At 36.9% G+C, this 144,179-nt stretch overlaps 1 protein-coding gene across 1 annotated transcript; it reads right to left on the reverse strand.

Annotated features, from left to right (window-relative positions):
* Positions 1-18,792: 18,792 nt before the first annotated feature.
* On the reverse strand, positions 18,793-76,939 carry LOC149791134 (uncharacterized). Its single transcript, XM_089973289.1, has 12 exons — positions 76,679-76,939; positions 73,234-73,791; positions 67,754-67,893; positions 61,555-61,666; positions 57,315-57,388; positions 51,280-51,531; positions 45,624-45,742; positions 40,911-41,071; positions 31,389-31,516; positions 24,999-25,574; positions 22,308-22,911; positions 18,793-21,796 (listed from the first exon to the last, which is right to left on the reverse strand). The coding sequence occupies exons 1-12, from the start codon at positions 76,914-76,916 to the stop codon at positions 21,726-21,728; spliced, it is 3,033 nt and encodes a 1,010-aa protein (XP_089829415.1). The 5' UTR covers positions 76,917-76,939; the 3' UTR covers positions 18,793-21,725.
* Between the last annotated feature and the right edge of the window lie 67,240 nt (positions 76,940-144,179).

The following is a 144,179-nucleotide window of genomic DNA, read 5'->3' on the forward strand; positions in this document are numbered from 1 at the left end:
ATATTATGTAAAACATTGACTCCATAAAGAAACGGTCAATTTAATATTTTATCTTCCAACAGGCTCTATCAATCAGGTCAAACAACGATTCTATAACAGAAATTACCAAATTAATAGTTTACCCTATCACCATACAATTATATCTAAGATAAAGTAAAATAATTTCGTTTGTCAATGTAAATACCATGTTTACCAACGTTGCTACTAGACACACGGTACTAATGGTATGGAAAAATGGGAACCAGCCTGAAAATAGGTGTACCTAGAGTAGAGTATATATGGTTTTGGCTGACCAGGATTGGTTAATAATGTAAATTATTTGTAGAAAAAAGAACCTGTTGAGAGCTTATTATAGTTGTAAGTGCGTTTGGAACACTCATTACTAAAATTAGCACGTGACTCTTTGGTGCGGAATTGTAAGCACATGTTTCAAACACATGCTGGTCCAGAATATGTCGCAGCTCATATCCTTTCCTCTACACAAAAGCGGACATACAGGTTTCATATATACTGATAAATATAGGTTTGATCATGAGCACTCACAAATTTAAAGTTATTTAATTTTTAATACCATGGGGTTTGCATAGGTTTACTATGAGAACTGAATTAGTACCGTGAGTCCACTGGTGATAGTTCCGAGCATATATTAAGTCGTTCACTCTTGGAATGTCACAGAGGCATACCCCATGATATAAGGTCGTCAACATGTGCTCGAAACAAGTCAAATAAAGAAAATCACATATTAATTGCAATGGCATATCGAAACTGAACAACAGGGAATATTAAAACATTGATTAGGTATCGCAACTTTCATCTTGTAGCCGCTTCCAACCTTGAGGAGCTAAGACCGGGTTGAGACTGATAATGGATACTGTGGTAGCAAGGGAATCCTGTCACAAGAGTGTACAAATTGTGAGGACCTCAGAGTAAAGAACGTCGGGACATGGAAGCCCCGGTCACATGAACCGCTTTGAAACCGGGAGAATTAAAGCCTGGTTGAGAGATTGCTAATGGGAGTTGTGCTAGCCACGTTATTCTGCCAAAAGGGAGGAATAACCAGAAACGCCATGAGAACATTGGACATGGGAGTCCCAGTCACAAATACCCAAGAATTCACTATAAAGTGGAGAAGCCATTGAAGGGTGCACCAAGACAATGAGGGGGTCATTGGATGGCATACCTATGCTGTGAAAGAAGCCAATGAAGGCACATGTACTCATGTGAATAACAATTCCTTGAAGAAGTATTAGCAAACAAAGAGTGCACTTAAGAATTTACACTAATATATAAGAACAGTTTAACTGAAGTTAATTGTTTTCATTTTACTGTTGTGCAATAAGTGTTTTTATTATAATTCATCATAATCATCTAATTAAATCATCTAAATCTGTGTGCATGTTGTCTCCATGTTCTCCATAAGTAGCATTTCAAACATCCATTCATCAATTATGTGACAAAGGATTCCCAGTCCATATCAGGAGTAGAGCTGTACTAACATGGCCACATTCCAGTGGACTAGTTAGAGTTGTAGTAACTATAACATGACCATATTTCAGCGGACTCGTTAGCGTTATAGTAACTATAACATGGCCACATTCCAGCGGACTAGTTAGAGTTGTAGTAATTATAACATGACCATATTCCAGCGGACTTGTTAGCGTTATAGTAACTATAACATGGCCACATTCCAGTGGACTAGTTAGAGTTATAGTAACTATAACATGACCACATTCCAGCGGACTCGTTAAAGTCAGTAGTAACTATAACAAGGCCACATTCCAGTGGACTCGTTAAAGTTAGTAGTAACTATAACAAGGCCACATTCCAGTGGACTCGTTAAAGTTAGTAGTAACTATAACATGGCCACATTCCAGTGGACTCGTTAGAGTTATAGTAACTATAACATGGCAACATTCCAGTGGACTCGTTAGAGTTGTTGCAACTATAACATTGCCACATTCGAGTAGACTCGTTAAAGTTAGTAGTAACTATAACATGGCCACATTCCAGTTGACTCGTTAAAGTTAGTAGTAACTATAACAAGGCCACATTCCAGTGGACTCGTTAGAGTTGTTGCAACTATAACATTACCACATTCGAGTGGACTTGTTAGAGTTGCACTAACTGTAGCATTGCCACCTTTCCAATGAAATATTTAGAGTTGTACTAACTGTAACAGCACTGCATTGCAATGAACTCAATATATATGCACTAACTGTAACATTCCCGCATTCCAACGGACTTTTTAGAGTTGTACTAACTTTATCATTGCCACATTCCAATGAACGCAGTGGATTTGTACTAAATATAACATTGCCACATTCCAGTGGACTCAATAGAGTTGTACTAACTGTATCATTGCCACATTCCAATGGACTATTTCGAGTTGTACTAACTGTGACATTGCCACATTCCAATAGACTCTTTAGAGTTGTACTAACCGTAACATTGCCACATTCTATTGGAATCTTGAAAGTTGTACTAAGTGTGATGTTGCCACATTCCAATGGACTCGGTAGAGTTCAACTAAATATAACATTTACACATTCAAATTAACTATGCGGAGTTGTACTAACTCTAACATTGCCACATTCCAATGGACTCTGTAGAGTTGTATTAACATTGCCACATTACAATGGACTCTTTTAGAGTTGTACTAACTGAAACATTGCCCAATTCCAATTGACTCAGTGAAGTTGTACTAACCACAACATTGCCACATTCCAGTGGACTCAATATAGATGTACTAACTGTAACAGTGCCAGATTGTAATGGACTCGGTAAAGTTGTACTAGCTGGACTCTTTAAAGCTGTACTAACATTGCCACATTCCAACAAACTTCGTAATGTTCTAGTAAGACTATTCACACCTTCCAGTGTACATGCTGAAAGAACATTTCCATTCTGAATAAATTTCAGACTGACTCCAAATGAAACTGGGATTCAGTAACAGTGTATCATCTAAATGTTTTTCTCAACAATGATGAGGAGGGTCATTAATATAATCCAGGCAGTGATCTCCTAAGAAATTCACAAAATGTTTGCAGTACATACATGTATAATGATAATAAAAATGGATGTAAATTTCTGTGAAAGATCTGATTTGATGGCTACCATATACTTTGAAAGGACTGATTGAATAGTTGTCAATTACTCTGAAAGGACTGATAGAATATCTGCAATTTTTGTGAAAGGACTGATTGAATAGCTACCAATTATTGTGAAAGGACTGATTAAATGGCTGTCAATTACTCTGAAAGGATTGATTGAATGGCTGTCAATTACTCTGAAAGGACTGATTGAATAGCTACCAATTATTGTGAAAGGACTGATTGAATAGCTACTAATTATTGTGAAAGGACTGATTGAATAGCTACCAATTATTTTGAAAGGACTGATTGAATGTGATGACCTGGATATTTTAATATTAGAAAAATGTTTAAAAAAATGAAATAGTTGTAATTTTTGTCCATCAGTTGCTAAAAATGAATTCCTTGAACCTTTGTCCTTGTTTAAGGTAAAACCTTTTGACAAAATTTATGAAATCTCCTTATCACTCATGTCCTGACCTGTCTTTTCTGTCCACTATATGATGTCGGTTGGTAGGTCATGTAGCTGTCTTTTGTGTCCAATATTTGATGTCGGTTGGTAGGTGAAGACGCTGTCTTTTCTGTCCAATATTTTGATGTCGGTTGGTAGGTCTTGTAGCTGTCTTTTCTGTCCAATGTTTGATGTCGATTTGTAGGACATGTAACTGTCTTTTCTGTCCAATATGTTGATGTCGGTTTGTAGGCCATGTAGCTGTCTTTTCTGTCCAATATTTGATGTCGGCTGGTAAGTCATGTAGCTGTCTTTTCTGTCCAATATTTGATGTCGGTTGGTAGGTCGTGTAGCTGTCTTTTCTGTCCAATATTTGATGTCGGCTAGTAAGTCATGTAGCTGTTTTCTCTGTCCAATATATGATGTCGGTTTGTAGGTCATGTAGCTATCTTTTCTGTCAATTATGTGATGAAATTATGACCAGTGAAATGACCCATTACATGATGAAATTTTGACCTGTAAATTGACCCATTACTTGATGACATTTTGATCAGTTAACTGACCCATTATATGGTGAAATTATGCCCAGTGAAATGACACATTACATGATGGCATTTTAACCATGACCTATACCATGATGGCCTTTAGACCAGTGAAATGCATCATTACATGATGGCATTTTGTCCAGTGAAATGACCCATTACATTATGACCTTTTGACCAGTGAAATGACCCATTAGATAATGTCATTTGACCAGTGAAATTACTCATTACATGATGGCATTTTGACTAGTGAAATGACCCATTACCTGATGGCATTTTGACCAGTGTAATGACCCATTAGATTATGGCATTATGACCACTGAAATTACCCATTACATGATGAAATTGTGACCAGTGTAATTACCCATTACATTATGGCCTTTTGACCAGTGCAATGACCCATTACATGATGAAATTATGACCAGTGAGTTAGCTCCTTTACATTAAATTGGCTGATTATTGTAAGACAGCCATGCCATTAAATTGGCTGATTACTCTATCACAACCATGCCCTTAAACTGGCTGTTTTGAGAACATTTTTTCTTCTCAGGAATAACTTAGAGATATGAATCTTGTAATTGTCTGAGACGTATAACTTGTATTTATCATTGTATTGCAGTGCATTCAATACAGCATAATTGATTGTCATGAGTAACAATAATTTAATAGAAGACAAGTACGTAATGATGAGAACTAACCTTGTGATTGGTTGCCATGGCGTCACATTGTAATTGATTGTCATGAGCACAAATTAAAGCAGTTTCATGAAATCAAATAACAATGATAAAATGGGACTTATAGCAAGGTACTACTGTAACGAAAAACATGTTTTATAGTGACAACCAATTTAGAGGGATATGTGAGAATACTTGGTTCATAGGATAGGACAGCAGTATGATGAGGGTCCACTTAATCGGATCTGTCACCATACCAGGGTGTTACAATGGACCAATTTATTGGGATTTGTAACCATACCAGGGCGATACAAAGTACCAATTTACTGCGATCTATAACCGTACCAAGGTGATACAAGGGACCAATTTATTGGGATCTTTGACCATACCAGGGTGATGCATGGGGACAGCAGTGTAGTGATTGACCAATTTAATAGGATCTGACCATACCAGGATGATACAATGGGACAGCAGAGTTTGTGAGGGATCAATTTAATGAGATCTATGCCACACATACGTAATTATCAGGTACACTTGTATAGTGAGGGGATTTGTATGGACCAATAGACTTCATGACCTTATAAAGGCCGATTTAAGATGCAAGATCATCCACAACCCACAACCAATAATTATCCAGTCATAGAACAAATGATGAGGAGCCCAACTCACTATGAGTAATTTGCAATTTTCAGAAAACATAATTGATGCACAGTGTAGATGGCCTACCCTAGAAGTTAACCTGGGACAAAGAGTGTAGGGCAGAAAATAAGAAGCTGGTGGAAGAATAGAAGAAATTGTAAGAAAATCAAAGGCCCTGTTCAGGGCCATTCACATGCCTCGAAAAGATTTGCTTTCTTGTCTAATACTTTTTTTAGTTGGTTGTATAGTTGTTTGTGTGATAGATTAATTTTCACCAGTCTATGTCTGTATGTTGTATGTGTTAGGTATGTCTATGTTCCGCCAAGCATTCTAGGTTTTTACCCCCTGTTTCCTCCGACTGAGGTCAGCCCTTTGCAACATTGTTACCAATCTTCAGCACCGTGATGTCACCTCACCTGTTCCATTCCTATTGCTCCTATAGAACAATCCATTTTCCAGTGTCCGTATACAGTCCCAATATTCCACATGTTAAATTCCCATTGTCCGTAAACGTTCCCAGGCGGGTCTGACTGGGATTTCCATTGTCGGTAGGGTATCCCTTATTAACACTCAGGAATGCTGCCACTGGTCATTGTACTGAAAGCTGTGGTACGAAGAAACTGGGGAGTATATCTTGCAGAAATATTGGCATATTTGTACGTCAGGCTTAAAATTGCTAAATTGTCTCAGTGCAACAAATTTAGTGGTGTTTCATATTTGACACAATTGAGGATTGGGCAAAGCAAATTGACAAAAGAGCATGTAGACTTTTGGTTTAATACATGGGAGGTAGGATTATACTGACCGGACTGTGCAGTCTTGACAACAGTTGCATACATTCTCTTATCAGAGTTTACCTCCTTAGCATTTAAGTCCTACTGCTGACTTTAATATTTTAGAAAGACATATTTTTCCATGAGTGACATAGTGCATAGAGAGGTAGAGCAAACCTATGCATCTGAGTGTTGCATCAGTTACTGATTAATTGCATGCATGTGGCATTGAGGTATAATCAGTTTATACTGAGTTAATCGTGATAAGCCATTCCTGATGTTAACTTCAATTTCCCATTTAACATTTATTTTTTTAACTCGAGGCCTATAACAATATTGATTGAACAACCACATTCAACCTGAATGTAGCAATTAATGGCAGCCTTAATACTTTAAAAACGTTTCTGTGGCATTCTTCAGCTTTGGTTTCAGGGATTGTTCTCATGCTGGTTTTGGTGATCTTGGCGGCTACTTTGGCATAAAATATGACTAGCGTTTCGTCCGAATCCGAAGAATCACCTGACTTCAGATCAACCTTTATGTTCTTGTCGATGCACCATGCTGAAATTCACGTGGATTTCATCTTGGTAGTAACTATTTTTTAAACATTTTAAATATTTACATTTTTTGTGTGCAAATTCTTACCAAAGGATGTTTTAGTTACCTTTACCAACTAATGTCATCGCAATTATTCATCAATATTTACATTTCCACTAAATAGGTGAGGTTATATTTTAGTGATTGTGTTTGTTCCACCATTCTGTTGGGATTTATGGAAGCTTTGCTCAATATGGTTTAAAATTTTGCTTTGAGTCTTCTGCACTTTGAATATATGTTGAGTACTCTTTAATAAATCGGTTAATTTAAACTTTTTCAATCTTTTCATAAGTGAGGTTACATTTTAGTGATTGTGTTTGTTCCACCATTCTGTTGCTCATTATGGTTTGAAATTTTGCTTTGAGTCTTTTGCACTTTGAATGTATGTTTAGTACTCTTTAATAAATTGGTTATATTCAACTTTTCAATATTTTTCTGTATTTCATTTTATTTGTGAGAAATATTATCCAGTTGTGCAATCGTGTGCAAACTGACTGGGATTTCTAATCAACCTCTTGACGTCTAACAACGGAATAATCAGTTCCAAGTTTCTGTTCACATTTTGACCATTCATTTCTCTGGAGTGAAATGTACCTACAAGAGCACTTTTCAGAGAATAATTACTGTTTTCACCCATTCGCTTCTACCATCAGTACCAAGTTAAAATGCAAATATGCAAATCTTTAAGAATTCAGTTTAATACATCACATTTCCTAAAATTTTGTTTTTTATTTTATTTTTCAGGATCACACTTCTGCATCATTTGTTATTACTGTTTATCAGGGTTCTTCTAGTTATAACACATTCTGGATTCATCTGGTACTGGGGCTTGAAGCGAAAAGAGGGTATACATATGCAAGTGGTGTTAGTGCTGATATTTTGAATATGGTAATAACGTCTAGAAAGACAGAAGAGATTACAGATAAGAAAGAAGACGTATGCTATTTACAATATTAAAATTAAAGAATACATTATGTTTAAGCTTTATTACGTTCTCTTTTTGTCTTATTTACATAATTTCATTCACATAATGCAATACTGATTTTAATTCATTTCAATATTACAAGCTTCATAAAACATGGCTTTTACACTACATCACAATTGCATGTGTGCTTACACATAACTGATATCTGTATTATAAATATTATGCAAGCAATTACATTTAAAATAAATATGGTAAATGGATAATATTGGTCAGGGTGCAATCCACTAAGAGGAGATTTGTATTACATACTGATATGAAAACTATAAACACTTGATTTTCACAACGTACAAGAACTGGGCAAATAAAAATATGAAAACTGGGTTACTTAGAAAATAGTAAATTCCTGTCAAACCAGATATTAACATATTATTTAATAAATGTAATAGACATTTCTGTGATTAATTATATTGATCAATATCATTTCTTAGAATAATTATATACAGGTTAGAATTTATGTGTGATGCATACACGGACAAAATCTAGAATTATATAAATTATTCTAAGTATTAAAGAACAATACCTGATTAAAATTTGACATAGTAGTTCAATTTCCTAACAGTATACATCTAAATTTTTATACAATTCAGACTTTTGATTTTATGGCCGAATTTGTTTGTTTTTTTTTTACAAAGAAACAGACTGATGATGATGTAAATGTTGTCCAGTTGTAATCTGGAGTGACTGGACCCCATGTATACTCCCAACCCTCGGATGTTGACACAAATATACTCCACATAACAACTAGGGTTTTCTAATTAAGTTTTAAAAATGGGAATGCTACCACCTAGCACCCAGTATCAAATAATGCTAGGGAAAATGGTGCCATTACAAACATAGCAAAACACGTACCATGAGGCAGTAGTAGATGAAATAACACATTACATGAGTAACTCATCATACATTGTCGTCATTCATTTAGAAATACATGTAACTGCATAACTGCTGATTGCAACATGGATAAAACATTCAGCGTCATACATGAAATGAATGCCGATAGATCTTGTCCAAAGAAGTTATAATGCGCTTTCAAAGGGGGACCATCTAAAGACAGTGTACTCAGTGTCAACAAGATGCATTGCAAGCATTGTAAACATTCATGATGAAGTATATAAATTTAATAAAATTGTGAGACTGCCAAAGTAAGGGCTACTCTGGTACACAGGGCATACATCGACAGTACTTTTGCCCATAGAAAATTTATAAATTAAGACGTTCTAGGGCAAATTTTTCTTCAAAGTTTTCAAGTAATGATTATTTATGCAAAATATTCCAAACAATAATACATAACAGATATGTTATTAGGTGCCCCAGCAATGGCACAATTTCGAAAGGGGTACTGTGGTACTGAATTCCGAACATTAAGTTCTTTTCCTTTTACTAAGCCATTGGTGTACTAATGTACTGTTTTAATGATCTGGGCATACCATAATATATATCTATGGATGTATAAGCCTTGATAAGGGAAGAATTCCTTTCTTGGTGAAAAAGGGGACGGCGTTTATAAAAAGGTGTCTTTTATTAGAACAACTATAGTATACTAATTCGCTGTATCAGGGAACAATGAGATATGTGCACTGCAAGAACACGATTTGCACACGCCTTTTAGGTCCTTTCTTTAACAATAAAATTAATTGATGATTTTGTTGTTATTGTTTTGGGTTTAATGCCATTTCTCAATATAAGACAGATTATACATGATGGCTAGTATAACTGGTGGGGGAAAAACCCAGTAAGAACCACGAACACAGGCAATGCTATTGGCATGATTTCTTAAATTAATTAACTGATAGCATATGTATTAGGAAAGCCAAACTAAAACAAAATATAGCAATACCCAGTTAAGTCATTAACTTATATACCTAAGAGACATAGACCTTTTAAAATTGAACAATCAAACATCGAGGTATTTCTATGGATTTCATAAACATGCAAACAGTCATCCCAAATGACAGTGGGTGACTGCAAAGTGAAGGATTCTAGATTATTGAGATAGCGCTAATCATAATACCCATGAGACACATATTTTGCTCTCATACAGACACACGGTTCCCACACTTTTCTAAATATAAATGTACAGGTCTTTTTCAGGATGAAATTAATTTTTTCATGGTTAACACATGACCATTACTGAATGGAATTAAAGACATTTTTTATTATAAAACATGCATTTTCCGAATCTGACGATGATTCTCTTTCAAGACTCTCTAAATGTTAGAAAAGACGTTCATGTACAAAAACACAAAACGAGTCACACGAAACAAATCTGACAATGTTTCTATAATTGGCATTTAAAGCCATTTCAATGTACAGAAATACAAATCCTAAGTTTACTTTGCTGACCTACATTAAGTTACTACGTGAAAACAACACAATGAGCATAAATTATTTTGTTTCCTTTCAAACGTTTAATTCTAATGAATTCTAGATCAATATACGTGCATGTTATACAAAGTAAACATTTCCTATCACAGTACGAAAAAACAAATGAATGCAAAATATTAGAATCTTATCTTGTAACAAAAAAGTTTAACCTTGAATTTATGTGCGCCAATTAAATCTCAAACAAGATTTTTTAACCAACCTAAACTCCTTAAGATGATTTGGATAAAAAGTCAATCATTTAAAGATATTTACAAAAGGGTTGATTTAAATTTTGACAAGACTTTCAAAATTGCATATTGTTGTATAAACAAGGGACTGAATTTTCTGTAAAATCAACCTGTCTTCTAGTAGTTCAATAAGCCAGTCCCAAAACCTGTATTGATACATGGGTTCTTATCGTTTCTTAATATATAATAAAAGGGACGACAATTCCCATTTCTCCTGCATTCTATTTAAGATCTGAAACCAATGCAGCTACATGTCACTGTCTAATAGTTTCACACTAAAGTTCAGCTCAGAGATTCGACATTTGTCTAATCCGGGTTTCCTCCAAATCTTCCACCCCCCATTTTTCATATTTGGGCATATTGGATGGAGCGTGGGTCCAGTGCAATTGCATAAAAAAAAACTGGAATCTGCCGCCACAGTAAGATAGCTTACCAGCCGGCCTAGCAAGTTTAATATATGTTACATCGACTTACACCTGCACAAAATCGGTAGGAAAATTAGTTATTTTCTCAAAAATGGCAAGTATTATATTCGTTATGCTTTTAATCCGCTGACATGACAAAACTCGGCATATATGAAACCTGATCTAGTGCTTGCCATTTGCGTTGATAATCACATGACTTCACAACTCTCAAACAACAACATCGGAAGTCCAATAGTCACGTGATATCAACAACAAACTCCTTTTTAGTGTTGTTGAATAAAATTTCAATTATATTAAATGAAAGTCTGATACCTTTTGTAAAAACCAGAAAGAACATCTAATTCCCAACATATTTATTTCAAGAACAACTACAAGAAATTAGGCGAGTCTAATTCATCACGCAGAGTAGTCTGGTTCCCCGCCTCGTATGCTCCCTGCATGAGAGAGCACACGAAGCGGGGATCCAGACTGTTCTGCGTGATGGTAGTAACGTGATAAAACAAAACTCCGGAAGTAGATCTCGGAATAAATTTAGAGAATTTTGTACTCTTTTGTTTTTGTATTTTATTACCGGTCTACGACTTTCATTTAATATTTTTGTTCTACAATATTTGAAAATGACGGTTGTGAGATTCTGTGTGTTTGTGCGACTGGCAATCGAAATTGCTAGTATCAGCTCAAATTTCACCAATGCATTGGTTTTATCATCTTTCAGCAGATTCAAGACATGAAAATGTTAATACTTGCAATTCCTGAGAAATTATATAATTTTCATATCAATTTTATGCAAGTATAACTCGACTTAACAACATTTAAGTTTGCTAGCCAATCCGCTAAGCAGCTACGCTTTAACATCACCATGTCCTCCTCTTGTGATGCATGACTGGTTTTCATACCTTCCATATAAAAAAGATACGGATATCGAACTGTCTGTGAAACACAAGTCGACTAGACGAACTAATCCACTGAGTGTTTGGATTGTCATTGTAGCGGGAGCATATATTTTATAATTGTATATATGCATGTTTTAATTAGGCAGAAGTAGTTACTTTATTATCTTATGTAGTTAATGTTTATTAATGAGTGAAATAAAGTCATCAGTTGCAATTATTGTGTTATTCTCATTTTACATATATTTAGCCACTTAGGTAAACTTGAACCAGGATTACCTGTTAGAGTTTTGTTCACTGAGTAATGAAGCTACCCTGATTACTGTTCATGCTGGGCTGTTCTATTGTATGACATTTGGTAAAAAACTTTCTGATTGGTTAGTTTGCTACTTGTCTGTATAAACAACATAGCATATTAGTGGTGGTCAGTCCATTGGAGCTTCTGAAGGGTGCTGGTCATGGGATTGCATTAAAGTGCCTGATGATTATTTTGCTTGCAAGACAATGTGAATTGGCCTTTGTCCCATATGATAAGGGTGTATGTAACAAAGCAGGAGAAATTTATCAGTCTCCACTTATCAACCTCAATGCACAATAAACCCAATAATGAACTAATACTGGACTTGTATCGTCTATTCAGTGAGTAGAAGGCAAGTGCTGTAACAGCTTAACAAATATATTTATGGCCAGCATCAAAATGACCCAAAAGGCAACCTCCTAATATTCTGGTTAGAACTTGATAAATGTAACTCATGATCAATTCAGTTACGACTCAGTTATGTAATTGTTTCTGGGGTCAAGTGCTGGAGGAAAATTCCCTGGGTTTTCCGGAATTTTGTCAATATTTGCAAAATTCAAGGAAAAAAATATAATTTATCCCGACTTTTTCCCAATTTGCAGGTAGCGTGAGAACCCTGAAGCATTTTTCCTATGTGCAAATCCAGAAACTGTTTCATACAAACAAAATGTATAGCCTTCTGTTTGGATGCAGAAAGTGAATAATATAATAGAAGAAGGCTGACTGAAATCTAAAGTCCAAATGATGCCAAACGTTTCAGTAATACTACAGAGGAAGTCCGACTAAAGTCTGAAGTGTATGGGATGACAGACTTGTAAATACAACTATAGACGATCTAAGCTGCACGTGTATGTGATGCCAGACTTGTGAATAATAATAGTCTCAGTACGATTGCAGCCTCACATGACTGTGATGCCAGACCTGTCAATAATACTACAGAAGGCTGACTGAAGTCTCAAGTGTATATGATGATATACTTGTGAATAATAGTCTATCTATGATTGGTTCACTAGTTCCTATGTGATAACATAGTTGTGAATAATAGTTATCTATGATTGGTTCACTAGTTCCTATGTGATCATATACTTGTGAATAATAGTCTGTCTATGATTGGTTCACTAGTTCTTATTTAGCAGAGTACAGATGATCCTTCTGTCATTGGTGACTGGTCTCGAATCATTTCAGAATGATTATTGATGAAAGAGATCCGGGTTAGGATGTCTGTTCGCTATCTATTTACAAACTTGATCTTTCTGATGAAGACATTCACCACCACAATGATAGAACATCTTGCACTTGACGAAATCTGAAAAGGAGTTAAACATTATTATTTCTTTCTTACCAAAGTTCATTTTTTATAAATACAGGAATGCATGGAGAAATATAATTTCTTGTTAGATATAAAATTAGCTATGATATATCTGGAATGACTACATTGATATTTTTGATCAATAAATATTACTCTACTATTTTTTATAAAATGTTACTCACATTGCTTAAATTGTAAGGTTGTGTAAGTAAACAAATATAATCAGGATGCAAAACAAATTTGTTTTAGTCTTTAATTATCTGACCTTCATTTCCACAGTCCTTCCTAAATGTCCTTGAATTTGTGATGACGTTGATCTGTTCTACTGGTTAGCTGAACCTATGATACAACATAAAAACAAATGAATACAGTGATGTGTCCTATTGCTTTCTTCTAATGGAAATATTAAATGTGATGTATTCTCTTTTGCCAGAAAAGATATGATTGAAATCGTTGCCACACTCAAACATCTGTTAACAAAAACCATTAAAGATATAAGTGTTCATTGTAGGTTTTTCAAGTCATTTACAGACGTGAAAATGAAGTCATGCCATGTACAATGGTAAAAATGAACTATGATATCAGGTAATGTTCAGTGGGAATAATTCACTCTAAAGTCATGTCACGTACAATGGTAAAATAAACATTTAAGCCATGCCGTGTACAATGGTAAAAATGAACACTTGAGCCATGCCATGTACAATGGCAGAAAACAACTCTTGCATCACGTCATGTACAATGGTAGAAAACAACTCTTGCATCATGCCATGTACAATGGCAGAAAACAACTCTTGCATCACGTCATGTACAATGGTAAAAATGAATTATCAAGTCATGTCGTGCCCAATGGTGTAAGTGGAACTCTTGAGTCATGTCATGTACAATGGTATTAAACAACTCTTGCATCATGTCATGTACAATGGTAGAAAACAACTCTTGCATCATGTCATGTACAATGGTAGAAAACAACAGATATAAACAAAAACGGCAGTGCCTACATGAAGAACACATGATCAAAATAATCCTGGCATGTGACATTCACCTCAGGATCAATGGCTGCTCAAGAGCGTTGTGTGTTGAAGAATGAACTATCTTAGGTTTATAACAATTCATCCAAATATGAAAAAATTATTAAACAATCAACAGGTTTATGACATAGATGCAAATGACAATACTTACAGAACAACCTCCACATAAATGTTCTGACTGACCTTGACCCAAGAGTGAACTTGTTATGACTATGACTTGGATCATACATCACACTGCATGGCATAAAATGAACTGCCCTTGCTTCATAATGATTCATCCAAAGTATGAACAAAATCCATATTGTGCTTTAGGAAAATAAAGAAAAGAATTCAGTCAGAAGCATAATACAAAAATTAATATAACACCCCTTAACATTTTAAGTAGAATATAATTTTTTACGACTATGGACACCTCTTGTAGGTTACCATTATCACTCTGACAGTGTGGGGTAGGTTACCATCATCTCTCTGACAGCATGGGAACTTTGTAGGTCACCATCATCTCTCTGACATCATGGGTACTTTGAAGACACCATCATCTCTCTGAAAGCATGGGTACTTTGCAGGATAACATCATCTCTGACAGCATGGGTACTTTGCAGTTACCATACTCTCTCTGACAGTATCAGTATTTGGTAGGATGTCATCATCTCTCTGAAAGCATGGGTACTTTGTAGGATGCCATCATCTCTCTGACAGCATGTGTATTTTCATAGGATGTCATCATCTCTTTGAAAGCATGGGTTATTTTTTAGGATGCCATCATCTCTCTGACATCATAGGTAGTTTGTAACTTACCATCATCACTCTGACTGCATGGGTAGTTCGTAGGATACCATCATCCCTCTGACAGCATAGGTACCTTGTAGAAAACCATAATAGGGCAGCATCGACAAATTGTAGATTACCATCATCGTTCTAACAGCATAGTAACTTTGCAGGAAAGCATTATCTCTCTGACAGCATGGGTACTTTGTAGGTTACCACCGTTCCTCTGACACCATGGGTACTTTGTTGCTTACCATCATCACACTGACAGCACAGGTAATTTGTATGTTACCATAATCACTATGGCAGCATGGGTACTTTGTAGGTTACTATCATCCATCTGATAGCATAGGTACTTTGTAGAATACCATGATAGGACAGCATAGCTATGCTGTAGGTTACTATCATCCCTCAAACAGCATAGGTACATTCCAGGTTACCATCATCATTTCTTACAGCATGGGTACTTTGCAGATACCATCATCTCTCTGACAGCATGGGTACTTTGTAGGTTACCATCATCCCTCTGATAGCATAGGTACTTTGCAGAATAACATAATGGGACAGCACAGGTACGTTGTAGATTTCCATCATCCCTCTGAGAGCATAGGTGCTTTGTAGAATACGATAATAGGACAGCTTAGGAACGTTGTGCGAAAGCAAATGTATGTTGTAGGTTACCATTAAATCTCTGACATCATTGATACTTTTTATGTTACCATAATCTGACAGCATGGGTACTTTGTAGGATTCCATCATCTCTCTGACACCATGGGTACTTTGTAGGATACCATCATCTCTCTGACAGCATGGGTACTTTGTAGGATACCGTCACCTCTCTGACAGCATACTTCCTTTGCAGAATATCAGAAAAGGACAGCATAGGTACTTTGTATTTTACTATCATCCCTCTGACAGCATGGGTACTTTGTAGGTTACTAGGATCCTTCTGACAGCATAAGTACTGTATAGGGTACCATCATTTGATGGCATGGGTCATTGTAGGTCACCATAATCCCTGACAGCATAGGTACTTTGTATAATACCATATCAGGACAGCATAGGTATGTTGTAGGTTACCATCATCCCTCTGACACCATGTGTACTTTGTTGAATGCCATCATCTCTCTGACATTGTGGGTACTTTGTAGGTTACCATCATGCCTCTGACAGAATAACTACTTTATAGGGTACCATCAGCTGAGGGCATGATCACTTTGTAGGTCACCATCATCCCTCTAACAGCATGGGTACTTTGCAGGAAAGCATTATCTCTGAGAGCATGGGTACTTTGTAGGTTACCACCATCCCTCTGACACCATGGGTACTTTGTTGGTTACCATCATTACCCTGACAGCATAAGGAATCTGTAGGTTACCATAATCACTCTGACAGTTTGGGGTACTTTTTAGTTTACCATCATCCATCTGACACCATGGGTGTTTTGTTGGTTACCATCATCACTCTAACAAAATAGGTAATTTGTAGATTACCATTATCCATCTGATAGCATGGGTAGTTTATAGGTTACCATCATCTCTCTGACAGCATGGGTACTTTGTAGGTTACCATCATCCGTCTGAGAGCATGGGTACTTTGTAGGTCACTATTATCCCTCTAAGAGCATGGGTAGTTTGTAGGTTACCATCATCCCTCTGGCAGCATGGGAATTTTGTAGGATTCTGTCATCTGTCTGATACCATTAGTTCTTTGTAGGATATCATCATCCCTCATACAGCAATGGCACTTTGTAAGATACCATCATCCCTCTGACAGCATGGGTAATTTGCAGGATACCATCATATCGGTGACAGTATTGGTACTTTCTAGAATACCATACGAGGACAGTATTAGGTATCCCTCTGACAGCATGGGTACTTTGTAGGATACCATCATCCCTCTTTCAGCAAGGGTACCTGGTAGGATACAATCATCTCTCTGACAGGATATGTACTTTGTAGGTTACCATCATCACTCTGAGAGCATGGGTAGTTTGTAGGTTACCATCATCTCTCTGACAGCATGGGTACCTTTTAGGATACCATCATCCCTCTGACAGTATGAGTACTTTGTTGGATACCATCATCAATCTGAGAGAATGGATAGTTTATAGGATAGCATCATCTCTCTGACAGCATTTGTACTTTGTCGAATACCATCATCCCTCTGACAGCATTAGTACTTTGTTGGATAGCATCATCTCTCTGACAACATTGGCACTTTTTAGAATACCATCATAGGACTGCATAGTACTTGATAGGTTACCATCATCCTTCTGACAGCATGGGTACTTGTAGGACACCATCATCCCTCTGACAGCATGGGTACTTTGTAGGACACCATCATCCCTCTGACAGGATGGGTAATTTTTAGGATAGCATCATCTCTCTGACAGCATTGGTACTTTGTCGAATACCATCATAGGACCGCATAGTATTGATAGGTTACCATCATCCCTCTGATAGCATGCGTACTTTGGAAGATACCATCATCCCTCAGACAGCAATGGCACTGTGTAGGATACAATCATCCCTCAGACAGCAATGGCACTTTGTAGGATACCATCATCCCTCAGACAGCAATGGTACTTTGTAGGTTACCATCATCTCTCTGACAGTTTGGGGTACTTTGTAGGTTACCATCATCTCTCTGACAGCATAGGCACTTTGTAGAATACCATACTAAGACAGCATAGGTACTTTCCAGGTTATCATCATCTCTCTGACACAATGGGTACTTTTTAGGATAATATCATCCCTCAGACAGCATGAGTACTTTCTGACAGCATAGGTACTTTGCAGAATATCATAATCGGACAGCATACGTACATTGTAGATTACCATCATCCCTCTGATATCATGGATACTTTCCAGGCTACCATTTTCTCTCTGAGAGCATGGGCACCTTGCATGTTACCACCATCCCTCTGACAGCATGGGTACTTTGTTGGTTACTATCATCATTCTGACATCATAAGTACTTTGAAGGTGACCATCATCACCCTGACAGAATGTGTACTTTGTAAGTTACCATCGTCTCTCTGACAGTTTGGGTAATTTGTAGGTTACCATCATGTCTTTGACAGCATAAGTACTTTATAAGGTACCATCATCTGATGGCATGAGCACGTTGTAGGTCACCATCATCCTCTGACAATATCGGTACTTTGTAGAATACCATAATAGGACAGCATAGTTATGTTCTAGGTTACTTTCATCCCTCTGACACCAAGGGTACTTTGCAGGATACCATCATCTCTCTGAGAGCATAGGTACTTTGTAGAATACGATAATAGGACAGCTTAGGTACATTGTAGATTTCCATCATCCTTCTGACAGCATTTGTTCTTGTATGCGAAAGCAAAGGTATGTTGTAGGTTACCATCAAATCTCTGACAACATGGATACTTTTTATGATAATGGGTACTTTGTAGGATTCCATCATCTCTCTGACACCATTGGTACTTTGAAGGATACCATCATCTTTCTGACTGCATAATTCCTTTGCTGAATAACATAAAAGGACAACATAGGTACTTTGTATTTTACCATCATCCCTCTGACAGCATGGGTACTTTGTAGGTTACTATGATCCCTCTGACATCATAAGTAGGGGCCCCGAGTGGCCGAGTGGTCTAAAGCGCTGTCCGTTACGGATCACTACCATCTCACCTCTGTCTGCGTGGGTTCGAGTCTCGGATTCAGCCAACGTGGGTATGTGAGAAAGCTTGCCAGTAGCTTATCGTGGGTCGGTGGTTCTTTCCGGGGTTTTCCCGGGTTCTTCCTCCACCATTAATACTGGCCGCCATGTATAGCCTATCGTGTGCTGAAAAATGGCGTTAAACCCTACAACAACAACAACAACAACAACAACAACAGCATAAGTACTTTATAGGGTACCATCATTTGATGGCATGGGTCATTGTAGGTCACCATAATCCCACTGACAACATAGGTACTTTGTAGAGTACCATAATAGGACAACATAGGTATGTTTTAGGTTACCATCATCCCTCTGACAGTATTGGTACCTTGCTGGTTACCATCATGCCTCTGACAGCATAGCTACTTTATAGGGTACCATCATCTGACGGCATGAGCACTTTGTAAACATCTTCCTCTGACAGCATATGTACTTTGCACAATACCATAAAGGACAGCATAGTTACGTTACCGTCATCCCTCTGACAGCGTGATTACGTTGCAGGATACCATCATCCTTCTGACAGCATAGGTATTTTGTAAAATACCATAAGAGGACAGCATAGGTACATTGTAGATTACCATCATCCCTCTAACAGCATGGGTACTTTGCAGGAAAGCATTATCTTTTTGACAGCATGGGTACTTTGTTGGTTACCATCATCATTCTCACAGCATAGGTAATTTGTAGGTTACAATAATCACTCTGACAGTTTGGGGTATGTTGTAGGTTACCATCATCCATATGACACCATGGGTGCTTTGCTGGTTACCATCATCACTCTGACAGCATCGGTAATTTGTAGGTTACCATCATCTCTCTGACAGTTTGCGGTACTTTGTAGGTTACCATTATCGATCTAATAGCATGGGTTCTTTGTAGAATACCATACTATGACAGCATATGTACTTTCTAGGTTACCATCATCTCGCTGAAAGCATGATTACTTTGTAGGATACCACCATCCCTCTGACAGCATGGGTAGTTTCTAGAGTACATCATATCCCTGACAGCATGGGTAATTTGCAAATTATCGTCATCTCTCTGACAGCATAGGTACTTTGCAGAATACCATAATAGGACAGCATTATCGATCTAATAGCATGGGTACTTTGTAGGCTACCATCATCCCTATGGCAGCATGGTTACTTTGTAGGTAACCATAATCCCTATGACAGCATGGTTACTTTGTAGGATACCAACATCTCGCTGCCAGCATGGGTACTTTGTATGATATCATCATGTCTCTGACAGCATGGGTGCTTTGTTGGGTACATCATATCTCTGACAGCATATGTGCTTTGTAGAGTACCATAATATGACAGCATAGGTACTTGGTAGTTTACCATCATCCCTCTGAGAGCAGGGGTAGTTTGTAGGTTACCATCATCCATCTAAGAGCATGGGTAGTTTGTAGGTTACCATCATCCATCTAAGAGCATGGGAACTGTGTAGGATACTATGATCTCTCTCATACCATAAGGTACTTTGTAGGATACCATCATCTCTCTGACAGGATGTGTACTTTGTAGGTTACCATCATCACTCTGAGAGCATGGGTACTTTGTAGCATACCATCATCCCTCTGAGAGCATGTGTACTTTGTAGGATACCATCATCCCTCTGACAACATGGGTACTTTATAGGATAACATCATCTCTCTGACAGCATGGGTACTTTGTAGGACACCATCGACCCTCTGACAGCATGGGTAGTTTATAGGATAGCATCATCTGTCTGACAGCATTGGTACTTTGTCGAATACCATCATAGGACCGCATTGTACTTGATAGGTTACCATCATTTTGACAGCATGGGCACTTTGTAGGATATCATTATCCATCTGACAGCATGGGTACTTTGGAAGATACCATCATCTCTCTGACAGCATGGGTACTTTGTAGGATACCATCATATCGGTGACAGCATTGTTACGTTGTAGAATACCATAATAGGACAGTATGTGGTACTTTGTAGGTTACCATTATCCCTCTGAAGGCATGGGTACTTTGTAGGATAACATCATCACTCTGACAGGATGTGTTCTTTGTACGTTACCATCATCACTCTGACAGCATGGGTACTTTGTAGGGTACCATTCTCTCTCTGACAGAACGAGTACTTTGTAGAATACCATAATAGGACAGCATAGGCACTTTGTAGGGTACCATCATCCCTCAGATAGCATGGGTACTTTGTAGGATACCATGGGTGCCTTGTAGGATACCATCATCTCTCTGACAACATGGGTACTTTGCAGAATACCATAACAGTACAGCATAGGTACTTTGTAGGATAGCATCATCCCTCTGACAGCATGTGTAGTTTGTAGGATATCATTATCCCTCTGACAGCATGAGTACTTTGTAGGATACCATCATTTCTCTGACAGCATGTGTACTTTGTAGGATACCATCATCCCTCTGACAGCATGAGTCTTTTTTCAATGGTAGTTGTATCAATTTAACTAACTGAATAATACATCAGGTGCACTTAGTCTTTATTCAATGGTAGTTGTACCCATGAATTTGTCTGAATAATACATCAACTGCACACATTGTCTTTATTCAATGGTAGATGCATCCATTTATTTAACTGAATAATACATCAACTGCACATATTGTCTATATTCAATGGTTGTTGTATCGATGTATCTGACTGAAGATGCATCAAGTGCACATATTGTCTTTATTCAATGGTAGTTTTATCCGTTTATCTAACTGAATAATACATCAAGTGCACATATTGTCTTTATTCAATGGTAGTTGTATCCATGAATCTGACTGAATAATGCATCAGGTGCACACAGTATTTATTCAATATTAGCTAAATCCATTTATTTGACAGAATAATACATCAGATACAAATTAAGTCTAAGGTCCATTTTCAAATCCATCTGCCGGTGTCCTTCCTTCATTAGAACACCTCGAACACTTGACTCAGTTTTTATTTCTCTTGGAGTTTCTTCACTTCTGATAGAGCTGTCTCTAATGCTGACCTAATGCCAGTGGCTGCAGCTGAAGGAAGAATACAGTATGCATAAAGTTTGAATCAATGGAAAATTGTTATGGATATATTGATGAATTGGATGGATACAAAAATTGTGCATAATTCTTGATATGGCTGGAAAGGGTGACTGACACATTTTATAGGCAATCAATGTTAGTATCAGAATGAATTCGCATCTATAAAATGTGTTTCATTAACTAATTTGTTTAACACAATGAAGAAAGATTAACTGTCTACATCTCTAAATTTACTTTTTTCTTCAAGATATTTGAAGAAAGTGTACTTGTTCAGTTAAAAACAAAGATTTTTCTACATATTGTTGTTACACTCTTTACAAAAATAAGATCTTATCACTTATGAAAAGAGTACATTACGATAAATGGTGCATGCTGCAGAACTCTTTACTCTTTATGTTTATAAATCATTAATACTTAATAGATGAAAAGCGGTGAAACATTAATGTTATCCACATGTTTGAATATTATGGCTCTAGAAAGAAGGAGATAATTATTTACTTACCTTTTGTTTGCTTTCTGTATTCACGGCCTTCATGTGGAGTGATGGCCTGATTCTTACGTTTCTTCAAATCTTCCAAGTAGCCATGGTTACCAATGAGTATTTCAATGTCATGAAGGACATCATGTATCATGGCCCAGTAATCCTCAAACTCTTGCTGTCCGATCTCTCCACCAACAGAATGACCACTGATGCTATTCCGGTACGAGCGGATCCTCTCCACGCTTGCACCAAGAGTTGTATCCCTTGGGTTATCGGCTGGAGGGTGTCCCCAGCCGTTTGATGGAGCAGGAACTGAACTGACATTTCTTATGATTGTATATAATAAAGAGATGTCAAATTCTTCTACCTTTCCAGTGGAAAGACCCTGTGGATCTGGGAAGACAAGCTGATATTGCTCTTTGTTCAGTCTCTTCAAATTGGCTTTGTTGGCCAGGATTGCCTGGTAGATGTCTGTATGTGGTGTCGGGACATTGGTGAGGAGAATGTTTCTCAGAGCATTAGCACAAACAGTTGTCAGTGCATTGCACAGACGTGCATGGTTGACCTGCTCCTGGGTAATAGGTGCATCATCATCATCTTCACCTTGACCTTCTTGGTCCTTGACCTGTAGGAAAGAGGCAGACTTTAAAAGATTATAAACTGTACAACAATCCAAGCAAAAGTAGCAATTATATGAGATATGTTACAGCACAAACACTTATATTTTGTTACTAAATGCTAGGATCCAATAGATGACTTAATAACCCCTAGATAATGAGTTTGCAGAGAGAGATTCAATACCTAACATTATCTGACAGTACCTTGTCTTCTGTATCACATATTTCATCCAACGTGTCAAATTTCTACAAATTCTATCACAAGCAGAGATTCATACATATTGGTTATTTTACTATAATTCCTTTTGTCTGCAAATGTATAAAGCCTGAAATGTTGAAACTGGCAAAATTACTCAGCAATATGTTATAAAAACCTATTTAGTTTAAATAAGGGAATTTCCACACTAATAACAGTAACACAAGAGTCTTTAGGATAGAGTTATCAAAAAAAGTTTCACTAAGAGGTTCATTGGGGAATTTAGTTAGAGATATCAATACACAAGAAATTCCAGCTAGGCTTTAGCAATTGAGATACTGGTCTTTGCATCTAAAAATATCTGAAGAGGACAGCTATTTGAGAATCTGCACAAATGGTCAGGCCTTCAAAAAAATTTGAATGTTATTAATAGGCTGCCCATCAGCCCTTATCATAGAAACTGATCATTGAATCTCTTGATTGTGTTCAACAGGGTTGGCCCATAGCCCTTATCATAGAAAATGATCACTGTCTCTCACGAGTGTGTTCAATAGGGCTGCCCATCATCCCTTATCATAGAAACTGATCATTGTCTCTCTCGAGTGTGTTCAATAGGGCTGCCCCATAGCCCTTATCATAGAAACTGACCATTGTCTCTCTCAGTTGCGTTCAATAGGACTGCCACATAGTCCTTATCATAATAAACTGACCATTGACTCTCTCACTTGTGTTCAATAGGGCTGCCCTGTAGCCCTTATCATGGAAACTGACCATTGCCTCTCTCGAGTGTGTTCAATAGGGCTGCCCCATAGCCCTTATCAAAGCATACTTTAAGCACCAAGCTGTTTAAATTTGTCCTTTTTGTTCAACAACTGCAAATCTGCATCATTTGTACGGAATACTTTCAGACAATTTTTGTCAAATTATGTTTAGTCACTTCTGTTCAATTAAAATATTTTTCTGACCTATGGTCTCAAATTAGAATCTTCTGAACAATAAAACTCCTTCATGGTGGGAGGTCACATGGCTTTATTGCCAAGGGAGGTCACTTGGCCTTATTGCTAGGGGAGGTCACTTGGCCTTATTGCCAGGGAAAATCAATTGTCATGATTGCCTGGTGAGGTCACTTGGGGTTATTGCCAGGTGAGGTCACTTGGTGTTGTTGCCAGAGGAGGTCACTTGGCCTTATTGCTTGGTGAGGTCACCTGGCTTTATTGCCAGAGGAGGTCAATTGGTCTTATTGCCAGGGGAGGTCACTTGGCTTTATTGCCAGAGGAGGTCACTTGGCCTTATTGCCTGGTGAGGTCACTTGGCCTTACTGCCTGGTGAGGTCACTTGGCCTGACTGCCTGGTGAGGTCACTTGGTGTTATTGACAGGTGAGGTCACTTGGTGTTATTGCCAGGGAAGAATAGCAAGCTGTGTTGATACAGCACTTGTAAGTCATGTATGTCTATAATGTATATTTTTCTCTATAACAAATGTTTGGCTTAATGTTGTATGACAAAGTAACAAACTTATCTGTAATAGCGACAAGGAAACTGAAGTAAAGTGTCTGACCCAAAGAAATATCATGGTTGGCGACCGGGGATGAGGCAAATTATTATAATCTGATCAACTCTAATTCAGATAGACAAACATATCTGCATACTTTATGTCACTCTAATAAGTAGTCTTTCGGTATATACAAATCAAAAACGTTAGCTTCAACATTTCAACAGAATATATTTGTTGTACTTTGTCATGTGACTTATCTCAGTCTGAGCTAAACTGCTTCAGAACCCAATTTATTCCATCCCTGTTTAGTGTATCTATATGTAAAGGGCATTGTGGGTATTTGCTGCAATCTGAGATGCTACTGTTTTAGGTAGATCTCAGAAGGACGTATATCTTATACTCACCTGACCTTCAAACCAAAACTTCAAAAACTTGTTTGACTCGATTATGTTGCCATGGAAGTCACAGCGTACTTCTGCATGCTCTTTCAGCTCGGACACTGGGATAAGGCTGTTGACACTTTCACCATTGTATTCAGGGCACTGTATAAACTCTTCAAACTGCAGGCTATGACCCAGGTATCCAATAATCTTGTTGAGTACCTTGGCAACAAACTCTCTCACCTCAATACACAGCTTGGAAGATGGAGTCTTGTCTTTGATTCCCTGTCTTGTGACTGTCATGGATATGATGTATTCCCAGAAGTGCAAGGTCAGTTTGTGGTAATGGTCAAGTTGAAAAACACCACAGCCACAGAAGATCTGATTCTCAAGTGTCTTCTCTGTCTTCTTTGTTGCTAGTGGCCAGTGAGCAACACAGGCAGCAAGAAGTCGGTGGAAAATTGGTGCGGGAAGAAATTTTCCAGTGAAGACATAGCACATGACTGATGAACTCTCCATTTGAGGATGAGGTTCAGGGCAGATAACTTCTTTGGGTGGTTCCTCACGAAGCATGCATGGAGCAAGGAAGTAATTCACCTCCTGACAAATGAATGGATTAAGTAATAATGAGTTATCTGGAAGTGATATTAATATAATCTATGTTGGAGCTTGCACTGAGACAAGAAAATCCAGTCAAGGGGTTATATTATTTGTCTCCTCACAAGGCTTTGCTGAATGCAGATACAAATGTAACCCTGCAAATGTGATTTCCTTGTCTTTGTATAAAACGCTGACATATATTATATTTCTCACTCAAGTTTTACAATTAAACAAAAGTAACATTGCAGTTTTACAATGTACCTAGCAGATTCAACACATATTAATGAGGTATGATTATTGCCTCTCACTTTATACAAAGGTCGTCATGTCTTCTACTCTTAAGAAACTCATAATACTTATCTAAGTACACCCTAGCTATACACGATGCCGTTATAAAATAAGAAAGAAATAAAGAAAAAAGTTCTAATTGTTACTAATTGGAAGCACTGCAGAATGAGCATCTGGAACAATGTGCTATTGATTATAATTAACATGCTTTAACTACACAAGTTCTACAGACTGCTTTAACATGTTAATGAGGACAATGGGGTGACCTGTTGACCGTAACTACACAAGTTCTACAGAATGCTTTAACATGTTAATAAGGACAAACGTGTGACCCGTCGACCATAACTACACAAGTTCTACAGAACGGTTTAACATGTTAACGAGGACAACAGGGTGACCTGTCGACCATAACTACACATGTTTTACAGAATGCTTTAACATGTTAACGAGGACAACGGGGTGACCTGTTGACCATGACTACACAAGTTCTACGGATGAGAAAGTAGAAACATAAAAACATATTATTAGTGGATTATCACTTTTAATATAATATGAATGTCATATGAAAATGACAGCAAGTAATCAATATCCTTTTATGCTGTTTCAGGACAGATAACTTCTTTGGGTGGTTCCTCACGAAGCATGCATGGAGCAAGGAAGTAATTCACATCCTGACAAATGAATGGATTAAGTAATAATGAGTTATCTGGAAGTGATATTAATATAATCTATGTTGGAGCTTGCACTGAGACAAGAAAATCCAGTCAAGGGGTTATATTATTTGTCTCCCCACAAGGATTTGCCGAATGCAGATACAAATGTAACCCTGCAAATGTGATTTCCTTGTCTTTGTATAAAACGCTGACGTATATTATATTTCTCAATCAAGTTTTCCAATTAAACAAAAATAACATTGCAGTTTTACAATATACTTAGCAGATTCAACACAAATTAATCAGGTATGATTATTGCCTCTCACTTCATACAAAGGTCATCAGGTCTTCTACTCTTAAGAAACTCATAATACTTATCTAAGTACACCCTAGCTATACACGGTGCCGTTAGAAAATAAGAAATAAATAAAGAAAAAAGTTATAATTGTTACTTATTGGAAGCACTGCAGAATGAGCATCTGGAACAATGTGCTATTGATTATATTTAACATGCTTTAACTACACAAGTTCTACAGAATGCTTTAATATATTAACGAGGACAAGGGGTTGACCTGTTGACCGTACTACACAAGTTCTACAGAATCATTTAACATGTTAACGAGGACAATGGGGTGACCTGTTGACCAAAGAACACAAGTTCTACAGAATGCTTTAACATGTTAACGAGGACAACGGGGTGACCTGTTGACCGTAACTACACAATTTATACAGAGCGGTTTAACATGTTAACGAGTACAACAGGGTGACCTGTCGACCATAACTACACAAGTTCTACAGAATGCTTTAACATGTTAACGAGGACAATGGGGTAACCTGTTGACCATAACTAAACAAGTTTTACAGATGAGAAAGTAGAAATATAAAAGCATCTTATTAGTGGATTATCATGTTTAATATAATAAGTCATATGAAAATGACAGCAAGTAATCAATATCCTTTTATATTGTTAACATTTAACTTTCATCAGTTTTAAAGTGGAAAACACTTTGGTAGACAATGGTACAATACTAAGTATACCATTCTAATTAAGTTTGTAGCGACTGTGAGAAGATTTCTAATTAAAAGTATTTTGGGAAATTTCTATTTTCCTTCATGGAAATATGGCAAGTGTATTTCTAATGGAAATATATAACACAGGGAAATCTTGTGGAATAGTGTGCTAACTGACAGATGAACCATTCTGCTTGGTATATGCAAGAGTTTTCATCTGCTATCCCATTGTTATGTTTGATTATACTAGGACTGATTTGGGGTGTTTGTCAAAACTTGAAGAATCCAGTTTGACATAACCTATTTCTGGTTGTTGCTAGGCTTTCCGATATCTTTTGAGAGAGTCTGGATTTTTGTAGCCAGTGATGTGTATTGCTGTGTGTGGACCTATCACATAGCTCTGTTTCATGTCCACGTGTGTCTCTCTCAAAATGTTTTGTGTGGTGTGTTATCAATGTTGGAGAGACCATAAGTTGTTTCGTGATTACTGTGATTGCTTTGATTTTATAACAACCTCATCAGGCACAGCAGAATACAAGTTTTTTTTTTTTTTTGAAACAAGGTTCAAGCACATGTAATCCATGTCTAAGACAACTGGACTGAGACCATCAGATTGAGACAACTGGACTGAGACCATCATATTGAGACAACTGGACTGAGACAATCAGATTGAGACCGTCAGAATGAGACAACTAGACTGATACAGTCAGATTGAGATAACAAATATAAGGTTACTCTGTCACATGGATGATAAAGTTCGTTCATGTGCCACAACATAGGCTAGTATAAGAATTTACTTATGTTCAATCAAATGATGTACTGTGTGACAAACGATGCTCAGAGTAACAAGACACGCAAATAGATGTTTTCTACAAATCTTGAAGGCACTGTTATATTTAATGCAATGGTCTGGAAGGAAAGAAACTAATTAAATAGTACAACATATTGACATAAAGGCAAAGTGGGGGAGATAATTTAATGTTGGGTCATTATTCAGGAAAATAAACAAGACTAAAGAAACAAGGTATCAGTGGATGAACTGAATCCAAAATCAACATTATTTAAAATTGAGCCAGTAAACAATTCTGTGCATGTGCTTTACATGAGGTTAGCTGGTGACGAAATGGAAAGTAGTTTGCATTTATCATTTTTATCATGTTGCAAAGCAGTTTTCAAATTGTTTCATGCACTGGTAGATATTTATGGGGACTCATAACAATCTCCATCCATGTATCAAAGATCTCCAATGGCTGGTGACTGGTATGCATAAACCAGTGATCGGTCAATGACTGGTCAGGCAAATCTGATCCATGGGAAGGTCATTACTTGTATCCTATAAACCTGTCCCTAGACTTTCCTTATCCAGGTGACTCAGTTCTCTTGCCATCAACTGTTTTTTTTTTACTGAGAGGGTGTTGATCCTTCCTCATAATTTATTGTTATTCACTCATGGGGAGAAGGTCATGACTCACTTTAATTGACCACTGAGTTATGGGTTAGAAGAGGGTGCTGAAAATGCCCTTAAAGCATGTGTGTGTGTGTGTGTGTGTGTGATTGTGTGTGTGTGTGATTCATTATCTGCCCTACAGGGCTGAAGTGGGTGCTGTTACTCCCTCACAGGATGCTGTGACTCAGAAGTAACCCTATGGGATACAAGGAGGACCCTGTGAGTCTTATGTGGTTCTAAACATACTTTACCAATCATATACTGTGATATACAACATGAATAACTTATTGCAAAAAGAACAACGTCATCAAGGAAAAGAAAAATTATCAGTTTAGAAGAGAAAGTGAAAATAATTCAACTGACGGGGGTAGGTGGGTGCTGAGGATCCTTGCAGAAAACTAATGTCAGGAAGACTCAGATAAACAATATCGTGAAAGATAAATAAACAATTCTGCAGAAATGGGAAGGTGAAATGGATGGAGAAAGGAAGATTATTTGAGCCAGGAGACCTTTGTATCCTGATTTGAATGACAAGAAAAAGAAACAATTTTGTCAGTTGAATTGGGATATGACGACTTTACCGCAAGTAACTGATGGTTGCACAGATTTCAAGTGCGACACAATATTAAGTGTTCTGTCCTTAGTGGAGAATCAGCTGATGTTAATAATTAATTTGTCGAAGATTGGAACTAAAGACTAAACAATATATGCATGGGATATGACAGCAAGGATATTTTTAATTGTGATGAGACTGGTTTGTTTTTCAGACTGTTACCAACAAAGTGACAGATGATGTGATCTGTAACATAATTGCAAAGACAGTTTTAAAACTATATCAATGCATTCTTTTGAAAATGATAACAGCTTGTTTTCCATTTCTTCCAACATGCATGTGATTTTTAATGAAAATATTAAATGTTTTAGAACTAAATCTACTTTGACTTTCTTCATATTTATTTGCTATTCGCATTTGTCATTCCCCTCTAGAAAGGCCACCCTCATTATAAGGCCACTTCCCTGATGCATTAAGGGTGGCCTTATAAGAGGGGGACTACTATATATATATATATATATATATATATATATATATATATATATATATATATATATATATATATATATATATATATATATATATTCCAGTCATTCTGTTTTAAATGTGAAGCATGGTCTGCCATGCCATTGTTTTTCTTTTCTATTTTAATGGAAATCTGCACCTGCTCTTCGGTAAAATTTTTATCAGCTTTACAATGTGTTATCTAACATGTAAATTCCAAACCCGTTACAATGTGTTTACCCTGTAAATTTCAAACACTTTATTATGTGTTACCTGCCATGCAAATTTCAAACCCTTTAGTTGTTAAAATGCACCTTAATTGTTATCTTCCATTTTAGAAGATCTAGATGATGTCGTATATGATGTAATGCAATGATCCATCATTTAGATGAGCTTGTTGCATGACTAAATTACAGGCATGAGATACTGTCATGGAGTAATATACATTTGCTAATTATTGATGCTGGTATGGCTAGGACATGCCATATTTTACAGACAAACAACATATATGGCTAAAATAAATCCAAGAGTCTTAAGCTCTGAGTGCATAATACTTATTTACATTTTTGGAATGTAATATTTTTCTTCCTGCTTCTAATCCAGTTTTGCTTACTGTTGACACAAATAAACTGCTTATCTCGCACCTTGTATTATATACTGTCTTATCTTATTTGTTTGTTTCCCCTTTTTAATGCTTATATTAGTGAGTCAATAAGAAAATTCACACATTATTTTTGTTAAATTTTACCTTGCGCATGTTACTGTGAACTCGTTAATTGGATTAATATTTAGCGTTTATGCAGCAATTAACATTTGAGCATTCTTTCACTGGATCAATATTAATAGTTTATGCTTAACTGACCTTCATTGCCAATGCTTGCACAAGTTACTGTGGTCTCATTAAAGGGATGCATATCAACAGACCTTGATTTCCAATGCAGCATCAGTGTATAATTTTTGCTTGCACAAGTTATTGTGGTTTCATTAAAGGGATGAATATCAACTGACCTTGAGTGGATTCACTAATGGGACGATTGTTCATTTACAATTAACTGACCTTGATTTCCAATACAGCATCAGTGTATAATTTTTGCTTGCACAAGTTACTGTGGTCTCATTAAAGGGATGAATATCAACTGACCTTGATTTCCAATGCAGCCTCAATGTAAAATTTTTGCTTGCACAAGTTATTGTGGTTTTATTAAAGGGATGAATATCAACTGACCTTGATTTCCAATGCAGCATCAGTGTATAATTTTTGCTTGCACAGGTTATTGTGGTTTCATTAAAGGGATGAATAGCAACCGAGCTTAAATGGATTCACTAATGGGACGATTGTTCATTTACAGTTAACTGACCTTCATTTCCGATGCAGCCTCAATGTATAAATTTGGCTTTGCGATGATGTTTAGTTGCTCCATGAGATGTAAAATGTGGTCCTTGTTGTCATGGAGATCTGCATTATTGTCTTTTGTCCAGAGAGCATCTTGAGACGAGAAGAAAATAGCCATTACACAAAGAACAACTTTTATATCACAAATATTACATATGTGAGATAAGTGTGAAGTATCATAAAGTCTTTAACACTGGAAATGTAATCGTTCGGATCGGATATGTAATTACAAAAGCAATATCATATTGTAATTTCATGTATCAGCCTTATTCTTAGCTACATAAAAGTAGTATGAGATTATCATTTCATGTGTCAGTCATATTCTTAACTATACAAAAGTAGTATGAGATTGTCATTTCATGTGTCAGTCATATTCTTAACTATACAAAAGTAGTATGAGATTGTCATTTCATGTGTCAGTCATATTCTTCACTATACAAAAGTAGTATGAGATTGTCATTTCATGTGTCAGTCATATTCTTAACTATACAAAAGTAGTATGAGATTGTCATTTCATGTGTCAGTCATATTCTTCACTATACAAAAGTAGTATGAGATTGTCATTTCATGTGTCAGTCATATTCTTAGCAATACAAAAGTAGTATGAGATTGTCATTTCATGTGTCAGTCATATTCTGCACTATACAAAAGTAATATGAGATTGTCATTTCATGTGTCAGTCATATTCTTCACTATGCAAAAGTAGTATGAGATTGTCATTTCATGTGTCAGTCATATTCTGCACTATACAAAAGTAATATGAGATTGTCATTTCATGTGTCAGTCATATTCTGCACTATACAAAATTAGTATGAAATTGTAATTTCATGTGTCAGTCATATTCTTAACTATACAAAAGCAATATAAGAATGTAATTTCATGTGTCCGTCATATTCTTAACTATACAAAAGTAGTATGAGATTGTCATTTCATGTGTCAGTCATATTCTGCACAATACAAAAGCAATATGAGATTGTAATTTCATGTGTCAGTCATATTCTTAACTATACAAAAGCAATGTGAGATTGTAATTTCATGTGTCAGTCATATTCTTAACTATACAAAAGCAATATGAGATTGTAATTTGATGTGTCAGTCATATTCTTAACTATACAAAAGCAATGTGAGATTGTAATTTCATGTGTCAGTCATATTCTTAACTATACAAAAGCAATATGAGATTGTAATTTGATGTGTCAGTCATATTCTTAACTATACAAAAGCAATATGAGATTGTAATTTCATGTGTCAGTCATATTCTTAACTATACAAAAGCAATATGAGATTGTAATTTCATGTGTCAGTCATATTCTTAACTATACAATAGCAATATGAGATTGTAATTTCATGTGTCAGTCATATTCTTCACTATACAAAAACATTATTTTTCTTACAGCATAACATTCACACAGCTGTATGATGTTTACATTATCATGGGAAGTTTTCTATTTACACAATTTCTGGATGTTCAATGTCCTAGAGTATACATATTATTTCTATAGTAACATACGGTTACAAAGGATAGGTAATATAATATCTCTCTTTGGTCCAAAATTTCAAACATTTTCAAAACTGTTGTTGTTCTATTACCATGGGAAAAATATATCAGCATCTGAAAAAACTTAAAATTGCAATTGATTTGTAAACAAGAGAATACACAGCTAAACCGTCTCTATGATTGTAAACAAAAGAATACACAGCTAAATCGTCTCTATGATTGTAAACAAGAGAACACACAGCTAAATCGTCTCTATGATTGTAAACAAGATAATACACGGCTAAATCGTCTCTATGATTGTAAACAAGAGAATATACAGCTAAATCGTCTCTATGATTGTAAACAAGAGAATACATAGCTAAATCGTCTCTATGATTGTAAACAAGAGAATAGACAGCTAAATCGTCTCTATGATTGTAAACAAGAGAATACATAGCTAAATCGTCTCTATGATTGTAAACAAGATAATACACGGCTAAATCGTCTCTATGATTGTAAACAAGAGAATATACAGCTAAATCGTCTCTATGATTGTAAACAAGAGAATACATAGCTAAATCGTCTCTATGATTGTAAACAAGAGAATAGACAGCTAAATCGTCTCTATGATTGTAAACAAGAGAATACATAGCTAAATCGTCTCTATGATTGTAAACAAGAAAATACACAGCTAAATCGTCTTTATGATTGTAAACAAGAGAATATACAGCTAAATCGTCTCTATGATTGTAAACAAAAGAATACATAGCTAAATCGTCTCTATAATTGTAAACAAGAGAATACATAGCTAAATCGTCTCTATGATTGTAAACAAGAGAATACACAGCTAAATCGTCTCTATGATTGTAAACAAGATAATACACAGCTAAATCGTCTCTATGATTGTAAACAAGAGAATACACAGCTAAATCGTCTCTATGATTGTAAACAAGAGAATACACAGCTAAATCGTCTCTATGATTGTAAACAAGAGAATATACAGCTAAATCGTCTCTATGATTGTAAACAAGAGAACACACAGCTAAATCGTCTCTATGATTGTAAACAAGAGAATACACAGCTAAATCATCTCTACGATTGTGGATTTAATATTCAGATCATTATTAATCATAATTTGGGTCGGATTCTAGGATATCTGATTCCCCTTCAACTTGGAAAGACTTTTTTTTTTATAAAGGCGGCTGACCTACATCTTGACTTTATTAAAGAATAATACACAGCTGAGAGTAATATACAATCAAAGTTTGGCTTTTTAAAAATATGTTCTAGATATAATTTATGTTTTAATACAACAACACTCCATTTTCAATAAAACGTTATGATTCATTAGTGACAAAAATCAGTCACAGTTGTTCAGGAGTAGTAGCCTATAATTATGTTCAGAATGGAGGTTAGGGCAATTTAGTTGAGGGCTTGGATCAGCATCTAGGCATGGAGGTTAGGGCATTTTAGTTGAGGGCTTGGATCAGCATCCAGGCATGGAGGTTAGGGCATTTTAGTTGAGGGTTTGGATCAGCATCTAGGCATGGAGGTTAGGGCAATTTAGTTGATTGCTTGGATCAGCATCTAGGCATGGAGGTTAGGGCATTTTAGTTGATTGCTTGGATCAGCATCTTGGCATGGAGGTTAGGGCATTTTAGTTGAGGGCTTGAATCAGCATCTAGGCATGGAGGTTAGGGCATTTTAGTTGAGGGCTTGGATCAGCATCTAGGCATGGAGGTTAGGGCATTTTTGTTGAGGGCTTGGATCAGCATCTAGGCATGGAGGTTAGGGCATTATAATGAGGGGTTGGATCAGCATCGAGGCATGGAGGTTAGGGCATTTTAGTTGAGGGCTTGGATCAGCATCTAGGCATGGAGGTTAGGGCATTTTAGTTGTGGGCTTGGATCAGCATCTAGGCATGGAGGTTAGGGCCATTTAGTTGTGGGCTTGGATTAGCATCTAGGCATGGAGGTTAGGGCATTTTAGTTGAGGGCTTGGATCAGCATCTAGGCATGGAGGTTAGGGCATTTTAGTTGAGGGCTTGGATCAGCATCATATTACCATAATAACAACTATAAGGTGCACCAAAACACGTTTTCTTTTTTTACCTCTAATATAGGCATAGTAATCAGTTTTAGATAAAGTAAAAGCATTCATTGGTTTCAGAAAACTGCATAGTCAACAGGATCAAATAATGTAGGCATTGTCATCAGTTTCTGAGAATTACAGGCATAGTAATTAATCTTCAATAAATGTATTAAAAGTGATCAGTCCTCAATAAATGTATCCAAAGTGACCAATCTTCAATAAATTTATCCAAAGTGACCAGTCCTCAATGAATGTTTCCAAAGTGACCAGTCTTAGATAAATGTTCCAAAGTGACCAGTCTTCAATAAATGTATCCAAATTGATCAATCTTCCATAAATGTATCCAAAGTGATCAGTGTTCAATAAATGTATCCAATGTGTTCAGTGTTCAATAAATGTATCCAAAGTGATCAGTGTTCAATATATTTATAAAAAGTGATCAGTTTAAAATAATGTAGGCATCATGATCAGTCTTCAATAAATGTATCCAAAGTGATTAGTGCTCAATAAATGTATCCAAAGTGATCAATGTTCAATAAATGTATCCAAAGTGATTAGTGTTCAATATATTGTAGGCATCATGATCAGTCTTCAATAAATGTATCCAAAGTGATCAATGTTCAATAAATGTATCCAAAGTGATCAATGTTCAATAAATGTATCCAAAGTGATTAGTGTTCAATAAATGTATCCAAAGTGATCAGTCTTCAATACATGTATCCAAAGTGATCGATTTAAAATAATGTAGGCATCATGATCAGTCTTCAGATTATGTAAACATAGTCATGAATCTCCAAACACGTATGGACGAGGATGACAACCTTATTGATGCTAACACATTCTGTCTAAGTTCTTTTGTGACTAATCATTTTTTAATTATTCTCACTTGCTAAAGTTAACTTTCAAATAATCCGTGTTCAGCGAAATGTCATATTATATATTCTATCTGATTTGGTGGCTATCATGTGATTCAAAATAATTAAACAGGAAATTAGAAATCAGAAAGAAAATTGTAATCATTCAGAAAGGTTAGTAATCGAAGGGCAATTGTTTCCTTAATGAGAATCTAAGCTTATTTTTTCATTCACCAATTCACTGTAATCTTTATAAGCTAGGAAAATGAGTTAACGATGCATGTGATCAGTTGTTACTACAGTTATTTACTGCTGTTTGTTAGTTCGTACATCAATACATTAAATACAATACAATACCCGAAATTCAACCCACCAACAACATTTAAGTTATTAAGCAGACATTAAAATGGTAGGAGAAAGATTGACAGAAGCACACCAACAACATTCAAGCTATTAAGCAGACATTAAAATGGTAGGAGACAGATTGACAGAAGCACACCAACAACATTCAAGTTATTAAGCAGACATTAAATTGGTAGGAGACAGATTGACAGAAGCACACCAACAACATTCAAGTTATTAAGCAGACATTAAAATGGTAGGAGACAGATTGACAGAAGCACACCAACAACATTCAAGTTATTAAGCAGACATTAAAATGGTTTGAGACAGATTGACAGAAGCACATCAAAAACGTTCAAGTTTTTAAGCAGACATTAAAATGGTAGGAGACAGATTGACAGAAGCACATCAAAGCATAATGTGCTTCACTGTATGGCAAGTCTATATAAACGTGCAGAGGATCAATAGAGGAGATGCACTGCATGCTGACCAGAGAGAGTATCAGTGGACAAGAATCACTGCATGCTGGCCAGAGAGATTATCAGTGGACGAGATACACTGCATGCTGGCCAGAGAAAGGGTCAGTGGACAAGATACACTGCATGCTGGCCAGAGAGAGGGTCAGTGGACACGATACACTGCATGCTGGCCAGACAGAGGGTCAAAGGATCAGATACAATGCATGCTGGCCAGACAGAGGATCAATGGAGGAGATACAGTGCATGCTGGGCAGACAGAGGTTAGTGGATGAGACACATTGCATGCTGGCAAGACAGAAGGTCAATGGATGAGATACACTGTATGCTGGCCAGAGAGAAGGTCAGTGGATGAGACACACTGCACGCTGGCCAGAGAGAGGGTCAGTGGACGAGATACACTGTATGCTGGTCAAACAGTCAAAGGAGCAGATGTACTGCATGCTGGTCGGACAGATGGTCAATGGAGGAGATACACTGCATGCTGGCCAGAGAGAAGGTTAGTGGATGAGATATACTGAATGCTGGCCAGATGTAGGGTGAAAGGAGGAGATACAATACATGCTGGCCAGATGTAGGGTGAAAGGAGGAGATACAATACATGCTGGCCAGACGTAGGGCCAAAGGAGGAGATACAATACATGCTGGAAAGACAGAGGGTTAAAGGAGCAGATACACTGCATGCTGGTCAGATAGATGGTCAATGGAGAAGATACACTGCATGCTGGCCAGAGAGAAGGTTAGTGGATGAGATATACTGCATGCTGGCCAGACATAGGGTCAAAGGAGGAGATACAATACATGCTGGCCAGACAGAGGGTCAGTGCAGGAGACACAATGAGAAACATCAATTTGGTTGAGAATAAATAAATCAGTTTATACATTTCCTCCATAGTTTGCTCCACAAAAAAGCAGTAACTCTTGTAAATAGTGGTGCTTTAACACTTAAAATGATCAAAAAGCCCTAATTGCAGCAGCATTCTTTTGGGGGTGGAACTAATTTGAATTATGAAATACGTATCTGTTGCTATTGCATTGCTTTACTTTATTTGGACACTTAAGTCCCCAGTCAGAGCAAAGTATTCCCCCCCCCCATAATTGACAAGAACATGACATCAGTCTGATTCCTTAGTAGTAAGCAATGCATGGACTATCTTCTTCTTTGGACTCGGATCAAGACTACAGGACATATGAGCAGGATGAGAAGAGGTTATCCCAGCAACAGTAGCAAGTAGGCATAACAAAATTAAAATTAGTTTCTCCCCTCCCCACTAAAAAAATCCTGCACGTTAGTAGTATTAATACATTACCTAATAATATTGCATTGCTAAACTTACTAGATAGGAGAAAGATTTGCAACCTTAAAGCAAGCCTGGCATACGAAGAATTACACTTGCTGCAAAAGTGTAAATTGGAGCCAGTTAGTGGTTTGATCACATGTTGTTTTGTCATAATGGGGCATACAAATTAAATGCCTTTGCTCTGGTTCACAAAAGATCAAAGGCAAAAGGATGACATGCCAGTTGTTCTAGATTTATAACACTTCTCAGTGAAATATAAGCTATACAAGATGGGAATGAAACAGAGATCGCCAGAAGGTATCTCACATGATATCATCTAATGAAGAATATAAGCTATACAAGATGGGAATGAAACAGAAATCGCCAGAAGGTATCTCACATGATATCACCTAAGGAAGAATGAGTTATGTAGGTCCAAGATGCAGACACACTCCTTACTGTTATGGTTTTTAATTTTAATGTAATCATTATACCACTCGGTGATGGGCTGATAAGCTATTTTGATAATAAAGACAATCCACCTGGAAATAGTGACTGCCAAAATATCAGAGGACCCTTCCAATGGACAAATAGATGATTCCAATCATTCTCATTTAAAGAAAACCAAATAAATCTTTAACACCATCTTTCCACAGAGATGCCTATCTCAATCGTTTTCAACACAGCTACACTGAAGTTGGCAAATTCTTAGCCAGAAATCAAGGTTGTCGAGGAAGAGAGTCATAGTTACCACTGAACAGTAAATAACCCTCTTCCAAGACAATGCATCATTCGGTTTTACTTTATTCTGCATTCATGTGATATATGCCTGAACGCATTATTGTTACAAAACTAAACCTGTTTATCAATTGTCTTCTTTTGCAACAGTATTTATAGATCTTGTGAAAGTCACACAGTATAAACACAACTGAATATGTACTTGGCTTTCATCTAGTGTTTGACAAAACCAACAGCTGAACTGTATTCATATGAGATAATCCAGAACAATACTTCTACCAACTAGCTACTGCTTATCCGGGGATATTTTAACAGCCATAATTTTTCAGTAACAAACTCTGTTGTTCCTATCCTTCTTTTAGAAAGGTACATTTGTATTATTTTTTTTTATAAAGAATTAAAATCTTGTTCTACCTGAGTGTCGTCTTATTTTAAAATAATACTCAGGCCAAATATATGCATGCTTAAGTATTTGGGTAATACGAAGCTTACAATCAGGATGTTTGGTTTAATAGGTTTTATGCCATCTTGCAGCACATAAGTTATACTTGGTGGCCAGTATATTTGGGGGAGGAAACACTCTGGATACGACCTCTCTCATATACCCATGCTACCTGACCTGAGAATCAAACCAACACAGAGTTGAGATATCACTGATCTGTAAAGATGGATGCCAGAAACTGAGACATTTGGACCCCACTTCCAACGAGGACCAATTGCTCAAAATGTCTATTGTGTGTGATATAAATTTCATGTCAAACATTCCCAATGATAAAATCATCTTAGAAGCACACCATGGACAATCACTCTCCTTCTTTTCATTCCATTCAAGTTTCAAAACCAGCAATTCCAATTTAAAAATGGATTTAGGTCCTCATGTAGGGGGACGAGCTTCAAAATAAGTTCCTCTGGGAAGCACCAATCTCAAAGATGCAAAAGTTCATTATTAGCACATTATTTGGACACTATCTAGGCATGCCTTGACAATTTTGATATGGTGTCCAGCAAGTAATTAAATGCCGCTGGAGATAAGGATTCCTTCTTCTGAAGACTGTTAAAAATAGACTGGCATGTGAGACAAGCGTTCATGCCTTAGGCATGAGCAATCCTGACATCTTGACGAATTAGTGAGTTCAGGTCCTATCCAACTGTGCATCTGTGATGTACCAGCATCCAAGAAAAGGACTCAAGGGCCAAGCCAAGACAGTGAACTGTATAACTGGATACCAAAATCAATGGTGATATGATACAGGGAGAATACACCACCCATTGCCTGGCAAACTCAAAAGCTGTTCAGAAAGCATCAAATCCATCACAGAATGAAGGACCAAAATAAGATTTTGGGTGTGATTCTGCACCATTAGGTCTTTCTAAGTTGGAGAGGATTTTCTTGCCCTTCGAGCTTAACGACTTTGGATACAAATCCAGTGGAAGAAGCAGTCAATGATAACTCTGTTTACTGCTGAAACAATGTCCAGATTTCTTCCTCGGTAAACATTTGAGCCAACAGGTGGGAGGAAGAAAGCAGGAGATACAAGGGGAGGAACAGGTTGCTGTTTGGTGTTTAACCCCATTTTCTCAGTCTGACACTTGAACCTACGTAGGCAACGGTCAGATTGCTGTGATTGGTAAAGGTGAGCACACTAGCCACTAGACAATCTAAGGGCCCCATGTGAAACGGGATCGTCTTGGCTGGTTCCTGGACAAACTCATCAGAGTTGACCAAAATGAAAGGATTACATCCTGTGCTCACCACTGACTTTCCATCCCAATGTTCCTGTGTGCAAATATTGAGATGGGAATATGGGTATAATCATCAGTGAACTCATCATGGGCTTCATAGGATCACCCTTACTATCCAACTCTTTATGAAGACAAGAACGCTTCTCATCCTTCTCAGACTGACTGGAAAAGATGACAGCTGATATTAGAGAGCATCACATGAAGCAATTTCATACACAAAACAGCTCAAACATAGAAAGATGACATTAGATATCTACATCACAGAAAGCAATTACATGCATACATATGCTCATACACAACTAGAATGGAAGGATAATAATTCCACGTCTGTTCACTGATATGATGGGGCCAAATCTTATGTAATGAAAACCCACATTGAGAAAGCCATGTCTGATACGGTACTAAGTTGAATTAACATGAATATTTAATTTTGAGGAAGTCACATTCTGAAAATCCCCTACAAAGTCTAACTTATTCGGTTCATACCAATGAGTTCTGGAGACAATTTTCCATTCTTGAATTCAAACCACATGGCTAAGACAGATGGAATATTTCTCAGGACAAACATCTCTGCCGTGATGAGGGACTTGAGGGCATTAATCATCCATTGTGGTTCCAACACAATCTTCTCTTTCAATAATTCTGTGCTATAAGAAAGAGCATTAACAACACTAATTACCAAATTTTACTGTTTTCCAGCACACTTGTATAAAATATACTCATAAATTGATTTCAGGCCTCATTTACCAAAATGGATATCTCATACAATTAATACCACTTTACAAACATCTGAGCAATCTACAGCTTGGTATATTTTTTTTTGTTATTCTATTTTTTATTTTTTTGAAGATGGCCACTATCACTTAACCGGCTTGAAGCAGCTTTTCTGTTATTTGTGCCATTTTCATGATATTTGTGCTTGTTGCCTGTCTTCGACTACGTTATTGTGGTCATTACGTATTGGCTGTTCAGTTCATATATGTTTCTTCATCTCCTTGTTTGGAAACGAGAACAATTAAACTTTTTCTCAGCCGTCTTGCTCCACTGCTACAACTTCCTTTGTTTTTTAACAAACCGCCATCACGTGATACTCGCTTCAACCCGTTTATCCTATGATGAACTCTCATTAATTTTTATGTTTTCTAATTTCATGGTGTTTCTTTTTGCAATCATATTATTATATATGTTTTTTATCTTATAGGTGTTGTCTAATGTTGTAAAGTGCTTAGAGCTTCTAAAGATAGGGCGCTATACAAAGTCCTCGTTATTATTATTATTATTATATACAGGTACAAAAATGATTACTGACAGCCTATAGTATCCGCCATGACCGGGTATCCAATCTAAGGCATGGTAAATACAGGTTCGTTGACAAGCTCTAGTCTCCACCATGACTGGGTGTCCAATCTAAAACATGGTAAATACAGGTTCATTGACAATCCCTAGTCTCCACCATGACTGGGTGTCCAATCGAAAGCATGGTAAATACAGGTTCATTGACAGTTTATAGCCTCCATCATTATAATCGTTACTGATGGCAATATTAAAATTACACTTAATTGGCCCAATGCAATTGTCATCCACAAAAACAGTTTAATTTGATTTATAATTTAAACACAATTTAAAATGACACCAACATGAAGCTGGTTAACCAAAATGTTGGTACGTGAAAAAGCTTGCCAGTAGCTTCTTGTGGGTCGGTGGTTCTTTCCTGGCGTTAAACCCCACAACAACAACAACAACAACCAAAATGTTAGAGCTATTAGTGTCAGGTCCTCAAAGATAATTTCATTTCTGCTGGAACTGTAAAAGCAATAGTGGGCATCGGTTTTAAAAATGTCTCTCTTCCTCAATTACAATATAAAGTATTTACCACATTTGGCTTTGAGCAAGACTGATAATAAAGAAATTTACCACACTGGGCTTTGGGAATACTAGCAATTATGATATTGATGCCATCAGGTTTGGGGAATACTGATAATTAGGATATTTACCACCTTTAGGTTTTAAACTGACAATTAGGATATTTACCACTTTAGGTTTTAAACTGACAATTAGGATATTTATCACATTTGGTTTTAAACTGAAAATTAGGATATTTACTCCATTAGGCTAGGGGAATACCGAAAATTAGAATATTTACACATTAAGTTTTAAACTGACAATTAGGATATGTACCACTTTAGGTTTTAAACTGACAATTAGGATATTTACCACATTTGGTTTTAAACTGAAAATTAGGATATTTACGCCATTAGGCTTGGGGAATACCGATAATTAGAATATTTACACAAACTGACAATTAGGATATTTATCACTTTATGCTTGGGTAATGCTGATAATTATGAATTTTACCACATCTGATTTTGAGTAATACCAGTAATTCATAATATCTGCTCTGACAAAAAGCATTGTTTTAACAACAAATATGATACTTCATGTATATTACACTGGTAAATAACTTTCACCATAGTTAACAATTAAAATCATTACTAACATGAACATATAGGTTATATAATGTATATTTAAAGGTCATCGGCCATACTCCAACATTTTCCTATTTATATCAGATTTGCATTACATGATTAAAAATAGTTATACTCGCACACAAAAAAATAAAAAATTATCAAGTGTAAAGAAGAAATAAAAATTGAATTACTCGAAATAGAATTATACAACGCTGTTACTTCCCCTTAGTTACGAGTTCCCACCTATAGAGGACGCAACCGTAAATGACGGACATTTATCTCTACAAGACGAACTACATGCTTCTTGTTGTCGAAAAATGAAACACTATAAACTATGGATAGGAAATATTTTAGATGAAACTAATAAAAACTAATTTACTGTTCAGCCTTATATCGGTATGCGTGCATGATGCACTAGATTGTGTCGCTTTCAAAACTGTTCCATTGTTTCAATTTATTTAGAAAATTCCTGTTAATACAGGTAAAAAGACTCAATGCCAGCTACCTTGTGTCGTCAGAGTTAATAAAAACAAAAGATGAAAGAAATCGGCACACTTAAAGAATCCAAAGGAACCAAACTTGACTTCCTTTTGTCGGCCAACTTCAGAAGAAAAAATCGGCACACTAAAAAGATACCAAAGTCAATTTTTCGGGGATGGTTTGCATTGTAATAAAATACCAATGTATTTGATATCCTTTCTGTAAGTTTAAACAATGAGTTTATAGCTTCAAACCAATTGTGTTTATCACCCGGGCTTCTATTTGTCTGCCATATGTAATCATAATTGATGTTTCCAATGCAAATATTATACACAATAATAACTTGCTTTAATAATACTTTTGTAACCCATGCTAGCAAAAAGATTATCATGTGCACTCACATCTAATGTATTTTAAAATAATGTTGTTTTTTTATTTGCGAGATACCAACTTATAGTTAACCTGGATATATAACAATCTGGGTCAGTTTGCAATAAGTAACTTATCAGGCGTAAATGGCAGGTGCCTTTAAGCAATCGGATGATATTTTCGCCTCATTTGCGATTTTGTTATTTGACATAAGCAATACACACTAAAATAAGGATGCATTCACAAGCCGAAATCCGTTACATATACAGAGTTCGTGGATATATATTTTTTAAAACTAATTTTCGCATGATGAAAAAAGAAGGTCGTTGTTGTTGTTGTATGTTTTAACGCCATTTTTCAGCACAAGATAGGCTATACACGGCGGCCAGTATTAATGGTGGAGGAAGAACCCAGGAAATCCCCGGAAAGAACCACCGACTCTCGAGAAGTTACTGCAAGCTTTCTCACATACCCACATTGGCCGAATCCGAGACTCGAACCTACGCAGACAGAGGTGAGATGGCAGTGATCCGTAACGGAGAGCGCTTTAGACCACTCGGCCACTCGGGGCCCCGAAAAAAGAAGGAATATATTATAACAATGCAAGGTTAATTTCTTTCATTTTATTTTCAAACAAGTTTATGTTTATCATTTTATTTTGTACCATGACTGGGGGGGGGGGCAAAAATTAAACACAAAAGTATTTCCTTTCTAATTTGTACGGAATAATGGAGCAAATATGATTGACGATATTGACCAGTAATGACAAGCTTTCAATTTACACACGCAAACACTAAAACAACTTGAAAAATACAAGCAAACAATAAAATTAACTGGTAAGAGCTTCATATTGCAGCAAGTAAACACTGACACAATGCTCAACATTATTCTCTCTCTCGTGTAATCTAGTATGTATTGTATGCAGCCGTGTTACAACGTGAATCCTAAAATTGTGTATATTTGTTATAATATCTCACGTACACTACCCTTAGCAAAATGAATATGTATTATGTAGATATTATGTTACATATTTTTGTTTCATAAATGATTATTGATAATTTGACCGCAAGACTTAAATTGAGAATGTTGTTGTGCAGCTGCATATATTTGTTAGCATAACAAATGTATATAAATATTTTAATTAGAACAAGCAAGATATGTCAGTTTGTGTTTTCTGTCATACATATGTACATTAAGAAGTACGGTTATTTTCTTTCAAAGAATACCAAAATAGTTTGTTTAAATTTAGTTTTTTATCCCTAAAACCTATCTTACATAGCATATACTTTTTTGTTGAAGAAAAAGAACATACAAACTATTGCTAAGTTTGGCTGAATTGTATTTCGAGTTGGACCGAATTGTCTTTGGGCCAAATTCACTATAATCCGGCATATATGATACAACTTTCCCATCCCTCCCCTATTTGATCCCATAGATTAAATACACCTTTTTCTGGTAAACATGGTTTTTCGGAAAAAGAAAGAACGCTTTTTTCCCCATCATCACTCTTTTGGTTACATCAGTATGCAACACAGTGCACCATATTTGCTGCCCAAAAGCACAATCGTACGCTATATCCCACAGACATTTACGTGAGGAAATTAAGCATTTGAATGGCTATGCTGAATAGAAGGGATAAATGTACGTCATATCCGGTTTTGGCATGCAAAAACCACCGATTGTTTGCAGAGATTGGTGAATAAATTTTTCATTTTATAAAACGGAGTTTTAAGTCTAATTAAACATTTTTATGGTGTGCATACATAACCAATGCGTTTTGTTTATAACTATAATTGTATCACACGTTTGTACAATATAGGTGGCCGGTGACCTTTAATGTAATATAGACAAATAGGATACACAGAAAGAATCCCAATCTCACCTGAAGTAAAGGACTGTCCCAATTTCATGTTGGAATCTAAGGAACAGATCCAGTTCATCTGTGGATATTTCAACACCTCCTGCCTGGTTTATGTTTACCAACAGACTCCTAGGAATCACCTGTAGAATAAAAATATATTAAGTCTGAAGGCATTTTATTTTGTTATTTAAATACTTTTATTTTCTTTGTAGTAAGCTCATTTTACTGCTGTGATCTTGATTTTTGATGTATTCAATAAAATATGCCATGTACAACAAATTTTCCTTGATTTGATGTATTCAATAAAATATGCTATTTACAAAAAAATTCCTTGATTTGATGTGTAATAGTCCCCCTCTTATAAGGCCACCCTATTGCAGCAGGGCAGTGGCCTTGTAATCAGGGTGGCCTTTCTACAGGGGGATGACAAATGTGAATACTAAATACATATGAAGAATGTCACAAGTACATTTAATTATAAACCATTTAATATTTTCATTAAAAAATTACATGCATGTTATGAAATAAATGTAAAACTGTTTCATTATTTTCAAAAGAATGTTATGAATAACCATTACTATAGTTTTAAAACTGTCTTTATAATTATGTTACAAATCACATCATCTGTCACTTTGTTGGTAACAGTCCAAAAACCAAACCAGTCTCATCACAATTAAAAATGTCCTTGTTGTCATATCCCATGCATATATCATTTAGTCTTTTGTTCCAATCTTCATTATTAGCATCAGCTGATTCTCCACTAAGGGCAGAACACTTAATATTGTGGCACACATGAAATCTGTGCAACCATCCGTTACTTGTGGTAAAGTCGTCATATCCCAAATCAACTGACAGAACTGTTGCTTTTTCTTGTCATTCAAATCAGGATACAAACATCTCCTGGCTCAAACAGTCTTCCTTTCTCCGTCCATTTCACCTTCCCACTTCTGCAGAGTGGTTTCCCTATCTTTCACAATATTGTTATGTGAGTCTTTCAGACATTAGTTTTCTGCATGGATCCTCGACCCCCACACCTCTCGGTCATTTGAATTAATTTCACTTTCTCTTCTCAACTGAGAATTTTTCTTTTCCTCGATGACATGTTGATCTTTTTGCAGTAAGTTATTCATGTTGCTAACTACAATACTGATAAAACAATTTTGTATGCACCTAAAAAATTGCTGTGTGTTTATAAAGGAAGTGATGTTGTCGCATGATTCATTAGTCACAGTCTGGTACCCTATTGTTTTTATACATTTCTTTACACTAAGTGAGAGAAGGCAAAATGGTTTAAATATGTACCATTAACATCACGCAGATTTGACCTCGCGGCCTTTAGGATTTGTAATTTTGACAATTATTGTCAGTAGTAGTAGCCACTAATTATCAAAGTCAGCAAGCTCAACATCTCACTAAGGGAAGCCATAAAGGCTATCAAACCATTTTCCTGCTGATTTGTGTATTGTACATCGATACTGCCTTGTTACTACTGTTCGATAATTGTAATCTTAACAATTATCAGAGTGACTAAACCAGACATCTTATGATAACACAGCAGTAAAGCTAACTGGATTACATGTACTTACCCTTTTGTATGGATTAAAATTTGCGTCTTTCTCGGCTTTATGGAATAAATGTGGCTTCTCGTGAGGCGTAAATGATATAATATTAACCTTAGTGGTACATATACTTTAGTCAACTTTCAATAAAGAAAAACTGACATTGGGAAACATAAATCGGATTACTTAGCACAAGTTATGAATAAAATATTGATTCTGGATACATATTAAAATAAAATGTGGTCGCTTGTTGTGGGTAAATTTTATATTATTGCACTAGTATGTTGGACGATGGTTGCGTTAGCCGGGTGGCCTTTCGCGAGGGGTACTTTTGAACACAAACTTGTCATACCAACGGATTCTGACTGTAAAGAGCGGGTGGCCACTGGCCAGAGGGGCCGTTCAAGAGGGGGACTACTGTATTAAAAAAAAATATGCCATGTCCAACAAATTTTTCTTGATTTGATGCATTCAATAAAATGACATCTCCAACAAATCTTCCTTGCGTCTTACATTATTAAACATATATCATTTATTTAAAACAAATTTTTATTCTGGCTTTATTTTTTTTCAAGGGTCTAAATTTATAAAGCATACCATTTGAAAACAAGACATGTTTGTTGACACCTGAATTCAGGGATTTTCAAAGTACTTAGGTATTTCATTTTGTTGAGTCACTGCTACAAAGACCCAAAAAATGAAAATACAAATAAAAACTAAGGAACTGTTCTGACAACAAACCGTCCTTGTTTCTATGGTGAAAATACTACGACCTGTATGAACAAGGATCAAACACTTACCAAGATTTATCTTTTGTGCTCGTGATAAAAGGGACAACACCATGCTAATTAGTTACTAAAGTTTATAAGTACTAACTTCAAACAATGTCTATAACGATGCATGATCAGTGAGTACTTTCTGATATGTAAGGCATCAATTCAGTCACTCATGAGTTGTTTAGTTCAATTTTGATCCCCATCAGTTGGGACGATGTTAGTAGTGACTCCACCCCATCGGTTGGGATTATGTAGTGACTCCCCCATAGGTTGGGGTGACGTAGTGACTCCATCCCATCATTTGGGATGATGTCATGACTCCACCCCATTGGTTGGGATCATGTAGTGACTCCACCTCATTAGTTGGAATCATGTAGTGACTCCACCCCATCGGTTGGGATCATGTAGTGATTCCACATGTAAAATCAAGCACATAACCAGCTGCTCCTTTCAAAACACAACTGACAAACATTATAAATAATTTTTAAGTGCAGAGCCTATCAAAGTGCAAAGATGGTAACTACATTGAACAAACCAATTTCAACCACTACATTTTACAAAAAGAACAAACTACAAAAAAGAACTTAAATCACACTTCAACAAGTGTCATAGAAAACAGCTCAAAGAAAACACTGCGGAAAAGGATGACATTGCTAGGGAAGATCAATACTATAGTACTGGACTTTGAAACAAGTGGATTCGTGCTGAATGGATCACAGCAGTTCATGGGAAAATGTGTGAAAGCTTAATTATCATTAGTTCAGATAATTCTGGACCTGTTTAATTCAACAATTCAGGATTATATTCCTGACAAATATTTGCTTGTACAACAAAGACTTAACTGACATGATGCTCATTTAGTTTCTTTTTCTTTCTTCTTTTCGAAAATCAATAAAGTCTGAGCTTTGATACCTTGCTGCAGTTAGTTTTGTATACATAGTATTTCATTCAGAACTGTGCAAGAATCATTAGTTCAAGTTGTTTGCAATACACTTGCTCATTTGGATAAAACATAGATGGAACAAATGAATTTGCTTTCAGGAGAAATAGAAAATTGGTATAAACAATACCAATTTGTGTAAATCAGCATCATCTATTATTCTTGATTTTATTTTCAGTAATACTAGTGTTTGAATATTATATGAGTAGTCAGACTTGGTCAATGTAAATCTTCCAAAACAGAAAGATTGTACATATGGATGAAGGTTTTTCCATTCAGAAAAGGCAAACCAAAGAAGTGTCAATTTCAGAAGTGTAGCACAAGCAGCAAGTGTATCTGAAAACGAAGTGTTAAGCAAATTGTGTTTTTCCTAGAATACTTACCCAAGCACATTACATTAGGAATATTAGCCTGCAACACTGTAAATCCAGTCCTACTGAAAGATGACAATGCTTTTATATCCACTATATCGTATAGACAAAGGGAAATAACTCTTGCCCATTACTGCCACTTGCCCCTGCCAAGTGTCGCCAGTCTTTTTTTGTGAGCAATATACTAACGAGGGTGCTTGTATGGTGGGATGGGGTGGCTCTTTAATTGGGTAAATATGCTCATAGAAACAAAATTTACTTGACAATGTGCCCTCTCCTTCACATACATTAGGAGAATATGTAATAGGAGGAGTGAATGGTAAGCACCCATCCTGTACCTTGGGTGTCCTTCTAAGGATGAAGGCTGGGTTCCAAATGAGAACGATAACCTGTTCTCCTAATTTCATCAACAATACAGCCTGGGGTCACTTCATCTATGACCCTACATATAATTAGAAGATAATTATTGAAATCTAAGCTATAAAATGCTACAAAATTTCACTGGCGAATCCAGCGAAGCTGATAGGCTGTGTTGATTGTTTTAATTGGGTCTGTTGGTCATCTGGGTTGCTGCCACTGGATCTACCAGATTCAAGGTTTACCTCTGCAAAGCTTAATCTTTAGGATAAAACTCAAGAAGGTTGAGTCTGCACTCTAGCTAACAGTTTCTACTATGTTACATTTGAACACAAGGAATGCAGAGATTGCTTTAATCTCATGGGCAGTAATCTTCATGATGTTACTCAGATCTTGTGAAACCTCTGATTACGCTGAATGTATAACTTATTTCAGCCATGAAGCATGGGCTTGAAGGGTGATTTCGTTTATGCATGTCACGGCTCATCTCTGTGCTTTTTAAGTAGTGCATAAGTTCGTGAATGGTTCTTGCAAGGCTACTTATCTATCTAATGAGGATGATGAGCAAAAGATGACAATGATTACCAGTAAATGGTTGGCTATGAAGCATGGTTGTGTCAAGAGGACCACCTAACCAACCAATCTGAACTGAAGATAGTTCAGGTTGAAGGAAATGGAATAGAGTTCATTCACCCTGCATGCTGTAGCAAAAGCTATCAGGTAGTATGCTTTGTATAATAGTAACTTTAGCAAAGTGTGGGCTAAAGGCTTTTATTTATATGAAGTAACCATGGAAAAACCTAGGACATGTTCCAGTTTGGAAATTGAATGAAGGATTTTGGTTAATTGAGACCAAAACCCAGGACATGTTCCATTTTGGAAATTGAGTGAAGGATTTTGATTAACTGAGACCAAAACCTAACTAAAGACCTGAAAGATCATAATCATGCCCAATATCACGTCTACTACGATGACGAAATGTGTCTGATATCATGCAGCTATAGTTTTTAATATTAACTGGGGCCAACGGTTTCTCTTTAAAGAGCCAGATAAAAAAGAAGGCCTGTTGAGGGAATTGGCTCTCAGTGGGATGATGTTATTGATATGGCAGCTTGAATATTCATTGCAAACACATTTTTTTTTTGTAAATGCTTTGAGAGAAAATATCTCAATCATAGGAAAATCATTAAATGCAACTGGTCTGAGAAATAGCCAGTATTTGGATCCTGGAAGAAACACAGGTTATGTTTAATTTTATGTTTTTAACATGGCCCTTCATACTTGCATGCTGGGGTATTATTATTTTATGTTCATTACATCTATATATATATATATATATATACATACATACATATATATATGTATATATATATATATATATATATATATATATATGTATATATATATATATATATATATATATATATATATATATATATATATATATATATATATATATATATATATATATATATATATATATATTATGACATTTGTGAGATATGCGATTTTCAAATACATTTAAACACAAACCATAACAATGACAATTCTTTTGAAGCTGCTGACAAAGACACAACTATACCATATTATTCAATGACTAGACACAACTATACCATATTATTAAATGACTAGATAAGAAAGTTGTTAACATTGGGGTTGTCCTATTAAATCTACCTTATGCCCTCGAGCCCTGAAGTTCATCAACACTTGCTCTAGGGGGATCCACCGCACAGGTATCTCCTCACCCCAATATGGCTGTCGAGTTGCAACTTCTACAATTTTCTTCTTTAAACCCTCCAGCTTGCTGTCGACAACAGTGTTGTCAATGGCAAAGTCCTCTTCAACCAAATGAAACCTGGAAGGCTTGTCCTTAAGATGATAACGGAATTCTCTGAAGTAGTTCTCACAGATCTCATGACGATAATCCTAGAAATGGATGAAGAACTCACATTAAGTCAGGGAAAATCATTCTTCTTTAGTAAGAATGATACACTTGAAAAATTCCATTGTATTTCTTGCTTTTAAAATCTATAGATAACACGGTATCAAATAGCATTTATGCACTGTTTTTCACTTCCAACTTCAAGGTAAATTGCCACAGAATGGGTAAATAGGTAACATAGGTGTATTAGACACCTTGTTAAAGTAATAATTATAAGGTAAATGCTTTCAACAGAAATTTGAATGTTTACTAGCCGTAAAGTTTTAAAAAATATCAAAAGGAAATCACATTGACCTATTTAGCATTATTATTGTACATGTGTATAAATGAAAATTATGAAACAGTTCTGCAGATACCTGGAAAAATGCTTTGTGATGATGACTCAAGCACAAAAAAGACCTTAGTGACTTTAGTTTGGAATGGTAAATTGTGTTGCATAAGAGGAATCCACAAATTTTCATAAAAGTAGCTAAACAAAACAATGCAAGCCATAATATAATAAAAATGATATTTCATGATAAAGACAAGTCACTACATCTTGAATGGTAGGTCACTCCCCTCTCCCAAACCTTGTCCTATCAAGAATCCAAAATATGTCTAGTTGGCTGCCTGTACTGCATGGCATATGGCTAAGAGTTAGTATATGCCTTGCATTAATTTCACTTGTCCTGCATCAAGTTTACTTGTCATGCACTGAATCTGCTTAAAATACCACTTGTCTAATTAGCCACCTTTTGAAAAGGTTATTTGCCTTTCCTTAGCCATCACTCAAATATGCAAGTGGATGAGTGACATGTTTTGAGTTCTCATACAGATGAACCTAGGCATCAAGTTTGAATGCTTAAGATTTGGATAAGGGTTCTGATATTAAAGATATGAGGTGATATGTTTTCTGATTATTTGTGAACCAGGTGTTTAATTGAAACAATGTGTGCTACGAGACAGAATTAGATCTGTCATCAAGTGGGTGCTTAAACAATCCCTACCCAGCTCACTCTTAAAGTAATGTTAGAAAGCTACACAAACCCGAGCAAGATCTGACATGAGATGTGCGCTTGCACAATACTCCTAAGTGTAAAAAATTATATCTCTTGGTAGGTGAGCACGTACAGAATACCCCCACTGAATGAGTAATAATTTTCCAACTTGAAACAAATATATTAACAGATCTGTCAATGGATGAGTCTTTACATAATGCCCCACTCTGAAAGTAATGCTACATGCCTATACAAATTTGAACTAGATCTGTCATTAAGACAGCAATGTTGCATAGCTGCAAAAAATCTGAACTACATCTTAGGATAGCAATGTAATGTTACATAGCTGTAAACAATCTGAACTAGATCTGTCAATAAGACATTAATGTAATGTTACAAAGATATACAAATCTGAACTAGATCTGTCATTAAGACAGTGATGCAATGTTACAAAGCTGTAAAAAATCTGAACTAGATCTGTCATTAAGTAAGTAATGTTACACAGCTATACAAAATCTGAACTAGATATGTCATTAAAACATTAAAGTAATGTTGCATAGCTGTAAATAATCTGAACTAGACATGTCATTAAGACTGCAATGTAATGTTACATAGCTATACAAATCTGAACTAGATATGTCATTAAGACTGCAATGTAATGTTACATAGCTATACAAATCTGAACTAGATCTGCCATTAAGACAGTAATGTAATGTTGCATAGCTATACAAACCTGAACTGGATCTGTCATTAAGACAGTAATCTAATGTTACATTGATATACAAATCTGAACTAAATTTGTTATTAAGACAGTAATGTTACATAGCTATACAAAATCTGAACTAGATATGTCATTACGACATTAAAGTAATGTGCATAGCTGTAAATAATCTGAACTAGATATGTCATTAAGACTGATATGTAATGTTACATAGCTATAAAAATCTGAACTAGATATGTCATTAAGACTGCAATGTAATGTTACATAGCTATACAAATCTGAACTACATCTGTCATTAAGACAGTAATGTAATGTTGCATAGATATACAAATCTGAACTAGATCTGTCATTAAGACAGTAATGTAATATTACATAGCTATACACATATGAACTATATCTGTCATTAAAACAGTAATGTAATGTTGCATAGCTATACAAATCCGAACTAGATCTGTCATTAAGACAGTAATGTTGCATAGCTATACAAAATCTGAACTAGATGTGTCATTAAGACAGCAATGTAATGTCACATAGCTATACAAATATGAACTAGATCTGTCATTAAAACAGTAATGTAATGTTGCATAGCTATACAAATCCGAACTAGATCTGTCATTAAGACAGTAATGTTGCATAGCTATACAAAATCTGAACTAGATGTGCCATTAAGACAGCAATGTAATGTTACATAGCTATACAAATCTGAACTAGATCTGCCATTAAGACAGTAATGTAATGTTACATAGCTATACAAACCTGAACTGGATCTGACATTAAGACAGTAATGTAATGTTACATAGCTATACAAATCTGAACTAGATCTGTCATTAAGACAGTAATGTAATGTTACATAGCTATACAAATCTGAACTGGATCTGTCATTAAGACAGTGTTGTAATGTTACATAGCTGTAAATAAATTCTGAACTAGATCTGTCATTAAGTCAGCAATGTTGCATAGCTATAGGAAATCTGAACTAGATCTGTCATTAAGACAGTAATGTAATGTAACATAGCTATACAAAATCTGAAATAGATCTCTCATTAAAACAGTAATGTTACATATCTATACAAAATCTCAACTAGATCTGTCATTAAGACAGTAAGGTTACACAGCTACACAGAATCTGAACTAAATCTGTCATTAAGACAGTAATGTTACATAGCTATACAAAATCTGAACTAGATCTGTCATTAAGACATTAAAGTAATGTTGCATAGCTGTAAATAACCTGAACTAGATATGTCATTAAGACTGCAATGTAATGTTACATAGCTATAAAAATCTGGGCTAGATCTGTCATTAAGACAGTAATGTAATGTTGCATAGCTATACAAAGTCTGGACTAGATCTGTCATTAAGACAGACATGTAATGTTACATAGCTATACAAATCTGAACTAGATCTGTCATTAAGACAGTAATGCAACGTTAAATTGCTATACAAATCTGAACTAGATCTGTCATTAAGACAGTAATGTAATGTTACATAGCTATACAAAATCTGAACTAGATCTGTCATTAAAAAATGTAAAATATTTATACAAAATCTGAACTAGATCTGTCATTAAGACAGTAAGGTTACATAGCTACACGCAATCGGAACTAAATATGTCATTAAGACAGTGATGTTACATAGATATACAAAATCTGAACTAGATCTGTCATTAAGACAGTGATGTAATTTTACATAGCTGTACAAAAATCTGAACTAGATCTGTCATTAAGACAGTAATGTAATGTTACATAGCTATACAAAATCTGAACTAGATCTGTCATTAAGAACAGCTCCGGTGGCCTAGTGGTTCGATCCCCGACAGAGTCATACCAGAGACTTAAAAAATGGTACTAACAGCTGCCTCGCTTGGCGTTCAGCATTAAGAGGTTAGTATTAGGACTGGTCGGCCTGGTGTCAGGATCATGTGACCGGGTGGGACATCATGCTACATGTCTGTGGCATGATGCCCCAGTGCTAGACATCATTATAAACTGCCACATTGCAGACATCGTAGCGATATGACTGAAAAATTGTTAAAGCTACGTTAAAAATCAAAATCAAATCACATCACGTCATTAAGACAGTAATGTTACATAGCTATACAAAATCTGAACTAGATCTGTCATTAATTGAGTGTTTTCAGTCACTGATCTGGACTTGTGACCCTTTTCATATGAAATCGATTCCAATTTGTCTTTCCCTATATCCAAATTATCCACAGAAACTGGCAACTATTGATAGTGAATAATATGATTTATTGTGTACAAATACTCGTGGATTGAAAGTGCGGGCTAGATATATCATCATCAAATATTCAGTCTTAATTAAGCATATGGTAAGAGTTCACTGAAGGGACTGAAACTTTATCAGGCAAACAGTGGGCAAATAGTAAGAGTTCACGTAAGGGACTGAAATTTTACCGGGCAAATGGTGGGCATATTGTAAGAGTTCACTGAAGGGACTGAAACATCACCAGGCAAATAGTGGGCATATAGTAAGAGTTCACTGAAGGGACTGAAACATCACCAGGCAAATAGTGGGCATATAGTAAGAGTTCACTGAAGGGACTGAAACTTTACCAGGCAAATAGTGGGATATAGTAAGAGTTCACTAAAGGGACTGAAATTTTACCAGGCAAATAGTGGGCATATTGTAAGAGTTCACTGAAGGGACTGAAACTTTACCAGGCAAATAGTGGGCAAATAGTAAGAGTTCACTGAAGGGACTGAAACATCACCAGGCAAATAGTGGGCATATAGTAAGAGTTCACTGAAGGGACTGAAACATCACCAGGCAAATAGTGGGCATATAGTAAGAGTTCACTGAAGGGACTGAAACATCACCAGGCAAATAGTGGGCATATTGTAAGAGTTCACTGAAGGGACTGAAACTTTACCAGGCAAAACCTTGTCCTTGTTGTTTTAGGCTTAACGCCATTTTTCAGCACATGATAGGCTTTACATTGTGGCCAGTAGGTGGAGGAAGAACCCAGAAAATTCATGGAAGAACAACCGACCCACAGGAAGTTACAGGTAAGCTTTATCTCATACCAAAGCTGGTCAAGCCTGAGACTCGAACCTACATGGACAGAAGTGAGATGCTAGTGATCTGCACAGGTGAGTGCCTTAGACCACTCAGCAATCCACAGTCGCAGGGTGAAAAGAATGACACTAAAACTCAAATGAGCAATTACCAGCATACATGTGTTTACAGATGCTACAAGATATTCAATCAGTACTGTAACACATTGTGTTGATAATATTGTGTAGATTTCAGCATTGTTACACATTGTGTTGACAATATTATGTATATTTTAGCATTGTAACACACTGTGTTGACATTATTGTGCACATTTCAGCACTGTTACACATTGTGTTGACAATACTGTGTACATTTCAGGATTGTTACACATTGTGCCGACAATTTGTACATGTCAGCACTGTTACACATTGTGCTGTCAGCATCACCTGCTAGTAAAAAATAAAAGCTTCACATTCCCACAGGGAAACTGTCATAAACTTGAAACTGGATTATATATGACAGTTAATCTAGCAGAGATTAAAAATGGATATACATGTATATGCAAATACTTTGATGGCACTGAATATCCATACTCTTGAATTATAGAGTCAAATTTGATAATTTACAAGATTTTTTCTCCTCAAACAGGACAGACTTACTCCCAGGTAAAACTTTAAAATGCTTGACCTGTGTTATAATTCTACCAGTTTTGGAAGCTTGAATCACAAGAAACATTGCCCTATAATACTGACTGGTTTGGGAAGCTTGAGTCACAAGAAACCTGCCCTGTAATACTGACTGGTTCTGGAAGCTTGAGTCAAAAAAAAACCTACCCTATAATACTGACTGGTTTTGGAAGCTTGAGTCACAAGAAACCTGCCCAGTAATACTGACTGGTTATGGAAGCTTGAGTCACAAGAAACCCTGCCATATAATACTGACTGGTTTTGGAAGCTTGAGTCACAAGAAACCCTGCCCTAAAATACTGACTGGTTTTTGAAGCCATTCAAGTGGAATAATCAATATGGATTTCTTTTGTCTCAAAATATACCTTAGTTTGAGGCTCATCCAATTGCTTCTTTGCAACAATTTGCTTCTGACCTTTCACCTTGGTGGCTTCAGCACCTAGAAAATAAACAGATGATGGTATTGTCTTTCAAAACTGTTTGAATGTTTCATTTTACATTTAGTGAAAGTGTCAACAAGATTGTCACGTTTACCCCGACCCAGAGTAGCCCAAGTTTGAAGCATGTATAATCAAGGTAATTCTGACAAGCCATTGTTTGATGCTAAACATTGCCGAAGGCTAGCACTAATCCATTACGTAAGATTGCCGTGGCTAGAAGTGTAGAGCCAGACTTAGGAGTTGCGAGGATGCAAATTATCACCTAGATGTGGAAATGTTTGTCTAGATCAAAGGAAGTTGCCCGAAGAAGTGGGAGTGTATTAACTTTTTCCCTGCAGACAGACAGCCAGGTTGAACTTGCCGCTAAGACGATTGGACAGGGTCACAGTGCCAACTAATCAGAATCGTGATAGGGGAGATCCCCTGATTTGGGTAGAATGATATCTCCACGTCTTCCGGCAAGAATTAGTTCACTAAGAGAAATTACCCAGAGGAGGTTAGCGTTACTCCGAATAGCCACTCGTTATTGGCGGCAAAATCTTAGAACAGGAAATTCTAAGTACAGACAGCTTCAAATAAGGAAGCTTTGAGGGACAGACCAGTTACAGTTTGGTCCCATAGTCTCAGAGAGACGGAGGAAAGGAGAAGAAAGGAGAGAAGTCAGGAGAAGTTGAAGTCTAGGAGGAAAAGAGGAGAGTCGAGAGGGAAATGGAGTCGAAGGAAGTGTTGGAGGAACGGAAGGAAAGAAGGAATTAGCAGGAAAGAAAGAGAACAATAGACGCAAGGACAGGGGGAAAATCGAACCCACACTGTAAATCACGGGATCAATTAGGCTGTCACTTGGTCGAGGGAAAGACAGGTGATTGAAAGTTTATCGTTTTAAATTATCGAATTTATTAAATTGTTATTGATTGAATTTCATCTTCGTGTTCTCTATAATTTAGCCATCGGCATTACTGACTGGGGGCTCAGAGCTGTAAATCTACCTCGTCACTACTTTAACTTTCTAACCTCACGAGCCAGGGTGGAACTTTCATCATAATTTAAGTAATATATAATGGAAGAACCCCACCCCAATGCATGCAAATGTCACAAAGATAAATCAAAATTAGCACAGAATGATCATGGGAGCAGATTTCAAATTGCACATGTTAAAATCATCTTGTTAATTTGTTAAAGAGAAGAAGGTAATTTCCGCTTCATGGACAGAAAAAGTGCTTATCAACCCAGCAGTTGTCTTGGATCTGCAAGCAAGTGCAATGTGATGGATTTGATAGTCATCTCCATTCCTACACTCGTATTTGTTCCAGAAAAGATTTTTCCTTGCAGTAGGCAATTTCATTATTTCTTATGTTTTGAAACATGGGACGTTCATCGAATGACACAGCCTGAAATGACCTAAAATACGGAGTGAAAATATCTGAAAAATAAACGTTAGTCTGAGAATGGCATATGCGTAATCTGTGTGTGTGTGTGATTAGGATTTTTAATGTAGCTTTAAAACAATTTCAGTCATATCGCTGTGATGTCTGCAGTGTGGCTGTTTATAGTGATGCCTAGCACTGGGGCATCATGTAACAGACATGTAGCATTATGTCCCACCCAGCCATATTATCCTGACACCAGGCTGACCAGTTCTAACACTAACCTGTTAATGCTGAGCGCCAAGCGTGGCAACTGTTAGTACCATTTTGTGTAAGTCTTTGGTATGGCTTAGCCGGGGTTCAAACCCATGACCTCCCTCTAACCACTAGGCTAAATGGTGGAGGATGAACCCGGGAAAACCCTAGAAAGAACCACCAACCCATAAGAAGCTACTGGCAAGCTTTCTCGCATACCCCATTGACTGAACCCGAGACTCGAACCCTCACAGACAGAGGTGAGATGGCAATGATCTGTAATGGTGAGCATTGTAGACCACTTGGCCACTAGCGGCCCCATTAAGCATACTGTGCATTGTGAATTATATTGATATGCAGCACAGGCCTATCGATTCATCCTAGTTATTTTATGCTCACTTGAAATTACCTTTCAGTTTCACCTGCATGAATTGCATTATCATTCTCTAAAGTCATTTGCCCCAGAGAACAACTGTTTCTCCAAATCAATGGAACTCTCAACACAGACATGGCAATTACCATGTGATTTAAGGTTACAAGACTCGCATACACTAATTTTAATGAAAATGTTTGTGATGTTTCCACCTAAAGTGTTTAAGTTCCACTACTAAGCATTCCAGTTATTGGATATTCATGTGAAGTGATGATTACTGGATTTTTGAAATTGCAGATTCAATGTACTTATGATATTTGGATAATATGATCTGGAACTGAAGACAAATTGTATTTAGAGTCAGAATCGCATCAGATAATAAGAAACATTAACTCATTTGATTTATTTTACTACATAAAAATGTTGTGGTTGGATAATTTTCTGTCAGTTGGATATCATTTACATTATCACAAGCTAAATCTTGCTTTAGTGTTCTTAGTGAAATCCCAGTGTAAGTACAAATGTCAATTTAGGAAAAGCGGTCACAACTATTTTCATGATAGCCTTCAAAGTGGCCATTTATGGGGTTCTATCAACATCATTGCAAAGAGAAACATCTATATACTATAAGCAAGAAGAACTTTCTTTACAATTAATAACACAGCCCTTCATTTGTCATAAGCAGCTTTTACGCAATTTGTCCATTTTCTCGGGCAGTGATATTTTAATATTTTTAGTTAGTAATATCTAAATACAGGAAGAAGTGTTTTGAGAAAATCATGTTAATATAACCATCCTAAAAAGGTAACAAGAATATTTTCAAGGTGTTAATAAGACCATCGCGATAAAAGAACAAGATTTTCAAGGTGTTAACAAGACCATCCCTAAAAGAGAACAAAAAGATTTTCAAGGTATGAACAAGACCATCCCTAAAAGAGAACAAGAGGATTTTCAAGGTGTTAACAAGACCATCCCTAAAATAGAACAACAAGATTTTCAAGGTGTTAACAAGACCATCCCTAAAAGAGAACACCAAGATTTTCAAGGTATGAACAAGACCATAACTAAAAGAGAACAAAAAGATTGTCAAGGTGTTAACAAGACCATCCCTTAAAGGATCCTTAAACAGTAATGAGTAATATGATTTTCAAAATGGGTACCATGGGCATTGTGTTCAAGGTATGATTGGCACCAATTTAATTTATAATCATGAAACAGTAGTCTTGTAATAAAACACCTATGTCACTGTAACTATCCATTAAGAAGTAGATATAACTGTGCTCGTGGAGTGATTGGCACCAATTTAATTTATGACCATAAAACACTAGTCTTGTAATAAAACCCATGTGTCACTGTAACTATATGTTAAGAAGAAATAGATATAACCAGATTTTCAAACTGTCTACCATAGTGAATGCAAATTGTTACCCCCTCCTTGAAACATATTGTTGCCTGAAAAAAGTTTATAACGTTCTCCAAACACTAACATGACACCATGGTACATGGCTTTCTTCATCCACCAATGGCACACCATTATACATGACTTATTCCAAACACCAATTTGACACCATGTAACATGACTTTCTCCAGACACTAATTTGACACCATGGTACATTCTCATGAAGGCTACCACAATATCATTCTGATGGAGTCTACCACAATATCATTCTGATGGAGTCTACCAAAATATCATTCGCATGAAGGCTACCACATTATCATTCTGATGGAGTCCACCAAAATATCATTCTCATGAAGGCTACCACATTATCATTCTGATGGAGTCTACCAAAATATCATTCTCATGAAGGCTACCACATTATCATTCTGATGGAGTCTACCAAAATATCATTCTCATGAAGGCTACCACAATATCATTCTGATGGAGTCTACCACATTATCATTCAGATAAATGCTACCATAGTATCATTCTGATAAAGAATGTGAATAACTAGACAGGCAACACAATAAGCTGGTTCATTATTTAGCCATTTAGCAATGTCAGATATGCCAGTTAGTACTTCCCATGAAACATGTTGATGGACACTGGCGTTATCATCTGTGCACCTGTGTTATACCAACTAGTTTACCTATGACACCTGCTGACAATTTTGTCATTGCCTATGTACTTACCTGTCTAATAACAAATTTAAAAGTTTTTATCTTCTTAACATACCTTTCTTTATGAAAATGCCTCTGGTCCGTTTCAGAAATTTAGGTTGCTTTTTAGAAAGGGCAGGTTCGGATGCTGCAGTTGGGACCTGTTTAATCTGTTCCTCCTTCCTTGCCTATAAATATGTTTACAAAAGAATGCAAACATTCAACTAAAAATGATGATGGAACAATTGAACATGTTAAAAATAGTGTTTTTAATGTTATTTTTACTTTAATATGAAATTGTCATGTGACCCAATTCAACCGTTCCTTTTAATTTCCCCAAAATTATCCATTTATGAGATGTAGGACACACAAAGCAAGACGCCTACATCTTTCAAGTGCACCAATACTCAAAGCATTTCCTGAAAATGTTTAATGTGAAGCTAGTAATCACACAAGATAACCCTCACAAAACCTAGAATCACTTAACCCAGTAATCATGCAGCCTAGTGTTCACAAATCACAAGCTAGTACTCACATCACAGAAGCTAGTAATCACACAAGCTAGCACTCACAAAACCGAGTAATCACACACGTTGGCACTCACAAAACCTAGTAATCATACAACCTAGTACTCACATCACATAAGCTAGTAATTTTATAAGCTAGTACTCACATCACACAAACTAGTATTACACAAGCCAATACTCACATTACTCAAGTCAGTAATCAAACAGGCAAGTAATTACAAGTAACCACACACACAAGCTAGTAATTCGCACAAGCTAGTACTCACATCACAAAAGCTAGTAATTACACAAGTGAGTAATCACACAAGGTAATAATCATATAAGGTAGACAGTCACACAAGCTAGGCATCACACAAACGTGCAATCATACAAGCTATTAATCACATAAGCTAGTAATAACACAAACAAGTAATCACACAAGTTGGATGTAATTTCTAAAGTAAATCAACCTTGGGAAGTAAATACATCAGCTTGCCAAACTAGATTGGAAGCCATAAAACCAGACATACTGCAGTAACAATGCTAATGATATAGGCTGTTGCCTTGAGCATTAATGATCCACAACTATACAAGTTCCAAGCTAGCATACCATACACATAATGCAAAACACATTGGAATATGAGTCATTCATGGCATCATATACCTTTCTCCAGTTCAAATATTAAATCTGGGATTGTCAGTGATTCAATCGATTCAAGACTACATTTAACAATTAGTGACTCAAAATTCTCAAGAAAAACCAAAGGCAACTGTACTTCCAAAAACATAATCACGTACCAGTCAATAAAATTTAACAATTAGGGACTCAAAATCTACATGTAAAACCAAAGGCAATTAAACATCTATAAACAGAAACACGTGCCAGTCAGTGAAAGTTAACAATTAGTGACTCAAAATCTACATGTAAAACCAAATTCAATTATACTTCCATAAACAAAAACACGTGTCAGTCAGTTAAATTTAACAATTAGGGACTCAAAATCTACATGTACAACCAAATTCAATTATACTTCCATAAACAAAAACACGTGCCAGTCAGTAAATATTAACAATTAGTGACTCACAATCCACATGTAAAACCAAAGGCAAGTATACTTTCATAAACAGAAACATGTGCCAGTTAGTAAAACTTAGCAATGAAGCTGTTTAATAATGTCTATCCAATTCGATGATTGCAAATGTGGTACTGGAAAATGGGTTGCATTTATGGGTGTGGCCTAGACATGTGCAACAAGGCCACCAAAAGGGTATTAAAAAAAAAAACGATAATGTGCAAACAATGGTAAAATCTGAAGAAGTATCAAATCCCACATTGGACATGGAAGCATGTCAGCAAAACGATATTCATCAATATTCATACCCAACTGAGGACCTTAATAAAACGATCAAATTAATAAAATTGTAACTGTATGATGAATCTTGGTATTTTCGCCCACATGGGTCTTTCAAAGTACTATGGTAGGCATCACTGGAAAAAGCAATAAACTAGTATATGGCACACCTGTATTGACTTGTATATATTTTGTATACTCAATGACAATGGGGGCACACCTGTGTTGACTTGTATATATTTTGTATGCTCAATGACAATGAAGGCTGTTGTTGTTGTTGTGGGGTTTAACGCCATTTTGCAGCACATGATAGGCTATACATGGCAGCCAGTATTAATGGTGGAGGAAGAACCAGAGAAAACCCCGGAAAGAACCACCGACCCACGAGAAGCTGCTGGCAAGCTTTCTCACATACCCACATTGGCTGAATCTTAGACTCGAACCGCCGCAGATAGAGGTGAGATGGCAGTGATCCGTAACGAAGAGCGCTTTAGACCACTCGGCCACTCGGGGCCCCCGACAATGGAGGCACACCTGTAGTAACTTGTATATATTTTGTATGCTTAATGACAATGGGGGCACACCTGTATTAACTTGTATATATTTAGTATGCTCAATGACAATGGGGGCACACCTGTATTAACTTGTATGGTGGTGCTAAACAGTTTCATATTTTGCATAGGGTTGGGATTTTAAAGAAAAAGAATTTCCCCAGCTTTCTTCACTCATTGTACTGGCTATTTAAAAAAGACCTTTAATTCTCTTTATTTTGATGTATGATTGATGGGTGTAATATAGGTTATAAAGTACACGGCTTGGCCTTACTCCAGATGTGCACCTTTCAAAAAAGTGCTAGCTCTACTTGGTCATTTTCACTTCCTGAAATTCAGAGGTAAATTGCATAAAAAAAGAGCCAATAACTTTTTTTACATTTTATATATTTGGTAATTCATTCATTGCACTTTCATAAGCTAGTATTGTCTAGTCTGGCAAAATTAATTTTCCCTATATCAATAACTGCTATGTATAGTGTACTTTAGACTAATTCAGACTGATTTTTCAACACAAGGGAGCATTCATTTTAGTTAGCAGCGTGTTTAAATCATGTACAATTTCCAAAAATACAATATCCAAAGAAATATCATCCACATTACATTAATGTAGCATAGAGGTATGCAACCATTCTCTTCATTGTCCATGTTCTAAATGCAAACAGCTTCACCTTACATATGTCACTCTCTCAAAAGTACATAAATAACTGGTGAGTCTCTCCTATATATTTGTATGCTCAATGACAATGGGTGCACACCTGTATTAATTTGTATATATTTGTACGCTCAATGACAATGGGGGCACACCTGTCATAATTTGTACATATTTTGTATGCTCGATTATAATGGAGACACATTTTGAAAAAAGTATCTGCATGATGAACATATCTTTGAGCGATTAACCAGTTTTGCTCTACACACACTCGTCCCTGAAGATTGATTGAAAATCATTACAACTTTACATTTTACGTTTTCTACCCCCATTATAGCTTGATACCAAATGAAATGATATGAATGTCTGTAGTAACGTCATGAATGGATTTTTTTTCCAAAAATGTACATAATGTGAATTACCAAACAGAGGTAATCTGAAAGAGGTAATGTCTGTTGGGGAACCTTCCAAACTATCTGACATTCAACATAATTTCAAAGACAAATGGCACAAAGTTATCTTTAAAAAAATGATCTTCAACAAGACCTACCATACATGTATGTAAAATAGTCATCGCTAATAATGATGGAGGTACTGCAGGACTAATTCGAAACTTAGCTTAATACCATAGCCAATGGTACAAAACTGTTCAGAGAAACTATACACTCATGTTCCAAGTTTGGCCAAAACTGAATGAAGATTATGGTTTTCAGGGTGGTATCAGGAATATCCAATCAAATGCAATATCACCTTAATAATATGCATGGATTTTGCTCATTGTTGAACTACATGTAATCTAATGGACACAAAACATACATATGACACACAACTTACACTTGACAAAACATTCACAATGACACACAACATACACATGACAGCCAACATACAAAGGACATATAACAGACATGACACACAATATATGCTGAATCAATCTTTTAAGATGAACCACACTGAGATTCAACACTTTTGTATTGTCTTTGTAGCCCGTATTGTAAGCATACATTTGCAAAACTTCCTTAATGCATGGTTCAAACTATGCCATAATGTTTTGTCCAAGAACCAATGTGAAAATCAAACTGAATGAAGTCAAAGAGTTTTAATGACATCATGTGACAGGGGCACTATGCATGATATCCAGCTACCTCATGTGGATTACGATAATAGTGGAATCGCTAGAATATGACGGAAAATCAAGCAGTACTTCCAATCATCACACAACGTAAAGTTAATGACTCAAAAGTAATTTTTGATTAACTTGTTTATGTACACTCTCTAATATTCAATGATTTTCAATGACCTAGGTAAAATATCAGTGACCTTGAATTAAGGTGTTCATTTTTCAATGACCTTTATTACCATGCAAAACCTTCTATAATTTATAAGTGTATGCATCTGATTTAATTGAATTTACCAAGTTTACTCAACAATATCAAAAATGTGTTTTATTTAATTCATTACTGTACCTGTACAGACCTTGATCACTGAAGCACAACATTCTAAGCTGAATTAAAATCGCGTATTAAATATGGCCTTGGGAACTGCAATAATTTAGTCAAATTCGAGCATGCCATACTGCAGTATTTTCACACAAATCCAATTGTTTTTTGCACCCCTCTACAAATTTCAAAATTAGAAGAAATCAAGGATATAAGAAAATGCACAAAACTTTATCATTTCATTGACTAATTTATAAGTTCTAACTTGACTGTCACCAGGAGATATCAAACACTGTCAACTTGTTAGCATTTAGAATCAAAGGCAAGTTATTTTTAGCAACAAGGTCACAATATTTGCTTGGGACTGTCTATGTTTTCAAGTAACATATGTGATGTAGTTCACTGTCTTTGAAAATTGCAATAATTCTGTATGTCCTGGATCTGCATCTCTTTAAACACATGTATGCTAAAGTTCCTCCTATTTATTTGTTCAATAAGTTTCGGAAGTACTAAAACTAGACATTGCAAATACTGGACTCAGACAACACTGTCTTTAATGAAATAGACAGTTCTAGAAATAAAAAAATGGACAAGCAGTCAGTGTGCTTGTTAGTATCGGGAGCTTCAGTTTCCAATTCACAGAGTTAATGTTATCCAATGAAATTATTTGTCTAGATTCTTGGGCATTTTTCAAGGTCAACTGAGTATTATCAAGTACCTTTTGGAGCTCGCTTAAATTTGATCACTATTGTTTGGTAACCAATAAAATTCAAGCAGTTTCCATTATTGTGCAAACCCTTGTGCATTCTTTTAAATATGCTACACAAAATTTGTCCTTCAGGATACATGAATGTTTAAACAACTTATCAAAATAACAGACGCATGAAATAACTGCACTATTTTTACCACAAAAAAGTTACAACTTTGTGCTGTGATGCAATGAAATAACTGTGTTAGACTTACCTTATAAAATTACAACTTTGTGCTTTGATGCAAGGAAATAATTGAATTAGACTTACCTTATACAATTATAACTTTGTGCTTTGTTGCAATGAAATAATTGTGTTAGACTGAAATTACAACTTGGTGCTTTGATGCAATGAAATAATTGTGTTAGACTGAAATTACAACTTGGTGCTTTGATGCAATGAAATAATTGCTTTAGATATACCTTATGAAGTTACAACTTGGTGCTTTCATGCAATGAAACAATTGTGTTAGACTTACCTTATGAAATTTCAACTTGGTGCTTTGATGCAATGGAAAAATTGTGTTAGACTTCTCTTATAAAATTACAAATTGGTGCTTTGATGCAATGGAATAATTGTGTTAGTCTTACATTATAAGGGGCCCCGAGTGTCCGAGTGGTCTAAAGCGCTCTCCGTTATGAATCATTGTCATCTCATCTCTGCGTGGGTTCGAGTCTCGGATTCAGCCACTTTGGGTATGTGAGAAAGCTTGCCAGTAGCTTCACGAGGGTCGGTGGTTATTTCCGGGGATTTCCTGGGTTCTTCCTCCACCATTAATACTGGCCACCATGTATAACCTATCATGTGCTAAACATAGCGTTAAACCCTACAACAACAACAACAACTTACATTATAAAATTTAAACTTCATACATTGAAGCAATACAATGACTATCATTCTTACCTGATGAAGTTACAAATTGATGCATTCCTGAGGAATTATACCATGTACACAATAAGGGACCAGTTCACACATTGAGGGAAAAGTGTTAATACTATAACTAACATTCAGTTTTTTAAAATGTTTTACCTGTGGAATAGCATCAGCATGTGTTCCCACTAAAATAACTGGAGGAGGGATAACATTATAAGATGGTGTATGATAATTCATGTTTTCTTTGTCTGGTGGTGAACAGGAATGTATGGAATTGAGCCAAACCTCAGCTAGCTCTGAAAAGTTCAGGAAAAAATATTTCAATAACAATCAGAGTCAAGACAAAACAATTTACTTTCTGACAAGTATGATATTTTATACAACAGTATTGACTTTATGAATAATCCAGTTCAAGACAGTTTCAAATGAATCTATGACAGAATACAATGTTTTAAGATGGTACAAGTGTTCATAAAGTGAAAAATTGTAATATTGCAGTCAAATTTAAAAATAAACAATGCCTGAATGGGTTTCAGGAAATAAGTGTCATCAATTAACCATGTGCTCATACAGTGTATGAGACCAGCATAAGGCTGAACTATAGTATCTCAACACTGTGGATTCTGGCTCAGCCACTCACACCCCTTGCAGAGGCCGAAAAGATGTCGTAAAACAGTCTCCCGTAGTACCCAATGTGTTGGTTGCTCCAAATAGTCAACGCATGATCCAACTCAACTGCACCAAAATGACCCGTTTCCTTGAAAAGCAAGGTTACAAGTAATTGTAAGCAAATAAACACTGCCTGAAACAGTTGAATGGTGGAGTCCTCTGTATGCATGCAATAGCTGGATGGCAAATTCAAAGGCTTACCAGTCCTGCATCAACCAACTGCTGATTGGGAAAATGTGTTGATCAATTGATCATTTTAGGTGTGCTGATATTTACAATGACGTAATTCGGTGACTGAAAGGCCCCCAGATGTACATGTTATTAGAGCACATCAAAATAGCATGACGGCAGCAAGTACAAAGACTTCGACTAGTTGCTGAGTATTGAGAAAATATGTTGACATTAACAATGACTGAATTCGAGGCAGAAAGACCCAGTGTTGTTCACATGGTCATTATGAGTACATCAAAATGAACAATTTAGCTTTCATTATTGTGTCAGTTTCATAGTGTAGCAAAATATGTAGTGTGTGTGACCTCGAAATCAACACACGGTGAGAGTTAGAACAAAATGCCATTTGCAAAATATGGATAAGTATTTTGGAGTTAAATGGCAAATTAATGAAGATTATAATGAGATTCAAAAGAGTGCTGAAGTTGCTTGAACTGATAGTTCGAATGAAACAGTAGTTAAGCGTAAGAAGGTGTGTGATGCCTGGCTTAGTGTTTGGAATAAAGCCGATCTTTGAATTGACAAACTTCAGTCTTACTCTAACAGACAAACTAGAGCTATATGTTAGAGGTGTAAAGAATTTGGGAAATTAAACTGAAAGACATGCACTTGTTCTTCATTTGGCCACTTCAGGTATGCCCGATATGCTAATGGAGACTGCAACTTGCCCATCATGCCTTGAATAAGAACGTGCCCAGAATGCCTTGAATAAGAACCTGCACAGCATGCTTTGAATGAGTACTTGCCCAGCATGCCCTGAATCAGAACTTGCCCATCATGCCTTGAACAAGTGCCTGCCCAGCATGCCTTGAATCAGTACTTGCCCATCATGCCTTGAATAAGAACATGTCCATCATGCCTTGAATGAGCACTTGCCCAGCATGTCTTGAATGAGTACCTGCCCAGCATGCCTTGAATCAGTCCTTGCCTAACATGCCTTGAATAAGAACCTGCCCATCATGCCTTGAATAAGAACCTGCCCATCATGCCTTGAATGAGCACTTGCCCAGCATGTCCTGAATCAGAACTTGCCCATCATGCCTAGAATGACTGCCTGCTCAGCATGCCTTGAATCAGTACTTGCCAATTATGCCTTGAATAAGAACCTGCCCATCATGCCTTGAAAAAGAACCTGCCCATCATGCCTTGAATGAGAACTAGCCCAGCATGTCTTGAATGAGTACCTGCCGAGCATGCCTTGAATGAATACTTGTCCAGCATGTCTTGAAAAGGTACTTGCCCAGCATGCTCTGAATCAGTACTTGCCCAGCATGCCCTGAAACAGAATCTGCACAGCATGCCTTGAATAAGAACCTGCACATCATGCCTTGAATGCGTACCTGAACAGCAAGACATGAATCAGTCCTTTCCTAACATGCCCTGAATCAGAACCTGCCCATCATGCCTTGAATCAGAACCAGTCCATCATGCCTTGAATGAGTACCTGCCAAACATGCCTTGAATCAGTCCCTGCCCATCACGCCTTGAATAAGAACCTGCCCATCATGCCTTGAATGAGCTTTTGCCCAGCACGTCTTGAATGAGTACCTGCCCAGCATGCCTTGAATGAGTACCTGTCCAACATGTCTTGAAAAGGTACTTGCCCAGCATGCTCTGAATCAGTACTTGCCCATCATGCCATTAATGATTACCTGCCCAGCATGCCTTGAATAAGAACCTGCCCATCATGCCCTGAATAAAAACCTGCCCAACATGCCTTGAATGAGTATCTGCCCAGCATGCCATGAATCAGTCCTTGCCTAACATGCCCTGAATCATAACCTGCCCATTATGATTTGAATCAGAACCAGTCCATCATGCATTGAATGAGTACCTGCCAGAAATGTCTTGAATCAGTCCCTGCCCATCATGCCTTGAAAAAGAACCTGCCCATCATGCCTTGAATAAGAACCTGCCCATCATGCCTTGAATAAGAACCTGTCCATTATGCCTTGAATGAGCATTTGACCGGCATGTCTTGAATGAGTACCTGCCCAGCATGCCTTGAACGAGTACCTGTCCAACATGTATTGAAAAGGTACTTGCCCAGCATGCTCTGAATCAGTACTTGCCCATCTTACCTTGAATGCTTACCTGCCCATCATGCCTTGAATCAGAACCTGCGCATCATGCCCTGAATCAGAACCTGCCCATCATGCCTTGAATGAGTGCCTGCCCAGCATGTCTTGAATTAGTACTTGTCCATCATGCCTTGAATAAGAACCTGCCCATCATGCCTTGAATGAGCACTTCTCCATCATGTTCTGAACCAAACCTTGCCCATCATGCCTTGAATGAGTACCTGTCCAGCATGTCTTGAATATGTACCTGCCCAGCATGCCTTGAATCAGAACCTGCCCATCATGCCTTGAATCAAAACCTCCCCATTATGCCTTGAATGATTACCTGCCCAGCATGCCTTGAATCAGAACCTACCCATCATGCCCTAAATCAGAACCTGCCCATCATGCCTTGAATGAGTACCTGCCCAGCATGCCTTGAATCAGTCCTTGCCTAACATGCCCTGAATCAGAACCTGCCCATCATGCCTTGAATCAGAACCAGTCCATCATGCCTTGAATGAGTACCTGCCCAACATGCCTTGAATCAGTCCATGCACATCATGCCTTGAATAAGAACCTGCCCATCATGCCTTGAAAAAGAACCTGCCCATCATGCCTTGAATGCGCACATGCCCAGCATGCCCTGAACCAGAACTTGCCCATCATGCATAGAATAAGTGCCTGCTCAGCATGCCTTGAATCAATACTTGCCCATCATGCCTTGAATAAGAACCTGCCCATCATGCCTTGAAAAAGAACCTGCCCATCATGCCTTGAATGAGTACCTGCCGAGCATGCCATGAATGAATAATTGTCCAGCATGTCTTGAAAAGGTACTTGCCCAGCATGCTCTGAATCAGTACTTGCCCAGCATGCCTTGAATGATTACCTGCGCAGCATGCCTTGAATCAGAACCTGCCCAGCATGCCTTGAATAAGAACCTGCACATCATGCCTTGAATGAGTACCTGCCCAGCAAGCCATGAATCAGTCCTTGTCTAGCATGCCCTGAATCAAAACCTGCCCATCATGCCTTGAATCAGAACCAGTCCATCATGCCTTGAATGAGTACCTGCCCATCATGTCTTGAATGAGTACCTGCTCAGCATGCCTTGAATGAGTTCCTGTCCAACATGTCTTGAAAAGGTACTTGCCCAGCATGCTCTGAATCAGTATTTGCCCATCATGCCTTGAATGATTACCTGCGCAGCATGCCTTGAATCAGAACCTGCCCAGCATGCCTTGAATAAGAACCTGCACATCATGCCTTGAATGAGTACCTGCCCAGCAAGCCATGAATCAGTCCTTGCCTAACATGCCCTGAATCAAAACCTGCCCATCATGCCTTGAATCAGAACCAGTCCACCATGCCTTGAATAAGAACCTGCCCATCATGCCTTGCATGAGCACTTGCCCAGCATGCCTTGAATGAGTACCTGCCCATCCTGCCTTGAATGAGTACCTGTTCAGCATATCTTGAAAAGGTACTTGCCCAGCATGCTCTGAATCAGTACTTGCCCATCATGCGTTGAATGATTACCTGCCCAGCATGCCTTGAATCAGAACCTGCCCATCATGCCCTGAATCAGAACCTGCCCATCATGCGTTGAATGATTACCTGCCCAGCATGCCTTGAATCAGAACCTGCCCATCATGCCCTGAATCAGAACCAGTCCATCATGCCTTGAATGAGTACCTGCCCAACATGCCTTGAATCAGTCCCTGCCCATCATCCCTTGAATAAGAACCTGCCCATCATGCCTTGAATGAGTACCTGTCCAGCATGTCTTGAAAAGGTACTTGTCCAGCATGCCCTGAATCAGAACATGCCCATCACGTCTTGAATGAGTACCTGCCCAGCATGCCCTGAATCAGAACCTGCCCATCATGCCTTCAATCAGAACCTTCTCATCATGCACTGAATGAGTACCTGCCAATCATGCCTCGAATCAGTCCCTGCGCAGCATGCCTTGAATCAGAACCTGCCCATCATGCCCTGAAACAGAACCTGCCCATCATGCCTTGAATGAGTACCTGCCCAGCATGCCTTGGATCAGTACATGCCTTAATTAATATCTGTCCAGCAGACCTCAACTCAGTACTTCCCCAGCATGCCCTGAATCAGTATTTCTCCAGCATGCCCCAAATCAGTACTCCCCCAGCATGCCCCAAATCAGTACTTCCCCAGCATGTCCTGAATCAGTATTTCCGCAGTATGCCCCAAATCTGTACTTCCCCAGCATGTCCTGAATCAGTATTTCCGCAGTATGCCCCAAATCAGTACTTCCCCAGCATGTCCTGCATTAGAACTTGCCCAGGCAGCATGCCCCAAATCAGTACAAACCCAGCATGTCCTGAATTATTACTTGCCAATCTTGCCCTGAATCAGCAATAGATATGATTGTCCTGAATATGTACTTGCCATTAAAAACTTTTCAGAGAAACAAGAGATAGGCTAGCCCTGAATCAGTATTGCCAACCTAGGCACAAATTGGAAAATTCAATAGGACATTAGGAATTCTGACTTGTCAGTTAGAACTGGGCATGTCAATTTTCAATCCCTGAATATACATTTGTAATACTGCAAGAGACTGCATTGTATCTGAGTAAAATTAAATTCTAGTAAAGAATGAAGTAATTTATTGTCACATAGCAGAAGCAGACCTGAACTCACCATGCACTCTGCACTTCATTATCCCCTTCTTGTCAAAGTAACACTCGTCTTCTACCAAATCATCTACGTGTCCACTGATATCTGAAACCAAGAGGTATATGGCACGTCTTGATAGGAACATTTGGTGCGTCGTGTAAAAGGCATACTGCCCTGCAAAGTCCCACATCGTCAAAGGTGCATATTTGCCTAGATCATGTTTTATTTTATCTGCATTCTTTTGCAACAATTGTAAAATTTCCCTGTTGGGATCATTCATGGGACTTTCACTGGAAACATTTTCTCCAGGCTCTGATCTAACCGTGGTGTGTGCTTCAGACTTTGGAAGATTTCTTGGAACTACAGAAGAAGGGAACCCTACATGTTGACTAGTTTTGACCAAGTCATGTTGAGGAGAATCATGGTATGGTTCTTCAGCAACATGGTCCCTTGCACTGATGTCAGTTACCTCCCCTTCATTAGGGGCTACAACCTGTTTGGCATTAGCAGCATCACTCTGCACTGGTTGTTTCTCAATGAGAACCTTGGCAAGCCGTTGCAGTCGATAATCCTGTTCTGAATCTGAAAATAAAAAGAGCAGTTAATACAAATGAATCATGTATTGTATCAGACAATCAAGCTGAAAATGTAACTGAAGTGTAAATTGCCAGTTAGGAACTAATTTTACCATCTCACCTAGATGCAAATTCTATACCACTAATTTAAGTACAGGTGTTGTAAACACTTTAATAAGAATCCAGAAATCCAGATTGATTTGCCTAGATATTTACACATATAAAGTCCATTGGGCAGATGGATCTTGTATAAACTTGTAATAATTCATAAAATCTTTCAACAAAATAATACCAAGAAGGTGCATTATGCAGGACTATTCAGGAAGTATAAACCTTTATTTTCGATATACCTATAATTATACCTGCACTAGCAATGGTATTTTGGAAAACACCATTGACAAGAAATATCTGTAAACTACTGAATTAGTTTTTTTAAATGTATACAAAATGTTCCCAAGAATATGACTAAATTGTTAAACAAACGTCTTCATCCTATAATCTAGATTAAATTTAAACACCTAATTATGCTACTTGCATTCCACTCCTATGTATGTTTGTAATTTTTCTGTGCAGCATCATAGACTGAAGACAATTGCAGTCAAGTGTAGTAAAGATCCAAAAATATGTTTACCCTGCACTGGTTTTAAACTTAGGGTAGGTGGAGAGGTAATTTTTATCATGATTATATATATATATATATATATATATATATATATATATATATATATATATATATATATATATATATATATATATATATATATATATATATATATATAAGTGCCCAACCCTCCAGACTCGCAGTTAGTGAAAAGAGAAATGCAAATTAGTGAATTTGGAAAAATTATATCACGACACAAGCACCATCAACTTTGATGGTCAGTATCACATTATACGAAAATTCCAAAATAAAAATAAAACGTTATTTAGATGAACAAATCAATTTTGGGAAATTTTTATTTTTTACAATTTGTACAGTCTTTATTCTTCTGGAAGGAAGAAAGTCCCATGGTCAGCAATGAAAAACAGGGATCGTCAGCCAACCAGAAACATGTTTTGTCTGGTTTAAATTATATTGGAAGTTTGGTACAATATATGTACAAGTGTAGAACAATATATGAGTGAGTGTACTAAAAGTGAATTAGCTTCCTACACATACACAGGTTGGTGTTAAATCCTGATGCAAAAAGTGGCCAGCAAAAACACTGCTAGTGAGAACACAGAAGAGACTTACGATTACCATGCCTTGTGATTTTATTATGAATGGTGTAAAAGAAATCAACAAAATACACAAATCTAACCTAAATCAGTCAGAAGTGAAACAATGATCATAGTGACCTACTTCTGAACAGAACATATATAATACAGAAATGCATTATTATTCTGAGCAACAGACCACATACATTCCAATTCTATAAACGTTGTCAAGCATGAGACAAATACAGAAATGGAGACATTCGTGACTAAACATCTAGCTACGAAGACCCCTTGCGTTCACACCTACTCCATAATCATACAAGGAAGCATGGACCTACATCATAGCTCATGCAGTGTTTCATTTCTCAATACATCAGAATGTGGGAGTTAATCCTACTCATGTTCACACCATGATAAAGCTCCACAATACAGTGCTAAATAGCCACAAACTACCATTCTCAATAAACAGACAATCCATGATAAATCTCTACAGTGTAGTGCTAAATAGCCACAAACCACCAATCTCACTAAACAGGCAATCCATGATAAAGCTCCACAGTGCAGTGCTAAATAGCACAAACCACCATTCTCACTGGACAGGTACACCATGATAAAGCTCTACAATGTAGTGCTAAATAGCCACAAACCACCATTCACTAGACAGGCACGCCATGATAAAGCTCCACAGTGCAGTGCTAAATAGGCACAAACCACCATTCACTAGACAGGCACACCATGATAAAGCTCCACAGTGCAGTGCTAAATAGCCACAAACCACCATTCTCACCAGACAGGCACACCACGATAAAGCTCCACAGTGCAGTGCTAAATAGCCACAAACCACCATTCTCACTAGACAGGCACACCACGATAAAGCTCCACAGTGCAGTGCTAAATAGCCACAAACCACCATTCTCACTAGACAGGCACACCACGATAAAGCTCCACAGTGCAGTCCTAAAATAGCCACAAACCACCATTCTCACTAGACATGCACACCATGATAAAGTTCTACAGTGTAGAGCTAAATAGCCACAAACCACCATTCACTAGACAGGCACACCATGATAAAGCTCCACAGTGCAGTGCTAAATAGCCACAAACCACCATTCACTAGACAAGCACATCTAGTGCATCTCTAATGCAGAGGGTACAGACTGACATTACTGACATTTTAATAACCAATACACAAAGATTATACATGAAAGGACAGATGTCACAAAGATTGATAATCAGAAAACATTTAAAGAATAAATTATCTTAATGTATCAATCTCAAAAGATTCTCCACTTTGCATCAGATATATTTGACAGCTAAGATTAATGCATTTTCTAGTATATCAATCACAAAAGATTCTCCACTTTGCATCACAGAAATATTGGACAACCAAGATTAATGTATTTCTTAGTGTACCAGTCGCAAAAGATTCTCCACTTTGCATCACATAAATATTGGACAACCAAGATTAATTTATTTCGTAGTGTACCAATCACAAAAGATTCTTCACTTTATCACTGACATCACAACTGGAATCTGAAGACCGACCATTATAAATTTACATCTGCAGATGCTAACATCGATGGTAGAACTTCTCTCTTTACCTGAAAAAAGTGAACACAATGTAAAAAGGATCAAGGTGTCTAACATGAATAGAGAGCAAAGTTTCCAGGATGAAAGGAGAAATCCAATAATTTTACCATTTTTCCTCAAAATCCATTCATGGCTGGATAATGAAACATCACAGCAATGTAAATTGACATCTATGCCCTCTGTGCTGCATCTTTCAGAGATGTTGACATCCTTTCCAAGAAGCCGTTTGATAAGGGTTGTCTTTCCAACACCAGAATGTCCGACAACCATAACTCGTATACTGTAAACTTTCTCCTTTCCATCTCTTAGTGCGTTTTCAAAAAGTTGGATGGACCTGTCATCCATGTTCAAAATTTCTATGGGAATTCCTGTGCCTGTAATTGATGATCAGTTGCATGTTACTGACATGCAAAATGAATAAACTAAAATTATGGGTTGAACCTCCACTTTGACATTTGGGCCGATTGGGAAGGACCCTGATAATAAGGCTCCACATAATATTTATGTTTCCAGTTTCTTAACTTAACCTACTTTTTAATGAAGACCCCAATACATTTTTCTCACTATACAAATAGAAAAATGAAAACAAATTATTTCTGAAGGTTGCAACCAGTCCAAATCCAATTTCTTTCATTGGTAATAGTTAAAGACATTATGTTGATCAAGGCATTTACTATTACCCCTATATATTTCAATGCCTACTGGACAGAGACTAGAAAGCATCATTTAATAATGACCACCTATGCATCTTATGGGTGAAAGGATTCATCAATATATTAATGCGTAGATACTTTTGCTGTACTGATATACATATCGATACAAGAGATGGAGAATCTAACCAAAACAGTATCTACTATATGCAAGCTATTTTTAACTTCAGCAGTAACTGTTAATCATCTGCCTTGTTACTCTTTAAACTGAGAATTCACTTGAGACAGCTGTTGCAAGCACAGGCACTCATCTTTCTTAGAAAAATGAAAAAGACTTGACAACAATCTCTCACCTTCTGCAAATTAACACAAAGTGATGTTGTTTGTAATCTGCACACCCCCCACATTCCATGCTAATTAGTCATCCCAACAGCATTGCTCAGCATAAAGGAGATATTCCAAATGTGTTCCACATGTAAAATGAAGTACTTCATTCACCATTTTATAGCCACCTTTAAGCAAAGTTTATTTGTTGATTTGTATCTTGTCTACTTTGGTATATTAGAAATCTACACTACCAGTGTGTCATACAGTAACATATATTGCACTAAATTCTCATTGGTGATTATTGTTTGTTCCAGCCCAGGGTAAACAATAACCACCAATCCAAACAGGAAGTACTTGCAGAGCGACTTTTAAACTGAGGATCATACCTGGGAAAGTGGTAAAGATATATCGGATATAAATGCTGGATGAACTCCCTTTCATCATATGTCGTTGTTGTTGTTGTGGGGTTTAACGCCATTTTTCAGCTCACGATAGGCTATACATGGTGATCAGTATTAATGGTGGGGGAAGAACTAGGTAAAACCCGAAAGAACCACCGACCCAATATAAACTACTGGCAAGCTTTCTCATTTACCAACATTGGCCGAATCCAAGACTCGGACTCATGCAGACAGAGGTGAGATGCCATTGATCTGCTACGGAGAGCGTTTTAGACCACTCGGCAACTCGGGGTTCAGCATATGTAGAAACTGAATGTACAAAAGGCAGAATACCATGCCTAACTTAAATACATACAATTTAAAAGCAGAATGCAATTTTCGTTTATTTTCTCAGACACTGTAGCCCTGTCAGATCATGTGCTACAAAACCATATCTCCCTATCAAGGTTGAGATAACCTGAATAAATAAAAATGAAGGCAAATGAAATTAAAAAGTAATGATATTTTTGTTATCTTTCTGAACAAGGAAACAAGGGAGTGATGTACTTAAAATTCTAATACAGCATCCTGGAGCAAATAAGAAATCTTGCATAGTAGTCAGTAAAGCCCTGATTCCAAAATGTGAAATGCTGCCTAGTATGTATAAGCCCCTTCAGGCAGAAGCACATACATGTACCAATATTAATGCACAGATAAGGAACAGACTACACTCAGGAACAATCAATAGATTAACACAAATAGCAGTGACATAATTTAAAGAGTTTGATGTCATTAGAGCTCTAACAGAGTGAACAGGAAAAGAGAGATATTGCAGTATTTAGTAAATGCTGAACTATGACCATTTCCTCATCCCCTCCTTCTTTTCTACTCCTCTTGTGTTTGTAAAAATGGTGATAGCTCTCCATTTACAAATCCTGGCAGCACCACTGCTAAAACCGTACATTGGGAACATATTTGGAATGTCTCTTGTTATGCATAGATATTTAATTAGTGACTGAACTTGCATAGAGGATACAAATAATATTAGAACAAAATCAGGTGTGTGTGAGTGATTATGATTTTTAATGTAGCTTTAACAATTTTGCAGTCATATTACTACACTGTCTGCACTCTGGCAGTTTATAGTGATGTCTAGCACTGGGGCATCATGTTGCAGACATGTAGTATCATGTCCCACCCAGTCTCATTATCCTGACACCAGGTCAACCAGTCTTAACACTAACCTCTTAATGATGAGCGCCAAGCAAAGCAGCTGCTAGTACCATTTTATAAGTCTTTGGTATGTCTCAGGCAGGATTCAAACCCGCATCCGAGGTGGACGCTCTAACCGCTAGGCCATCAGTCCAAATGAGGATGGAGGCATATTTCAAACTACTTACCATGACATCCAATGAAACGTACATACCTGAAGCACTGAACTATCTGACCGTTCTTCCAAGGTGTAGGTGGGCTAACATACTGTCACCTTGGTTACAAAAATGGGGCCTACCCAACCAATGTATCTTTTTAAAATTTTTATTTTTGTTATGAGTCTACACTCATTTCACTGTCAGTACAACAGAGTGCTGATCATGATTTGGTTAAAGAATGCATTGAATGGTTATAAGTTGGTAACCAAGTCATGCTGACAAAGGTTTAGGAACTGAAGAAAGGAAAGTGAACACACCCATATTGCATTTGCAGGGGGAAAAGAACATTGCTTAGTATTTGATAGTGGTGTTCAACCAAAAATATTAATTAAAATTACTATAACCTCAGACAGTTCATATTAGTTTGAGAATTGCGTTCATAGTGACGTCAAGACCTATCTTGATGAATGGAAAATTTGGAAAATGCTGCCCTAAGACAGAATGATTATTCCTTGGCTCTCAAAGTTTGATTTGTCAGCAAGTCTTCCTCTCAGCAGTTTTTTGATACAACATCATCTCATTGTCATATGCAAATGTCCAAATGTCAATCTGGCAAAACTTTTAGAAATCAATCTTCTCTCAAGACTGAACAGAAATTATTATCTCCTCTTATGTCAGCTTAATGCAAGGAGAAGGGGCACATCATTTCTGATTGTTATATTAGAAACATAAGCAACAGAAGTATGAGCTCTTCTAAATGTGCTTATTTCTAAGAGGACAAAGTAACATTCTTGCATTGATATACAAAATTTACCAGTGACCATTGTGAATAGGTGAATGCAGAATAAAGGTGGCCATAACAACAGGTCTTACTGTAGTTAACAACTGGAGAGTATTAGGTCATAAATTAAGTGGTGATAAAATTTTAGGAGTTTCTAATTGCACACTCGCAGTCTTTTGAAGTTTTAAAAGAACATTTCCACTATGTGTGCACTTGAGCAAAAACTATCTGAACAGGGACATGCAGATATATTAGAGGAAAGTCTGACATACTTTGAATGAGATTGCATCACATCAGACAATGAACACAGTGAATATATTAGAGGAAAGTCTGAAATACGCTGAACAAGATAGCATCACATCAGACCATGAACACAGACGCTAATTATATATGAAATTAAAAGTACTGATTAACTGACAGGTGGATGGTGGAGCTTCCAAATATGTAACAACTTTATTACAGGTCTGGTTCATTATATTTTATGGAAGAAAAGACCAAAGATTTTATTTGTCCTAAGAATGTCAATTCTAATTAAAGTACATACATTAAAAATAACATGGCATTTAAAGAGTTGGTATAAAGCAAATTGATATGCCAATACTACTGGTATATCAAATTGTGATCCATCCATGGCGCAATAATACGCATATATAAACATCCTTTATAGTGCAGGCCTCTAGATCAATGACGAATTTCTACACATTCATTAATCATAAATGACATAAAAATAACAATAAAAAGTATTAATAGTGCTGTTTTCTAAATGAAATTAAAATGGTACACAATTTCATTGGAATCTTTTCTTTTTTTCCATTCCCCTCACCCCTCTCTTGCGTAAGGGATAAAATAAGCAAAAATCTGGAGTGAGAGAGAAAAACATGGCACTGGACAAAAACATAAAATCTGAACTTGAACCAAGTTACCTACAGTACACTGGTTTGTCATAATGGTATGTTTACGCCTTCCTTTGGGATCTATCTGCAGTGTTCACAATATCAATGATACATAGTTGCAATCACAGTTGGCACTAGGTCTAGATGTTAAATGTGTCGGTTATAAGGCACACAGTCATAAACCTATTATAATGTTCTAAAACTTGATCACTTTATCTGTCTCTCTCTTTGGATTATCGTAGCTAGATACGCGTGAAAATTCATGAAAATACGGGCATTGGGGATTTTCGTTTGTGTAATACGACGATGTCTCCAGACCTATGAATGATGGTAATGTTAGTCAAGAAATCCAGAGGAGATAGAGAGCAGTGGCATAACTAGGAAGGTGCAGACCACACCAGGTGACACCATCTGAGGGTGACACCAAAATGACTGTCGATAAAAATTTCAATTTCTGTGCAGGAAGGAGATCTATGGGGTGACACCACGAGTTACCGCACTAGGGGACACCAACACTAGTGATGCCAGAGAGACAGAGAGAGAGAGAGAGAGAGAGAGAGAGAGAGAGAGAGAGAGAGAGTTTTATAATTTTTAGAAATGTTAATTAAAGCAAAATAATTACTAATGATATGACAACAAGGATAATTTTAACTGTTACGAGACTGGTTTGTTTTTTTAGACTGTTACCAACAAAGTGACAGATGATGTGATCTGTAACATACTTATAAAGACAGTTTTAAAACTAGATCAATGGTTATTCACAACATGTTTTTGAAAATGATGAAACTGTTTCACATTTACTTCAGAACATGAGTGTGATCTTTTAATGAAAATATAAAATAATTTAGAATTGAATGTATTTGTGACTTTCTCCATATGTATTTACTATTCGCATTTGTCATCCCCATCTAGAAGGGCCACCCTCATTTTAAGGCCACTTCCCTGTTGCAATAGGTGTGGCCTTATAAAAGGAGGACTACTGTAGTATTTAATTGTGAAATCAGAGAGTGCGAGAGAAGGAACTGGCACAGATTTCTCTCTAAATATTTATGATTATGTTATTGTTTTAAATAAAGTGATATGTACAGATAGATTGATTGTTCTTTATGTCAAAATTCAGAATAGATTTATATGAAAAAGAATTGGTTTTCTTTTCTTCAAAATAATTAAAAATCTTCCTTCTTTTTGCATATATTAAACAGTAAAAATTTTAATTAAATAGGTTACCAACGCCTCTAGATTTGACGCATCATTTGTAAATACAAGTCCGTGTCTAGCCTCGAAAATACATTACGCACAAAAAAACTGTGCCCAACGTCTTTAAATACATTTGGTGTAATAAATAAAAACAAGTATACGTCTGATTCCTTGGTATAACTGTTTGTTTTGTCATAAAATGAGTTTTTGTTTGTTTATGAACTCAGTTTATACCGTAGTATTGCCATTATTTACATTTCTACAGACTCACGGCCGGGAAGAGATACGGTCCGTGCTAGTAAAAGATCGGTTCAAGAGTGTCAAATCTAATAAAATACAACGAAATTAAAATGAATACTCACTATCCCAACAGAAAACTTAAATTACTGACATAATCTATGAAATGGATAAGTTAGATTAATCCTCGACAAGTCAGCAAACACCAGTCAAAATTGCGTGGCCATTTCCCGCGGATTTATCAGAGTATTGTAGCAAGACATCTTTGCTGACTTTGTAAATAGTTCCGAAAGCTAACCTGTTAAGTGATAGAGGTCACACTAGGTCAGTGTGTTTGTCTAATGGTGCCGTAAAATGGAGAGACGATCTGATAAGGACCGAGGCTGACTGGTGTGTGTTCTCTAGGCAGTGATACTGTTATAGGCTTCAGATGTAAGGTTAATGACCTTGTGATCTTGGAAAAGATTGTCATATGTCACTGTCAGGAACAGTTATAGGAGGGATAGAAAAATCTGAGAAAATCTAGAAGTCAAGAGAGTATAACAGAGTCCATTGTAAGATCTAGACAGGGTTGCATTCTACATAAATTGGTGGCAGCGGTGGGATTATGTTTTCGTAAAGTAGCTGCAAACCCTGGAAAATCTTAAGAATAAATGAAAATGGCGCAATCACAGACATTCTCGTCAATGATGGACGAACAAGAAAGAATTAATCATGAAATTCGGCAACTGGAACGTGACAGAGAAGAAAGTACACGTAGGACTATCGGAATTGAACATCAAATAACGCCATCGAGACCCCGGGAAAGAAATCAAGCACCCCAAAGAAGATTAGAATTTTCGGAACAAAATAAACTGAAACGACCACTTGTAACGCCACAAACGTTCGACGGTTCCACACCACTGATGGACTTTCAAGCACATTTTAGTACATGTGCCGGGATAAATAAATGGACTCAAGAAGAGAAAGGGCTTTATCTAGCAGTGAGTCTCAGGGGTCAGGCCCAACAGCTACTGGGATCTGGAACTCCAGATTATGACAGGCTCATGGATTCACTAGAAAGAAGGTTCGCGCCAAAAAACCAAACGGAAATTTACAGAGTCCATTGTAAGATCTAGACCGGATTGCATGCTACACAATTTGGTAGCAGCGGTGGGAGCACAACTAAAAAGCTGCCTTAGAATGAAACATGAAACACTTCCAGATTTGGGACAAGCTATACACCGCCTCGCTTCCCAAGCATATCCAAAGGTGCCAGAAGAATTACTCGAAACACTGTCGAAGGAACAATTTATCGATTCTTTAACTGTCAGCGAACTTAGGTTAAGGATACAGCAAGCACGCCCTAAAACCCTTGATGAAGCCATTCAGATTGGAGTAGAACTCGAAGCCTTTAATAGAGCTGAGCTTCAGCGAAAGGATTTGGGAAGATATGCACGAACCGTTACAATATCTGATGCAGGGATAAGTGATATCCAGGAACTTAAGAAAGAAGTTGCGGAACTCAAGATATTACTAAAGGATTTGAAGGCAAAATCTGCAGGGAAAACCGAAACGAAGGCAAGATCTTGTTACAAGTGTGGAGAAATAGGGCATTTCAAAAGAGACTGTCCAAAAAACAAGCCCAAACTGTCGGAAAACTAGGGTGGGCCCACCCCAAGTGCCAGGGGTGGGACTGTGATTCCAGGCCAAGAAATATAGCTGGACAGGCAACGTTGAAAGATGCTGGGATGTACCTTCCGGTATCTGTACACGGAATACGTGTCAGCTTCTTAATAGACACAGGTGCTTCGGTTACCATGATAGCAAAGGGTGTCTATGAGAGGATGGCTCCGGAATATCGACCTCGGTTACATGAGGTTACTGGGCACGTTCTGTGTGCAGATGGGAAACTGCTAGAAGTAGTCGGGAAAGGAAAGTTTGCCTTGTCGTTCGGAGGAAAATGCCACGAGCATTGTGTTATCGTTGCAACGATGGGCTTGACAGCAGAAGGAGTGTTAGGATTGGATTTCCTAGAAAACGTAGGAAGCAAAATTGATTTTGTGAATCACAGTTTAACTATTGGGGACGCCATTTTATCATACGATGTGATCAAATCAATTTCGATGGAGTGCGCTAGAGTGGTGTTATCAGAGACGATATCGATCCCTGCAAGGCACGAAATGAACATTCCTTGCAAATTACAAACAGAAGGGGACAACCAAGCGTTTGTTTCGATCGGGGTTGTGGAACCAGATGAACGATTTGTTGAAAATAAGCAACTTCTAGTAGGAAAAGTACTTATTAGGGCTACATCCGACGATGTCATTCTTCTAAGGGTCATGAACATTACCGACGAAACAAAAGTTGTCCATGCTGGAACTATTATGGGTCTGTATGTACCGGTGGATGACGATGATGTTGGTGATGTTTCTGGAGAATTATTGGCTCAAGTGGAAACCTTCCAAATGCCTGAACACCTGAAAAAGTTATCTCAAGAAACGAAAAAGGGTCTTACATTGGCCCAATGCAAGAAAGTCGACCAACTTCTATGTACGTTCTCGGGTTTATTTGCTAAATCAAAAGATAATCTTGGCAGAACCAATCAAATACGTCACAAGATAAATACAGGGGACGCAAGACCAGTAAAACAACCGCTACGCAGAATTCCGATTCACTCAAGAGATGAAATTGAGGACCATGTTGAGAGTATGTTAACTCAAGGCATTATAGAGCCATCATTAAGTCCCTGGGCTTCGCCTATAGTGCTGGTGCGTAAGAAGGATGGAACGATTCGTTTTCATGTCGACTATAGAGCAGTCAATCAACTGACTGTGAAGGTCGCGTATCCTCTACTACGTATAGAAGATTCATTGGACCGACTTTCAGGTGTATCGTGGTCTTCTACCCTTGATTTAATGAGTGGATATTGGCAAGTGGAAATGGAAGAGCAAGATAAACCCAAAACAGCTTTTATAACAACAAATGGCTTATATCAGTTTCGTGTAATGCCTTTTGAATTATGCAATTCAGGTTCCACCTTCGAAAGGCTGATGGAGACTATTTTAGCAGGTTTACAAAGGAAAACGTGTCTAATATATCTGGACGACATAATTATTTTCGGCAAAACTTTCGACGAGGAGCTAAGCCGTCCACGGGAAGTTTTCACTTGATTACAACAGGTGGGCCTTAAACTTAAACCCTCCAAGTGTCACTTGTTTGCACACGAAGTGGTATTCTTAGGGCATATCGTGTCTGAAGAGGGGATTAAAACCGACCCTGAACAAATCGAGGCGGTGAAATCTTGGACTACGCCAACGAATGTGAAGGAGCTTCGCAGCTTCCTGGGGCTTTGTTCCTACTATAGGAGATTCATAAAAGACTTTTCGTCAATCGCTAGTTGTTTACATAAACTGACAAAGTCAGGACGGGCGTTCAAATGGACTAAGGAATGTGGAGAAGCGTTAGAAATGCTAAAAGCTAAGCTAACAACAGCACCAATACTCACATACCCTGACATTTCAAAACAATTCATTTTGGATACCGATGCTAGTGAAAATGGAATCGGTGCAGTAATTTTCAAGGTTCACGAAGGTCGCGAAAAAGTCGTAGCGTATGGAAGTAGGACACTGTCGAAATCAGAGCGATCCTATTGAGTGACGCGGAAAGAATTACTTGTTATAGTGTACTTTGTGAAACATTTCAAGCCATACTTGTACGGGAAACGATTTCTAATTCGGACTGATCACAATGCATTACGTTGGCTTATGACGTTAAAGGACCCAGAAGGTCAACTGGCTAGATGGCTTGAGATGCTGGCTCAGTATGACTTCGAAATCCTACACCGACAAGGACTGCGTCATGGAAATGCGGATGCATTATCAAGGAAACCAAGCCGACAATGCGGGAGACAAACGCATGTTGCAAACATTGGAAACGACGACAAGAAAAATGCACTACAAACAGTTGCTGTAAGTACGTTATGTTCCAGAACTCATAATAACGGTACGTATGCATCGGCAGATATGGTATCAAAACTGCTGGAATCTCAGCACGCCGATAATGACCTATCCTTAGTTATACAGTGGGTGATTGGTGGCGTAAGGCCATGCTGGAATGAAGTATCAGGCCAAAGCAATGAAGTTAAAAGTTTATGGGCTCAATGGGACCAACTTGAGTTTCACAATGAATTATTGTGCCGGAGATACCAAACGTGTGATGGTAAAGCGGGACGTCAAAAGCTATTGTCCCCTATGAGCTCAGGAAAAGTGTATTAAAATTTTCTTATGATAGTAAAACTGGACGCCATCAAGGGATTTCAAAAACACTTAATAAGATCAGGCAAGGATATTATTGGGTTGAGCTACAACATGATGTTAGGGACTGGTGCAGTACATGTGAAGTATGTGCAAGAAAAAAGTCCCCAGGCAAGAAGAGAAGAGCCCCGATGCAACTCTGCAAATCAGGAAGTCCGATGGATAAATATCATTGGATAGTATGGGACCGTTGCCAGAAACTTCACTTGGGAATAAATATATCCTGGTAATTGGAGACTATTTTACTAAATGGACAGAGGCATTTGCACTGCCTAATCAGGATGCCGTAGCCATAGCCAGTGTACTTGTTGAAGAGATAATCTGCAGATTTATCGTGCCTCGTCAAATTCATTCGGATAAAGGGACACAATTTGAATCTGAAATTTTCCAAGAAATTTGCAGATTACTGGGTATCGAAAAGGCAAGGACAACTGCTTATCACCCACAGAGTGATGGAATGATTGAAAGGTTCAACAAAACGCTCGCTGTGATGCTTTCTGCATAAATAAATGAACATCAGGATAACTGGGATGAACACTTGCGGTATTTAACAATGGCGTATCGCGCAGCTGTCCAAGAGTCTACGAATTTCACTCCAAATTTCTTGATGTTTGGTAGGAAAGTGACCGTTCCACTCGATATTCAATTTGGACGGCCACCAGATACATATTCTCGAAATACCTGGGTTGGAAAACTTTCGGAAACGATGCGTTTAGCTCATCAATTTGCAAGGAACCACCTTAACCAAAGTATGTAACGCCAGAAGAGATTCTACGACAGTCGATTGAAATGGGAACAGTTCAAACCAGGTGATTTGGTTTGGGTTTACACTGCACAAAGGAAAACAGGACTTTCAAGTAATTGCTTTCTTGGTGGAAGGGACCATTTCAAGTTGTTAAAAAAACTCAGTGATGTGACATACCGCGTAAAGTGTGGATATAGGGGCAAATCGCAAGTGATTCACGTTGACAGGATTAAATCATGTTAAGTCCGAGATAACAACGATAATGAGGATATGTGTCAAAGTGATGATGATATCGATGAACATGACAATGCTAGCTACGATAATCTCAACGATACATCCAGAAATGAGGATCTACCTTGGCCATACCCTATGGAAAGTACCCCCTCGGAACACCCGTTACAAACGACACAGAATGGACGCCAAAGGCGACGCCCGGGCTGGTGGAAAGAATATACGTTTTAGATAGAAACTTTAATTCCAAAATTCGTATGAATTACTATGAACTTCAGTTGTGGAAATTTAAAAAGTTTTTTAAAAAAAGTGCTGAAAGGGATACCATTAAGTTAAAATAGGACTTATCTGAAATATTCAGCCGGATTTGCCGTGTGTGACTATACATTTAGAACTCTTGAATTATACAATAGAGCTTGAGTATGCTAAACAAAAAGAACTTTAATCGTAACGATTTTTCTTTTATAATGTCTAGTCTTATTGAATACTTTTTTTGTCTAATATATGTTGCAGTTTTAGTGTGAGGACACACTTAATCGGAGGCATGGGTAATTTGCAGCAAGGCATCTTTGCTGACTTTGTAAATAGTTCCCAAATCTAATCTGTTAAGTGATAGAGGTCACACTAGGTCAGTTATGGGGGTATAGAAAAATCTGAGAAAATCTAGAAGTTAAGAGAGTATAACAGAGTCCATTGTAAGGTCTAGACCGGGTTGCATGCTACAGTATTATCCTTTAGCGGTATGACTAAAATGCGAAAAGTTACCAAAAGTGCGAAAAGTTGCGAAAGGTTACGAAAGGTTGCGAAAAGTTACGAACAGTGCATTTAAATTTAAAGTAAAATAATAAAATAGAGAGAAACAGTTATACATACAATTTCATTTTTATAAAGGATATACGATATATAAATGTTCTAATTAACATTTTATACAATTCTGTATAGTACCTTGGTATTGAATCCAATAATTTTCTTTTATGTGTGTTATTGTCTTCATGTACAATATATGTTGGCTTTAAAAAAATCAAGTAGAGTGATTATCAGTATTAAAATTTTTGAAATATTAACATTTTATAAACGTGTTTGTCCAACATATTGCATGTTACTTTTTTTACAGGTTATCCAAAACATCACATCAGTTGATAAGCAGTTAGTGTTATAACAAAGAGAAAATACTTATTTTGTATTGGCGCTTCAAAATTACTTTCTCTTATATTTGCACACTGAGTGCACCGATGTCTATTATTGTACAAATATCTTCACTAGATAGTGTGATATTATTAGGATAGTTATCTAGAAAATATTTACACGCTTTAATGCCATCTGCATGTGGAATGTCAGTATATAGTGAATGTTACATCTAACGATACCAGGATTGATTTATCAGATAGCTGTGGAATAGATTTCAACTTTATAATGAAATCAAAAGTATATTTAATGTATGAAGGAAGCGATTTCGTTAAAGGTTGTAAAACACTAAAGAATTATGAAGCAAACAGTAAATGTGAAACTAGTTGCAGAGAATTATCGGCGTTTGTGGCTTTTTTAAATCACAATTCTAAACTTTAAAATTATATATATATATATATATATTATATATATATATATATATATATATATATATATATATATATATATATATATATATATATATATTTACCGACCCAATTATTTTGAATTTTATTTTCAGCTTCAATTAATACTTCTGTATCACAAATTAAATTATATTGTGCAATAACTCATTCTACACAGGGTTCAATATATATTTCTGTATATAAAGTATTTCCAGAAAGATCCTTTTTGCAAACGGTATCCTTGACTTACTTATCTGCTAAATGGATCGACTATACTTTATTATCAGTTGCAATTAGTATTTCTGTTTCACAAATGAAATTATAATGTGTAATACCTGATTTTCAAAATTATTTAACATATGGTTTTAATAACGAATATTTATAGGTTCTAATAGTAAATGGGGTCCTTTTCACAAACATGGTTTACCCTCTGTAAAATTCACCCAACTGCTCTTACCACGGATTGAAAGGTTTCAATCACTACTTCGATTTTAAGAAATGTAAGAAGAATTATAAAGTTTGAAAAGGATATTGACTTTGAAGTCTTTATGGAAGGAAACTGCATTCGTTTGCATGGTGCATGGACACTCGTGAAAAACAAAAAAAAGTTAAAACATCACTGCCATTAATAACAACATCCGAAAAAAGAAAAACAATTTAAAACCAAAAGAAAAATATTTTTAAAAAATGAGAGACAATACTTTACATAAATACCCATGTTTAAAATTAAAATATGTGTGCTGTTTTGAAAGAAATCTACAAAATAAAGATTTTCGGAGCACTTTTCACAACCGTTTTAACTTTATTTTTCGATGCCAAAATCAAGTTTTATAGCTGTTCGAAATATGTATTTACACACATGCTAATGAAGATAACAAAATCCTGTACTATTACTTACTTTTTTTACATAAAAAATGTCGAGAAAATGACTTTGTTGTAACTTTGAGCAACTGCAATTTTGGAACAAACAAGCTTAAATACTCAATTCAAGCAACTTTTCTCGTCTAAGCTTACATTAATGTTTTGTATTTTTCCCAACGTTCTGCTGTAATTTTTCGTAACTTTTCGCACTTTAGTCATAACCCTCCTAGAGATGTTGCGTTCTACAGTAATGCCCGAACAGCGCCGAAAAAAGGGCAGTCACGCTTCCGGTTTCCGGAACAACAAAAATTTAAGACTCTTTCCAGACTTTTAGGTAATTTTAGAAATTGTCTAGACCTTTCAAGGTCTAGAAAAGTAATTTCAAATTTAAGACTATTTCCAGAGTTCGAGACTAGCGCAGGAACCCTGCCATATGAGCGTAAAACGGGAAATGAGCTATTCCTTGTTCGGGTCATGTCACAACATTTAATACAAAAATATTGCTCATTTAAGAGTTCAATCTTGTTTTGTCTGAGTGTATCGTGACATGAACTGTCAGTTGCCGAATCATCACGATAAACTTTATAAACCCACAAGAAACGTCTTAATTGAAATTCATTAATTCGTATTTATTCTCTCTATATATTTGTAATGTTATTTCCTATCAGTTTTAGAACCTTGTTTGTGTATACGCAGGTGTCTGACGTTTTATCAATAAAGTACGGCAAAATCTCTCACAATATGAAATCCCCTTATCGGTAATATAAATAAACACAAAGAGTGCAAGCGCGACCACAACCCTTCGCTCGATTCTACTTTTTCTCACATGTTTTTTATCACTTCAGAATCGCAAGAAGACTGAAAAACTACATACGGTAACCAACGCATATCTCTTAAATGACCATGTCCTCAATCCAATCTGGCGAATTAACCTTAGTCAAAATCCCTTTCTAGCTAAATCGGCTGGACGGAAGTAGCGTATTCTTCCTACCCTGCAGTAAATATGCGTAATAACATGACAAAATTAATTTCACAAGATAAAATGTTTATCTTGCTTTTGTATTTCAGATTGTATCATTTTATAATTTTATTTAAATTTCCAGAACAGAAATATGCAGTCAAAGTTCTGATAGTAGAAATAACGGTTGATGATGTCATCAACCGTCATAAATTTCCCTAACATTCAATGATAACACAGATTCTGCGCCGTGTTCGGTACAACTATTAGACCCTAACGCATATTTACTGCAGGGTAGAAACTGATAGAATATGCTACTTCCGTCATGTCGATTTTGCTAGAAAGGGATTTCGACCATAGTGGTGAAAATAAAGGTTAATTCGCCGGATTGGATTCAGGACATGGTCATTTAAGAGATATGTGCTAATGCGTTACTGTCTTTTGAATGCATATGCGTAGTTTTTCAGTCTTCTTGCAATCCTGAAGCAATAAAAGACGCATGAGAAAAGTTAAATCGAGCGAAGGGTTGTGGTCACGCTTGCACTCCTTGTGTTTATTTATATTACCGATAAGGGGATTTCATATTGTGAGAGATTTTGCAGTACTTTATTGATAAAACGTCAGACTCCTGTGGTGTATATATGTAGCTCTTATCACCGTATTTCACCTGAGCGTAACGTCTATCCCGACAGGCAAAATTTGCACGTTTCTGAGCCCATAATTTCAGTTTGGTGCAACGCAGAAAAGTCAATGATGGCTTGATTAGTCAAAAAACATGTTAGGAGTAAAACAAGTCATAAAGTATGGTAGTGCACCTTTAATAATGGAAACAGCAGAAGGAAATCGATTGTCATGGGTGGAACGAAGTATTTGTAAATTACTTCACTTCTCTCTTATATAATATGTTAGACCGGGTCCAATGTCAAAATGGGTCATGGGGTAATCTGATGTACTTTCGTCCCTCTGTATGATTTTTTCTCCTTCAGATTATTTTTTTTTTCTCAACCTCAAGCCCACGTCGACCACCTGTGTTTTGACTTGGCCAGATAATTCTTTTACAGACAAGTGAGTAACCAATTTTCATTTCTTTAAATCTATTCATTAAAGTTTAGGCTACATGCAAGGGCTACTTGTAAGTGAAGTTAATACTATTGGCACATAATTATAGCGATCATAGTGATTGGGGACCAACAGTCAAACAACGCAAGACATCGATCCTGATGGTTATGCTATTTGAATAGCAGGTATATCACCCACGTAGTCCTAGTACAAAGTAAGAAATATCATGTTACTGTATTATGTTTTTGTGCTAAAAAAATATGTGATACGCCTTCCATTGTTGGACTATCACCCACACAACCCTACCAGGATCAATGTCTAACAATGTAGAACCTGAGTGGGTTCGAGTCTCCGATTTGGCCAATGTGGGCATGTGAGAAAGCTTGCCAGTATCGTTTTGTGGGATGGTGGTTCTTTCTGGGATTTTCCTGGGTTCTTTCTCTACCATTAATACTGGCCGCCATGTATAGCCTATCCTGTGCTGAAAAATGGCGTTAAACCCTACAACAACAGCAATGTAGAACTATCAACTACCCAACCCATATTGTAACTATCAGGATCGGTGTCTTACATCATAGGACCATCACCAACCCAACCCAAATTGTAACAATCAGTCAGTGTCTTACATTACAGGACTATCACCCACCCAACCTACTTTGTAACTATCAGGGTCAGTGTCTTACATTGTAGGATTATCACCCACCCATCCCACATCGTAACTATCAGGGTCAGTGTCTTACATTGCATGATTGAGAGTCCAATTAATATAATGTTAGTCTTTGAACTGTTGGTTATATTTTATTTCATTACATGTTATTGGAATGTAACATTAGATGTTGGACTTGACCTTGTCAGAAATTGAGTTAATTTCTGCTCCACTCAAACTGACTTTTTATTATTGTATTCTGTGTAAACAACTAATACATAGCTACATTATTCTCTATGTGTATGGTTTGAAATCAGTATTATTATTAATAGAAGTAAATATGTGTGCAGTATTTGGGTCGAGGTTTTGGATTTCTTAAGTCAATTATACATAACTGAGGCAGTGGGTGAGTCACAATTGCAAACAGTAATACCATTATTCCAAGGAGAATTACCTCCCTGGAAGTGTTTTAGTTTCTTAGTTGTTATAAGTGCCTGTATCAGATTCTAGCAGATTATAATTGTTAGTAGTGACACCAGAACATTATTCCCAGCATTCTGGATATTTGATACCAGAGACTGTCAACAGAAGAATACATCAATAGAGCCACCTCCAATCACGGGCATTAAAGTGGACACCATCTGGGTCCATACAGATACTCCGAAAACCAGAAAATTGACAAAAGTTAATTATACTACTAGTTTCTTTAGCACAAGCAAGCTCAACATTGTCAAACGAGTCCTACGTCCATACTGTGAGCATGAAATCCATCTAGGTCTGAAACGGGGAAGCGTCCCCCCACCAAAATAAGTGTCATTCCGACACACACGAATTGACAACATAACTCAAGTAACTCAGCTACAATTAAATTAGGATCCAGATATCCTATATCGTTCTCTCCCAACTGTATAAAAATAACATCTGGAAAGGGCACCAACCTTGTGGCCTTCTGTAAAAAATCACGAACACGGGCCCCCGGGTGCCCATCCATAGTTATTGTAAGATCTCCTGACTGATGGCATAATGCTGGAAGCCAAGCGCAATGTGACAACCTAAGAATGAAGCTATGTCCAACTATGTGTAAACGCATAATGAATATCTCAACACAAAGATTTTTTCACCTAAATAAGCCCGAAATACAGATTCTGTAAATGAAATACTATACCCTCACCACCAAATACACTAAACTAGGTAAACATTGTCAATCCTCGCTGGACAGGTCCAGCTCCAAAACCAACATAACAAAAGAGGCCCCCATGGGGACTCCTTAAACTGAAATTTTCCTATCCCTTTTTGACATTTCTCTTATAACAGAATAAACAATTTCATAGTGATGTGGGGCCCAAGACAGAGAGTGTAAATAAAGTTTCTGTCTTGGGTCTCCCATCATTGAAGAAATTTTTTCAAAATTTCCCAAAATCCGATATTTTAAACACTACTCCCCCTCCTACCAGCATAACACATTAATGAATGTTACAAATTACGAAAATGTGAATAAGTGTTGCAATAATAAAGGAAAATCAAAAAGCAACAGAAACAAAAATTTGATTAAAGATAATGCTAAGGCACAAACAAATAAAACATAAAATACACAGCACCAAACCACAATACCACCCCCCTTCTATATATGCCATGGCATATATATTACAGATGCAATACATACACTCACTATACAAAACAAAACAAAACAAAAAGACACTTATTATTTTTGGGAAGTTAGATACAAAATAACTCTCAGAAATTTGACCAAGCTAAGCCATCCAAACAAACAAACGACAACAAACATCACACACAAAAAAAAAGAAGAAACATTAGATACAAGACTCTGGCAAAGTAACTATAGCACTAAACATGTTACTGGGAACAGGGAGGGAAATTAGCCCAGGGTTAAATAGCCTTTGGGGTAAGAATACGACCCTTATTCTGAAGCTGTTTTGTTAGAAATCAGGCCCAATGTCACTGACACAGGGAAGAAAATACTTCAATCAGCTTCCTAGGGATAATTGAAACTCAAAAGATTTGATAAATGAAAGAAAGATCAACCCTGTTAAAAAAAAAAAAATTATTGCATTATTGTTTTCAAAACATCAACACATACAGATTGTACGGGAAGACAAGGAAACTTATAGCATACACACTTTTAGAAAACCATGGTGTCACTTCAAGTACTCTAACCAGCCATATGTGCTGGGATGGGGCCATGGAGTGTCAACGAAACTAAAACAAGAGCAGAGTGATAGAGCAGGCAGTTTTTAGCTGGGCTTGGTACTGTAATGAACACTGATTTTCTAGTTTATGTGAAGATTTTAGCTTTATTTGACATAAAGTTGTAGGACCCTTGCTTGGTGTTTGTGTGTCCTTTGAACCGGAATGTAACATTTTAGTGGGTTTGAATGGGAAATGGAAATAGAGAAATTAAGATTAGAAGTGAAGCGTTTGGAAATTGGGTTAGAAAGAGTAAAACGTCAAGAAAACACGACTGAAAAAAACATCTTCAATGCCATTTAAAGTAAAGCTACATGCATATGACCATGAACGAGGAGAGGATATTGTGACTTTCCTAGCAGAGTTTGAATTAACTGCAAACCATGCTAAGTGGTCTGATGAGTTGAAAGTATTACAGCAATGAGCTCTTTTGACAGGTGAGGCTAGATATGTTGCAACGCAAGCTTGTGGCGATTACCTGGAACTCAGGAAAGGACTGATTGATCACTTTGGAAAGAGACCGCATGAACATTTTATGGCACTGTTGAGCATCAAGAAGGAAAGCACTGAGATGTATCGTGGTCTGATGGCCAGGATTGATCAGCACATAAAGCGTTTCTTGGAGGATCGTGATCCAGTTATTTGTCTTTGTGAGGAATATTTATTGAAAGCCTTGCCACAAGACGAAGCACAGTGGATTAGGAGGAACAAGGGCTTTAGTCCAGTCGTAGAGGCTGCAGAAGATTATATTCCCACCAATTTACAATAGCAATGGCAGAAGAATAAGTTTCGTCAATATATATATATAAATAGTAACAAGATGAATAAGCATAACTTACATCAGGAAGCAGAACTAACATCGACAAATGACCAGTCCAAACAGAATAATAGGCAGTGTTATCAATGCAAACAATGGGGACATATTGCAAGGTATTGTCCAACAGATGACATGAAACATCGTGGCAATCTAGCAACTTGTTTTGTTAAGCCAACAATTGATGAAAGGTTTATTTCAGAAACAGGATGTGTGAATGTGTACGAGATCATGTTTGTGAAGGACACTGGATCATGTATGACCTTGATAAAAGAAGATCTTGTTGATGAGAGTTGCAAGCTGGAGGGGCACAAGGTTACGTTATACACAGCAGTGGGTCAGCCATTTACCGCACAGTTGGCTGCGGTAAATGTCAACACTACGTATTATAAGGGACCAACGCAAGTGGGTCTTGTTTCAAATTTAGCTGCTGAAGCCCTATTGGGGATGGATATACTTAGCAAGAAAGGGTCATTTGTTGTTACAAGGTCGATGTTAAAAGGACGCGACGATGAGAGGACTGTGGAAAATACTGACCAATGTGAGGATGAGGGTAAGAATGACGTTGTCAACAACAGCATCGAGACAGAAGATCCTGATCAGCGTGATGGCATTGAAGTTGACAAACTTTCAGCAATGAATGCGGACATGTTGTCGAAACTACAGATTGTGGATATTTCACTGCATAGTATTAGAGAGAAGTCCTTTGCTTCTCATGAAGAGGCTGAGGAAGAGCCAATGACATTCTTCTGGGAGAATGATATTTTGTGACGGAAACGGCAATCTGGTGATGGTTCACATAGAGGGGAGCAACTATTTGTACCAGTAGGATTACGAAAAATGGCGATGGAGCTGGCACATGATCGACACCTTGCAGGTCACCTGGGTGTGGAGAAAACAAAAGAGAAGCTTCTCCAATCGTTATTTTGGCTGGAATGTGTTCTGATGTAAAAAGATATTGTGCATCGTCTCATGAATGCCAGATGACAGCAAAACGGACTGCAGGTGAGAAAGCACCAGTGGTTTGCCCACCAGTGATAACAGAACCGTTCTCAAATATTGCAATGGATATTGTAGGACCATTATCCAGAACGAAGGCTGGACACAAATACATTCTGAAGGTGGTTGATGATGCAACGAGGTATCCGGAAGCTTTTCCTTTGAAGGTTATGGAGGCAACGAGTGTAACTAGAGCACTGATTGAGCTGTTTAGCTGTGCTGGTTTTCCAAGGGTCATCTTAACAGACAAATGGACCAACTTAAGTAGCACCTTATTGAAACAGTTGTATGAACTAGTGGGTATCCATGGAGCTACAGCAATGCCTTATCACCCACAAATGAATGGAAAGGTAGAACGTTTTAACGGGACGTTTAAGTCAATGTTGCGGAAGTTCTGTACAGACAACAAGAATGAACGGAATGAGATCTTGCCATTTTTGTTGTTTGCATACCGCGAAGTCCCACATGAGGAAACTGGAATTGCACCCTTTGAGATGCTGTATGGTTGGCCAGTTAGGGGGCCAATGCAGATTTTACAAGGCTTGTTTACGGGAGAGGAAGATGTAAGGAAGTCCACTGTGGAACATGTTGTGAAAATGCATGAGAAGTTGGCTGACATCAGGGCTCTTGTCAAAAATAATCTGTTGGATTGCAAAAAGAAAATCAAGTCACTGCATGATCGTCACACCAAAACACGAGAATTTAGTCCAGGAGATGAAGTCCTCATTCTCTTGCCATCAAGTTCGTCCAAGATGAAGGCACAATGACAGGGACCGTGTGGCCCGAAAGGTAAACGATGTTAACTACCAGGTATCTGTAAACGGTAGGTGCGGTACAGTAACCTATCATCTAAACTTACTGCGTGGATACAAGCGTGCTAAGCAGCTGGTAACGAAGGCAGACGAGAACGATGGTGTGGATATTGACTTTCCTTCAAGAGCTGGTGAAGGTGATGCTGGCGTTAAGCTGGGGTAAACTTAACAAAAGAGCAATGAGATGATATTAAAAATCTTTGCAACAAAATTTCAGGATGTTCTAACAACTAGGCCTGGTTGAACAAACATCTTAACTCACAGTATAAAGACAACTTCGCAGACACCAATTAAATAACGGCCATATAGAATACCTCTTGCACAACGGAAAGAGGTAAAAACAATATTGGATGAAATGCTAGAGCAAGTCCTCAATCAGTCCATGGAGTTCACCTTGTGTATTAGTTGACAAAAAGAATGGAACTCTTCAGCAATATGTAGATTACCGCAAGCTTAATAATATCACCGTATTCGACGCGTATCGAGTCCCACAAATGGACAATCTATTTGAGAAGATTGGTTATGGAAGTTACTTGAGTCAGACAGATCTAACTAAGGGTTACTGGCATGTTCCTCTAGCTGAAGAATCGAGGCAAACGTCCGCATGTGTGACTCCATTTGGGCTCTACGAATTTAACGTTATGCCCTTCGGTATGAAAACTGTACCCGCCAGTTTCACCCGACTCATCGACTTATTGGTGCCCTGACTATAAATTGTCGCAGCATATTTTGACAATATCACTGTGTCAAGCAAAACTTGGTCAAAACATATAGATAATCTGTGTGCCTTGCTGCAATGTATACGGGAAGATAGAGCAGCTGATATTGAATGCCTCGGGCATATCATTGGAGGAGGAAAAAAATAAGACAGATGACAATACAATTAAAGCAATGAGTTTCCATCACCCACAACGAAAAAGGGGATACACTCATTTCTTGGAATGGTTGGATACTGCAGAAAATTCCTTAAGAACTTTGCCAAAGAAGCAGTACCATCAACCTCCATGACACAGAAAGGAAGACCAGATATAGTCGTATGGACTGAATACGCCATCCGATCATTTAAAATGCTGAAGGATGCTCTTACTAATACCCCTGTCCTTATTGCACCAGATTTCAGCAGGGAATTCATTATGCAGTCAGATGCTAGTGACACAACAATTAGTGCTGTGTTAAGCCAGACAATGGATGGTGAAGAACATGAGGTGGCCTATCTAAGCCGGAAGCAGCTGCCGCGAGAGCAGAAATATGCAGCTATCGAGAAGGAATGTCTTGCGATCATGTGGGCGATTGATTCATTAAGGTATTACCTGTCAGGGACAACATTTAAAATCATAACTGACCACAACCCATTGACATGGTTAAAACAAATGCAAGCAAGAATCAGCGTCTACTTAGATTATGTCTGGCACTCCAGCCTTACAACTTCATTATAAAGTACAGGAGCGGAAAAACAGCATGGGAATGCAGACGGACTATCGCGCATGAAACTGAAGTATGTAGAAATAAAATGACAAGAAAGATACTGCTGTGATTAGCACACTCCAAGGGCACTGACAAACCTGGAATAGCCAAGGATTCCTGGATTTTTCGAAGTTCTTTGTGTTCTGTTTGGAATCATAAGGAATTTATGAGAATAAAGACCGTTTTGTTGGATTTCCCCTATTAGATGGTCACTTATGGAATTCATGACTGCTACAGAAGTTAATAGTAGTGACTCTAAGCTTTATGCATTTTGGTAGTAATGTAAGCTTTATACAAGTTTTATCATTTTACTGATGTACCAAGCCAGCAAGTATTTTTTATAAAAAAAAAAAATATATCGAAAACAAAGTTTCCTCTTAAGAAGGGAGGCGTTATAAGTGCCTGTATCAGATTCTAGCAGATTCTAATTGTAAGTAGTGACACCAGAACATTATTCCCAGCATTCTGGATATTTGATACCAGACTGTCAACAGTTTCAGTGCTATTGTTGATCTTCCCAAGGCTATGTGAGCCTGGATAAGGCACAAATGTTAATTTAACTAGGATCCCTCCTCTCTAATCCTTGCTAAAACAAGAACAGTGTAATAGAGCAGGCATTTTTTAGCTGGGCTTAGAACTGTAATGAACACCGGTTTTCTAGTTTATGTGAAGATTTTAGCTTTCTTTTACAAAAAGTTGTAGGACGCTTACTTGGTGTTTGTGTGTCCTTTGAACCTGAATGTAACATTCGCATATGGTCACCTTCCATGATTCAGTACTACCATCTGCCCCCATCATAATTTGATCTGCCAATATGACAGGGCTGGAATGCCACCATCATAATTAATATATAAATCTGACTGGGCTAGAATGCTTCCATCTTAATTTAATCTATCAATCTGACAGGGCTGGAATCCCCCCATCATAATTAATATATAAATCTGACAGGGCTGGAATGCCATCATAATTAATATATAAATCTGACAGGGCTAGAATGCCCCAATCATAATTTGATCTACCAATATGACAAGGCTGGAATGCCCCCATCATAATTAATATATAAATCTGACAGGGCTGTAATGCACCGATCATAATTAATATATAAATCTGACTGGACTGGAATGCCCCCATCATAATTTGATCTTTCAATATGACAGGGCTATCACTATGCAAACTGTTACTATTGTCCACTGGAATTGTATTTCACAGTCATGAAGTTGTTACACCATGCTTATGGGAGTAGGGTGTTGGCTTTTAAACATTAAGTTGATTTGTGACTTGTCTAGAAATCATACCATCAAAAGTAATTATTACGTACATTTGTTTGGGCTTTTGAAAAACATAACATATTAGGTGGCGTGTTCATTTTTGGAAATGTAAATAACGTTGTGTGTGGATAAATCATACTGGTTCATGTAATATTTGGCAAAGTGTTTATTATTAATTTTATTTTATCACGGAAGGGGTAGGGGTTGACCATGTACTGTTTATGTGTGATGGTATGGTTGTGACGGGATGTGGTACATAGTCTATAGGCATATGAATGGGTATTAAAAATGCAGCCCATGCCTTGTAAATGTGTTGTGACATATTATGGTACATAGTCCAAAGGTTTTTGGGGTTAGTTAACTTCTCAGAGGTACAGTATGTTCAATTTTCCAGTCAGCATTCCCAGGACAAGCTGACAAGCCTGACTTATAGTGTGTGAATCCCTGACAGGAACTGGCAAAGAAGAATTCTCTATGGAGACAAATGGAACATCATGTTGTAATTCATGATTAAAAGACTGGAACAAAAATGGAACTTTGAATCTGTTTAACACATATCATTCTGACTTAAGGTGGAACAAAAGTGGAACATTTAATCTGTTTAACACAGATCATTCTCATTTACGGTGAAACAAAAGTGAAACATTGGATCTGTTTAACACAGATCATTCTGACTTAAGGTGGAACAAAAGTGGAACATTGGATCTGTTTAACACAGATCATTGTGACTTAAGGTGGAAGAAAAGTGGAACATTGTTTAACACAGATCATTCTGACTTCAGGTGGAACAAAAATGGAACATTGAATCTGTTTAACACAGATCATTCTGACTTAAGGTGGAATAAAAATGGAACATTGAATCTGTTTAACACATCATTCTGACCTCAGGTGGAACAAAAGTGAAACATAGGATCTGTTTAACACAGATCATTCTGACTTAAGGTGGAACAAAAGTGAAACATAGGATCTGTTTAACACAGATCATTCTGACTTAAGGTGGAACAAAAGTGGAACATTTGATCTGTTTAACACAGATCATTCTGACTTAAGGTGGAACATAAGTGGAACATTGTTTAACACAGATCATTCTGACTTCAGGTGGAACAAAAATGGAACATTGGATCAGTTTAACACAGATCATTCTGACTTAAGGTGGAACAGAAATGGAACATTGAATCTGTTTAACACATCATTCTGACTTCAGGTGGAACAAAAGTGAAACATTGGATCTGTTTAACACAGATCATTCTGACTTAAGGTGGAACAAAAGTGGAACATTTGATCTGTTTAACACAGATCATTCTGACTTAAGGTGAAACAAAAGTGGAACATAGTTTAACACAGATCATTCTGACTTCAGGTGGAACAAAAATGGAACATTGGATCTGTTTAACACAGATCATTCTGACTTCAGGTGGAACAGAAATGGAACATTGAATCTGTTTAACACATCATTCTGACTTCAGATGGAACAAAAGTGAAACATTGGATCAGTTTAACACAGATCATTCTGACTTAAGGTGGAACAAAAGTGGAACATTTGATCTGTTTAACACAGATCATTCTGACTTAAGGTGGAACAAAAGTGGAACATTGGATCTGTTTAACACAGATCATTCTGACTTAAGGTGGAACAAAAGTGGAACATTGTTTAACACAGATCATTCTGACTTCAGGTGCATCCAGTGCATTTTGTATTCTGTTTTGGTCACTCAAGTGGTAATGTTTCAAATAACTTGGAACAAACTTATTTTGAACTTGTTTAACAGACCTGATATAATTTTGTTTGATATAATGATGGAATAAAATGTGTGTTGTATTCTATAATTTCTCTGGATAGGTATGTTAACAAACACTTCGAACTTTGTTTTGTGGTTCAAACTAGAACAAGACTGGTACTTTAACAACTACCAAGAGAGGATACACAAAGGATGGCATGTAACAAAGTTGTAATTGAGGTCAATATGCATGATACGTGTGAATAGGAAGGAGTTTAGTTGACAGCATGGCTTGCTTGAAGGATGATTTTGAACACATTATGCTGTACATTAAGTGATGGTGCTGTTTGGTATAGGTCACAAAAGTCGTGTAGTTGGCTGCACATATGAAATCATGTTATAATTGCATAAAGAAGACTGCGACAGAAGCAGAAGTGAAAGAAAGATGCAGTTACAGAAGGGACAGGTAACTAGTGTCTGTGTTGTCTTGGAACTGTGTAGGGATAGGTAACTATACTGTGTTGGAAGTGTAGGGATAGGTAACTATTACCAATGTTGTCTTGGAAGTGTAGGGACAGGTGACTATACTGTGTTGGAAGTGTAAGGATAGGTAAATATTAACCAATGTTGTCTTGGAGGGGTGGGGAGAGGAAACTATACTGTGTTGGAAGTGTAAGGGTATGTAACTATGCTGTCTTGTAAGTGTGGAGATATGTAACTATTGCCAATGGTGTCTTGGAAGTGTAGGGACAGGTGACTATGCTGTGTTGGAAGTGTAGTGACAGGTGACTATACTGTGTTGGAAGTGTAAGGATAGGTAACTATTAACCAGTGTTGTCATGGAATTGTGGGGAGAGGTAACTATACTGTGTTGGAAGTGTAAGGGTATGTAACTATGCTGTATTGTAAGTGTGGAGATATGTAACTATTACCAATGTTGTTATGGAAGTGTAGGGACAGGTGACTATACTGTGTTGGAAGTGTAGGGACAGGTGACTATACTGTGTTGGAAGTGTAAGGATAGGTAACTATAAAACCACTGTTGTCTTGGAAGTATGGGGATAGGTAACTATACTGTGTTGAAGTGTAAGGAGAGGTAACTATGCTGTGTTTAAGTGTAGGGATAGGTAACTATTATTACCGTGTTATAGTATAGGCAACTATTACCAATGCCGTCTTGGAAGTTTGGGGATAGGTAACTATACTGTGTTGTAAGTGAAAGGATGGGTAATTGTTACAAATATTGTTTTGGAAGTGTGTTGATAGGTAAATATTACCCATGTTGCCTTGGAAATGTAGGGATAGGTAACTATGCTGTGTTGGAAGTGTAGGGATAGGTAACTATGCTGTGTTGGATGTGTAGGGATAGGTAACTATACTGTGTTAGAAATGTAGGGATAGGTGTCACGTTTACCCCGACCTAGAGTAGCCCCAGTCTGAAACATGTATAATCAAGGTAATTCTGGCAAGCCATTGTTTGATGTTAAACATTGCCGCAGGCTACCACTAATCCATTACATAAGATTGCCGTAACTAGAAGCGGAGAGCCAGACCTAGGAGCTGCGAGGACTCCAGATAGCCAATTATCACCTAGATGTGGAAACGTTTGTCCAGATTAAAAGAAGTTGTCTGAAGAAGTTGGAGTATCTTAACTTATTTTCCCTGCAGACAGACAGCCAGGTTGAACTGGCCGCTAAGATGATTGACAGTGCCACAGTACCACCCAATCAGAATCAAGATAGGGGAGAGACCCTGATTTAGGTAGAATGATATCCCCGCGTCTTCCGGCAAGAATTAGTTCACTAAGAGAGATTGCCAGAGGAGGTTAGCGTAACTCCGAATAGCCATTCGTTATTGGCGGGAATATCTTAGAGCAATAAATTCTAAAAACAGACGGCTTCAAATGAGGTCAGTGAGCTAGTTGTTTGATCTTTGCAACTGCATTTTTCCTTGTAGGGCATATGTATACTTTATTATTACTAGAATCGTAGTACGAATAATTACTTTGTGGTGTCAATATGTTAGCATATTTTGAAGAAATGAGTTGATACTTGTAAAGAATTATATACCTTGCTAGCCATCGTAAGAGTTAATATTGTAATTCGCTATGTGGGTATTTTATAGTAGGCTAACACATGTGTTCATGTGATTATAGATTTTGCCATTGTTGAATATTTGTGTAATGTTCAGACATGCATTTGATTGTTGTCAGATTGTAGTACAATGATATTAAATATATATGTGTATATACTGACATGATGCAAGGTATTGATGTCTGTATGACAATTCGCTGATACCGTGTTATTACGCCATTGTTACCCTGCAAGGAGTGTGTGGGAATTTCGATGTGTACGCATGCGTGACAGAAACCGTGATAGCCTTGTCTGATGATTAATTGTTGATCTAGTGTGAGGTGAGATTCGATAAAGCATATGTTAACGCCTTGTGGTTTTTCACAGGAAGCTTTGAGGGACAGACCAGTTATAGTCTGTTCCCTTAGTCTCAGATAGAGAGATGGAGGAAAGGAGAAGAAAGGAGAGATGTCAGGGGAATGGAAGTCTAGGAGGAAAAGGAGAGAGAAGGGGGAAGAGGAAATTGGAAGCGGAATTGGAGGAGGAGATAGTCGAGGGGGAAACAGAGTCAAAGGAGGTGTTGGAGGAATGGAAGGAAGGAAGGAATTAGTGGGAAAGAAAGAGATGAGTAGACGCAAGGACAGAGGGAAAATCGAACTCACACTGTAAATCACGGGATGAATTAGGCTGTCACTTGGTTGAGGGAAAGACGAGTGATTGAGAGTTTATCGTTTTAAATTATCGAATTTAAATTGTTATTAATTGAATTCATCTTCGTGTTCTCTATAATTTAATCATCGGCATTACTGACTGGGGGCTCAGAGCTGTAATTGTACTTCGTCACTAATTAACTTCCTAAGCTATGAGCCAGGGTGGAACTGTCATCATAATTTAACTAATATATATTGGAAGAACCCCATCCCAATGCGTGCAAACGTCACAGGATATGTAACTATACTATGTTGGAAGCGGAATTGGAGGAGGAGATAGTCGAGGGGGAAACAGAGTCAAAGGAGGTGTTGGAGGAATGGAAGGAAGGAAGGAATTAGTGGGAAAGAAAGAGATGAGTAGACGCAAGGACAGGGGGAAAATCGAACTCACACTGTAAATCACGGGATGAATTAGGCTGTCACTTGGTTGAGGGAAAGACGGGTGATTCAGAGTTTATCGTTTTAAATTATCGAATTTAAATTTAAATGTTGGAAATGTAGGGATAGGTAACTATGATGTGTTGGAAATGTAGAATAGGTAACTATTCTGTGTTGGATGTGTAGGGATAGATAACTATGTTGTGTTGGAAGTGTAGCGATAGGTACCTATGCTGTGTTGGAAGTGTAGGGATAGGTACCTATGCTGTGTTGGAAGTGTAGGGATAGTATCTATACTGTATTGGAAATGTAGGGATAGGGATAGGTAACTATACTGTGTTGGAAGTGTAGGGATGGGTAACTAGTGCCAATGTTGTCTTAGAAGTGCAGATATAAGTAACTATTACCCATGTTCTCTTGGAAATGTAGGAATAGGTAACTATCTGTGTTGGAAATGTAGGGTTAGGTAACTATGATGTGTTGGAAGTGTAGGATAGGTAACTATTACCAATGTTGTCTTGGAAGTGTGGATATATGTAACTATTACCCATGTTGTCTTGGAAGTGTAGGGATAGGTAACTATACTGTGTTGAAAGTGTAGGGATAGCTAAATGTGATGTGTTGGAAGTGTAGGGATAGGTAATTTATGCTGTGTTGGAACTGTAGGGATAGGTAACTACACCGTGTTGGAAATGCAGAGATAGGTAAACTATACTGTGTTGGGTTTGTGTGTGTGTGTGTGTGTGTGTGTGTGATTTTGATTTTTTAACGTAGCTTTAACAATTTTTCAGTCTTATCACTACGATGTCTGCAATCTGGCAGTTTATAGTGCTGTCTAGCACTGGGGCATCATGCGGCAGACATGTAGCATGCTGTCCCACCCAGTCACATTATCCTGACACCTGGCCGACCAGTCCTAACACTAACCTCTTAAAGCTGAACGCCAAGCGAGGCAGCTGTTAGTGGCATTTTTTAAGTCTCTGGTATAACTCGGCCGGGGATCGAACCTACGACCTCCCGCATCCGAACAGATGCTATAACCACTAGGCCACCGGAGCGGTTATACTGTGTTGGAAATGTAGGGATAGGTAACTATGCTGTGTTGGAAATGTAGGGATAGGTAAGTATACTGTGTTGGAAATGTAGGGATAGGTAAACTATACTGTGTTGGAAATGTAGGGATAGGTAACTATACTTTGTTGGAAATTTAGGGATAGTTAACTATATTGTGTTGGAAGTGTAGGGATAGGTAACTACGCTGTGTTGAAGTGAAGGGATAGGTAACTATGCTGTGTTGAAGTGTAGGGATAGGTAACTATGCTGTGTTGGAAGTGTAGGGACATTTAACTATTACCTGTGTTGTCTTCAATGTGTATATATATATATATATATATATATATATATATATATATATATATATATATATATATTCCATAAGGAACACATTGATGAAATAAATCTGAATGAAAGAACTTAACATGCTCATAAGCATAACTAATGACAACATGAGGCATAGACGAAATGAGTATGTATATTAATTATGATGATTTGCATAATTATGCATATATAAGAGTTTGGTTAGGATACAGTAACTTTATATTACTTCTTCTAATCTGAACTCATAGGTCCTTTCTCTGCTAAGGTTTTCTAGCTAATGGCTTATATGATACGTACAGATACCACTCATCATGTAGCTATGTTACAAAGCAGGTTAGCATGCTGCAGAGGATGATTAAAAGCCAAAGAGTGCATAAAGAAGGGGAAAAGCAAAAGCTGGAAATTGCATATTTTTAGTACAAGTGAAATGATTAATGACTATATAGATGTATCATTATTTTTTCCAAATCTATACAAGAAGTAAACAATTGATAAAAAACAACTACTTCATACATCTTTGGTACCCCAGAGGCCAAGTTGTCAAAAGAACTTTTCCAGTCCTCTTCATTGCACCTGTCAGTATGGGTTCATGTCATTTGCATGGTCAATGTGGGTATAAGAGATAGATGCTAGTTGCTTCCCATAGCCCATTTCATGTAGACCTTGGTGAACTTCGTAATTTGCTCGGAATCTGGATCATGTGGCGGGTGGTCAGCTGACCGTAATAGTCACTCGATAGGTGGTGGGCAAAATATGGCGGACATTTCAGCATCATTTATCGAGTTGAAAAATGCATATTCAACAGCGATGCTGCTGCAGATATTGATGAAATTTAATATTGGAACCATCCTGTCTTATTTTATGGAAACCAGGGCAGATTTCAAACCAATACGAGAGAGTAGCTTTGAGCTGTTTACATCTGGACAAGTACATGTAAGAAAGGAAACGGTGTTGAAGTAAACAAATTTAATCCTGACAATCAAAGAACAAGTTGATCAAACTATTTATGTGCATCCAAAACGTCACTATAATAAAATGCGTTTCATATGAGTTTATCAGATTCGTTTTTGAAAGTCTGGATAATTTACATATAAATTTAAATTATTTAATTAATTTTATTTCTGAAATATTTCTAAACAATGGATGCCATTTTGCTATGTATATGTGCCCACCAGCGTTTGATTGGCTGGAGTATAAAGTAACTCAGGAGGTTATTCGGATAATTATGGAGCAACTCGGTTAAATTCGGTAAGAAATGGGCCATGGGTTGGTGGTTCCTACTGGGTCTTTTTTATGTCCTTCAATACATTATACTGGCTGCTGTATATAGCTTAACTTGTGCTAAGAAATGGAGTTAAACCCAAAACAACACCAACATATGATTGTCTATAATCTTCAGCACTTGTTAATAACTATTAATCAGTTATGTTTTCCCCTAGGGGCCCCAAATGGCAGAGTGGTCTAAAGCGCTCACCGTTCCGGATCACTGCCATCTCACCTTGGTCTGCGTGGGTTCGAGTCCAAGACTCGGCTAACATGGGTATGTGGGAAAGCCTGCCAGTAGCTTCTCGTGGGTCGGTTGTTCTTCCCTGGGTTTTCCAGGGTTAATCCTCCACCAGTTATACTGGCTGCCATGTATAGCCTATCTTGTGCTGAAAAATGGTGTTAAACCCTAGAACAACAGCAACGTTTTTACCTTTTAAATCACTTTTACTCATCAATGCCATCTCACTTTCTTCATGGGTTGGAGTGAGTGTTTGTTTTGAATTTTTAATGTAGCTTTTACAATTTTTCAGTCATATTGCTACAGTGTCTGCAGTGTAGCAGTTTATAGCAATGTCTAGCATTGTGGCATCATGCCACAGACATGTAGCATGATGTCCCACCCAGTCACATTATCCTGACACCAGGCCAACCAGTCCTAACACTACCCTCGTAAAGTTGAGTGCCAAGCGAGGTTACAGATAATGTCATTTTTCAGAATACTGATTATTGCACTAACAATGAACCAATAATTTACATTTAACATTTAAACTGAAGAAAAAAAAAACAACAAATGTTTACATGTATTAACTTGACAGTTTAACAGCAAAGTCATATAATGATTTAAAAATCTAAGACCAGAATTCTTAAGACTAGATCAAAATGTTATCCATGTTACAAGTTAAACAGAAGGTATAATAAACACATGAATCATTTATCTTCTTATTCGTGTTTTTGTTACACCCACACTACCAATAGTCAGAGTTTTTTATTAGAAATATTGTCAGGTCCACATTGTCACAGCTTAAACGAGTTGTCTTCCCTTGTGTTATAGTGTTTCAGGTTAGAACCCCCATCCCTGGATTCAATGACGGATGCCCCTTTGCAAATAGGCATGGAGTTTCTTTTTGACTATATCAATACTTTCTTATAAATGATAATATTTGCTTTAATACTAAGTTAATTTAAAATATCCGTACCTACCTACCCTAACTTTAAAACTATTCCAATTGGGGAAAACATGTTTTGTTTTCTTTTGTCTAATGGCACCCAACCATGGCTGTCATACAACCTGTATTTGTTATCTTTCAAAACCTTTTGAGACGACCCCCAGCTGCATGTAAAGTACATATGATTCACTTAGCTTATTAAGACTATATCATACCTTTCTTGTACCTATTAATAGATGCATGATTTAGTATGAATTAAATTCCACATACCTTTAAATGGCGATTATTCCTTTTATTTTCAAGTCACTAAATATTCCTTGCAAGATCATTATCGAAGCCCATCAAGAGATACAGTAGTATATATAAAGGCCGATTCTGGACCACTTTTGCTTTAGAAGCCTTTTTATTGTTGTTTTAGGCCTTCTGCCAGATAAAATTACACTTAACTGAACCAGGTTTTATATACTTTAGGAAAAAAAAACAGGGGGGTACTAGAAAGACCCAGAATAACAAAATAAAGCCTCTATCATGTGACAAATACATTTTTACACTACCGTAGAACCCTCGGTTTGCAAAAATAGCACTTAAAAAATATGACTTGCGATAGAAACCTTATTTAGCCGTACAAAGCCTTCGTTACTGGACCAAGCGTTTTTCGTCAGATTAGCAAAATAAGCCCTCTACAAGATTTTTTAGAAAAATAAAAGGGGGTACCAATCGTTTTTTCGTCAGATTAGCAAAATAAGCTCTCTACACTGGACCAAACGTTTTTCGTCAGATTAGCAAAATAAGCCTTCTACAAGATTTTTTAGAAAAATAAAAGGGGGTACCAATTGTTTTCGTCAGATTAGCAAAATAAGCTCTCTACACTGGAGCCGCCACAGGTACCGATACTGGACCGTCAGAACCTCAAATGACGCCTTTGCTACTGGACCAAAATACGACCTTTCAGAAAAAATAAATGGGCCAGATTCCACAAAAAAAGGGGTTATGATACGGACTTTTAGAAAAGTAAAATGGATCAGACTGACCTTGGTTTATACTGTTTTACGAATTCATCAACGGTCGGTGGCTGTTCAACAGCAATATGATGCTTGTTTTTACGGGTTTTGTAATAGGTGAGAATACTCCGGTATGCTTTTCTACCACAATTATCGCAGAGATGGATAGCGCCTCTAACACCTACGCCACATACTACACATGGGTTTGTTCCAGCGTTAGGACTTTTTCGTAACAAATACGCGTGAACTCCACAGTGCTCACCGTAGCATGATTTTCCACATCGCTGTGTAGAATTTTTCTTGATCCACTGGCATGCACTTAACAACATTGGTTGCATTATACTTTAGGCATATCTTTAATAGGGTTTCAAAAATGTTATAAAATTTGCGTAAATAATATAGTAAAATATGAATTAAAGATCTGGTAAAATATATAAAAAATGCCATTAAGTAAACCGGCCAAACCACGATGGGAGATCGCGAAAGAACTCATAAAAAAGTTTACCGAGTTTACTAGAACCAAACCGGAATGGCCTCGCTCAAATGTACAACTAGAGCACCTAAAAAGAGTTATTGAAACCCTTGAGAAAAAGAAACATGTTCATGCAGAGCTATCACAAGGCGGCTATGTTGTCGATGAAGGATTTTCTGGATCAGATAAGTATATTCGATTTATTCCACGAGGAAAGCAGTACAATCACTTTTCTGTCAATGATTTAATAAAAATAATAAATGATATTATTCCGCGTATACTGCTTGAAAAACCTCTTTTGAAAGTCGGTGTTTTTTACAGTGTTGATATGTACTCATCGGTTAATCCTGATTTAAGGATAACAGCGCCGCTGAGGGCATCATCGCAGATTGTAACCGGATCAACTGACCTTACAGATCTCGCTAAAGACTTTTTTGCTCAGATTTCCAGAACGTTTGAAATGTTTTCAACGAAGGGTTCCACCTGGGTGATGTCAAAAATTAATTACATTCAATTATCCGCGTACGAGTTTACTCCGAGCACGGGCGCATCCTATGTACCATTACCAGAAAAAATTGTCAATACAAAATCATGCATCAACGTGAAGAACAACGACAACAAGTGTGTGATGTGGGCATTACTATCAGCGTTATTTCCCGCGCACGACCACGTTGACAGAGTTAGCAATTATAAACCATATCAATGCCGGATTAATATGTCGGGGATAGATTTTCCTACACCGGTAAAACAGGTTCCGAAAATTGAAAAACAGAACCCAGAATTATTTCGTTATGGTATTAATGTATTTTCGCTGAGCGAATCATTAAGCGTTTTTCCACTGTTGGTATCTCCAGCAGCCAAGCACTCCACAGATGGTTCCCCAATTAACCTATTACTGCACAATCATCATTATGTGTGGATCAAAGATCTATCACGGTTGTTAAGCTCGAAAATGTCAACGCATGGTCATAAAATTTATTTCTGTTACAGTTGCCTAAATGGGTTTAGAACACAGGAAAAACTCGCCGAACACAACAAATATTGTTTTGAGGTAAAAGCGCTGTCAACACCAAATGACTCAAACAATTTCTGCTATTTCAAAAAGCATGAGAGAACTCAGAGGTTACCATTTATCATTTACGGGGATTTTGAGTCATTTATAATTCCGGTTAATCGAAAATGTATTTGTGATGAGCAACCATGCGTATGCGATTTTAAGACGGTTTCAACACAAAAACATATTCCAGCAGGCTACCAACTTAATACAGTGTGCACCAATGATAAATACTCGAGCCTATCGCCAATTTACCGATTTAGCGAAACCAGTGTGGAGCCTGAAGTTCATATGCTGAAATACTTATTTGAGGAGCAACGTCGGATTGAGTCGCTATTGTCAATTGATGAACAGCGATTTACCGGGTTAAATTCCTTCATTGATGCGAAAGATTGCTACATGTGCAAGAAGGAATTTACAACAAGTGATCCTAAGGTAGCATTTTATAATGTTATATCCGATGAATATATTGGCGCGGTTCATAAACGATGCAGATGTTTTCAACGATTTTACCCCGTAGTTTTTCACAACCTTCGAGGATACGATGGCCATTTTATCCTAAGAGCGTTAGGCCATCCTGAAATAGCCAAGTATTGTACCGACAACAAGGTCTCACTGAAGTGCATTCCAAATAACACCGAGCGGTTTATGTCCATCACAATAGGGAAATTACGATTCATTGACAGTTTTCAATTCATGGGCACGAGTTTGGAACAATTAGCTAAAAGTTGCGATAATTTTTCATTGGCGAAGAAATATTTCGGCGAGGAGAAATTTCCGTATATCACCGGCAAGGGAATTTTTCCATACGAGCATTTTGATCATCCTAGGCGATTTGCGGAGACAACATTACCCGATAAAAGCAAATTTTACTCATCGCTGACAGGGCCGAGTATTACCGACGACGATTACTCGCGAGCGCTAACAGTTTGGAATGCATTTTCCTGTGGGACATTTGGTGATTATCACGATCTTTATCTCACCGTAGACGTGTTGCTGTTATCGGATATATTTGAGAACTTTAGAACCACTTCAATGAAGAATTTCGGTTTAGATCCCGCCCATTATTACTCCGCGCCAGAACTATCCTGGGATGCATTGTTGAAATCATCGGGTAATTTGTTAGAATTATTAACTGACGTTGACATGTACTTCTTTATTGAAAAGGCTATTCGCGGCGGAATAAGTGTAATCACGAGGAAACATGCCATCGCAAACAATAAGTACTTAGAAAACTTTAATCCTGCAGCGCAGACAAATTATATGATTTACCTTGACATGATTAACCTATATGGTGCAGCAATGTGTTCAGAGATGCCATATGGAGGATTCAAATGGATTCCAGTAGAGGAATTTCTCTCAGCGACGAGCAATTGGCACCACAACGATGATATAAGTGAGTTATCTTTTAATCCGGTTGATAAGAAAACTAGCTATTACGTTGAGGTTGACGTTGATGTTCCGCAACACCTTCATGACGCTCACAATGATTACCCGTATATGGTAACAAAAATGGTAGTCACCGATGAGATGCTGTCACAGAAACAATTGGCACTGAGAGCTGTAAAACATAACCAAATAATGAAATTGATTCCAACGTTATTGCCGAAGCGCAATTATGTATGTCATTATGCAGTACTCAAACAAGCGTTGGATGCTGGCTTAGTTCTTAGGAAAGTTCATAAGGTGTTACAATTTAATCATTCCCCGTGGATGAAAGGATATATCGATGGAAATACCGCTCGAAGAGCGTCCGCAAAGTCTGATTTCGAAAAAGATTTTTTTTTAAACTAATGAATAACTCAGTATTCGGAAAAACGATGGAAAATATTCGTAAACGTATTAATATTGAAATAGTTAACAATAAGAAGCGGCGTGACAAGCTAACACGACACAATTGTTTTATCAATAGTAAAAAAATAACAGAAGAGTTATCATTGATCACTAAGAGGCTGTCGCGACTTCTTCTTAATAAGCCAGTTTACATCGGCGCGGCAGTGTTAGATATCTCAAAAAAATTAATGTACGATTTTCATTACGGATTTACCTAGAAGAAATGGCCGGGCGCTAGATTGCTATTTACAGATACCGATTCGCTTGTATATGAAATTCCTGGCGAAGACTGTCAGGGCGATCTTTACAAGGATATTTACGACCATAGAGAGTTATTCGATTTATCAGATGTGAAGGGGGAATTTAATGACGCCACCAACAAAAAAGTAATCGGTAAAATGAAAGATGAATTCGCTTTTAATCCCGTACGAGAGTTTGTTGGGCTGAGATCGAAAATGTATGCAGTGCTCACAGATAACTCCAAGGAAACTAAGAAAGCAAAAGAATCAAAAACGGTTACGTTAAGAATAAACTAAAATTTAATGATTATTTAAGCGCGCTAGAAAGGACTCCAGGAGTTCAACTTCCTACAATAACTACATATGGTTTTAGATCATGCCGACATAAAATTTTTACTGATAGAATTACTAAGTCCGGTTTGTCCAATTTTGATGATAAACGGTACTGCATTGATGGAATAAATACTGTTGCGTTTGGCCATTATTTGTTAGTTAACGCAGCGCCTTGTCCATGCGGTTCACAAACTTGATATCCTCCGGGGATATTACTCCTGGAACCACATTCATTACAAATTTATCCTTATGCGGTTTATCCTCGTGAGATCTTTTCTTTTTTTTAGTTATGTCTGACGCCTGTGCGGCCATCGCCAACATGTTGTATTTGTCTGTCATATTGTCGAATTGCTGAATTAGCAGCGCATTATCATGTTTCGCTGTGGAAAGTTCACGTTGGGCATTTCTAAGTTCATTTTGAATTCTGTCGGCGCTTCGTTGTGCATCATCATGGCGTCGCTGCATATCATCATGTCGCCGCTGTGCTTCATCGTAACGCCGTTGTAAATCATCATATCGTCGCTGTAACACATTATAATCGTGTTGGGCATGATTATACGCGGCCGCACTAGCGGTTGCATGTTTTAACTGTCGTTGCAATGATTTATTCTCGTTGGACAAATTGTTTAGTTGCCATTGTAGTTCTTGGATGGTTTGTTTATCCTTTATAGTATCTATGACCGGCTCAACATCACTGGAAGTATCGATAATTTGATCAATTTCGAGATCCATCATTCTGATATCGTTGTCAGGGTCATTTTTCCATATTTTGTAGATGCGTTGGTAACTGATTCTGTATCGATCTGCTATTTCTGATATGGGTATTTTTCCACGGAGTCTTATTATTTCGTTGGTATCCTCGCCGGTTAAAACTCGCCGATGTGGCATTATTTAATGAAAAATTTTTTTTATAAACAACAACAGCAACAATAACAACAACAACAATGTGCCATCTAGCACTTACGCAATTGTGGAATGACAGAGTAAAAAAAATCGATTTTTTGTTTTGCAAAACTGACTCAATAAAAAAATCCCACAGAATAATATTTGTATGGTAAAATTTACACATTGTCAATGCCACACATGTATGTTCACCTTGCAATTGTGGAATGACAGAGTAAAAAAATCGATTTTTTGTTTTGCAAAACTGACTCAATAAATAAATATTTTTCTTGTATTGTTTTACTGACAGAGTAAAAAATCGATTTTTTTGTTTTGCAAAACTGACTCAATAAAAAAATCCCGCAGAATAATATTTGTATGGTACTGTTTTACTGACAGAGTAAAAAATTCGATTTTGTTTTACAAAACTGACTCAATAAATAAATCCCGCAGAATAATATTTGTATGGTATTGTTTTACTGACAGAGTAAAAAATTCGATTTTGTTTTACAAAACTGACTCAATAAATAAATCCCGCAGAATAATATTCGTATGGTATTGTTTTACTGGCAAAGTAAAAAACTCGATTTTTTGTTTTGCAAAACAGACTCAATAAAAATATCTCGCAGAATAATATTTGTATGGTAAAATTTGCACATTGTCAATGCCGCACATGTATGTTCACCTTGCGCAATTGTGGTGACAGAGTAAACAAATCGATTTTTTTGTTTTACAAAACTGACTCAATACAAAAATCCCGCAGAATAATATTTGTATGGTATTGTTTTACTTGCAAAGTAAAAAACTCGATTTTTTGTTTTGCAAAACTGACTCAATAAAAAAAATCCCGCAGAATAATATTTGTATGGTAAAATTTGCACATTGTCAATGCCGCACATGTATGATCACCTTGCGCAATTGTGGTGACAGAGTAAAAAAATCGATTTTTTTTGTTTTGCAAAACTGACTCAATAAAAAAATCCCGCAGAATAATATTTGTATGGTATTGTTTTACTGACAGAGTAAAAAATTCGATTTTTGTTTTACAAAACTGACTCAATAAAAAAATCCCGCAAAATAATATTTGTATGGTAAAATTTACACATTGCCAATGCCACACATGTATGTTCACCTTGCGCAATTGTGGTGACAGAGTAAAAAAATCGATTTTTTGTTTTGCAAAAACTAAACTGACAATTTTGACTCAATAAATAAATATTTTTTCTTGTATGGTAAATTTACACATTGTCAATACCGCACATGTATGTTCACCTTGCGCAATTGTGGTATTGTTTCACTGGCAGTAAAAACCACAATTTTTTGTCCATTTTTGTCATTTTTTAGTAAAAATTTCGGTTTTTTAAATGATTTTCCTGGTGGTTTTTGTTTTGCAAAGCATACAAATATGAGCAAAGATGGCTAAAATGATCAAAAAAATATCCAAAATGACAAAATGGTCAAAAAATACGACTAAAAAACTGGCAATTTTATAAATTCTATTTACAATTTTTCAATTGCTGTTATAACCGTTGATGGCTTACAATTGAATCAAATTCAAAGTTGAGCGAAAAATCCTGCGGAATAATTTTAAATAAATAAATATTTTTCTTGTGGAGTAAAATATATCAATTGTTTTTATTGTTGTTGTTGTTATTGACCTTAAAGGCAACGCTTAATAGTACCCCTATAATAACAACAACAACAATAAAAACAATTGATATATTTTACTCCACAAGAAAAATATTTATTTATTTATTTAAAATTATTCCGCAGGATTTTTTCGCTCAACTTTGAATTTGATTCAATTGTAAGCCATCAGCGGTTATAACAGCAATTGAAAAATTGTAAATAGAATTTATAAAATTGCCAGTTTTTTAGTCGTATTTTTTGACCATTTTGTCATTTTGGCTATTTTTTTGATCATTTTAGCCATCTTTGCTCATATTTGTTAGTTTTGCAAAACAAAAACCACCAGGAAAATCATTTAAAAAACCGAAATTTTTACTAAAAAATGACAAAAATGGACAAAAAATTGTGGTTTTTACTGCCAGTGAAACAATACCACAATTGCGCAAGGTGAACATACATGTGCGGTATTGACAATGTGTAAATTTACCATACAAGAAAAAATATTTATTTATTGAGTCAAAATTGTCAGTTTAGTTTTTGCAAAACAAAAAATCGATTTTTTTTACTCTGTCACTACAATTGCGCAAGGTGAACATACATGTGTGGCATTGGCAATGTGTAAATTTTACCATACAAATATTATTTTGCGGGATTTTTTTATTGAGTCAGTTTTGTAAAACAAAAATCGAATTTTTTCACTCTGTCAATAAAACAATACCATACAAATATTATTCTGCGGGATTTTTTTATTGAGTCAGTTTTGCAAAACCAAAAAAATCGATTTTTTTACTCTGTCACCACAATTGCGCAAGGTGAACATACATGTGCGGCACTGACAATGTGCAAATTTTACCATACAAATATTATTCTGCGGGATTTTTTTTTTATTGAGTCAGTTTTGCAAAACAAAAAAATCGATTTGTTTACTCTGTCACCACAATTGCGCAAGGTGAACATACATGTGCGGCATTGACAATGTGCAAATTTTACCATACAAATATTATTCTGCGGGATTTTTTTATTGAGTCAGTTTTGCAAAACAAAAAATCGAGTTTTTTACTTTGCAAGTAAAATAATACCATACAAATATTATTCTGCGGGATTTATTTATTGAGTCAGTTTTGTAAAACAAAAAAATCGATTTGTTTACTCTGTCACCACAATTGCGCAAGGTGAACATACATGTGCGGCATTGACAATGTGCAAATTTTACCATACAAATATTATTCTGCGGGATTTTTTTATTGAGTCAGTTTTGCAAAACAAAAAATCGAGTTTTTTACTTTGCTAGTAAAACAATACCATACAAATATTATTCTGCGGGATTTATTTATTGAGTCAGTTTTGTAAAACAAAATCGAATTTTTTACTCTGTCAGTAAAACAATACCATACAAATATTATTCTGCGGGATTTATTTATTGAGTCAGTTTTGTAAAACAAAATCGAATTTTTTACTCTGTCAGTAAAACAATACCATACAAATATTATTCTGCGGGATTTTTTTATTGAGTCAGTTTTGTAAAACAAAATCGAATTTTTTACTCTGTCAGTAAAACAATACCATACAAATATTATTCTGCGGGATTTTTTTATTGAGTCAGTTTTGTAAAACAAAAAAATCGATTTGTTTACTCTGTCACCACAATTGCGCAAGGTGAACATACATGTGCGGCATTGACAATGTGCAAATTTTACCATACAAATATTATTCTGCGGGATTTTTTTATTGAGTCAGTTTTGCAAAACAAAAAATCGAGTTTTTTACTTTGCTAGTAAAACAATACCATACAAATATTATTCTGCGGGATTTATTTATTGAGTCAGTTTTGTGAAACAAAATCGAATTTTTTACTCTGTCAGTAAAACAATACCATACAAATATTATTCTGCGGGATTTATTTATTGAGTCAGTTTTGTAAAACAAAATCGAATTTTTTACTCTGTCAGTAAAACAATACCATACAAATATTATTCTGCGGGATTTTTTTATTGAGTCAGTTTTGTAAAACAAAATCGAATTTTTTACTCTGTCAGTAAAACAATACCATACAAATATTATTCTGCGGGATTTTTTTATTGAGTCAGTTTTGCAAAACAAAAAAATCGATTTTTTACTCTGTCAGTAAAACAATACAAGAAAAATATTTATTTATTGAGTCAGTTTTGCAAAACAAAAAATCGATTTTTTTACTCTGTCATTCCACAATTGCAAGGTGAACATACATGTGTGGCATTGACAATGTGTAAATTTTACCATACAAATATTATTCTGCGGGATTTTTTTATTGAGTCAGTTTTGCAAAACAAAAAATCGATTTTTTTTACTCTGTCATTCCACAATTGCGTAAGTGCTAGAAGGCACATTGTTGTTGTTGTTATTGTTGTTGTTGTTGTTTATAAAAAAAAATTTTCATTAAATAATGCCACATCGGCGAGTTTTAACCGGCGAGGATACCAACGAAATAATAAGACTCCGTGGAAAAATACCCATATCAGAAATAGCAGATCGATACAGAATCAGTTACCAACGCATCTACAAAATATGGAAAAATGACCCTGACAACGATATCAGAATGATGGATCTCGAAATTGATCAAATTATCGATACTTCCAGTGATGTTGAGCCGGTCATAGATACTATAAAGGATAAACAAACCATCCAAGAACTACAATGGCAACTAAACAATTTGTCCAACGAGAATAAATCATTGCAACGACAGTTAAAACATGCAACCGCTAGTGCGGCCGCGTATAATCATGCCCAACACGATTATAATGTGTTACAGCGACGATATGATGATTTACAACGGCGTTACGATGAAGCACAGCGGCGACATGATGATATGCAGCGACGCCATGATGATGCACAACGAAGCGCCGACAGAATTCAAAATGAACTTAGAAATGCCCAACGTGAACTTTCCACAGCGAAACATGATAATGCGCTGCTAATTCAGCAATTCGACAATATGACAGACAAATACAACATGTTGGCGATGGCCGCACAGGCGTCAGACATAACTGAAAAGAAGAAAAGATCTCACGAGGATAAACCGCATAAGGATAAATTTGTAATGAATGTGGTTCCTGGAGTAATATCCCCGGAGGATATCAAGTTTGTGAACCGCATGGACAAGGCGCTGCGTTAACTAACAAATAATGGCCAAACGCAACAGTATTTATTCCATCAATGCAGTACCGTTTATCATCAAAATTGGACAAACCGGACTTAGTAATTCTATCAGTAAAAATTTTATGTCGGCATGATCTAAAACCATATGTAGTTAATGTAGGAAGTTGAACTCCTGGAGTCCTTTCTAGCGCGCTTAAATAATCATTAAATTTTAGTTTATTCTTAACGTAACCGTTTTTGATTCTTTTGCTTTCTTAGTTTCCTTGGAGTTATCTGTGAGCACTGCATACATTTTCGATCTCAGCCCAACAAACTCTCGTACGGGATTAAAAGCGAATTCATCTTTCATTTTACCGATTACTTTTTTGTTGGTGGCGTCATTAAATTCCCCCTTCACATCTGATAAATCGAATAACTCTCTATGGTCGTAAATATCCTTGTAAAGATCGCCCTGACAGTCTTCGCCAGGAATTTCATATACAAGCGAATCGGTATCTGTAAATAGCAATCTAGCGCCCGGCCATTTCTTCTTGGCAAATCCGTAATGAAAATCGTACATTAATTTTTTTGAGATATCTAACACTGCCGCGCCGATGTAAACTGGCTTATTAAGAAGAAGTCGCGACAGCCTCTTAGTGATCAATGATAACTCTTCTGTTATTTTTTTACTATCGATAAAACAATTGTGTCGTGTTAGCTTGTCACGCCGCTTCTTATTGTTAACTATTTCAATATTAATACGTTTACGAATATTTTCCATCGTTTTTCCGAATACTGAGTTATTCATTAGTTTAAAAAAATCTTTTTCGAAATCAGACTTTGCGGACGCTCTTCGAGCGGTATTTCCATCGATATATCCTTTCATCCACGGGGAATGATTAAATTGTAACACCTTATGAACTTTCCTAAGAACTAAGCCAGCATCCAACGCTTGTTTGAGTACTGCATAATGACATACATAATTGCGCTTCGGCAATAACGTTGGAATCAATTTCATTATTTGGTTATGTTTTACAGCTCTCAGTGCCAATTGTTTCTGTTATTATAGGGGTACTATTAAGCGTTGCCTTTAAGGTCAATAACAACAACAACAATAAAAACAATTGATATATTTTACTCCACAAGAAAAATATTTATTTATTTAAAATTATTCCGCAGGATTTTTCGCTCAACTTTGAATTTGATTCAATTGTAAGCCATCAACGGTTATAACAGCAATTGAAAAATTGTAAATAGAATTTATAAAATTGCCAGTTTTTTAGTCGTATTTTTTGACCATTTTGTCATTTTGGATATTTTTTTGATCATTTTAGCCATCTTTGCTCATATTTGTATGCTTTGCAAAACAAAAACCACCAGGAAAATCATTTAAAAAACCGAAATTTTTACTAAAAAATGACAAAAATGGACAAAAAATTGTGGTTTTTACTGCCAGTGAAACAATACCACAATTGCGCAAGGTGAACATACATGTGCGGTATTGACAATGTGTAAATTTACCATACAAGAAAAAATATTTATTTATTGAGTCAAAATTGTCAGTTTAGTTTTTGCAAAACAAAAAATCGATTTTTTTACTCTGTCACCACAATTGCGCAAGGTGAACATACATGTGTGGCATTGGCAATGTGTAAATTTTACCATACAAATATTATTTTGCGGGATTTTTTTATTGAGTCAGTTTTGTAAAACAAAAATCGAATTTTTTACTCTGTCAGTAAAACAATACCATACAAATATTATTCTGCGGGATTTTTTTATTGAGTCAGTTTTGCAAAACAAAAAAAATCGATTTTTTTACTCTGTCACCACAATTGCGCAAGGTGATCATACATGTGCGGCATTGACAATGTGCAAATTTTACCATACAAATATTATTCTGCGGGATTTTTTTTATTGAGTCAGTTTTGCAAAACAAAAAATCGAGTTTTTTACTTTGCAAGTAAAACAATACCATACAAATATTATTCTGCGGGATTTTTGTATTGAGTCAGTTTTGTAAAACAAAAAAATCGATTTGTTTACTCTGTCACCACAATTGCGCAAGGTGAACATACATGTGCGGCATTGACAATGTGCAAATTTTACCATACAAATATTATTCTGCGAGATATTTTTATTGAGTCTGTTTTGCAAAACAAAAAATCGAGTTTTTTACTTTGCCAGTAAAACAATACCATACGAATATTATTCTGCGGGATTTATTTATTGAGTCAGTTTTGTAAAACAAAATCGAATTTTTTACTCTGTCAGTAAAACAATACCATACAAATATTATTCTGCGGGATTTATTTATTGAGTCAGTTTTGTAAAACAAAATCGAATTTTTTACTCTGTCAGTAAAACAGTACCATACAAATATTGTTCTGCGGGATTTTTTTATTGAGTCAGTTTTGCAAAACAAAAAAATCGATTTTTTACTCTGTCAGTAAAACAATACAAGAAAAATATTTATTTATTGAGTCAGTTTTGCAAAACAAAAAATCGATTTTTTTACTCTGTCATTCCACAATTGCAAGGTGAACATACATGTGTGGCATTGACAATGTGTAAATTTTACCATACAAATATTATTCTGTGGGATTTTTTTATTGAGTCAGTTTTGCAAAACAAAAAATCGATTTTTTTTACTCTGTCATTCCACAATTGCGTAAGTGCTAGATGGCACATTGTTGTTGTTGTTATTGTTGCTGTTGTTGTTTATAAAAAAAATTTTTCATTAAATAATGCCACATCGGCGAGTTTTAACCGGCGAGGATACCAACGAAATAATAAGACTCCGTGGAAAAATACCCATATCAGAAATAGCAGATCGATACAGAATCAGTTACCAACGCATCTACAAAATATGGAAAAATGACCCTGACAACGATATCAGAATGATGGATCTCGAAATTGATCAAATTATCGATACTTCCAGTGATGTTGAGCCGGTCATAGATACTATAAAGGATAAACAAACCATCCAAGAACTACAATGGCAACTAAACAATTTGTCCAACGAGAATAAATCATTGCAACGACAGTTAAAACATGCAACCGCTAGTGCGGCCGCGTATAATCATGCCCAACACGATTATAATGTGTTACAGCGACGATATGATGATTTACAACGGCGTTACGATGAAGCACAGCGGCGACATGATGATATGCAGCGACGCCATGATGATGCACAACGAAGCGCCGACAGAATTCAAAATGAACTTAGAAATGCCCAACGTGAACTTTCCACAGCGAAACATGATAATGCGCTGCTAATTCAGCAATTCGACAATATGACAGACAAATACAACATGTTGGCGATGGCCGCACAGGCGTCAGACATAACTAAAAAAAAGAAAAGATCTCACGAGGATAAACCGCATAAGGATAAATTTGTAATGAATGTGGTTCCAGGAGTAATATCCCCGGAGGATATCAAGTTTGTGAACCGCATGGACAAGGCGCTGCGTTAACTAACAAATAATGGCCAAACGCAACAGTATTTATTCCATCAATGCAGTACCGTTTATCATCAAAATTGGACAAACCGGACTTAGTAATTCTATCAGTAAAAATTTTATGTCGGCATGATCTAAAACCATATGTAGTTATTGTAGGAAGTTGAACTCCTGGAGTCCTTTCTAGCGCGCTTAAATAATCATTAAATTTTAGTTTATTCTTAACGTAACCGTTTTTGATTCTTTTGCTTTCTTAGTTTCCTTGGAGTTATCTGTGAGCACTGCATACATTTTCGATCTCAGCCCAACAAACTCTCGTACGGGATTAAAAGCGAATTCATCTTTCATTTTACCGATTACTTTTTTGTTGGTGGCGTCATTAAATTCCCCCTTCACATCTGATAAATCGAATAACTCTCTATGGTCGTAAATATCCTTGTAAAGATCGCCCTGACAGTCTTCGCCAGGAATTTCATATACAAGCGAATCGGTATCTGTAAATAGCAATCTAGCGCCCGGCCATTTCTTCTAGGTAAATCCGTAATGAAAATCGTACATTAATTTTTTTGAGATATCTAACACTGCCGCGCCGATGTAAACTGGCTTATTAAGAAGAAGTCGCGACAGCCTCTTAGTGATCAATGATAACTCTTCTGTTATTTTTTTACTATTGATAAAACAATTGTGTCGTGTTAGCTTGTCACGCCGCTTCTTATTGTTAACTATTTCAATATTAATACGTTTACGAATATTTTCCATCGTTTTTCCGAATACTGAGTTATTCATTAGTTTAAAAAAAATCTTTTTCGAAATCAGACTTTGCGGACGCTCTTCGAGCGGTATTTCCATCGATATATCCTTTCATCCACGGGGAATGATTAAATTGTAACACCTTATGAACTTTCCTAAGAACTAAGCCAGCATCCAACGCTTGTTTGAGTACTGCATAATGACATACATAATTGCGCTTCGGCAATAACGTTGGAATCAATTTCATTATTTGGTTATGTTTTACAGCTCTCAGTGCCAATTGTTTCTGTGACAGCATCTCATCGGTGACTACCATTTTTGTTACCATATACGGGTAATCATTGTGAGCGTCATGAAGGTGTTGCGGAACATCAACGTCAACCTCAACGTAATAGCTAGTTTTCTTATCAACCGGATTAAAAGATAACTCACTTATATCATCGTTGTGGTGCCAATTGCTCGTCGCTGAGAGAAATTCCTCTACTGGAATCCATTTGAATCCTCCATATGGCATCTCTGAACACATTGCTGCACCATATAGGTTAATCATGTCAAGGTAAATCATATAATTTGTCTGCGCTGCAGGATTAAAGTTTTCTAAGTACTTATTGTTTGCGATGGCATGTTTCCTCGTGATTACACTTATTCCGCCGCGAATAGCCTTTTCAATAAAGAAGTACATGTCAACGTCAGTTAATAATTCTAACAAATTACCCGATGATTTCAACAATGCATCCCAGGATAGTTCTGGCGCGGAGTAATAATGGGCGGGATCTAAACCGAAATTCTTCATTGAAGTGGTTCTAAAGTTCTCAAATATATCCGATAACAGCAACACGTCTACGGTGAGATAAAGATCGTGATAATCACCAAATGTCCCACAGGAAAATGCATTCCAAACTGTTAGCGCTCGCGAGTAATCGTCGTCGGTAATACTCGGCCCTGTCAGCGATGAGTAAAATTTGCTTTTATCGGGTAATGTTGTCTCCGCAAATCGCCTAGGATGATCAAAATGCTCGTATGGAAAAAATTCCCTTGCCGGTGATATACGGAAATTTCTCCTCGCCGAAATATTTCTTCGCCAATGAAAAATTATCGCAACTTTTAGCTAATTGTTCCAAACTCGTGCCCATGAATTGAAAACTGTCAATGAATCGTAATTTCCCTATTGTGATGGACATAAACCGCTCGGTGTTATTTGGAATGCACTTCAGTGAGACCTTGTTGTCGGTACAATACTTGGCTATTTCAGGATGGCCTAACGCTCTTAGGATAAAATGGCCATCGTATCCTCGAAGGTTGTGAAAAACTACGGGGTAAAATCGTTGAAAACATCTGCATCGTTTATGAACCGCGCCAATATATTCATCGGATATAACATTATAAAATGCTACCTTAGGATCACTTGTTGTAAATTCCTTCTTGCACATGTAGCAATCTTTCGCATCAATGAAGGAATTTAATCCGGTAAATCGCTGTTCATCAATTGACAATAGCGACTCAATCCGACGTTGCTCCTCAAATAAGTATTTCAGCATATGAACTTCAGGCTCCACACTGGTTTCGCTAAATCGGTAAATTGGCGATAGGCTCGAGTATTTATCATTGGTGCACACTGTATTAAGTTGGCAGCCTGCTGGAATATGTTTTTGTGTTGAAACCGTCTTAAAATCGCATACGCATGGTTGCTCATCACAAATACATTTTCGATTAACCGGAATTATAAATGACTCAAAATCCCCGTAAATGATAAATGGTAACCTCTGAGTTCTCTCATGTTTTTTGAAATAGCAGAAATTGTTTGAGTCATTTGGTGTTGACAGCGCTTTTACCTCAAAACAATATTTGTTGTGTTCGGCGAGTTTTTCCTGTGTTCTAAACCCATTTAGGCAACTGTAACAGAAATAAATTTTATGACCATGCGTTGACATTTTCGAGCTTAACAACCGTGATAGATCTTTGATCCACACATAATGATGATTGTGCAGTAATAGGTTAATTGGGGAACCATCTGTCGAGTGCTTGGCTGCTGGAGATACCAACAGTGGAAAAACGCTTAATGATTCGCTCAGCGAAAATACATTAATACCATAACGAAATAATTCTGGGTTCTGTTTTTCAATTTTCGGAACCTGTTTTACCGGTGTAGGAAAATCTATCCCCGACATATTAATCCGGCATTGATATGGTTTATAATTGCTAACTCTGTCAACGTGGTCGTGCGCGGGAAATAACGCTGATAGTAATGCCCACATCACACACTTGTTGTCGTTGTTCTTCACGTTGATGCATGATTTTGTATTGACAATTTTTTCTGGTAATGGTACATAGGATGCGCCCGTGCTCGGAGTAAACTCGTACGCGAATAATTGAATGTATTTAATTTTTGACATCACCTTCGTTGAAAACATTTCAAACGTTCTGGAAATCTGAGCAAAAAAGTCTTTAGCGAGATCTGTAAGGTCAGTTGATCCGGTTACAATCTGCGATGATGCCCTCAGCGGCGCTGTTATCCTTAAATCAGGATTAACCGATGAGTACATATCAACACTGTAAAAAACACCGACTTTCAAAAGTGGTTTTTCAAGCAGTATACGCGGAATAATATCATTTATTATTTTTATTAAATCATTGACAGAAAAGTGATTGTACTGCTTTCCTCGTGGAATAAATCGAATATACTTATCTGATCCAGAAAATCCTTCATCGATAACATAGCCGCCTTGTGATAGCTCTGCATGAACATGTTTCTTTTTCTCAAGGGTTTCAATAACTCTTTTTAGGTGCTCTAGTTGTACATTTGAGCGAGGCCATTCCGGTTTGGTTCTAGTAAACTCGGTAAACTTTTTTATGAGTTCTTTCGCGATCTCCCATCGTGGTTTGGCCGGTTTACTTAATGGCATTTTTTATATATTTTACCAGATCTTTAATTCATATTTTACTATATTATTTACGCAAATTTTATAACATTTTTGAAACCCTATTAAAGATATGCCTAAAGTATAATGCAACCAATGTTGTTAAGTACATGCCAGTGGATCAAGAAAAATTCTACACAGCGATGTGGAAAATCATGCTACGGTGAGCACTGTGGAGTTCACGCGTATTTGTTACGAAAAAGTCCTAACGCTGGAACAACTCCATGTGTAGTATGTGGCGTAGGTGTTAGAGGCGCTATCCATCTCTGCGATAATTGTGGTAAGAAAGCATACCGGAGTATTCTCACCTATTACAAAACCCGTAAAAACAAGCATCATATTGCTGTTGAACAGCCACCGACCGTTGATGAATTCGTAAAACAGTATAAACCAAGGTCAGTCTGATCCATTTTACTTTTCTAAAAGTCCGTATCATAACCCCTTTTTTGTGGAATCTGGCCCATTTATTTTTTCTGAAAGGTCGTATTTTGGTCCAGTAGCAAAGGCGTCATTTGAGGTTCTGACGGTCCAGTATCGGTACCTGTGGCGGGTCCAGTGTAGAGACCTTATTTTGCTAATCTGACGAAAACAATTGGTACCCCCTTTTATTTTTTGTAGAGGGCAATCTGACGAAAAACGTTTGGTCCAGTGTAGAGAGCTTATTTTGCTAATCTGACGAAAACAATTGGTACCCCCTTTTATTTTTCTAAAAAATCTTGTAGAAGGCTTATTTTGCTAATCTGACGAAAAACGTTTGGTCCAGTGTAGAGAGCTTATTTTGCTAATCTGACGAAAAAACGATTGTTACCCCCTTTTATTTTTCTAAAAAATCTTGTAGAGGGCTTATTTTGCTAATCTGACGAAAAACGCTTGGTCCAGTAACGAAGGCTTTGTACGGCTAAATAAGGTTTCTATCGCAAGTCATATTTTTAAGTGCTATTTTTGCAAACCGAGGGTTCTACGGTAGTGTAAAAATGTATTTGTCACATGATAGAGGCTTTATTTGGTTATTCTGGGCCTTTCTAGTACCCCCCTGTTTTTTTTCCTAAGGTATATAAAACCTGGTTCAGTTAAGTGTAATTTTATCTGGCAGAAGGCCTAAAACAACAATAAAAAGGCTTCTAAAACAAAAGTGGTCCAGAATCGGCCTTTATATATACTACTGATACACATTACAACACCAATGTAAACGTATGCCGCCATTTTCAGGCAAGGCTAAGCCATCTGTGTCAACCGGTCAAAACCGGTTTTTAAGTCGCGTGCTAAAACTCGCAATGAAAGCGACACCTGTTAGCAAGTATTTTTTTACTACATCTAACAAGCGTGACATTTTTGTACATTTATATTCGTGGATTTGCATTTTTTGATCATGGCCAAAATATGCAATTATTAAAAATAAATAATGAACATTCCTATTTAAAAGTAGAATAGTATTTAACTGTATACCAATAACGAATATTTTATTTATAATTTACTTAAATAAATAAATAAAGAGGCCTTCATACATGACTGTGTTGATACGTACATACATGACAGTGTTTGATGCAAACTGTGATCATATAAATCAACAATTGTTTCTGATTTAATATAAATTCAATTTTATTTAAATATTTTAAAATGTTAGTGTTGATAGTAAAGTTATAAATGAAATTGTGTTTAAAAATTACTTAATTAAACAGGCCTACACCTACACACATGACTGTTTTATGCATACTTCAATCATAACGATGTTATTTCAGATTTAATTTAAATTAAATTTTATTTAAATATTATAAAATAATTGCCTTGATATTAAAGTTATAAATGTGTTGTTGATGTGAATGAAGTAAAAATAAAATGTTACTTGCCTTGATGTGGTGTTTTGTACATGGTGATGACATTGTCAGCTGCCAAGTACAGAATCCCACTGTCCCAGAAAATGGCCCAGGGACGACGTGGTATCCCCTCCCTATAAATGGCCACAAACTGACATGTCTCTGTCAGATGATGAATGGAGTATGAATTCCAGTAACACACAAATAAATGTCCATCATCATTTACAGTTATTCCACTTGGCCATGACAGTCCTTCATGTTTGTATCTGTATGGCGGTTGACCTGGATTCAGTAAATTAAATCCATACACACCATTGTCGTCAGGGGAGAAAGCACGACACGAAATATACACCATGTTTCCTTTTGTCTTCAACCAACTCATCCACCTAAATCCACTAAACCCCCCTCCACAGACTTTGTGTAAATTGTCATGTCGTCCATCTTGTAGAGACACAACGGTCCAATATGTCGTGTTGTCTTTCTCACCGCAGACAACAACTTTGTCCCTGAATAGAGCTACACCATGACAGACATCAAATGATGGTCGCAAACGAAATGTTTTACCCCTAGAAATGAGACCTAAGCCCAGTACCGACATGAGTGTTATTATACCGTCCTCCATAGCCACACACAAGTCCGTGTCATTCACACGACACACGCCATAAGGACGTGACTCCAGTCTCCCAGATGAAGACATCAACATGCCGTCCTGGCGTCTGTACACACGGACTTTGCAAGACTTCATGTCTGTGATGACCAGCTTGTCTCCGACCACAACGACACCCCTAGGGTCAAGGTCGTCTGTAAATACAAATGATATAAACATCAATAATGACATGAATAATTATATTAAAATAAAATATAACTTATAGACATAAACATAGATTGAATTTATGACTTTAAGTAATGGTCTACTGTCATAATTAATCACCACCACCACAACTGTCAGTAAATGATGGATATTACATTCATCGTTGTTCTGTCACCATCAGCATCTTAGCAGACACAGCAATTCATCTGTGACAATGATGGATTTGGGGTGGGGGTGATTATATACTTTAACAATAAATCAATAGGTAATAATACCATCTTAGTCGTTTTGTTGTTGTTATTATTATTACGAGTAATTAATATGGACAAAAATACTATATGATGGTCGTAGATGCATTTTTTTCTTCTTCTATTATTATTATTATAGAGGGATTAAACAGCAGACATCACATGGAACCAGTAAGCACACTATTATAGTTCTGTACAGTATTTTAGTACCTTACGTTTACTTTGATATTAGTACTAATTAAAACAATACTGTACAGTCATTAATCGTTATAGTGTGATAACTAGTTCCATGTGGAAACTGTTGTTTTTCCTGTCATTTTCAATTTATAAACAAAACTAAAACTTGGTCATCAATACTCCTATACATATGTGTAGATATGTGCTAACTCTATCATTATTATTATTATTATTATTATTATTATCATTTTTTTTTCAAGAGGGTTCTTGGACCAGACGTCACATGGAACCCGTAACCACACTATTATAGTTCTGTACAGTATTTTAGTAACTTTAAAATGTCAGATCTACCGTACATTTATTTGGACATCTGTAATGTATTCATTTAAAAAATACTGTACAAAGTCATGAGTCAGTATCGTGTGATAACTGGTTTTATGTGGAAACGGTTGTTGTTGTCCCCCTATCAATTCTAACTATTAGTACACTAAAACAACTATACAAATAAACCTTGGGTCATTGATATTCCTAGTGATAAGTGTAGATTGCTAACACAATTAACGTTCTTACCGTAATATAGGTGTGGGGTTAGAGAGCAGGAGTGATTTTTAAAGAATTTTCAAAATTAGTCAAATCCTATATCAATATAAACATGCCTTACGTGGGAAATACATTTATATATGACTGAAACTGACCCCATGGTTAATCCGTATACTCCCCACCCCATTTCGATTTGAGGTCAGGATTGCTTTGGGTTGCTTTTTTTCTTCTATCAAACGGAAAATTATTTTTAAAGCTATTTGAGAATATTTATTTTTTGGCCACACACACTAGCCTCAAGAATATAAAAGAATGGCAGTTTCTTAAATATAACAAAAGGCTTTATTATCAACCAAATCAAATTATCCTTGACTACTTTACAAAACTGTCATCACCATACTGTATAGGAAGATGGTATTTGTATTCAGCACAATGTATTGCATTAAAAAATAAGACAAACGTAAACTTATTTAATTTTCAAAAAAGATTTTGTAGGAGGAGTAATTGTTATACTGCACAATTTATTGGATTAAAAAATAAGACAAATGTAAAATTCGCTAACTGCTGCAAAAGTTCTTAAGAAATATAAGCGCTGGGCATAAAAAAGAAATAAACCTTACTGTAAAGATTAAAGATACACTAATTGATCATTCATCTAATACGTCCCTGTCATATTCAACATTTCAACGCACCCTAAATATACTGTTACCCTGAATATTTCAGTGAAAATCCCAGTTGGTGATTCTTTGAATTTCTTCCCTCTCCACTGTGTCGTCTGCTGCTCTCATTGTCTTACCTCCCTTGCGTTATGACGTAGACACTGGCAGAACGCTGGTGATCAAAATTCACCAGAGAAAATTATAAGAATGGCATTACACTCAGTATGACGTCACATAGCGCGTTTGAGTCTGGTGATTAATATTTCTACACGATTGATTTTCATGTATCATGAGTGGGATTACATCAACTTGTCTGTATGCAAATACGTGGAGCTGATGTATTGAGGTTTAGATGACACAGGAATAAAAGCAACCTTACGGTAGCGACATATCATAAAATGATTGTACAGCGTGAGGACATTGCATGATTTCTTGTATCTAACAAACTCTGCCTGCTACATCAGTATATTAAAAAACGGTATAAAATAGTATAACAGCGGGGACATTAAACGTTACAGAAAAACGATTGCGTGTATTTAATTCAGTGCAAATCATGGTTTGTTTACAGTATGCAAAATAATGCATCGTCGGCCTAGAAGTAAAGGAAAAAAAAAAAGGATTTTTACAAAAATTATTATCGAACCCTTGAACTTAAATTTTGAAATCACTCTTTTGTCGAGTGTGTATTATCGCTACACAAGGCCTTGAAAGATGCTCATTGTATGATAATTTGTTTTCATTGAGTGTTCCTTAACTGGGTCTTCCTGCAGCAACGCTACATTGTATACATTTGTCCATGCCCTCTTCAAAATAAAAATACAAATAAGCTTTCATATCCATTGTATCGAGTTACCTCGTTGATTTACACGAAAATTTGTTTTCTACGCACCAGTATTTATTTATATATTTATTTATTTACTGTGAAAAATTTGTTGATCTAGATATGGTGCAAGAAATAACGAACTTTTTATCATCTCATGAATGATACATTAGTCACCAATATCTTTATCCCTTGAACATGCATTTCAACTCAACTTACAAGGTACGTTTCAATCGTTAGCCTAGCATCGTGGATGACTGTCTTTAAAAATCTCGGAATATCCGTTTCTTTAAATTTGATTCCAACCAATTAGTAGCTTATCATTTAGTTATTTATTATAAAACTTTTGAATTAAGATATTTTACAAAAATAATCTTAGCTTGCTATCATTTCAAAACTTAGTATTTGTCCAGAATATATTTTACCTCTTGAATATTAATTTTTAATTCAACTAACAAGGCACCGTCCAATCGTTTGGTCAAAATTGAGATGACTGTCTTTAAAAATCACAAAATGTACTTTTCTTTCAATTTCATTTCAACCAATTAGTAAATTCTCAAAATGTACTTTTCTTTCAATTTCATTTCAACCGATTATTAAATTCAAAATGTTAAAATCACAATTGTATTGGAGATTTCTGTATGAAACTATCACGTTAATCTGTATCAACCTTAATCCACCTAATCCCCATATAAATTTAGTTAATGATCCCCTGTCCGTCCGTCCGTTCGTTTCTACCTTTAGTCTTGGCTAAAGGGCTGGAGATCATAGGCAATAAACATTATAAATATCAGTGAAAATGATAAAATGGCAGGATATGAATTTATATTCTCTTTTCTATGAAATATCAAACGCATGCAGAAAACAATGTTCTACTTATTTTCCTTGAAATACCAAACACATGCGGAAAAAATGTTTTACTTATTTTCCATGACATACCAGACACACGCGGAAGGAATGTTCTACTTCATTTCCATGAAATATCAAACACACGCGGAAAAGAATGTTTTATTTATAATATATCAGTGCAAATATTTTGATTTGATTTGTTGGTCATATTGGTCGATCTGCCCATCCATATTTACGGCCTGTAACAGCAACCAGACGAGAATACGTGTCGCTAGACAGATGCATTAACTTTAATTTGTACCGTCACATAAATAATTCATAAAGAATATTTCACGCTTTCAAAAAAAATTTGCTTACTTAAAAAATCATTTATTAGTTATTCTAAAGAGACAGAAAAGTAAATTTGGATGCTTTTAAATATATAATTCTGGGCTGATTTTTAAAATGTTCAGGATTGTTAAAGAAAATAAAATTCAAATGAAATATTGCTATTTTAGCGTAAAATAGGCTGTACATGACGGTCAGGAAGAACCCTGTAGAATCCCAGTAAAAACCACCGGCCCACCCGATGCTGCAGGCAAACATTCTCACATACCCAAAATACACGAGGTTCGAACCCTTGCGGACAAAGGTATCATGGCAGTCATTGATAAATTGCCGTAAAGGACAAAACCAGGACTCTATTTGAAGAAACAAAAAGACAACAAAATGGTTTAATACTATGTAGTATATAACTACATTAATAGACTTAAAATGTCCTCGTGAAATCAAGGTTTCCGTTCAAAGTCCAAGTCTAAAATGTTAACAAATTTATACAATAAAAAAAATTAAGCGAAAGTGTAAAAACAAAGCAATGGCGTGTGAGCCTCAAATTATAACCATGCAAACTTTATGTAATTATATATGACGCTGTTATTTCGTCTATTTATGTAAATTGGTTTTTCTTCATATTAGTAACAAACGTGAGTAGTGAATGGGGGCGCTTTACGGACAATGGGAAATAGCATTAAAAACACCCCTGGGTCACTTTACGGACAAGGGAAATTTAACATGGAGAAAAATCGTGGGTCACTTTACGGACAAGGGAATTTAACATGGCAATAAATCGTGGGTCACTTTACGGACAAGGGGAATTGAACATGGCAATAAATCGTGGGTCACTTTACGGACAAGGGGAATTTAACATGGGATTTTTTTTTTAAAAATTTAAAAAAATTTTTTTTAAAAAAAGGGGTAGGCAATTCAAAGGCTATCTCTTTTCGAGAAATATGGGGGCCCTGAAAAGGGCCTTTGGGTTTTCTTCTTCTTCTTCTAATTTCTTCTTTTTCTCCACCAAGTTCTTATTTTATCTCCTACACTCTTCTTCCCTTTCTTTTTTTTTTCTTCTCCTCCTCTTCTTTCTTCCTCTTCTCATTTTCTTCTTCTTTTTCAATTTTTTCGTTCCATTTTGTGACGATCGTGGATAAATACCTATGTATTTATAATCAGCTGAAATTCCTATGAAATCCCACTATCTATTTATAGCTCCAACTTGTGGGTTTTTCCTTTGGAAAATCCCACTATCTTTTTATAGCCTCAGCTTGAGTGACGTTCCTGTTTATGAATTCTAGTATATATGTATAGCTACAAAATGTGGAAATCCCCAAGTCGATATTTATAGTCTCGAAATTTCCAGCGTCAGTGACGTCACTGTACTGAACACTAGGGATAAATATCAACAGTGTTGCAAGTGGCTGACCTGAATACGCGCTACTGTAGGTAGGTAGGTAGAGTGTATCTGATAGGGATAAAGTGAGTTTTATACGGACAAACAGAGACCAATAGACACACACAACGTACGCGCGCAGACACACACACACACACACACACAAACACACAAACACACACACAACGTACGCGCGCCGACATACTCACACACACACACATACTCACACACACACACACACACAGAAACACACAACGTACGCGCGCAGACATACTCACACACACACACATAAACACACACACTATAAAATAGATAAAATTAGTAACTACTTACAATATCAACTTCTGTGACGATCGTGGATAAATACCTATGTATTTATAATCAGCTGAAATTCCTATGAAATCCCACTATCTATTTATAGCTCCAACTTGTGGGTTTTTCCTTTGGAAAATCCCACTATCTTTTTATAGCCTCAGCTTGAGTGACGTTCCTGTTTATGAATTCTAGTATATATGTATAGCTACAAAATGTGGAAATCCCCAAGTCGATATTTATAGTCTCGAAATTTCCAGCGTCAGTGACGTCACTGTACTGAACACTAGGGATAAATATCAACAGTGTTGCAAGTGGCTGACCTGAATACGCGCTACTGTAGGTAGGTAGGTAGAGTGTATCTGATAGGGATAAAGTGAGTTTTATACGGACAAACAGAGACCAATAGACACACACAACGTACGCGCGCAGACACACACACACACACAAACACACAAACACACACACAACGTACGCGCGCCGACATACTCACACACACACACATACTCACACACACACACACACACACACACAGAAACACACAACGTACGCGCGCAGACATACTCACACACACACATAAACACACACACTATAAAATAGATAAAATTAGTAACTACTTACAATATCAACTTCTGTGACGATCGTGGATAAATACCTATGTATTTATAATCAGCTGAAATTCCTATGAAATCCCACTATCTATTTATAGCTCCAACTTGTGGGTTTTTCCTTTGGAAAATCCCACTATCTTTTTATAGCCTCAGCTTGAGTGACGTTCCTGTTTATGAATTCTAGTATATATGTATAGCTACAAAATGTGGAAATCCCCAAGTCGATATTTATAGTCTCGAAATTTCCAGCGTCAGTGACGTCACTGTACTGAACACTAGGGATAAATATCAACAGTGTTGCAAGTGGCTGACCTGAATACGCGCTACTGTAGGTAGGTAGGTAGAGTGTATCTGATAGGGATAAAGTGAGTTTTATACGGACAAACAGAGACCAATAGACACACACAACGTACGCGCACAGACACACACACACACACACACAAACACACAAACACACACACAACGTACGCGCGCCGACATACTCACACACACACACACATACTCACACACACACACACACACACATACTCACACAACGTACGCGCGCAGACATACTCACACACACACACACACACATAAACACACACACTATAAAATAGATAAAATTAGTAACTACTTACAATATCAACTTCTGTGACGATCGTGGATAAATACCTATGTATTTATAATCAGCTTAAATTCCTATGAAATCCCACTATCTATTTATAGCTCCAACTTGTGGGTTTTTCCTTTGGAAAATCCCACTATCTTTTTATAGCCTCAGCTTGAGTGACGTTCCTGTTTATGAATTCTAGTATATATGTATAGCTACAAAATGTGGAAATCCCCAAGTCGATATTTATAGTCTCGAAATTTCCAGCGTCAGTGACGTCACTGTACTGAACACTAGGGATAAATATCAACAGTGTTGCAAGTGGCTGACCTGAATGCACGCTACTGCAGGTAGGTAGGTAAAGTGTATCTGATAGGGATAAAGTGAGTTTTATACGGACAAACAGAGACCAATACACACACCCACACAACGTACGCGCGCATACATACGCACACACACACACACACACACACACGCACACACACACACACACACATACACACATACACATACAGAGGGAAGAGGAAAAAACAAACCCCAAATATACTATCAACACAGAAGGGAGATGATACAAAACCCAAATAAACTATCCACACAAACGTACGCGAACGCATACAAACTCCAAATATACTATCAACACAGAGTGAAGAAGTAAAAGTTTTTTGAAAGCACCTAAGCCCTCACCTGCAATGACCAACTCTGCCAAACACCTACACCCCACCCACCCCACTCCCAACACTACAAAACCCATTTAACCCGTTATTTTATGGCATCAGTGTGTGATTTAGGAAACATCAAGACACAAAATAATGGAGGAATAGACTGACTATTGTTTACCGACTTGCATGCCTAAAGAGCGTGCGTGAAGGAAAACATCCTTCCATTTCAATTCTAACTAAAACATGATCCAGAGGGATAGAGATAGGTGAAAGGGCACAATTTCATAAAGTGTGAGTAGAAAACAAAACACGCCATCCTTATTATACAATGTCAAGACCAAGAGACACTTACGTGTTCTTTCTGGTCTATTCTCTTTTAGAAGGTAGTATGAAATTTCACATCAGGACCAACGCATCGGCTCACATTGTCAATTTTTCCATTTCCATGTCTTTACTGGCACAAGTTCTTCATCATCTTCAATTTCTTCTTCTTCTGAATCCCTCTTCTCTGTTTCGTCTTGTTTTTGTTTATTCTCTTTTCTCGTAGGGCACTCTGAATTCCAGTGTCCTTTCTCCTGACAACGATATTAGGTATCTTGACTTTTGTCTCTCTTTCTTAGACGAAGCAGGTATTCTGGAGACAAATACCCATTTACCTTTGCAGATATAGCAAACTTCATTAGCACTTACACACTTTCGTATGACTCTTATCAAATCAACGACCAAAAGAGTAAGTTTTGTTGCCACTTTCGCATGTGAATTATGCTTTCGTATGACTTTTAGCAAATATTTGACCAGCAGGTCGATCTGTGCTGACTCTTCCATCTTTGATCGTTTGAGAGCGAAATGAATACTCTGACGCTAAGACACTCTCCTTATATACAGAGACCTGCTGCGTATGAAACCTAGTCAAATGTAATTTTGCAATAAGATGAAACAATTTCATTGAGGAAGTAAAAGGCAATGATGTACCGTATCGCCTCACACAAAACCTGAAGTGTTAGTTCAAATCCGTGTCAGCGATTTCGAAGACGACATAACTGGGCTTTAATCAATGCTCTCCTTTCTGCCACAAAACCACGAGTCCTGATTCACGCCAAAAGAAATTTCGTTCGGTCCATAAAAAAATAGTATCACATCCGAGAAACGCAAAAACGAACTTCCAGAAAACTGAAAACGACGGCTTACACCTACAACGTGAAATGTATGAGTTCAAGTAGTGCGTAAAACTTAGTCAAATTAAATTTTTATAATCAAGACGAAACGATCTCTTTTCGAAGAAGAAAGCAGACACCAAGCGACAATGGCGATCCGTGTCACACGACACTTTTCAAAATGTATATGATCAGAGGTTTGTTCTAGCGATCTGCACGGTTAAATTAAATGTTGATGTATTTTGCAATAAGACGGACAATGGTCGCCCATGGAACCATTGTTCGTGCATTAGTTTAATTTTTTAAAATATTTTTTTATATAAATCGCCTATAGGATAGACCCAGTAAAGCATGGCCATTCTCGTCACTGTGTGAATAGCTGCTCAAGTCAATTCGAAGTGAACGCGGTAAGAAAATAAGTATAGCCAATGAAATGGCTTACAACGGGTGATGCATTGTTTTGTTCTAGGACTGTGTGGCATAATAATCCCTATGTTCTTGCGTTGTTACCATTACAGTGCAGACAGACTGAAATGTGAACTTACAAGCCCTCTTTGTGTGTGTGTGTTGTACCATTTCTTCTTAGCACATCAAAAGACTGAGCGTCACAGTATTGGTTCGCGTTTTCAAGCTGACCATTTTTTTTAAATCTCACTTAAACATTTTAACATAAACACTCACACTCACATCGGTAGAGTCAGAACAGACGTGTTACAGTACTGAGGGGCATGTTATCTTTTTTTTTCAAACTAATAAATTTGGGGTTTGTATGAAGTAAAGAACCGAAAGTACAGTGAAACTCAAGGATGATGACCCAATCTGTCTGTCTATTGATGCGTGTATTTACTTAAGAAGAAATATGACCTCTAAAACACAAAGAGATACGGCAAGCATGATTAGAATGAACATAACGATGTTTTCCTTCACGTCCGTGTAATTTAGAGTTTCAATCCTCTTTGAAAACAAACTTGGTCTCCTTTTGTAGGGCTTGAAATAATAAAAAACCTGAAAAAATCTTAAGCACTTTGCTATAGATAATTTCATCAACAGACTAAACAACATAAATGCCGTTACAACACTAGAAAGCCTTAAATCTTCTATCAAAAAGAAATGTATCAAAAAATTAAAGATTAACGATAACTAACCAATGAAACCGAATTTAACAAAGGCAGTGACATGTGAAGAAATGTCTCTCACTTTGGAAAGGTAGGCGAATGTACTCTGTCATGCACCATCAACTTGAAAAAAAATTATAAACAGAGAGAAACCTGAATTCAAAATTCAGTTGTTTTTTTTCTTCAAAATTGTTTCGTTTCTTTTTTCTTTTTTTGGAACAAATCTAAGCACTAATATAGAGTGGAAAAGGGAAAATGCACATACAAGCTTTGATATTTCTGAAAAAATGAGGGGATATTCCTAACGTTCATAACCACCTATGGACTTGGACTTGTCTGTGACTTATCCACAAAACAAGATGTACATATTTATGGTCAAGCTGCAAGTGTGTGCGTGTTTTTGAAAATGGTAAAAATGGGATATACAATTTTCTCGTGATACTTATAAAGTGAAGAGTCTGTGCAAGTGTCAAAAGCCAAAGTCATATAAGTTTTGTATTTTGTACGGCTTGTAAAGATTTCCACTTTAGAAAATGTGAAGTATCACAAGTTATTATCACAAACAGAAGTGGAACATAGGGACTTGCAAGAAAGAAAATAACCCAGACAGTTGGTGTCATCAAGAGTGCTAGAGACGGTACCCGAACTTGCTTGCTTGCTTACTTGAATTAAAGTGATTTTCGCCCTAATGGAGCATATATCACTGGTTTAATAACGCACCGCGTGATTTTTAATTACTCCTAGGGAAGGAAAGAGAGCCTCATCTCCCAGGCTTTTATGTACTCACAGACTACTTTTAAATTTAGCCACTCAGGTGTAGGACTAACTAGTCCTTAACAACCTGACTGAAAGGCTTTAAACATGAGTGGGAATAGTCTCACCACACACTCATATTTCTGTCCGAGCGTGGTAAAGGAGGAAAAAGGTGCTCAAAAAGACAGCCATGGGTGTTAAGTACTCAACAAAACGCTAGCCCGTACTTATTTCAAATCAAGTCCCGTTTTTGCTAATGGACAGTAAAAAGTACCAATAATGTGTTAACCACTTATGCAATTAGCTCAAATCTAACGAGTCTGTTAAATTTCCTACTTCCTAACATATCTATCTAATATTAGTACTTAGTGTACATAAAAATAGCCATACTGATCTTATTTAAATTATTATGTCTTAGAGACATATACCAGTTTGGTCACTGTTAGGTTTAAAAAGTTAAATTTGTTGCGGTGTTCCAATGGGTCAAGTTTGTTTCGAGAATAGTTTAGTCAAGGAGGGATACCAAGCCAAATATGGTTCCCTATTTAATAAAAAGCAATCTTTTGGAGCCCTAAAAAAGTTTGTTTTTTCTATTAGAAGGTAACACGTCTCTCTTTTGCTTTCACGTTCTTTCCTGCACTCCTAGTCTCATGATTCTTGATATCAGGAAATGCGTAGCCATGATGGGCGGCAATGTAAGCAGCGGCTTCTACCAGTTGACTGAGGGGGTATCCAGTGTAGGTTTGTCTGTAGAATTGGGGAAGAACTCTGACCCTAATCCCCATTGAGAAGGTCTTGGTTTAAAGGTGTCTAGAGATTTGTAGGCAACGTATTGTATGGCTCTAATAAACTGCCCTGATTTGTTAACGTCATACAATGCTTGATCTAGTCCCATTTCGGTGTACTTCTCAACGAGGGTCAGCGTCCCCCTCTTCCTCCTCAACCGCCTCAATTTCCTCTTCTGGTTCTGATACTAATTCTTTAGTTGAGGTAGATAGTTTTAAATCCGCTGCTATGGCGTCTGTCGCTGTTATTGTTGTTGTGGTTGTTCTTTCAGCTGAGATTGCCTGTAGTATCGGAGTGAGAAAAGAACGTTGTTGTTGTTGTAGGGTTTAACGCCATTTTTCAGCACGCGATAGGCTATACATGGCGGCCAGCATTAATGGTGGAGGAAGAACCCGGGAAAAACCCGGAAAGAACCACCGACCCACGAGAAGCTACTGGCAAGTTTTCTCACATACCCACATTAGCCGAATCCGAGACTCGAACCCACGCAGACAAAGGTGAGATGACAGTGATCCGTAACGGAGAGCGCTTTAGACCACTCGGCCACTCTGGGCCCCAGAAAAGAACGTAGTGCCTCCGATAATTACATTTGAGTTTGCCATACCGTTTGTCTAACATAATTGGCCCTTTGTTTTGCCACCACTCTTTCCGGGTCAGGTTGTTTGTTAGGTATAGTCGGCTGTTAACTAGATGTTATTTGTGTTCTCGAGGTGGGTGGAGTGCTAACTGGCTAGGTCTGCATTTCTTGCTCCCGCTACTGTTGCGTATATTTCTTCCCTCCACACCGAGTTCTGGGCCTAATTCTTTTAATTTCGTTGTACCCGAACTTACATTATCCATATTATCGCCAACAAAAAAAAAACAAAAACGCACAAACCTAAAAGAAACACTCACTCACTTTTTTACAGAACATTACTATTTTTAAAATTTTGATAAGCGACGGAAACGAAGGACTTAGAGTCGCACTTTCTAACCAAGATAAAGAAATCATGTGCTGATAGACTCACTTCTGTATTTTTTCTTCTAACTGACTAACATATCATAGGCAATGGAATGTTATTTCTTTTCGAGAGTATGGGGTAGCCCTGAAATTTTTTTTTTTTTGGAACTTGAAGCTATGGCGATCGCTTAGGTTATAAGATGGCGGCCTCCTCTGCTGAGAGGCTTTCTCATAGGATAAGGTCTGCTTCTTCGGAAAAGAGAAGAAGAACTCTTTGGTGTCGATACAACTGTTGACAAAGCCTCTGTTAGGTTCATGCTGCTGCTGTTGCTGCTCTCTCTGCTGTTTATGAAGTCTGTACTTCTCCATCCATTCTTCTTTCTCCTTCTTGAATTCCTCCTTGAAGAGCTCTTCTTTCAGGTCTTCAGTGACTTTTAGCATTCTCACATTTTCTATCTCTTCTGGCTTCGGTATCAGACTGTGTCTGACCCTATGTAAATTCACGTAGGCTTCGTTTAGCTTAGCTAGTTTGGAGCACATCTTCGTAGGAGGATGAGTTAACAATGGATGGGCAGACTGGAAACTTCCCCGGTTCTTAAAGTCAAAGCGCGTACGTGAAGGAAAACATTACTACACGGTTTTCTAGCCGGAACGTTCAAAAAGTGTTATGGGAGGTATAGAGAGAAGTCAAAGAGCATGAATCAAGATTCCTATAGCCAAATAAACCACAAAGGCATTTTTTTCTTCAAAACACAACATTTTTTATTCATACTAACAAACAACTCTAACACACAATAATCCAACACTATAACATCAAACATTTTTTTCAAATACCAAACATTTTTTTTTCAATTCACACTCTACTTTAAACAGGGCTGACAACGTTGTGAATGAAATTGTGATTTCCACTGTCGGAAGTCATTAGGCCATTGATGGACACTACGTTTTCTAGTTAGAGACAAAAGATAAGCATACTGGTCACAAAACCATCGATGTACTTTCACATCGTTTCTAGAAGAATGACGAGCATCAAAATGAGTCACTAAATGTTCTAAAGAATAGCCAAGGCTGCAATCATGCAGAAAAAACACACACAGTACTGTCCACACACCAAGGAATATGTGCCTTGTTATTTCACATTATTGAATCGTGTGGTCTATGCATTTCTTCTCATAAAGTCAATGATATCGTCTTCCAAAGAGGGCAGTCCATAGGAATCAAAGTATTCCACACATCCTTCTTGAGGAAAGTAGACGGCTACCCAGTGGGTTCCTGGGAGATGACTGTCGTCCGTGTTGATCACATAAGCTTGATGGTTTTGAGGTGTGCAATGAGGGAGTTCATCTTTAGCACAGACGACAGGATTCCAAGAAGCAGTGTACAAACTGTGGTTCAAAAGGTAATAAAGTTCCCAGGTATCCATTTTTTGTTTTTTTTTCTTCTTCACAGGTAATGATAAGTGGTCAATTCGATCCAGACTTTTTGCTTGAAAATGTCTGACGAATAAACGGTTATTCGTTCTGTTTCCTCACTCTGATTCAGGAGAGCTTCGATGCGATGGATCTCTTGTGTGGTTAATGGTGGACAAGAATGTTCACGCAAGTCTTTATACCACTGGTGCAACACGTCTTTGTTCGAGATGAGACTCCAAGCTTCGTCCAGATACTCGTCCAGTTTTTCTTCTTGACTTAACATCAGGCATTTATCGTGTTGAATTTGACTGGGATGATCGTTTTGACATCCATAACAATTTTTCTTGATCAATTCCTTAATTTTTTTCTGTCAAGACTATAGCATAACAGGAAACTAAATGTGGTTCTTGTTCTGGCCATCTAGACTTCATCATGATGACTTCTTCGTCTTTGTCTTGGGATTCTCCTTCCTCAGGGATCTTCACATTCCATGTCCAAAGAATCCCTACTATACAAACATTGATAAAAATCCTCCATGACTTCTAATAGTCTAGAATGACTTCTCTCAAACTGTTGGTTTATATCGTATTTTCCAATTCAGCATACAGGATGACGTTCACCGTATTATCTGCGCGTAGATTTTCTGCAAACTGAAATTCCACACGCATCTGGCCGGATTTTATAGGGTGGAAATGTCCCTCATCGCTGTCTTGACTTACAATTCGTTAGAGAACCGTTTTCGAAAATGGAGTTTCACTGTAAATTTCCCTTTGGAGAATGGAATATTTTGTCCCAGATCTCCTTTTATAGCAATGTTGACAGTGTCTAAATACGACTTACTGACGGGCAAATAGTGAGGATGTACAAATTCACGGTGTACGTGATAGGTGTTTGCACCTTCCTGGTCATTGTTTGTGGTACTATCCACTTTGAAAGGAATGACACGCAGTAACGGAACAGAGGTGTGTCCCACCACGTTGTACTCCACCACATCGGAATACACAAAGATCAAATTAAGTCCTTGGTTCAGTTCTACCGGGTTTCCAAAAGCTCTGTAAAAATCCATATTACTTTTGATCTTGGGGCTCATATTGTTTGCGACCATTTCTGCATGTCCGCCCAAAATTTCAAACAAACTACCATTGAACCTGAGGGACAATGTGTCCGTATCTTGAAATTTGATCACGAGACGATGAGCCACTTTATTGTACTCAATCTTCACACTTTTTTTGGCTCTGTTCAGTGCTTTGCCAAAGGCTAAGTTGAACCTGTCCGCAATAGTGTCCACCAAATGTTCACCACTAAAATAATAACCTGAAGGAATTTTCAAGGTGTAGATAATGAAGGCTGGATTGCTGGCTGGTCTTGTGTCCCCTAAAAACCCTATTTTGTTGATTTCTTCCTCCAATTGGGCATTCAGGATTTCCACCTCGAAAGTGTCTTGCTTTTCGGTGATGTTTTTGATTTGTGTTGGGTGAATGATTTCCACTAAAGCCACTTCCCAATGGGCTTCGT

Source organism: Sinohyriopsis cumingii, chromosome 10 (genome assembly GCF_028554795.1).
Source record: "Sinohyriopsis cumingii isolate HCF-2022 chromosome 10, ASM2855479v2, whole genome shotgun sequence".
NCBI lineage: Eukaryota > Metazoa > Mollusca > Bivalvia > Unionida > Unionidae > Sinohyriopsis > Sinohyriopsis cumingii.

Coding starts and splice junctions, on each gene's coding strand:
- LOC149791134 (XM_089973289.1), bottom strand. CDS start 76,916: ATGGATGACAGGTCCATCCAACTTTTTGAAAACGCACTAAGAGATGGA. Junction 73,792..76,678: donor ATGGATTTTGAGGAAAAATG/GTAAAATTATTG, acceptor TTTTATTTTCAG/ATTCAGAACAGGATTATCGA. Junction 61,667..67,753: donor ATGCTGATGCTATTCCACAG/GTAAAACATTTT, acceptor ACATATTTATAG/GCAAGGAAGGAGGAACAGAT.